The 135,174-nt window shown below is 38.9% G+C and overlaps 1 protein-coding gene across 1 annotated transcript; it reads right to left on the minus strand.

Annotated features, from left to right (window-relative positions):
- Positions 1–6,780: 6,780 nt before the first annotated feature.
- SYT16 (synaptotagmin 16) lies at positions 6,781–119,913 on the minus strand. Its single transcript, XM_060166895.1, has 6 exons — positions 119,394–119,913; positions 42,093–42,305; positions 36,634–36,890; positions 30,607–31,047; positions 27,538–27,727; positions 6,781–7,094 (listed from the first exon to the last, which is right to left on the minus strand). Exons 1-6 carry the CDS (start codon positions 119,911–119,913, stop codon positions 6,781–6,783), a joined length of 1,935 nt encoding a protein of 644 aa, XP_060022878.1.
- Between the last annotated feature and the right edge of the window lie 15,261 nt (positions 119,914–135,174).

The raw sequence follows: 135,174 nt of genomic DNA on the forward strand, positions 1-135,174 counted from the left end.
GCCGTGCCTTTCAACTATTAAATCACTGAGCTCATAAGAACTGTGTCACATTTGTTTGTATAGACCTAGTGTTCCAGGGTCTAACTTACTGCCTTGCAAAGAGCATTCAATATTCAATTCTAAAAATAAATATATTAAATAAATATTTAGAAACAAAAATGATTATTCGGCTCAAGCTGTTTTCCTCACCTGCTATTCTCCAGCCCCTAGCTCAGAGTCTGGGATATAATGTAGCTAATATCTTTTGAATGAATAAATTTTATATAAACTAAAACAATAAAATAGAGCAAGTAGATACTTTAAGGGGGAAATGAAGTAAACAAAAATACTGCGTAAGTATGGTGATACCAATGGGAAGACAGCCTTCTCACCGTCTTTAAAGTGCAACTGATAACACCGTCATCTGAAGGCACAGAACCCCCATGGAGACACCCGAAGGCAGCCTTAGTGAGTTATGGAGAGCAGGTAGCATTGTTTTATTCTGAGTGTCCCTAGGCCTCCATGCCTGCCTCTGAATTTGTTCTGTTAAGGCTCAAGCTGTTTTACAGGTCTCACAGTGGCTATAAATATAGCTGATTATTGTCTGTGTGTGTGTGTCTAGGATACTGCTTTGTGACCTGAGGGAAACAAAAACAAAGTATCTGTAGGAAAGGAAACTCACCTGGAGCCTGCAGGCATCCCCAAAGTCACCTAAACAAAGCCTGAACAGGCACTCCCTGGCAAAAGCCTTCTATGATGCAGAGAAAAATCAGTGTGGAAAAATGTCCAAAGGGGAAGAGGGCAGGCCTGGAGTCCTGTTATTGTTGATCCTGTTTGGAGGTTACATATAAAAATATTAGGCTCAGAAGGAACTTTAGAAAGGCTGTCTTCCTGGGTGCCCTGCTGTTCCCCTTTAGTCGGAACCCACAGCTCATGCAGATGTTTCTTTTCTTTTTCTTTTTTTTGATGTTTCTATTTTAAAAGACTTCCAAAGGTGATGATTCTGTGATCTCCCTTGGTGATCCCCCTGCAATGTGACCAAGGCCTACTCCAAGTCCTGGGTTTCCTAGAGGATTTTTCCAATACATTGAATTGATACATTTCACCTGTTTCCAATAACTCAAAACAAGAAACTTGACTTTTCATGGTACATGATTAGACTAATTGAACAATTGTAGGTTGGTAAGCATTGCTGTTTTTATTGTGACATTGCTTCAAAGTGTAGTCACCGCACTCCAAAAAGATTTTTAAGTCCCGTGCTATCTCAAAGAGACAAGGAAATCCAAAGAATACATTGTGAATTAGCGCAAAACCCTCTTCATATTATTCTCCTTATATCTCAGTTAAACTCTCTTGACTTGCTTTAGGTGGAAGCTCTGACTCTGTCCACATGTTAAGAAGACAGGGGGTGAGTCATCCTCTTGGTAAGAGCTCTTTACATTCTAGATAACTGTTCCTAGAAATCACTCCTCAGCTTTCTCAATACCTATCCAACCCCTTTAACTTCCCTACGTGCTAAATTATTCCCAACTAAAACCCCTAAGCGATCCTTCTCCAATTTCTTCATGTTTCTCCTTAACTGAGAATCATAGGACTTGAGTTAACACTTTGGCAATTTGGCAACTTTGGGAATGTGGCCTCACACTTCCCCATCCCAGAACCCTGCTCAGTTTAAAACCACCGTATGCGTGACTGGTTCATGGCACCTGGTTATGCCCAACATGAGGAGGTTTGCTGCTGACCACTTCTTCAGATCAAATGTCCACAAAGGCTCTTCTAAGTTCTCAGGAAACTCTCCTCTTTACTTAAGTTTGAACACCAGAGGACAACTGAACACATTCTCTAGTACATCAACAAGTCACTCTTAAAAACCATTCTAAAAAAGAGTATCAACCCTGATAGAATTCCTTTGAATTATGACTTCTGAAGGGAAACAGGTAAATAATTGGTCCTATTACTTCCCAGTTGAACAGTTAGGTAAGTTTGAATAGCTGCATTATGAGATCTTTAAAATTTTTTACCTATACGTATATAATATGGATATGTAACATAAGCCCAAAAAAAGAATGTTGCCCATTTTGAAAAGAGTGTCAGTATAGTGCCACATTATTTATTTTACTTTTCAGATCAAAGTTGAAATAGGTACTCAAGTTGCCATCTTTACCAGCTCTTTTGATGGGAACAAGGTGCTCTGTCCACATATGAACAGTAGAGAAGAGCTGGGTGTGAGGAGACGCCATGAGTGTGATTTACCAAGATGTGCACAAAAGCACCAGGGTGGATAAAAGATTTGGTCATTATACCTCACTGGGGGTTTATTAAGACTCAGTTTCCTCCATACACCAGGCTTATCCCGGTTGAGGTTGCCCCAAATTCAGACTAGCTTCATGTAGTGTCAGTGGTATAGTTGGGGAGCAGAGCTACCTTCCAGACTAGCTTCATGTGCCTACCCTTCTTAAAGTATCTGAAAATTGTTATTAGTTTTTCTCTAGCATTACTATTACTTTCACTAGAAAGAGAAACAAATCTTAAATGCATTTTTTTAAAGCATCATTGTGAGAGGGCAACACTGAATGGTTACCATATGCCCATCTCTATGCTGTTATTTCATTATTGGGAAAAAAAAAAAACAAGACCTTATGAGGTAGGAATTATTTCCATTTTCCAGTTGAATAAACAGGGTCACAGGCTGGCTAAGTTAATTTTCTTAAGGCCACACAGTAGGCAAAGTTCATCCAAACCCAGGCTAAGACCCCAGCCTGTGCCGACTTCTCTGAGTTGCGTTAGACCAATTTCATTCTCCCCAACTTAAAGTATTTTCCAGAATTCCACAAGTTGTGAAAAATGATACTTAATCTAAAATGGCTTTTGGTTTACATTTGTTTACTCTTCTTGCATATATGCAATAGACGCTGGCAGTATCTAGCATATTTATTTATTCTTTAATTCTTCCATACTCATGCTATATAATTTGTTTTATAGTTTTGCCTAACTTTTCTCTTTGGAACGCACAAATGATTTTTAATACAGTAAAAAATACTTCTGCCATTTCAGGATTATCTATCATTTGCTTTCATCGTGGATCAAACAGAATGGAATGCTCTTTAGTCACAGTTTACTCAAAGGTAAGAGGAGGGACCACATGTAATTTCTAGCCCTGTTTCTTCACCATTAAAGGATATGCCTGCATTTGGTTTTAAGTCGTCTACGAATAATCTTTTCCTACTCACTTTTTTGATCTTCATGTACTAAGCCCTCTGCTGCAAAAGGAGAGCCAGGCTTTTCAGAAACCCCCAGTTCCATGGTCCACACTGAACCATGAATTTAATCAATTCAATGGCTATCAGAGAAGGATTTTCACTTAACCTGATGCGAGTTTCAACTTAAACAATGCATTACTTGAAAAGAAAAGAGTTTTGGTTGTCAGCTAAGACCATGTGGTACAGCCAGAATGTAAAACACAGTGACTGACCGAGACTTGTTAACAATTTATAAAATATTGTGGGTGCTACATGTTGCAAAGGCAGAGGCTGTGTCTCAGGCTCGCTGTAGCACCTAGCACTATGGAGAATACCAACATTTGAGGTCAATACGTCACTGTCATGGAAGGAGTTGCAGAGTGAACAGTGCCTAAAGTGAGCGACAGTGCAGTACTATGCTCTCTTTTTCTCTTCCCATCATGGCGGGGATTCTGTCTCAAACTTTGCACAGGTGGAATGCCAGGTCTATTACTTCCAAAGGCATTACAAGCTCTTTTTCTGTTAAGAAAGGCAAGACCTCCCCCCTCATAGTTATGCAACAGGAGCAAAGAGAGGTTCCAAAACAACTGCACATCACACTGGGAGCCAGTGAAGGAGAGAAGTGAGAGCAGGTGCTCGGCTGCCTGGTGAATGGCCCATTTAAAAATTCAACAATAGTCAGAGGGGCGCAGAGAACACAAGAGTCACCACCGTGTTTGGGGAAACGGGCACTTCTCGATTCAGTGTAAACTCATTCCCTGAAAGAAGGCACGCTGGAAACCAGCTTTCCATAAACCTAGTGCATCCTTTACCCTCCACAATAGTATTTTAAAAGCATTCTCTTCGGGAAAAACTCATGGAAAGAACTACTCAAGCAACAAATATCAGTGCTTCTTCAATTTCGTATGTCCCTATGAGATATTAATTATTAGCTAGATGAAATAGGCAAAAGCAGCTTTAACACGGCAGAAGCAACTAATTATCTTTCCTAACTCCTTTGAAAAGCAAATGCAGATATAAAAGCTCAAGTGAAAAACATGTTAAGTGCATTGTGTCTAGACTCCGCCAAGAAAATAAGGAAATTTAAGTGCACAAAAAGAAAAGATTTTACTAAACCAGAATTTCAAGTCTATGTAAAAAAAATTCACCTCATATTTTGATGTATCTTGTCATTAGCATTTTATATTTATACAATCAGCTTTAGGGTGAACGTTGCTAGATATTCAAGATGTACATGCATCCTACATGGTAAATAGCACCAACATGGTAAAATTATACAAATGAAAAATGCTTTTCAGGCATTCTTCCCTTAAAATTTCTGTAAACTGTATCATAAGCAGACTATTAGAAAGCAGATCAAACACACAAGGATATTTTCACTACCCCGGCAGAAAACCTTAGAAAGGGTGAGGCAAGGCAGCAGCAAATGAAGTATAGGTGATTATTGGGCTCTATGAGACAAGGGATGCGGCAAAACATTGAGCAGGAAAATATGAGGAGAAAACATCCAGGCCTGTCTGTACAATAGATGCAGATTTTTTCAAATGTAAATTTTAAAGTGAATGCTGCTTTTATGTCACTGCAGAAAGGAAAGCATAACAAGGCTGCTCTGCTTCCCTTTAAGCACAGGCGCATAAAGAGAGTAAGGGATGTGAAAAGCCAATTCTTTGTGCTGCTACTTAATCAATTGCACTCAGTTCTACTCCATGACACAGCCGCACTGCAAAGACCACTCAGCAGTTAATGGATATGATGTTGGAAAAGCACTTTGAGGTCTTCCAAAGCAAGGTAGGGGAAAACCCCAAAGGAGCATGGTTTTACTACTTGTTCCCAATAACTGAGCAGCATGATATCCGAAACTCCCATGCCCTGAAAAGAAATTAAGATATTCATTTATTTTTCTAATTCTGATTCTTCCATATGAAATCACTTCTTTCAAAAGCTTCAAATCAGAGTCGAGTTATCCTGTGTCTTAGTCTGGGCTTGTCAGGATAACCGTTACATGCTGTAAGGAATAAATATGTGCTTCAAGTGTTACAGCCTACGTTTACAATCTGTCAAAATGTAGAGCTGAGGAGGAGTTATGTGTTTTTAACTGTATACATCCATCACTAGCTATCACTCTTCCCACAGACAGCAAAAAGTCAACAATGAAACATAAAAGCTAAAAATAAGTGACAGCAATTGCTCAGAAGAGCTGCACACGGGGCTCAGTGTTACATGTACACACATTCCTTCCCTTTTCTTATTACTGCCAATTTAAAGTAATTGAAATTAAGGGCTCAGATCTAAGAAAATAAACATGCACTGCACAAAAATGTAAAAGTCAGTTAGAAGTAAAATTTCATGCTCATGACCATACATGATCAGTGTTCTAAATGGCACGTGCCCAAAATGCAAGTAGTGACTAATATATGTTGCTGCAAATACCACGAAAAAAATGACAATTATAGGCACTTCAAATGCTCAAAGAAGAATTAGGGTCGTTGCTTACAAACTGAAAATATTCTTAATTCACAGGTGTTATAGCATGTTCATTTCTAAGAGTCAATCAAATCAACATCTATTAAAGTCCATTGTATACAATTTACTATGCTCTGATGATGGAAAATATGGCATTAAAAAAGTATGGTTTACGTGCAAACACAGAATCAAAATATATGTATGAGTGAGTATACTGTATTGAATATAGAAAAAGCATAATCTAGAAGGAGAACACTAGATTCAGAAAAATCAATACCTCCATGACTTAATAGGTTTTTCGGTTTTCTTCTCATTCTGTAAGAATTTATTAGGTGAGAAAAACAGCATAAAAACCTAGAAAGTTTTCATTTTGAAATCTTACATACTCAAAAGGAGACAAGTTGTCTTACAACAGTAGTTTTCGAATTCTTTTTTAGTTTCAAAATGGGTCACCTAACCAAATCTCATAGGAAACCACAATATATAAGTGAGATAAACAAAGAGGTATTTAATTCAAATTTGCTTTATAAGTGTAAGTTTTTAAAACTTATTTGTTAGGCAAATAAATGAAGGGTTTTTTTATAAAGAGAAAAACATGAAATAGGGGATTATGGATGAGAGTTACATTCTTCTATGAACCTCGGCATCAGGTTCATTTCTGTATTTTGCCCCATACTAAGAAAATTCTGATTCCTACACACAAGTGGTTACAAACAGTAACTTTTAACATCTCCCTTGCAATCGAAGGGAGCAGAGACAGCCAGAGAAGCTTCATTCTATAGCCTGAACCAAAATTTAATAACCTATTAACAGAAATTAACTCAACATCATTCATCTCAACTACAATAACATTTCCAGTAAAGTATACTTGACAGTGCATATGGGCTTTTAAAAAAAATTACAGTATTTAAATCCAAATCAAACCTTTAAGAAACCCAAAGATCCCTCCACCCCCAGAATGTCCTAGGGTCTAATAGAATCCAATCCCTACTTAAAGCCTGTCTTTAAAAAAAGCCTGCCAGCAAGCACTGAGTTGGTATCAGTACTCAAAACACGGGTCACCAGGGTAGGTACAGCCCACAGACACCTCTTGGCAAACCTAGGATTCGAGTAAAGTGTGCCACCTGCAGACCTGCTGCCCTTTGGTCTCCTTCATTTCCTCCCAATGGTCTTGCTCCTCCCCTCCACTGCTGTTTTGACCCAGAGCAATCCAACCAATCATCTCTTTACGCTTCATGGTACGCCTGTTATACACAGAAATCACCAATGTAACGTCAGAGAGCTGAAAGAGGGCCACCTGGAAAACAAAGGTCTCCTTATAGACAGGATTGGGCTGACCACGTCGGATGGAGGTCTTGCAGCGGGACATCTCTTGACCCACAGAACTGAGAAGAAAGAGCTTTCCATACGTATCTGAGGAAACAATGGAAATGAGAAAACATCAGTGCCTTCCGTTTTGCTAGGTTAATTGCAATATCTATACGGGCTGTACATTTTTCCTTTTTAACATACTGAGCAGCATCTTTAGGCCCGGAATTTGCTGTAGGACTAACACATCTTACATGAGCTCTTCAGGAAAGGGATTATTACCTTTATGCTTAATGTTTCATGCGGCCCACCATGGGGCACCTTGCTGATGTTCATTAGAAGCTCTGTATGTGCAAGGGTATGTACATGCACAGGCATGTGTGCAACGGTATTTGTAGACATGCACAGTTCTTCATCCACATTTTATTTATGTAACTATAAATACACATTTTGCTCTATGTGTCTTTCTTTTCATTTTCCAAGGGCTGTTTATGCCTAAAGAGTCTCTTCTCTTCTCATTCTCTACATATTCTTTGGACCATTTTATCCACTCAGTGACAACTACCAGATCTGTATCTCTGGCCTAGACTTCCCTCCCAAGCTCAAGATCTAACTGAATATCATACTGCTTCTTGTGGAAATCCCATCTCACACTCATCACGTCTCCAACCCTTAAAAACTTGCTGTTTTAGTCTTCTCCAGCCCTGTGAATGGTAGCATCATCTGCTCAAGTACCCAAGTCAGAACTCAGGACGGCATTTTTGACTAGACTGGCTTCCTTACCCCTAGTCCAGTCAATCAACCACCAAGTTCTGTTGATACTACCTCCTCAATAGCTCCCAAATCCACCCACTTCCTTGCATCCCAATGCCACTGAACTCTCAGTGTACACCATCAGCTCAGGTCACCAGCATTTCCCACTTGCATTACTGCATGTTTCTTCACTGATCTCCACTCACTGGATTGTCAGAGGGGTCTTTGTAAAATGCAGATCTGGTTGTGTCACTCTCCCTAATAAACAAAGACTAAACCTTCAACACATCCCACTAGTCTCAGGATAAAAGCTAAATTTCTCGGTATAGACCACATACCCTGACACTTTTATCTTCCAGTTTCATTATGCACCACCATTACCTTTATACACTGCATCCCCACTACACTGAATACCTTATCCTTCCAACCCACTCTGCTGTCTTTCCCTTTCACTTCTGCATGAGCTACACATGCCCTGATATCCCGAATGATATCTACCTTCACATGACTTCTATTCATTAGTTTAGTTTGGATGTCATCTTATCCTGGAATCTTTGCTGACCACTTGCCCCATGCTGACCATCTGTGGGCTCCATCAAAATCTAGTTTTAGCCTCTCTCAGCACTTATTACCCAGTATTTCCATTGCCTGCTTACTTGTCTGCAAAACTGTCAGTTCCCAGATGGGAGAAAGAGAGACTGCCCTGTTTACCACTGTACCCCCGTGCCTGGGGTAATGCCTAACATGTGGTAGACACTCAGTAAATATTAAATATTTTGTAATGAATGTCTATGACCAGCCAGGAGGCTCAACTTTCTTTTTTCTTTTGGACTTAAGTTTTCAAACTTGCAAAATGGAGCTAAACCCCTCATTTTATAACCCCTGCACTAGAATGCCATGAGATGGTGACTAGCATCATAGGTTTAGTCATTTATAGAAAGTAAGTACTAACATAGTCTATTACTTTTACTAAAATTCCTGAATGGATAATTACAAAGAAAATTATATCCTAAGAAAATTCTATTTTTATTAAAATCATTTATCAATTTCTTGACTTACTCTTAACTACAGATTTTACCACTAATTTATGTGTCCTATCCTTTAAAAAAAAATCTACAAGTTCCGGTGTTTCCCGAATTTTATCATTCTGTTCAATGCAGGCTCAATGCTGATTAGTGTTTACTGCTTACTTTCCCACCTAACAACCAGTCAAACTTTTTAAAGTGTAAACCCAGAGCTCTGTAATTTACTGTTCTCCACAAGAGCATTGTAAGATAGGAAACAAATTACAACCTGCAGTTTTCTTTCTTTGTTGATCTTTTTCTATTCTGGTTTGATATGTTATTTTATGCAGTTATCTGCTGAGAAACACAAGGTGTGAAATTACACTTCAGGTGTGAAAAACACTCCTCTGTCTCAAAAACAGGGCTCTCCACTCTTCAAACTACTCTATGGAAAAAGCTGTCAGAAAACCAACAATGGGGGAGTGAACTTGTGTTTCTGCAGCTGGACAGCTACACAATTCCTGTAGGAAAAGTTCAATCCAGTCACCAAACTGGTCTGGCAATTCTGCTACCAGTTATGGCAGTGAAAATTGAATCAATCTTTCAGACAAAGACCTGCTCATTTCACAAAGAGACCAATTTCCAGCTTTATCCTGTCAGAAGATCATTTTCTAATTATGAGAAAGGCTACTTACTCCCAAACCACCATCAATGAAGCTGAATTGTACCTGTATGACAAAAGGGGGAAATAATAATTTTATAAACAATCCAGTCTGAGGACACCTGACCAGAAGAGAAATGTTGCTGATCATTCCAGCTCAAAAGGGAACCTTTTATTGGCTGTAATAATGTGCTTAATTCTTAGTGACTCAGGGCTGTGCCCAGAAAATTCTACTTGTGAGGAATAGTGGGGAGTAAGGCTGGGGTCTTTGGGGGTTCAATGACTTAATCTGATGAGCACCAGTCAGAATGGAAGAGAAAGAGTCAAGTAAATATGCAACTTAAGTGAGCTCTGTTTTAATTCTTTGGAATTGATAATACTTGCTGCAGAGCACCACCGAGTAGCATTTTTCTTATTAAAACAGAAAGTCATAAAAATTATAATCATCCTCATCAGTTCACTCAGTCCCATGTAATTTATTTTTCATCTTGATCTTTTGTTAGCACTTTTATGAATTCATCAGTTTTCCATTAGAGTTCTGAAAATGCTTATTGATTCAGTTCACCAGTATAGTCAGTTACCAGAAACCTGTACTTGTCAGAGTTTTTTCCATGAATTCCTTGAAGATGAAACCCTTTTATAGAAACATTTTTGCAAAAGCATCACAGTACACCCAGAACTGTCTGTAAATGACAAAAGACTTAAAAACGACCATGGTTAAAGATTTGATGAAAGTTCATAATAATGCAATTGACAAGGAAATATAGTTATTTCTGAATTATACATTTTAAAGTATTAACTAGAATTATGACTTTTAACATTATACCAGAATATATAAGATTTTCAGAAATTTCATGTAATATCTGAAACATTTATATTAACATATTTCAACAAATATCTCAAAGAAAGTTTAGTATTAGTTGTTTTTTGTTTGTTTGTTTTTTTATACTGCAGGTTCTTATTAGTCATCAATTTTATACACATCAGTGTATACATGTCAATCCCAATCACCCAATTCAGCACACCACCATCCCCACCCCACGACGGTTTTCCCCCCTTGGTGTCCATACGTTTGTTCTCTACATCTGTGTCTCAACTTCTGCCCTGCAAACCGGTTCATCTGTACTATTTTTCTAGGTTCCACATATATGTGTTAATATACGATATTTGTTTTTCTCTTTCTGACTTACTTCACTCTGTATGACAGTCTCTACATCCATCCATGTCTCAACAAATGACTCAATTTCGTTCCTTTTTATGGTTAATATTTCATTGTATATATGTACCACAACTTCTTTATCCATTCATCTGTCGACAGGCATTTAGGTTGCTTCCGTGACCTGGCTATTGTAAATAGTGCTGCAATGAACATTGGGGTGCATGTGTCTTTTTGAACTATGGTTTTCTCCAGGTATATGCCCGGTAGTGGGATTGCTGGATCATATGGTAATTCTATTTTTAGTTTTTTAAGGAACCTCCATACTGTTCTCCATAGTGGCTGATTCAATTTACATTCCCACCAACAGTGCAAGAGGGTTCCCTTTTCTCCACACCCTCTCCAGCATTTGTTGTTTATAGATTTTCTGATGAAGCCCATTCTAACTGGTGTGAGGTGATACCTCATTGTAGTTTTGACTTGCATTTCTCTAGTAATTAGTGATGTTGAGCAGCTTCTCATGTGCTTCACGGCTATCTGTATGTCTTCTTTGGAGAAATTTCTATTTGGGTCTTCTGCCAGTCTTTGGATTGGGTTGTTTGTTTTTTTAATATTGAGCTGCATGAGCTGTTTATATATTTTGGAGATTAATCCTTTGTCCACTGATTCGTTTGCAAATATTTTCTCCCATTCTGAGGGCTGTCTTTTCATCTTGTTTATGGTTTCCTTTGCTGTGCAAAAGCTTTGAATTTTCATTAGGTCCCATTTATTTATTTTTATTTCCATTACTCTAGGAGGTGGGTCATAAAAGATCTTCCTGTGATTATGTCAAACAGTGTTCTTCCTATGCTTTCCTCTAAGAGTTTTATAGTGTCCAGTCTTACATTTAGGTCTCTAATCCAGTTTGAGTTTATTTTTGTGTATGGTGTTAGGGAGTGTTCTAATTTCATTCTTTTACATGTAGCTGTCCAGTTTTCCCAGCACCACTTATTGAAGAGACTGTCTTTTCTCCATTGTATATCTTTGCCTCCTTTGTCATAGATTAGTGGACCATAGGTGTGTGGGTTTATCTCTGGGCTTTCTATCTTGTTCCATTAATCTATGTTTCTGTTTTTGTGCCAGTACCATATTGTTTGATTACTGTAGCTTTGTAGTATAGTCTGAAGTCAGGGAGTCTGGTTCCTCCAGCTCCGTTTCTTTCCCTCAAGACTGCTTTGGCTATTCGGGGTCTTTTATGTCTCCATACAAATTTTAAGACTTTTTGTTCTAGTTCCATAAAAACTGCCATTGGTAATTTGATAGGGATTGCATTGAATCTGTAGATTGCTTTGGGTAGTATAGTCATTTTCACAATGTTGATTCTTCCAATCCAAGAACATGGTATATCTCTCCATCTGTTGGTATCACCTTTAATTTCTTTCATCAGTGTCTTATAGTTTTCCGCATACAGGTCTCTTGTCTCGCTAGGTAGGTTTATTCCTAGGTATTTTATTCTTTTTGTTGCATGGTAAATGGGAGTGTTTCCATAATTTCTGTTTCAGATTTTTCATCATTAAAGTATAGGAATGCAGGAGATTTCAGTGCATTAATTTTGTATCCTGCAACTTTACCAAATTCATTGATTAGCTCTAGTAGTTTTCTGGTGGCATTTTTAGGATTCTCTATGTATAGTATCATGTCATCTGCAAACAGTGACAGTTTTACTTCTTCTTTTCCAATTTGTATTCCTTTTATTTCTTTTTCTTCTCTGATTGCCATGGCTAGGACTTCCAAAACTATGTTGAATAATAGTGGTGAGAGCAGACATCCTTGTCTCGTTCCTGACCTTAGAGGAAACGATTTCAGTTTTTCACCATTGAGAATGATGTTTTCTGTGGGTTTGTCATATATGGCCTTTATTATGTTGAGGTAGGTTCCCTCTATGCCCACTTTCTGGAGAGTTTTTATCATAAATGGGTGTTGAATTTTGTCAAAAGCTTTTTCTGCATCTATTGAGATGATCATATGGTTTTTATTCTTCAATTTGTTAATATGGTGTATCACATTGATTGATTTGCATATATCGAAGAATCCTTGCATCCCTGGGATAAATCCCACTTGACTGTGGTCTATGATCCTTTTAATGTGTTGTTGGATTCTGTTTGCTAGTATTTTGTTGAGGATTTTTGCATCTATAGTCATCAGTGATATTGGTCTGTAATTTTCTTTTTTTGTAGTATCTTTGTCTGGTCTTGGTATCAGGGTGATGGTGGCCTCATAGAATGAGTTTGGGAGTATTCCTTCCCCTGCAATGTTTTGGAAGAGTTTGAGAAGGATGGGTGTTAGCTCTTCTCTAAATGTTTGACAGAATTCACCTGTGAGGCCATCTGGTCCTCGACTTTTGTTGTTGGAAGATTTTTATTCACAGTTTCAATTTCATTACTTGTGATTGGTCTGTTCATATTTTCTGTTTCTTCATGGTTCAGTCTTGGAAGGTTATACCTTTTTAAGAATTTGTCCATTTCTTCCAGGTTGTCCATTCTTTTGGCATAGAGTTCTGTGGTGTCTGTTTTAACCTCTCCTTTTGCATTTCTAATTTTATTGATTTGAGTCCTCTCCCTATTTTTCTTGATCCGTCTGGCTAATGGTTTATCAATTTTGTTGATCTTCTCAAAGAACCAGCTTTTAGTTTTATTGATCTTTGCTATTGTTTTCTTTGTTTCTATTTCATTTATTTCTGCTCTGATCTTTATGATTTCTTTCCTTCTGCTAATTTTGGGTTTTGTTTGTTCTTCTTTCTCTAGTTCCTCTAGGTGTAAGGTTAGATTGTTTACTTGAGATTTTTCTTGTTTTCTTGAGGTAGGCTTGTATAGCTATAAACTTCCCTTTTAGAACTGCTTTTGCTGCATCCCATAGGTTTTGGATTGTCATGTTTTCATTGTCATTTGTCTCTAGGTATTGATTTCCTCTTTGATTTCTTCAGTGATCTCTTGGTTATTTAGTAACGTATTGTTTAGCCTCCATGTGTTTACGTTTTTTACGTTTTTTTTCCTGTAATTCATTTCTAATCTCATAGCGTTGTGGTCAGAAAAGATGCTTGATATGATTTCTATTTTCTTAAATTTACTGAGGCTTGATTTGTCACCCAAGATGTGATCTATCCTGGAGAATGTTCTGTGCGCACTTGAGAAGAAAGTGTAATCTGTTGTTTTTGCATGGAATGTCCTATAAATATTAATTAAATCTATCTGGTCTATTGTGTCATTTAAAGCTTCTGTTTCCTTATTTATTTTCATTTTGGATGGTCTGTCCATTGGTGTAAGTGAGGTGTTAAAGTCCTCCACTATTATTGTATTGCTGTCGATTTCCTCTTTTATAGCCATTAGCAGTTGCCTTATGTATTGAGGTGCTCCTATGTTGGGTGCATATATATTTATAATTGTTATATCTTCTTCTTGGATTGATCCCTTGATCATTACATAGTGTCCTTCCTTGTCTCTTATAACATTCTTTATTCTAAAGTCTATTTTATCTGATATGAGTATAGCTACTCCAGCTTTCTTTTGATTTCCATTTGCATGGAATATCTTTTTCCATCCCCTCACTTTCAGTCTGTACGTGTCCCTAGGTCTGAAGTGGGTCTCTTGTAGACAGCATATTTATGGGTCTTGTTTTTGTATCCATTCAGCAAGCCTGTGTATTTTGGTTGGAGCATTTAATCCATTCACATTTAAGGTAATTATCGATATGTATGTTCCTACGACCATTTTCTTAATTGTTTTGGGTTTGGTTTTGTAGGTCCTTTTCTTCTCTTGTGTTTCCCACTCAGAGAAGTTCCTTTACCATTTGTTGTAGAGCTGGTTTGGTGGTGATGAATTCTCTTAGCTTTTGTTTGTCTGTAAAGCTTTTGATTTCTCCATGGAATCTGAATGTGATCCTTGCTGGGTAGAGTAATCTTGGTTGTAAATTCTTCCCTTTCATCATTTTAAGTATATCATGCCACTCCCTTCTGGCTTGTAGAGTTTCTGGTGAGAAATCAGCTGTTAACCTTATGGGAGTTCCCTTGTATGTTATTTGTCATTTTTCCCTTGCTGCTTTCAGTAATTTTTCTTTGTCTTTAATTTTTGCCAATTTGATTACTGTGTGTCTCGGTGTGTTTCTCCTTGGGTTTATTCTTTATGGGATTCTTTGTGCTTCCTGGACTTAGGTGGCTATTTCCTTTCCCATGTTAGGGAAGTTTTTGACTATAATCTCTTCAAATATTTTCCCTGGTCCTTTTTCTCTCTCTTCTCCTTCTGGGACCCCTATAATGCGAATGTTGTTGCATTTAATGTTGTCCCAGAAGTCTCTTAGGCTGTCTCCAGTTCTTTTCATTCTTTTCTCTTTAGTCTGTTACACAGCAGTGCACTCCACCATTCTGTCTTCCAGGTCACTTTTCCGTTCTTCTGACTCAGTTATTCTGCTATTGATTCCTTCTAGTGTAGTTTTCATTTCAGTTATTGTATTGTTCATCTCTGTTCGTTTGTTCTTTAATTCTTCTAGGGCTTTGTTAAACATTTCTTGCATCTTCTCGATCTTTGCCTCCAGTCTTTTTCCGAGGTCCTGGATCATCTCCACTATCATCATTCTGAATTCTTTTTCTGGAAGGTTGCCTATCTATACTTCATTTAGTTGTTTTTCTGGGGGTTTATCTTGTTCCTTCCTCTGGTACATAGCCCTCTGCCTTTTCATCTTGTCTATCTTTCTGTGAATGTGGTTTTTGTTCCAGAGGCTGCAGGATTGTAGTTCTTGCTTCTGCTGTCTGCCCTCTGGTGGATGAGGCTATCTAAGAGGCTTGATGGGAGGGACTGGTGGTGGGTACAGCTGACTGTTGCTTTGGTGGGCAGAGCTCAGTAAAACTCTAATCCACTTGACTGTTGATGGGTGGGTCTGGGTTCCCTCCCTGTTGCTTGTTTAGCCTGAGGCAACCCAACACTGGAGCCTATCTGGGCTCTTTGGTGGGGCTAATGACAGACTCTAGGAGGGCTCATGCCAAGGAATACTTCCCAGAACTTCTACTGCCAGTGTCCTTGTCCCTACGGTGAGCCACAGTCCACCCCCTGGCCTCTGCAGGAGACCCTCAAACACTAGCAGGTAGGTCTGGTTCAGTCTGCCCTGGGGTCACAGCTCCTTCCCCTGGGTCCCGATACACACACTACTTTGTGTGTGTCCCCGAAGACTGGCGTCTCTGTTTCTCCCAGTCCTGTCGAAGTCCTGCAATCAATTTCCACTAGGCTTCGAAGTCTGATTCTCTAGGAATTCCTCCTCCCGTTTCCGGACCCCCAGGTTGTGAAGTCTGACATGGGGCTCAGAACTCTCACTCCAGTGGGTGGACTTCTGTGGTATAAATGTTCTCCAGTCTGTGAGTCACCCACCCACCAGTTATGGGATTTTATTTTACTGTGATTGCTCCCCTCCTACTGTCTCATTGTGGCTTCTCCTTTGTCTTTGGATGTAGGGTATGTTTTCCGGTGAGTTCCAGTGTCTTCCTGTCAATGATTGTCCAGCAGCTAGTTGTGATTCTGGTGTTCTCTCAAGAGGGAGTGAGAGCATGTCCTTCTACTCTGCCATCTTTGTTCCTCCTCCCACCGAGCAGTATTTATCTTCTGCTGATGATTCAGATGCCTCTTGGTGTCAAAACCATCAACAACAGGCTGAATGGGTCCCAATCCCTAGATCGTCCTGGATGCTGTTCTTCTGACCCAGCCTGCCAACTGCTCTATGGGTCACTTGTCTCTTTCTCCATAAAGGAAGATACCACATGCACCAAAAAAATTATGACAGTAAAATATCTCCAATATATCATGGCACAAAATTATGTCATTTGGGACTCAGAAGTCATTTTTCCAAAGAAACAATACCTAACTATTTAACTAACCACAATAGTTAGTTAAATAGCTCATACAAGACACCTGCCAGTGGGCAGCATGACGGTCTACCAATTGTAATAGACTCAGCCTCGGGGAGGGGGTGGGATTGGGGCACCACGATTCTCTGGGTAAGGGAAAGAATTTGGTCATTTAACCTCCCCTTAGCTTCTAATGTATTCATAATTATAAAATATTTTCAACATACATAAGAGAGAATAATAGTACACATACCCAAGTATGCAGACTTGTGATATTTAGCATTTGTTGTATTTACTATGGACCTTTTTGCTTTTTGTTTGATTTTTAGGAAATAAAGTGTTATAATTGAAGATCCTTGAGTATCCCTCCTAGATCCTGTCTGGTTTCCTCTATCACTAAAGGTAATTCCTCTCCTGGATTTGCAGCTCATCATCTTCATGTATGTTTTTAGCTTTTCACTATATAAATAGCTGTAAATAAAGATATCCAAAATACACTTAACAGTATTCTGCACATTTAAAAAGTATTTAATGTTTTGCTGTATGTCCTCCCAAAACTTGCCTTTTTTGCATTCAGCATTAAATGTTTTATATTACCTATATTATATATACACCTGTGATTCAAGTGCCGTATAATGTTCCAGTATATTAATAAACCACAATTTATTCATAATCTTAATTAATGGACATTTTTAATTGCTTATAATAACCAAAAAGTGAAAAGACTTCAGTGAACATTTTTCTATATTTTACATTGTACCAATATTTGAGAATTTCTCTAATACATACCTAGGAGTAGATTACTGGCTCTTTACAAATTCTAGAGACAAAATCTTGTCATTTTTATTGCTAATATCTTCTCCCTGCCTGTAACTTATCCTTTTCCTCTGTGTAGTAACTTCTGTAGTATAAATGCTTTAAATTTTTGTGGAGTCATATTTATCAATGTTTTCTTTTTCAGTTGACATATTTTAAAAAATTGTTTAAGAAAGCCTACCCAAACCCAACAGTCTTCCACATTTCTCCTATGAGTCTTAAGGGTTTGTTTTCCACATCTGATCTTTAATCCACCTTAAACTGATCTTTTTGTGTGGTATAAGGTAGGGATCTAATTATTTTTTCCTATATGGGAAGCATTATTCATTTAATAGCCCATTATCTCCCAGCTGATTTGTAATATAATGTCGATCAGATATCGTGTCCAGCTTTAGTGTCCTTCCCCTAACTTGATAATATTTATCATTTTAGAATATATTTTGATCTGCTCAGTAGAATCCTTCTATCATCTTTTTAAAAGCTATTTTAGTTATTTTAAGCTCTTGCTTCATTTAATTGGCTCTTGCATATGAATTTGAGAATCAGTTTGTCAAACTCTTTTTTTAAAAAGAAAAAAAAAATACACCAAAATAAATCTGTGGGGATTTTGATTGGGATCATACTGGGTATATAGATTAATTTGGGGAAAGCTGTTATTTTCACAATATAGATTATTCTAAACAATGAACATGGTTTATCTAGTTTTCTTTTGTGTCTTTCAAACAGCGTTGTGATTTTAAAAATAATTTTCTTACTCATCTTTTATTAATGTTATCCTTTGGTACCATAGGTACTGTTACTTTTGTAAATATCCATGTGTTAAAACTCCACTTTCTAACTGTCCTTGACATATTAGAAAACAAGTTTGTATTTAAAAAAATGTTATTAGTTTAAAATTGTAGGCTTTTTGGATTTTTAATGTAGACAATCATATTTTCTACAAATAATGGCAGTTTTGTTTCCTCCTCTCAAGCTTTAATTTTTATTTCTTTTTCTTATTCTACTGAATTGCCTTGAGTTTCCAGTCTAATGCTGAGTGAGAGTGATGCCAGTGGGAACACTTACTTCATTCTTGACTTTAAGGGGATTTCAGGATTAAGAATGATGGCTAGTGTCTATTTTCTTAAAACACCCACTGTCAAGGTTAAGCAAGTTCCCTTCCGTAACACAAACTAGTTGTTGATATTTAATACCATTTCTACCTTTCTAAGCTCTTTCCCTTATGAAACATAAAATTACATTCCCCTGAATCTCTTGCAGTAAGATCCCAGTTAGAGTCCACTAATGAAAGCAACTTGTATGAGACTGGAAAGTAGAAGGAAAGTGTTGCCACAGCCCTCTAGTCCCAGTTGCAGGCATGTGTACAGGCATTAGCAAGCAGATGGCAAATTAGGGTCTTCCCCCATGGTGTTCAAACATCCTTATGAGAATCATCCCTTTCATATGTACACAGCTCAGACCGTACTGGCATCTTTCCTGTGATACCTATACTTCTGGATTTCCTGGAGAGCTTTCTTGACATTTATCACAAGCCTTCCCATGCTTAAAACCTGTAAGAAACAACTTCTGACTCAAAATACCTATTTTGTATTTTCCTGACAAAATCTGACTGATATAGTAACTGGTAATCTGAACTGGAATGCTACCAAAATAAAAACACAAGAATGACCACTGGCCTAGAAGTTGGGTGTCAGGTGATGAAGAAACTAATATCAGAGGCTAGAACAATGGAGATCCATAATCCATATTATGTGATAGTAAAACCACCATCTGCTATAACTTGGAAGGAAGAGCCTATGCCTAATGTTTATAGAACTAAGGAAACAGACTGAAAAACAGAACGTAAGAAGTGTGTATTTGTACTACTAGCTTTATTTGGGGGTTGAGGGTGAAAAGTAAGCTTGGGTAAGAACTGACCAATGTGCAAGGAAAAAGAGAATCCTGAAATTCAGACCTTTCTGTGGTTGGAAAAGTTCCTTGCTTCCAGACCTCCAAACAGTAAGAGACGGATTTTAAAAGGCTTCAAACAACAAAGGCCCAGTAAACCTTCTTTACTTCTTCTTAGGGGAATAATGTGATAGTGACTCAGGTTAAGTGTCAAATTAAGGATGTAGGCTTCACACCAGATTTTAGTTGACTGAGCCATGTGACTGAGGTCTGAATAATAGAATATGAGAAGTGGTAAATATCACCTTCAATCACAGCTATAGGCAACCACTCCCCCGTCTCTTCCCCTTCCATGACAACAAAGCAGGTCACATTTTGAATATAATATTATCACCTCATTAAATGGAAAGAACCTGTATGCCTTAGTCACAGCTTAGAGGAAAGGCACCTGCTTTACTTTGGACTGTGATGCAAGGGAGAAATAAACCTTTGCTGTTAAGCCACGAACTCTGCAGAATTTGTCGTTGCATCATAGCCTAGTCTATACGAATACACCTTCTATTATTCCTCTGCTTTGAGTTATTTTTATCAATAATGGATAGTGCATTTTATCAAGAGCTTCTTTTGCAACTATTGACATGATCAGGTTTTCTCATAGATCAATTGGTATGTGAACTGCAGTAGATTTTCCTAATATTAAGTCATTCTTGCATTCCTGAACTAAACCCAATTTGTTAGTAATTAGTATTTCTTTTTCTTATACATTGTGAGGCTATGTGGGCGCAATATAAACTGCAGTATATGTGAGAGGATGTGAGGAGGGGGACAGGGAGAGATTGGGACGAAGAGAAATATTAATCTAATGTTATATCTACCTTTTACATAGCAGTCTTAGTCCCTTTACATTTATTATGATCACTGATATATTTTGATTTATTTTTATTGTTTTGGTTTGTGCTATTCTGCATTTTCTAGGCTTTTAAATATCTCTTTCTGCTTTCTATTGGATTAACTGAATTTTCTTTATTCTAATTTAGCCTCCCTACTGGTTTGAAAGTTGGAAATTTTAACATGTACACTTGACTTAATGTCTAAAATGAATCAATACGTCTACCCTCTTTTTAAGCAACATAAGTACCTTAGAATTCTTTGATTCCCATCTCCCCTTCGTATCCTTCATGTTATTCCTGCCCGGAATTTCTTTTCCACGTTGTTGTTGTAGTCCCAACATTAGGCATGTTTCCTACTATTGCTGTTTCTTCTTTATGCAGTTTATACATGCTTACCTTTACCTACATGTTGATCTTTTTGTTCTTGTTGTTCATTTTCCTTTCTTGCACTTCACTACTTCCTTCTAAGTTCGATTTCTTTCTCCCTGAAATAACATCAGTTAGTAGCTCTTCCACTGATAAACCCTTTCAAACTTTGTGGAAAAGATCTTTATTCTTCCTTCACTCGAAAAGAACAGTAAGTTGAGAGTACTTTTTTCTCTTTGATGATATTCCCCCCCTTGTCCTCAGCTTTCTATCGTTGCTGTTAATAAGCCTGTCCTTAGTCTGACTGTCATTCTTCTGCAGAAAGCTGTTTTTTTTTTTTAAAAAAAAAGCAGCTTTATTGAGATATAACTCACATACCATGGTAACTGTATTTTCTCCCCTGTTGCTTTTCAGATTTTCTAACTTTGATATTGTTGTGAGAATTAAATGAGATGATGTAAGTATAGGAATGTCCCATATGCAATCAATAAGTTATTGCCACATACAAATCTTCATATGAATTGGCCCTAATTCTAAGCACATAATGGCTATTAGTAAGTACTCGCTATACTTAACTTTAAAAGAAGGTGGTATGTCCTATATCTGTTCATTTCCATGTAGGCCATTTTTCCCCTGCCTTCCATCTGTAGAGTGTACCCCCCTGCATCCCACTTGTTCTTCACACTAAACACGAGCCAGCTTGATTTGCTTTTTTGTTTTTCCTTCCTCTAGTCTCTGCTATTGTGAGTACCTAACAAGGTTAATGTGCTGCTGCTGTAAGTACTATCATTTGGGACGTAATTATCACATGTGGCTAATCATGCACATGCTGAGAGGCTGGGGAACTTGTTGTTTTTAACTGTAGGGGACATCTTAATGATAGTTTTTGACAAGGACCATTATATGGGTGTATATATACACAGTGCAGTAATGCATTGTAGAAGGACGGAGAAAGAGAACCTGCCAACAGAACAGCTAATACTTTTTTAAAAAACGTAGACTTGTATCAGTAATATTATCTACTTAACCTTATTTAATAGGGAAAGAAATTAAATTCAGAGAGGTTAAATCAAATGTCGAGGCCATGCAGTAACTGGGTGGCAAGGCCAGGAAAAGAACAGAACAGAGCTGCTAAATTGTTAGTGAATTGCTTTCCCATGAAGCCAAATTCAGAAGATAACCAAATATTTCTAATTCTCAATGGTAACTTTTTCAAAAGCTTCTGTAAATATGTATCAGCAATGGAATATTACTCAGCCATAAAAAGGAACTAAACTGAGTTATTTGTAGTGAGTTGGATGGACCTAGAGACTGTCATACAGAGTGAAGTAAGTCAGAAAGAGAAAAACAAATACCGTATGCTAACACATATATATGGAATCTAAAAAAGGAAAAAAAAGAAAAAGAAAATGGAAATAAGAAGCTAGGGGCAACACATATATATGGAATCTAAAAAAGGAAAAAAAAAGAAAAAGAAAATGGAAATAAGAAGCTAGGGGCAATAAAGATGCAGACCTACTAGAGAATGGATTTGAGGATACGGGGAGGGGGAAGGGTAAGCTGGGACAAAGTGAGAGAGTGGCACAGACATATATATACTACCAAATGTAAAACAGATAGCTGGTGGGAAGCAGCCACATAGCACAGGGAGATCAGCTCAGTGCTTTGTGAGCACCTAGAGGGGTGGGATAGGGAGGGTGGGAGGGAGGGAGATGCAACAGGGAAGAGATATGGGGACATATGTATATGTATAACTGATTCACTTTGTTATAAAGCAGAAACTGACACACCATTGTAAAGCAATTATACTCTAATAAAAATGTTAAAAACTAAGAAAATTAAAAATAATAAAAAAATAAATCATAAAGATCAGAAATAAATGAAAAAAAGAAAGTCTATCAGGATTTCAGATGTCTAGAAGTCACAATAAGAGGCTTTTTCACCTGGACCATCTGCCATGTACAGATGTGGAAACTATCTCTTGCCATCGGATTTGTAGACTAGCCTGTACCATCTTAACAGCAAAAATGATAACACTGACCACATGTACTAAGTGAGATTTTACCTTGAAAGTGCCTGGAATGGTTCTTGGCACACTGTTACCTGACCTGAGCTAAGATTAGTTCATTTTGTTAACTTACTTATATATTGTTTCTGAATAGGTTCTATGGAATAGTTTCAGTAATTTTCAAATAGCCTATTTTATCTTCCCTAGCCCACCTAGGATTTGAAATATATATATACATATTTAAATTTGTATAATACGGGCATTTTCACCAGAATGAAAGGAATGACGGAAGGAAGAAAGGGAGGGAGGGAGGGAGGTATAAAAACCTGCCTACCTTTCTATCTATCTGTCTGATGAATAGAGAAAAGGTTAAAGTTAGAAATAAAGAAATGCCCAACCACATACTTTGTCTTGGGATGGATGTGGTTTATGGAGGATGCTACAGAAGATGCCTGCAGGTTCATTTGCTTGGTACCCTGTCTATTCCATCCAAAACTGAGTCAAAGGAATAAGGTCGGAACTTGAGATGTCATCATAATTAAAAAAAAAAAAAATGTAATGCCCACCACAGTAGCCCCTATCAATGGCTAGACTCTTGTTTTATTTTTATCTACCTGGCCCAGCTGAACTATTCCAGACCAGACCAGATTTTCATGCACATTATTTTATAACAAATTTTCAAATATGCTGAAAATTCAAAATAATTATACAGGGGATACCCATATACCCATCACCTAGATTCTTCAATTGTTATATTTTTCTCCATTTATGCTATGGACTGAATGTATGTATCCTCCCAAAATTCATATGTTGAAGCCCTAATCCCTGATGTGATGCTATTTGAATGTGGGATCTTTGGGAGATAATTAGGTCATGAGGGCTCCACCCTAATGAATGGGATTAGTGCCCTTATAAGAACAGACATGAGAGAGATGTTTTCTGTCTCCGCCATGTGAAGATACAGCAAGAAGATGTCTGTCTACAAACCAGGAAGAGGGTTCTCATCAGGAACCAAATCACCTGATACCTTGATCTTGAACTTCCCAGCCTCCAGAACTGTGAGAAGTAAATTTCTGTTGTCTAAGCCACCCAACCTATGGTATTTCTGTTATGGTAGCCTGAGCTAACAGCATTTGCTTTTTCACATATCTATGCATCTATCTAGCCGTCAATCCATCACAGCTGTAGCCATCATTGTTCTTTACCCCTAAACGTTTCAGCATGTGTTTCATTAACTAGAGTTCAATAATTTACGGCTCTTTTCTATTATAAGGTAAAATTTACATGCAGTGAAATGCACAAAGCCTAGTACAATTCAGTAAGTTTTAACAAATGCAAACATCCGTTTAACCCACACCCCTATCAAAATGTAGAATATGTCCATCACCCCAGAATATATTCCCTCATGTTCATGCCCAGTCCATCTTGAGGCCAATACCAATCCTGAAGCAACCACTCCTCTTCTGCTTTTCTTCACTATATGTAAGTAAGTTTTGCCTGTTTTAGAACCTCATATAAATGGAATCATACAGTAGGTACTCAGTGTGATTTTGAATGTTGTTGAATGCCTCAGTTAATTTCGTTCCTTTTATATTGCTGAATAGTATTCCACTATGGAAATATATCTTAATTTGTTTATTCATTCATGAGGACATAAGGGCTCTTTGCAATTTTTCCATACTATGAGTAAAGCTGCTACAAACATTCTTGTTCCTGTTTTTTTTTTTAAACTTATGGGTAAATGCCTAAGAATGGAACTGCTGGATTTTCAGTGCATGTTTACCTATATAAGAAACTACCAAGCCTCTTCACAAAGCTGTTATTCCATTTTACACAATCACTAAGAATGTATTCTCCACAGCCTCACCAATACTTGAGGGAATCTGTCTTTTAAGTTTTAACCATTCTGGGGTGGGGGGCGGGGTGGGGGCGGGGCAAGGTGTGGTAGAGACTCATCTCTAGGAATGTTCCCACCAGCTCCTGCCCATTGGAGCAAAACCTGCCTTTCACCGAGCCTTCTCCCCTAAGGATTTGCCTCAAAAATCTTGGGAGGGGAGCTTACATCTCATTGGTTTATTTCTTCTAAGACCCTAAAAGAGAGGAGGAACTCCATCTATTATTTGTCCACCTCTCCTCTATCTTGCTTAGAAAGAAAAGTTTAAAATACCAGAATAGTCATCTAGCTGGATCAAGTTGGCAAGTTCACAGTTATCTTTTGGTTCATGATATATTTTGACGCAAAAGATTCTCTCTTCTAAATCCCAGCCTTTGTCTCTTTCCATCAAGATTTAGCACCTTCAATATTCTAGAGAGGAGAAGTCCCCACTCCACAGGCTCAACCTCTTTTCCTTTGGGCTTCCCTAAGAACCATTCTTCACATTATCATAGCCAGCCTGCAAGGCAGGATTGATGTCCCCTTTCTGCAGAGGTCATCGCCTCTGAGATGAGGGTCTCAAGCACAGGATTTGTGACCCTCACACACGTTTCTACCGGTGACTTTCCCCTGGCAGGCAGCTCCCTTGGGGTGCACTCTGACACAGGGCTCTGAGGCTAAGCCTGCCCTCCTTCCACGTTTACCAGGGAGATGAGTGCACTTCGCCGCCTCCCTCCTCCACTCCCCACTCCAGGCCTATTCATCTTCCAGCTTGCATCCTCTCCCCTTCACACCCTCTTTCTTCCAACGATGCTCAGTTACGTCATAAAACTATTGTTCCCTCATCCTCTCTCTCTCTTATTTTGTTCCATATGGGAACTAAAATTGTATCCTAAGCTTGCCTGATGACTGCCAAAGTCCTGTTAGTGGTGTAAGGAAGTGAGACATAATGAAGGACCAATGTCGTCAACATCTCAAGCCCTTGAAAGTACCAAGAGGTCCCTTTCAGAATCTCCACAAAAGAACCTTCTACTTTCTCAACCCCTCCTAATTAAACTGGCTTTTCCTCAAGTACCAGCATTCTATGTAAACAAAAAACTTTTGTCTTCACTATTGGGTTTCTGCTTTAATTAATAGCATCACAGCAACACTGTCTTCTATTACTTTGGTCACAAAGATACAGCATGTCAGTTACATTTGTCAGTTAAACTGTAGCACTATTCTATGAAAAATCATGTAAATGCCAAACTGACTTAAACTTCTGGAATGAAATCAGTTTCAAAATGAGGACTTGCCTTTTTTCCGACTCAGTTTTAAATATTTGTTATAAGAGTTTCCTCTATGGCATATTTTCTTTTATATAGAAACGCATGAAGTTTCACGAGCACCATTCTCAACATCACAGCTTTATATGTAGTATCCCTACCTAGAAAGTATATATTATTATGATCCCATTTTACAGATGAGGAAACTGAGAGTCGAAAAAGTTTAGTAACTCACACCTAGTAAGTGACAAAGACCTTAGATTGGCACACTCCAGTTGATGCTTTCTTAGACACCATGCTGTCCTTCTCCCCTGTATTGCCTGGGATGACCCAGCATGCAAATTAAAGCTTCCCAGCACGGACTGGAATAGGCCATGATTGTGTGATCCACCTCCGCATCATTCTCTGCAGCTGCACCATGTTCTTCCCTGAAAAATTTTCAGATCTCACCAAATCTCAGGAAGACAGGGAAAGAGATCAGAAAAGGCTCTGCAGGGAAAGCAGTAAATCCAGAGCTTTTTTTTTTTAAAAAAAAAAAAAAAAAAAAAAGCTGTATCTGGAAAAAAGAGTCTAGCCATGCAATTAATAATCAACACCTATTATGGATTTTAAATAGCTCTTACCTGGTTCTGAGAGTCGATACAGAATATGGCCTATGCCTCTGGTCTCTTCTGTTCTCCAGAGTGCTGGGCTTTCCTTACTAACTTGCTCTAATGCCTTTAACACAGACTGACTAACAAGATACTATTGAACAGAGACATTGTGGGTGGCAGCACAGTTAAAGACTAAAAGGAGGGAGAGCCCAGATTTGGTTGTAGGAGCTGACCTTTTTCTACCAGCTCAGCTGGCTCTTCATGGGATGCTGACATGTGAGGCCGGAGTCCATTGCCCCTTGCAGCCTATCAAGGCTGACTTCGTCCTTATTTCAGCAAGTTTTGGCTGCCTGGGGTGGACACCCTCACTTATGCTCCACTCTACCCACTTCTATTTTACGTTCTCGGACTCAAAAGGCTGGAATTTCAACAGCATTTTCCAGACTCTCTTGCAGCTAGAATTCTAGATATAAATTAGATTCCTCAAATTAGATATGGTTGCATGAGAGCCAGAAGGCAGAAGTGAGGCAGAAGCCATCTTCCCACCCTTTCTTAAGCTGTTTTTGCTGATAAGCAAGATATTAAAGATGAGCTGATTTTTTTAGCAGCATTATTCCAAGGTTCAATCTCCAGCTTCTTGGGCATTGAGAGGCAATTTGGCAGCAGCAGCCACAGCATCTTTATTCTGGCTTCCTGAGCCCTGGACGGCAGCTGTGCGAGTATGTCTTGAGCTGCTCTTTCCAGGTGTGATCTCAGAAGCTGCCCTGGTGAGTCAGGCCTGGATTGCCCCACATCTTCCTGTTCCACCTCCTCCACCATCAACCACATAACCACTCACATTTCTTGAACGCTCACTATGTGTCAGGCACTGAATGTTCTACATAAATCATTTTATTTAAACCCCAAAACCACCCATGAGAAAGGTACTATTAATATTCCTTTGTTCCAGATGAGTCTGCTGAGATTCAGAAAAGAGAGGTAAATTGTATAGGATCAGAGCAAAGCTAGCAGGTGAATGAGTAGAGCTGGAATTAGATCCCAAAACTGCCTGGCTCCAAAGACTGAGCTCTGTCTCTTTAAACGTATTTGAGGACCTGGGACCTATTAGCAGATTTGAATTGTTCATATATGTTATGTTGCTGAAAAGACATCATTCTTTTTCCCCTTTAACGATCTACACGTAGAAGCCAGCCTATTTTGTATCAAGATGCATCCAGATATCGAAGGAGGCTTCAATCTAATTAAACAGAAAGGCATTTGAAAAATCCAGAGGTATCACTTGGTAAAAACGTGTCTAAGTCACACCAAGATCATTTTTATTGTAAAAGTTAGAGAATTGAGATGAAGGCAGACACAGCCTTCTTCCTGCCTCTGGGAAGACCAGAGCTGGGGGTACAGGCATGAACTTACCAGGCACTCTGTTAACCGCGAGGTTTCGGAAATGGCTGCCTTTGATCATCTCCACAGATAATCGCCCTGTTGTGGCATTGTATGATAGCCCCACCAGCAGCTCTGGCGCCCCTCCATGTGACAGCGACTGCGTGGATGAAGCACTGTCACTGTGAGAAACTGCAGATGGGCTGAGCGGAGACTCTCCACTCTGGAGGAGAAGAACAACAAAGGATCCATTGGCCCCACTGCACTCCTCTCCCTTACAGAAAGCCGATATTATGTTTGGTGAAATTGTGGCCCAGTCTCCGCTGCTGCCAAAGATTACTAATGGCGCACTCGGTGTGAATGATAATAGGGCCTGGGGAACGCAGTTTTGGATGGGATTCCCTGCATTATTAGCAGACATATTTGTTTCAAGAACTGTCTCCATTCACTCTTTCCTCTCTAAAGACAAAACGGACGAAGATGTTATTACTAGTGTAAATCAAACCCTGGAAGATACATGGAGAGCTAACAGGACACTTAATACAGACCTAAATTTCAATGAGTCTATATTAGACCCATATGGAACCCGTCCACTCCAGGCATGAGCTCTGCTTCTGTTCTCTGCAGCCTCTTGAGGAATGTAGCAATACAGGAGGCATTTTGTCTTCACCAGAAAAGAAATGACCACTGGCCGTCTACCAACCCATAGGACATTTGGCCCCTGGTTCTGCTTTTTCGGGTTGTCAGGAATATGGCAGATGCTACATTTTTTCTTCCTAAGGAGATGAATTATATTGAACGTGAACACTTTTACAACTGTTTAGTGAGGAAGCTGGCACATGGACAGTGCATCTTAGAGACCTTGCAGGTACCAGGGGACTCCACACTTTGTGTCACGTATTCATGCATGTGCTTCTCTAAAGCACCCACCTCTATGCACCAGACACACTGGGAGGAGGAAAGCAAAGTAGATCAGGACGTTGACTCTCACTCAAGGAGCATGAGTGGGAGTGGAGCCTGAGGGGCAGGCAAGCCAGCCTCCCGGTCCCACAACTGCTCCAACCTTTCTTCTCAACATCTGCAATCATTTCCTAAAACTTCTTATCAGGAACCCCAATAAATACATGCATTGAAAGAAATTAAATATTCTTCATATCTTAGGAAACTACCCTGTTTACCAAGCCATGGACATCCCTGTAGAGCCCATGGAGGCTTTCATGGAACACAATTTGTAAACTACAGGGCTAGGTGGTTTTGATAGGTGCCTTATAGCCCCTGCTGTCTGGATGATGATAACCCAACAATGAAATATTTGCCTAGTTTGGGGTGAGGGCCACCCCCTCCCCTGGGCTTGTGCAGAAGTGTCCACTGTGGCACCTGTCACTGCACAGCTTGCCTCTCGCATCAAATTCTCAACCTTATAAATCCCCCAGTCCACAGGGCATGGCCCAGTGTGTAGCTTATAATCACGCTCAACAAATAACTGGTGAATGGGGGAATTTTTACCTTCAAGGTTCTTTCACACTGGCTTATTTCCCCCACTCAACTCTGTGCCTCCAGCACAGGGCCCAGGGCCGGCACAGAGAAACAGGGCTGTAATAATACCTATCCTTATGCTTTATGGTGCCGGATTCCTCCCTCCTGTGGCTTCTGTCTCCCAGGATTTCAGAAACACTCTACTCAGAGCTTAAGAAAAAAGAGGGATTTGAACAGAGATGAGACATGATCTGGCTTATGTTTTAAAAGGCTCTTTCTGGCCCCAGTGTTGGGAATAGTCTATAGAGGGCAACGACGGAAGCAGGGAGACGACTAGGAGGCCATTTCAGTAATGCAGCCGAAGTCAAGCTCTGCTTAGATTTTCAAGATAGAGCCAGTAGGATTTCAGGTGCAAAGGAGAGAAGTCACAAGTGACTTTTAAGATTTTTGACCTGAGCAATTAAATGCACGAGATTGCCTTTAACCAAGATGGAAAGACTGCAGGTAAAATAGATTTAGTGAGGCAAAAATCAGGATTTCGAGTCTGGAGATACGAATTTTGAGACATCTATTAAAAATGTAAGTGGCTGGATCTCCCATCAGCGCACTCTGGCCTTTCTGGCTCCTTTCCCCTTCCTCAGACAAGTCAAGCTCTTTCCCACCTCCTGATGTCTGCATATGCCAGCCCCTCTGTCTGGAATCCCCGTCCTCCACATGGCACCCAGTCTGGCTCCCTCGATTCCTTGAGTTCTCTCGTATCACCACCTGAAAGATACTTTCTCTGACCTTCTAAAGCAGCAGCAGCCTCTGCCTCTCTCTCTTTACCTACCCCAGTTTGTCTTTTGTCACCCTCCTCCACCACACTGTATGCTCCATGAGGGCATCACCTGTTTTGTTCTTTCCTGCATCCCCTCTGCCTATACGGCACCTGACATATAATTGGTACTCAGCAAACATTTTGGAATGGATGACTTATTTGTCCAAGAGCCCAAGATAGTTACCCGATCTTTTATGTGATTTTTAAAAGGAGATCCTCACACTGGATGACATATAACCCATGGGAAGAGAGGGTTACCCATCTTGTAGACATAAAAGCTGTGCTGTATTATTTTGCAATCTGAGGGACACAGAGGACGGGGCATGTGGGAGAAGCCCAGTCATATAAATGGAAGGTCTTAGAAGTGGCTGGAGTTCAGGGCTTCCTATGCAGCCTACGTAGGCATACCTGTTAAGGACCTCACCTTGAAAGTCCCATCATCTCTGAGATGCATCATGATGCATGCTGGGGTCAGGGCAGGGGGATGGGTGGTAGGACCACTTATCAACTAACGAGAAGGCCAAAAAACCTCTCCCAGTTTCCCCGTGCCCTCCTTCACAATGCTGCTGTCATTTCCTAAAATGGACAGAGAACACATCCATCAGGTTACAGCGACTATGGGCACACACAAAAAAAGAAAACCCATTGTACCGTGAAATGCAGATCATGTCTCAGAAGGATGAGGAGAGCCAAATGGAAAATTAAATTAAGGTGTTTGAATTCACGGGCTGAATGTACTAAATCAAGGGCTGACGATTCCAGATCCTCAAACGTAGCGCGTCATTAGCGGCACCATTTAACATACTCACAATGATATTACTTCTTGCCTCCAGAACCAGAGTCACTTTCATTTCCCCTTCTTGGTGCAGGTGGCTGAGATAGAAGAGCCTCTCGCCCATCATTCTCTCCCAGGTCATCTTGCGGGTGGCGTACAGGCGGAAGCGGACAGCACAAGCAGCCACATCTCTGGGCTCCAGCTTGGCGAAGGTGACTTTCTCCTTGAAGACGGGGTTGGGCCCTCTCTGTATGTTCGTCCTGCCCCTCTGTTTCTTACTGGGCAGCAGCACGACATGCACTTGCCAGGAGTTGATGCCACTTCGGTCCTTATCTGGGAGGCCCTGTGCTCTTACGATGGTCACTGTGAGCTTCTGGCTGGCAGCTCTATATTCGAAGATGACATCCAGGCCACCACATTTTGAGATGGGCTCCGGGACTCCAGATGGCACTTGAAAATTGGTTGCATCCTGTTCCTGTTGCAGACAGAGGGAAAGATTAGGAATGGAACAATGCCTAATACATCGTGGAAAGATGGTGCCCCTCTGTGCCTCTTCAGAACCTCATTCTTTTGGACTGTTACCATATATCCCTAAACATTAGAAAGGTCTGTTTCCTGGTCTCTCTCTCCACTGGACTGTGAATCCTTTGAGGGTACAGCACTGGGCACATGGTAAGCCTTCATGAATGCTTTTGGAATGAATGAACAAAGCTTTTATATTTTGCAAAGTGCTTTCCTCTACACTGCCTCTCAAAAAAACACAATTGACCACTATCATTGAAACCAACTGAGATACTAAGTCTAAAACTAGTCAATTATGCACCTGCCAAAAGGTAACTTCCTCAAGTGCCCAGGAGAAACGGTTCAGCCTGGGCCTGTGCTCTCTGAGCCAGGACCTCCTGCAGATAAGGATCCTAATGGGGGTCACAGACAGGTGATCCTTCAGTAGATTTTCAATCTACGTGGCAGAAAATGTTCAGGACAGAGCTTCTCAAACATCCGAGTGGACTTGAATCATCTGGGAATTCTGATTCAGTAGGACTGGGGTCAGGCCTGAGATTCTGCATTTCTCAGGCCACAAGGATGTCTCAGCTGGACTCAAATCACTCTTGGAATAGCAAGTGTTTAAACCCTGGAGACAGAACACCTGGGTTGAAATCATAACTCTACCATTGACTAGCTTTTTGGCCATGGCCAAACAGTCCAGTTGCTCTGTACTCCAGCTGAAAAATGAGCATCAAGGTACCTGCTTGATAGAGTGTTGCTGTGAGGTTTTAATAGATGTGGGGAAATACCCGGCTCAGACCAGCCTCCATAGGTATCTATTCCCATCGCTGGACTGATACTACTTATTTTCAAACACGGCCCCTCATTATGAAATACACTTTTAGACAGCAGTTCACCTCAGCCAGTCAGATCCGATGACCTCCCTGAGAAAACTGAGCTGAACTACATTTACTTTACTATAATGAACCACCCTCTAACAAACTATTACTAATGTCAACATAATTTGATTTTTTTCCTCTGAAGGCATGCCTCTTACTCATAACTAAACTTTGGTTTGATTCTTATTGTAAATCAGAAGCAGTTCTTCTTTATGTAACCGAACACCAACTTTGCTAATTCAAAGAACTCTTTGTTTTTAAAAATATAATGATACACTTCAAAAATGCATGTTCATCAATGAAACTTTCCCATAGATCTAGGTGAAAAAGTGCATGGTTCTCTGGAATGAGACGTGCTTAGGAATCCCAGGTCCATCACTTACAACCTTTAGGACATTGGGCAAATTATTTAATCCTTCTCACTTTCTGTTTTCCTCAACAGCAAAAGGGGGATGATACCTACTTTATAAGGTTGCTGTGAAAATTAAAGGACTTGACACATAGTAGACATCTAATAATTGCCCTCTCTTTTAAGATTCACATTAATCTACCATGAAAATTTAGGCTTCTTGCAAAATAAGGGAAGCTTTTTACATCCTTTCCTCTGAGCATGCATTCATGTGTGAGTGTTTCTATTCAGAGGTACTTAGTTTCAAGTGATAAAAGTGGTTGCTATAGAGACTTCTGAATACAACTGACTAGTGTAGATATAATATTAGAAGCAAGTCTCCAAGGAGTTAGGCTAACTCAAAAACCAAGTCACAGTCTTCCGTTCAAACTCCCATCTATTTTAGCCTACCTTTGGTCATCTCCATATTGCTTGCTGGACCATAAGTAGTTACAGCTAACATCCACTAAGCCCTCCCTTATGCCAGGTACCACACTAAACCCTTTATGGACTGTAAAAGCCCACTCTTACGCACTTCAGAACTTCTTGGCCTTCCCTCCTGTTCCATTTTCCCCTACAGGCTGTCTGGGCTCTAAGTGGCTTCTCCCTGGCACAATGCAACAAAGTCTTGCCTCCCTCCCCTGCAAGGTAACTCTCAGCTCCCACCACAGGCCTCTCCTTTGATGTAAAGGCTTGGAAATTTACAGAATCCTGCTTGGCACTCATGTATATAAAGTCCAGAGTTGGGGGGTGGGGTGGTGGTGTTAATGCCCCATGCAGTAAATTTTTCTCCCCTTGGACAGATGTCCTGAGACTAGTTTATACAGCTTCTTAGGGTATGGTTTCACAAGAGCAAGCCATGAGTCACAATTAGTGGTAGCCAACTCCATTAGACATTCTCATACCGGCTCTACCTTCCCTGCCTCACTCTCCTCGTCCTTCACTCTTGTTGCCGGGAATTGCATGTCCTAACAAAGTAGGCTCTGCTTTTGGGAAATCCAGCTAAGAAACACCTTTTTTTTTTTTTTTTTTTTTTTTGTGGTACGCGGGCTTCTCACTGTTGTGGCCTCTCCCGTTGCGGAGCACAGGCTCCGGACGCGCAGGCTCAGCGGCCATGGCTTACGGGCCCAGCCCCTCCGTGGCATGTGGGATCTTCCCGGACCAGGGCGTGAACCCGTGTCCCCTGCATCGGCAGGCGGACTCTCAACCACTGCGCCACCAGGGAAGCCCCAGAAACATCTTTTTAGACATTCATATTAACCTAATGAGGTAGGTATTTCAATATCTTCATTTTATGGGAGAGGAAACTAAGGCTTAGAATGGCTAAATAACTTAACTCCTTGCCCCCAGTATCATATGCCCAGCCAGAATTACCCAGGATTCACCAGTATTAATGCTCAAAGTCCCAAGCTTTACGGGGAACCATGATGTTTACCTTCTTCCCCCACAAACCTTTCACCCTAGCTATTTATAAGTATAGTAAGTGTGTGAGATGAAGAGGGGATAAGATGGACACATCTTATTGGAAGTTGGAAACTTCCAACTTATTGGAAGTTGGGAGCTGGAAACACACACTACTTTGAATTTCATATCCTTTTAGGCCCCTGCTCTTGATATTAACTAACAGTTCCTAGTTTTGTCATCAACTTCAATGTCAAGGTTAAAATATCCTAGTTAATAAGCATCTTCCCACTTATCTATCAGGCTCTCTGTTCAGATAAGTGCTCACTCCATCTGCAGGTTTGTGGTGAAGTCCTGGGGAAAGGGTCTTAAATAACTGTCCTACGAAACTTGAATCTGACGCCACTCCAGGCAATGGCCAGGCTCTGGATGGGGACAGTCCAAGCTGTGGTCCGTGAAAACTGGGCTTTGTGGCCCCTTCCTGGGCTGATCTGAGACCAAGATTTGTGAAGGCTGATATTTTTATAGCAATTAATTATTTCAACACACTCTACCTATCACCAGGCAACTAAAGGCGCTCCTCTTGTGGGTACTGTTAATACCACTAATCCATCTGACCTTCCTGCGAGGCAAAAATCTCTTCATTTTTATCCCCATTTGGCAGATTTTAATTAACTTCTCAAGGCCAATCAGTTAATCAGTGGAAAGCGGAGATGAAAAGTGGGACAGCTGCCTCTCTGTGCACTCAAAATCACCAGCCACCCTCCCATCGTCTTCCCTGCCAAGCCTTAGGTCTGCAGGAAAAAGTCGACAGCCGTTTCCGGCAGAGAAGAGCAGGGCTTGCAAACCCATCAGCCTAACAGGTAGTCACACTGCATGACCAGTTCCCTTCTGAGGCAAAATAAATGATTCCTTTAGCTCTCGTATCCTGGGTTTTTCTTTACGATGGGAATACTTGTGTCACATTGTCAAAACCCATGAAGATATAAAGATTTTCTATCAAACCGAAAGGCTTTCTGTTTTAGCAAGATAGTGTTAATGTCATCTGTGTGGCCCAAAGTAAACAGACCCACAGTGTGTTCCCGATGCCAGATACGCAGGGGAAGACAGGCTTCTTAATACAGCTAAGAGGCAAATAAATCAATTCTTAAAAGGCGAGCTAAGCCTGCAACGCAGGCATTTACGGGAACTGCCTCCGAGCTGCATCTGAGGTTCTACTGTAGGAGCACCAAATTACAGTTTTTGTCTCAAAATAGATAGGAGGTTGAATGGAGCACACAGAGATGTCTGGGTATTTTTGGAGTCTGAGAACATTTAGTGCCCTCAACACCAAATCTACTAAAGCTCCATGAGGCAGGTAAATGGGAGGTTACCTGGAGAAAGCGATTCCAAGGCTAATGGTACAGTTATCAAGGGGAGAGACTGTCAATAGGCAGGTAAACAGTTCCGTTTTGTTGTTGTGGCGAGAGAGCCAAAAAGAATAGTATTTTTAAACATTAAATGTTAGTGTGTGGGATGTGATATGACTCTTGGCAGTAAACTGGTAGGGAAGCACAATTTTTTTTACAAAAAGTATAAGGTTGATAGCTTTGAGGGTCTCTGTATGAAGGTTTGCTTTTAACCAGCCACAAGCCACCTATCTGTGTGGCCACTTCCGGTCCTCAGCAGTAACACAACACCCAGGCACACATGCACCTGTGCCATCTCCTTAGGCGCTCTCTACATGCCCCAGTGCCTTAGCAGTCAGGCTTTGAAACATAACTATCTGTGATTATTTTTCTTCTCCTTGATTTGGAGACGCATTTGAGCATTTGGTGTTTATGACAGTCCAGGTCCTAATAAGAGATGCGTCCTGTTTCTTTTCTCAGTCAGACTGATACTAACAAAATCCATCCACCCTTCTCCTTCCTCTGTTCGCACAAATTAAAAGTTTCATAGAGTTACGTGACTTATTTCATCAAAATTAATTTCAAAGTAGGTACTAGACACCACTATTTAATATCTCTTAATGTCACAGAATCATAATCAGAGGGGTCTAGCTAATAAAGAATAACCATAACTGCCTGTAAGGTAAAACAATGTTTGTAAATTCTTATCACGGTGCCTGACACATAGTAATTGCTCAAAAATGGTAGTTTCTATCATCGTCACCTCCAGTCATACTTCTGGGTGTTTAGGCATATTCGAGAGTAAGTTTCAATTGAAAAAGAAATTTAGACGACGCGTCTTTTATCAGAGATTTATCCAAAAAGCAAAGTCAATGGCCAGAGGATCATGATAGACTAATGCCATCGCCTAGATCTTCAATTCAGTTCGGAGCTAACAAATATGTTCATACTGTAAGATCTTCCTCATGATATCTTGTATAATCTCATTTGCAGGGGCATTGTATTTTAGTTTCATTTTCGAATAATTCTCACATGCAAAGAATCATAACTCAAGATTTGGTGTAAATAAAAATAAACTCCATTTAATTGAAACCACGAAGGAAATAATCCAGTCTCCCTAAAGAACTAAAAACCCGTTATATATATAAAAAAGAAGCCTGATGGTTGCTGGGTTCATTCTGCCACCATGCTTCTGTTTATTTTTCCATTTTGATAGATTCCACTTATATATGATTCTTTTATTGGCACACATAAGGGCTGGGCCTTGGTCATCTGAACAAAAAATATATTTCCATTAAAGGCTCTTAAGATGTTTGTTCTTCAAAGCAATGCTTCCTTCTTTTGGAGAAAGTTTTTCTTGAGGGATGGAGAAGGGGAGAAAGAAGCGGGGGGTGGGGGGGGAAGGAAAATGGGGAAGGGAGAGGGGAGGGGAAGGAGAACGACCAACCAGAGAGCACACAATACTCGAGCAAGAAAAAAATGGAAAACAAACAACTTGCCTCTGGACTCCACACGGAGGAGCTGTCAGTGGCATAGGAATCTTCAAATCTCCGGTTATTAAAAGCTGTCTCCATCTCCAAGCTGCCCTGTGTGGACTGCCGGCTGAGGCTGCGGACCACGCGGGTCTCTTGGGGAGATGTGCCATGGTGCCTGGTGTCCCCCACTTCACGAGGGGACTGTGAGTGGGCAGAGATGGGGTCATCTTCGCCATAAGACAGATTCTCAGAATAAGTCAGTTGGCTGGCTCCATCCAAACCTAAATTTGCAAAAAGGAAACTCCTTCAAATATATTATCATGTTTCACCTTTTTATCTAGAGAAAATGAGCAGTAGCAACTACACCAGTCAAGTCTGCAAAAACAAACTCACTAAACACCACCTGCAGAAACATACTTTCATCTATATGGTAGATAAATTTGATCCATAAAATCGAAACCCATTAGTTCATTATGTAGGGTACAAGAAGGTTTAATGCTTTATAATAATATGAGTATAAAGGATGAGTATTATGTGGATAAAATAAACACATTAGCATTTGGTTGGAGCTAATGACCACAGGACCTTCGGGATGAATCTAGAAAGCAAGAATAGTAATCAGCTATAGAGATCATATGTTTTCCTGGCTTTACCATTCTTCCGTCTCTCTTCCACGTTCGCCACATCACCCTCTGCTCAAAAGGCTTCAGTGGTTCTCTCAAGCAAAAAGTTCTCTACTTAATCCATGGAAAGAACACTGGACCTGGATTCATATGATCTGAGTTTAAATCCTAGCTCTGCATTAAGAACCTGAACAACATTTGAACTGCCTTAACCTTTGTTTTCTTATCTATAAAATGATGATAAAAGCCATCAGAGAGTCATTGTGGACACATGAAATAATATCTGCCTGGCAACCTCCCATAAATTTTAGACTTGCTGACCTGTCTGGCCTCAACCAACCCAGCAAATCCCATTTGCTATACTACCTCCCAACTCACAGACACCTGTGGTCTCACAGGTCCATGAAAATGTTAGCTGTGTATTTTGGTTCACAGCGGTCCTCAAGCCCTCCCTCCTGTCCTTTCCTTCCTGTCCATCCAAAGCCCCGACAACTCCTGAATCTTCCCTGACTCCTTCAGGCTCAGTGTCTTTCTCAGGCTTCGTGTCATACTATTCTCTTTCTCTTCATCCCCTTCCTCTTCCTCAGTGTCCAGGTTACCCTCAGATAATAAGGAAAAACTGACAGGGTCTCCCTAAGCAACAGCTTTCACCCTAACTTGCTTCCACATCCAGAAAGTAGACAATGATGTCTTATCTCTTGGGCCTCTACTCTTCTCCAGTGGGCCCCATCCCAGGATGATAGAAAATTAGAGATATAGACAGGATTAGTGAGGATGACAAAGTATATACGGTAAATTCAGCTCTTATTTACACACAGTATGATAGCAATTGCTCCCATAGTTGGTCTTAAAATCCGAGCTAAAACATACGTCCTTGAAGGCACTAAGCCACATCTGTATACTGCATAGTTTTTATCTACCACTGGGTTTTACTAAATCTCAAATAACTTTAAATGCTAGGCAGATAAAAAATATTTGAAACAGTAAGGTGTGCAGCAATATCGAGTGGTGGTGACGGTGGTTTAGCAGACAATATATGACCCACCTACAATAAACACCCAAATTTTAAAATACGTTATCACCCTATGCAGACCATATAAAAACATCTTTGGGAAGACTTGGTTTTCAGGGCACAACTTCAGACTCCTAATTTGGGATTTTGCCAAACCATGGCAAGCCATTGAGATGTTCCCCATCTGCCCTGTTATTCTTAATAACTCACTTCAGGCCTCTTGGAAGCTCTGTCATAGGGCACCTAACATCTTTACATTCACATTTTCCGTTATTTGGCAAATGCCCTTAAAAATGGCCACAGAAAATGACAGAACGAGGGGTATTCCATATGCAAAAACCCCATAAGACAAAGCAGAATTTTCTCTCAGGCTGTAATTAGCCCATCCATTCCTCACATACACGAACACTAAAATGTCCTATTAAACAGTGGGTCATTCATCAACGTGTGTAGCACCCAGCAGGATCTCAGCACAAAATCTAACTTTGCCAAGAAATTACCCCCATAAAATTGTCTCATGACTTCAACTCCTACGGTGATAATACTTAGATCAGTAATAATGGAATTTTCAAAAGCTACATTAAAGCCTTGAAAAGCTATTCATAACTGAAAAACATAAGAACTATATTAATGTAACAAACCATTTTCCTTGACAGACAAGCAAGGAATGAATTAGAAAGGCAAATCTGGGGGACAAGTCAAGTTGCAAGGAGGGGTGAGGGGAAAGGTGATTCACTGTTACATAAAGCAGTCTTCCTGTGCTTTAAGTTAAAGAAGGTCATGTCACCTTAAACACATATGGAAAAGTAATTGCCTGTTGTTGAGAAATGTATCCTGGCTTCTTAGAAATTACAGGGCATAAGTATGTCACATCAACCATATTTATTTTAGTAGAGGAACGTTTTTAGTTCATATCCCATTTTGATGGAGTGTAAACCTATTATCCAATTACTTTCTTTCTACTCCCAGACCCCTCCCTCCATCACCCATATACCAATACTTTTGCTAACCATCTGTGATGGTCAGTTTTACGTGTCAACTTGGCTATAGGCCTCAATTATTCAATCAAACAGTAATTTAGGAGTTACTGTGAAGGCGTGTTGTAGGTGTAATTAAAGCCCTTAAGCAACTGACTTTCAGTAGAGGGGATTATACTACATAATCAGTCCATTGAAAGGCCTTAAGAGGAGAACTTAGGCATCCCTGGAGGAGAAGCAATTTCATCTATGGACTGAAGTTTCATCTCCTTCCTGAGAGTTTCAGCCTATCCTTCCCAGCAGCCTGTCCTGTGGATTTCAGAGCTGCGTATTCCAGTGGCCGACACAGCCCCTACAATCGCGTAAGTCACTTCTTTGCAATAAATCTCTTGAAATATTATATATATATATATATATATATATATCTCACGCTGAAATCCCCTTCATATCTGATTGATACAATCTTGCTTGATACACCATAAAATCTTGCTTGATATACCATCCTAAACAAAAGTGGGCACAGATTCTGGGGATAATTGACCTGTTTTAAATGACACCAGGAAGGTAATGACTAGCTTCTATGAAACACCCTAAGAACTAAATATTTCACAAACAAAAATAAGGCTTTGCTCAAAACAAACAAACAAAAAGCCCAATGAGTGGGCTATTATTCTGCAGCCCACCTTTCGTGCGTAAAGACCTCAGGCACAACTTCTGATTCAGATCACTTGGCTCAAACCCTCTTTGACATTATCAGGAATACAGGGACAATGAATGCACAATAACACTAAATCAGATATGTGAGACAGGAGAGAACTTGCCTGGAATATGAAGATTTTTTACGTGGGTTTGGACCTTGAATTTCACGGGTCCAACATTTTGAATGCATTTTTTAAGTGAAACAATTGTCTACAATTAAATTTGATCTTAGAAAATTGTGTTTAAGGTAGAGGGAAAAATAGCTAAATAGATAGAGAATAGGCATCAAAAAACAGATCCTCTCTGGGGTTCATGCTTAATCTTTTCCTTATTCTTTACTGCCGATGCAAATTCATTGATCTAAAGATGAACAAAAAAAAAAGGACACAGAAAAAAAAATCATGCAATAAAAATTACATTAACATTTCCATGGCATTTGATAACCTAAAATTTAGCACACAGTTAATCATTCCTATGAAACTCCTGATGATTCTCTTCCAAATCTACAGGTAATTCATTGAATGTAGTGGACATTTTCCTCCATCCGATAGAGAAAAATTTAGCCTTTCTATCACCATCTGTCAAAAGCTTCAGAATTGCACCAGTTATGACAAAAGTTGTTGCTAATTCCAGGAAGGGTGAGGGCTAGAGTGTTTGTGAGAACTCTCAGAACAGCAGCCATTTGTATAAATCAAAATCTAGACACTTGGGCTTCTGGGAAATGGGACCATTAGCTTTAGAATTAAACAAGCTACTGTAGGGGATCAGCTGCTATTAACTTTCATTAGCTAACATTTGCCGTCTCAGTGGAGAGAGAGGAATGCTGTGATGTAACAGCAGAGAAAGAGAAAACAGGGGAGGGGGTGAGGAGATGACAGAGGGCCATTAGCTACTGCTACTGTGCTTTGGTTACATCGGGAGTTCATCTCCTGGCTTACCTGGGGCTAAAAAGGAGAGCAGTAAAATGTTACGTAGGCCCATGCCAATAAGTAAAATTACATGATGGTCAGCAAATTATTATATTCCTGCTGAAAAATAGGGTTCTTTTTATTAATTTTCCTCTTTTCCCCCTGCCTCATCCACATGACCAAATCAGAAATTTCTTCTCTGTTACCTTCTCTCAATCCTGCACTCTCCTTTTTGTCTTTCTACTACTAAGTGTTGAAAAACAAGGAAGATCAACTATGCCCCCACTGGTTGGACGGACCACAGGCCCAATAGAAAGATTAGACCAGGTCACTACAGTGGACAGTATGACATTTTCTCTGGCTTTTTACCAAATACACTTCACAGACCCTTCCCTGTTCCAACGTCCTGTGCCTATTCAGGGTTCTGGACATAAAGGAGTTGGAGAGATGCCTGACCTTCGCTGGGGAAAGCACTAAGAAATATCGTACTGTTCTTTTCCTAGGTTCTTCTGTGTGCATGGTGGGGAGGGAGAAGGACCCTTGACAAGGCCCACCTGCAGTCACAGGCTGTGCTCACCTTACCTCTGAGTGTCCTCCTCTCCCTTTGTGAAAGGTAAACTTACGATGAAGATGGAGGCTGGCGTAAAAGCTGCTCTGACCCATGAATTCTCACACGGGCTGGGGTCCAGAAACTACAGGGAATGAGGGATGGTGTGCCAGGCATGTGTTGTTTGAAAAAGGTTATTTAATATTATTATAACACATATTTTTATTTGGAAGATAAAACACACCTACTGTTTTAATATTACAAACTATCGAAAGTAAGGCTTCAAAAATCTGAGGTTACATAGATATATGGAAAATAGACTCTACGTTTCCAAATGGGAGGAAAGGCACAGAAGTGCAATGTCAGCAGACAGCTATGTAAAATTTTTGTCCTCGTCAGAAGGCAACAAGATTTTACAAAGCTTGGTAAATACCGTTATAGTCGTTAGTGTTCAAACTGTACAAAGCAGTAACCTACATGAAAGGAAGGGATCCCACAAGTGGGGGTCAAGACTTTGGCACGTCTGATCCTTTCTCTCTGCAACGAGGCTGCTTGTGAGGTTTGAAGCAGCCCTTTTGCCCTGTCCCAGCCTCTGGGTCCTGCCCTATTTTTCTTCTTCCTCTCTGGACTCTTAGATGCAAGTGCAGTGACTCAAAAACGTTCTTACCATTAGACATCCCTGGTCTAGATAAAGGAAAGGTTTGATGCAAAGAATACCTTCACAGGCAGACACTTCTGTGCTGGCCTCTTCGTGGGTGGAAAGCCAGCGGCTGGGTTTTGGTTTATGCTCCAGTCCTGTCTGCTTTCCTTTCTCAGATGCTCCCGAGCGGAAACTCTGGGACCGGGGCACAGAAATCTCAAATTGTTTGATAACCTCCTCGTCGCTGTCAGAAGATGTGGGCAGCTTCTCATCAACTCCAAAGGTGTTAACTGGAAGCAAACAAGAGCAATGAGTCTCCTGCGGGGCCCATGAGAAAACAGAGATAGATAATCCGGAGAGATAGAAGAACATGGCCAATCAGTCTGGATCAAAGCAGACTGAACCTGGGTAGAAAGAATTCAAAGCACTTTTTTTTTTCTTTTGCGGTACGCGGGCCTCTTACTGTTGTGGCCTCTCCCGTTGCGGAGCACAGGCTCCGGACGCGCAGGCCCAGCGGCCATGGCTCACGGGCCCAGCCGCTCTGCGGCATGCGGGATCTTCCCGGACCTGGGCACAAACCCACGTCCCCTGCATCAGCAGGCGGACTCTCAACCACTGCGCCACCAGGGAAGCCCTCAAAGCACTTTTGAAACACAAATTTGAGTCCATAGGAATGAAACAGGAAAAGAAAGCTCAGGAGGGTAATTAGAAGTACACGGCTAGAACCAAGAGAAACCACTGGGACACCCCTGACTAACATAATGAGCCCTCTTGCTGAGCTGGGCACCCTGCTGATGTGTTATGTTGCTGGTATGTGCTCATGACTGTGAACAGGACAGCAATCTGCACCTGTGCCTTATGTGTAGTTCTAGTCAATGATGACGGAAAATACTCTCTTCGCCTCACCTCAGTTATTAAAACATACAGAGCCAAGCCCCACTTCAGAGAAGAGATATCAGCAACTGAGATCTTCCCCAAACTTCCAGTTTTGACAAGTGACACCACATCGTATGGGTTTAAAAGGTTAATAAATAACTAGTTTATACTAGAAATGCCTTTCTCAGCACCAATGACTCAACCCAAACACCCTTTAAATTATTCGCACCACTTTTCCCACCCCAGCACACTGCTCTGTCCTCTTTGTTTCTCCAGCAGGCCGTGATCAAGATCAGTTCTGCCCTTGCCTGTGCTGCTCCTTCCACCTGAAACTCCCCCTCCCGCAGGTGTTTACCTGGCTGGCTCCTCTCACCACGGAGGTCTCAGCTTGACTGTCACTTCAACCTAAACACATCTCTGACCATCCTCCTACCTGAAGCAGCTCTGTTCCCGTACCTACCACCTTTCTTTCTTTCTTTCTTTTTTCTCCCCCATAACTTCCATGAAAATAAAGACATCATCTGTTTTGTTAACTGATGTCTCTGTGGTATGTAAAGCAATGCCTGCTGCATAGTAAGTACTTAATAAACACTTGTTAAATGTTGAATAGATTGGTGAATAGCCAGTATTTTCTCCCAAAACCCTGAGCGCTCCTCCCTGCTCCCCAGCAACACTCACACATGCTTTCCTGTGCCAGGAATATGCTTTTCCAGCCCCGTCTAGACTCGTCCAGAATCTAGCTCACCATTCAGGTCTCAGCATAGACATCATTTCCTCCAGAGAGTCCTTCCTTGACCCCTTAAATCAAGTTTAGGGACTTAAGGCTCCTTCCACGTGCTGTGAAATCACTCCCTGTCCTGTCCCGTCAGTGCTCCCTCCAGCTCTGTGGCAGAATTACCTATTTAATTGCTGCCCATTCCACCCAACCTGTACACACCCTGAAGGTAAGGGGCACATCAGACTGCCCACCTTTGCATCCCTCCAGGCATTATCTCTGTGCCAGGCGCGTGGCAGGCTACTCTGTAAACATTTGCTGAGTGAGATTTGGAAACGATAAATAATGGGGAATTATTTTTTAAAGATTTACTCTTTCCATCCAAAAGTCACACAGTGGCTCCTGGGAAGGATATGGGTGTTAATTCACAGATGGGTCCTGAAGATCACTTCTGAATCAGAGGCTAAGAAGAAATTAAAAAGCAATATTTTAAGTGAGAGAAAATACTTTAAACACCAGCCTGGCCAAAACATTTATTCTCTGGCTTAAGAGTTGATTTTCCTGAGGCTCTTTGGAAATTAGTAATTATAACAGACTGAATGCTTTTCATGTGCCAGGCGCTGTCCTAAGCGCCTTACACATATCTCACACAAAACCCCTATTACTGTTCCCATTTTCCAAGTACGAAAATTGAGGCAGAGAAAAGTCTACAACTGGCTGAAGATCGTACTGCCAGGAAGGGGAAGAATCAAGATTTGAATCAAGTCAGCCTGTCTCTAGAGACCACGTTTCTAAACACTCTGCCAGAGAATGGGAGAGAGATGGCAGAAAGAACTCTTATTCTCTGTGCTCACATTAGCTAGCTGAGTCGATGTGGCCAAGTCTCTTAACCTCTCTGACCCTGTTTCTTCATTTGTGGAAGAAATATCTTCACTTTTAATGTCTGGATAATTTCCCAGGTCTTTTCTAGATCTAAATTCTCCGACTCCAAACGTTCTACCTGACAGGCACCAACATTCAATCTGTTTCTCTCTTTTATGGAGCAGCTGATCCCTGAACATAAGAGCATAATATTGTTTTCAGCTCACTCAATTCTACTGTTGGCTGTGACCAGCCCCACGGTAGGACCTGAAAAGCTAAGTGTTAGAAAAGATTCCATTGCTGTCTCAACAGAATGCCATTACAATGGACAGTCTCCTCACGTCTCAACGTGCTGGGCATAGTGCTCTGGCATGGGATGGACCATCACATATGGAAGATACCCAGAGACGAACGGGACCAAAACTAAACTCTCTCCACCTTTAGAGTATAGGACCAGCTAAGCACCTGGGAGATACTCGGGGAGATACATGCATTGGTGAAGTGGCTGGATTAGACATCCATTGGCACTTTTTCCAACTCTGATATTCCATTCCATTTGTATTACTAGGCCAGTTTTTAAAAATGTAAATAGTCAAAAGTCCTCAATTTTAAATTAAGTGAGTTAGTCCATGGGTATTTCCTCATGTATAAAATCAGGAATTAGAATTCATTCATTTACCAGCATGTAGTCCTTGACTTTTTTTCAGTGAGTCACTGATCAGCCACAGAGCACATATTCTCCTCACTCGATATAAGAATCGTAACAGTGATTATAATGCTTCCCAGTTACTAAACATATACTATATGCCAGGCACCTTCTGGGTACTTTGCATATATTATCCCATTTAATCATCACAGCAACACCATGAAGTAGGGATGATTATTATTCTTCCCATTTTAGAGACAGGAAACAGAGGCATAGAGAGGTTAAGTGACTTGCCCTAGGCAACAAAGTTAGCAAAGTAACAAAGCTGGGACTTGAACATAGAATCTCTGTTCTTAGTCACTGCACATATCATCAAACATCATTGCATCAGGACACTAGAGCCATATCTAGCTTACTTTTCAGAGTGAGGTGAGAGAGGGTTCTACCATTTCCACCCTGAAATCTGCCAAGAGGTTGCTTCCTTTGTGAGAAGAGAAGAGCAGTGGGAAGAAGAGTCAGTCCATGTGAGAGTGAACACACTCAGGCTGCAGTATAACTGGCCCATTGCTCCTCGTGGGATTATAAATGCAACTGCACATGTTATGCTGAACCTGAGTCCCCAAAGATCTCAGGGAATTCTGTTTAAAAAGGAAACCTACCATCTCTCCTAGAAACCACTGAGCAGCAACAGAAATCAATAGTGGTGCTATTATAACAATAAAAACAATCCCATATAAAGCATTTATCATGTTCCAGGCACTGTTCTAGAATCTTACATATGATAACTTATTTACTCCTTACAATAACCCAGTGAAGTCAATACTTTATTATCCCCATTCTGTGGCTGGGGAAACTGAGGCACCATGAGGTTAGTAATTTGCCACAGTCATAACAGTTAATAAATAGTGGAACCAAGATTCAAACCCAGGTGGTCTTGCTCCAGAGTCAATATTATTAATGACTACATTATGCTCCCTGTACCATCTGCTTCTTCAAGGAAGAAAATCCAGGTTAAAATCTATACAACTGCGTTTGGTCACTAAGACGATAAAATCACATAGGTTGGGCTAGAAAGGATTTTCATGAGCATCTATCTGTTCCCTCATTTTCATGAAAAGAAACCAAAGCCCAAAGAGGCAAACTGATTTGCCCATGGTTATACCAAGCCAGGACCAAACGGAGGTCTCCAGGTCTCCAGGTCAATGGTTTTGCCACATTATTTTCCAAGCTCTCTCACTGGTCGGTTATTTTCTCAAATTTAAATTTTGACTCCTACCTTTTTGAAAGATCCCAGCTGCTACTTGCCTTGTAAGAGTCTGTGTCAACAACTAAATAGCTGATCTGGATTTCATTCAACATAAATCTTTGAAAATCACAAAGTCTCATCTAAGTTGTAGCACTTATTTCAGACATAAGATAGTACTTTCTGAAACACTGTATAAATACCAAGTTCAAACCCCTTTCAAGATATGCACTTGGGAAAGAGCATGATGGAAATTTGTAATAAAATCTTCACCTCTGGGCTTCCCTGGTGGCGCAGTGGTTGAGAGTCCGCCTGACGATGCAGGGGACACGGGTTCGTGCCCCTGTCCGGGAAGATCCCACATGCCGCGGAGCGGCTGGGCCCGTGAGCCATGGCCACTGAGCCTGCATGTCCGGAGCCTGTGCTCCGCAACGGGAGAGGCCGCAACAGTGAGAGGCCCGCGTACCCGAAAAAACAAAACCAAACAAAACAAAACACTTAATCTCTTTATCTAATTATCTTGCTAAAACAACAGAGAAAAAGTTGCACAAATGTCATGGATGTGAATACATCTTGAAGTTGAGATTGTGCATTTCACTCAATCACAGAATGCAGGAGATCTTAGACACCCCCTCAGTAGCTACCACCAAAGAGAAGTCAGACTCTCTGCAATCTTTCTGATGCACAGCCATCCAGCTCCATCCCTCTGTTCACACACTACTGAGTTGCCACTGTGGGCTTCTTGCACTGGCAGGAAGTTCATGACTTTGACAGAAAAAGAGAGTTAACTGTAGACCCATCAATATCAAGTCTCTACAGCAGTGCCATCGGAACATGCCTCCCTCTGATTTTTAGTGAATTTTTTTTTCTGGTAAAGAGGGGCAGAGGAAATGCCATCTTCATCTTCCACAATTAAGAGACAGGAAGGCGGGACCCCAGTGCCACAGAAACTGCCTGTCAGTCTAACATCAGTGAAGGCTAGGGTGGTTAAGAGTGCAGAATCTGGAGTCAAGCTACCTCAGTTTGAATCTGGGATCTTCCATTCGCTGGTCTAAGATCTAAGCAAGTTCCTTAATCTTTCTGAACTTCAGGGTCCTTATTTTGATATTCCTTATTTCTTAAAGTTGTTGAGAGGACTAACTGGGATAAACCACGTAAAGGTACTTAGTATATGCCTGACATATGATAGGCTAAATATGTTAACGATTATTATTATGCCTCATCATGGCAGTGCCCTATGTGGAAACCCTTCTAGGAAGCCTCGCGTTTACATGCAAAGGGAAGAATGCCTGTCCTCGCAGGGTCTGACTTGCAAACTCATCATTAGAGCTGCTGTAGGGAAAGGATGAAAGAAACAAGGGCTGGAATAGGAGAAAATTAAGCTGAAAATGTGGGTTGTATCACCTTCCTTCCCTCACTCTACTTTTTTCCAAGCCTAGAGGTGGAGCACTCTGTGAGAGCTGGCAATGCTGTCTGGATGTGGGCAGTGCTCAACACCTGCTCATTTTGTTGCTTCTTTTAAGGCAACAAAACCACCAACTGGTGATGCAAAGAGAGGATTTCTTAAGCCTGACTGCTGCTATTTTACAGATGGAGAAAGACTTTATACACGCTCAGTGAAGATCCAAGCTTATTAATTCCTTCCCACCCACACAGGAGCAATTAGGTGCAGGGAAGTACTGCTCATATCTTATAGATGGGTTGTAGAGACAGGCGGGGGTGGGCTGTGCTCGGTGGTACGGTACCTGGGTGCCACTTTTAGCTACAATTGCAGGAATCCCTAATATACCAGATTTCTCAAATACCCACGGCAAATGTCTGCCTAGGGTGGTTGGATAAGGATAGAAATAAGAACAAGAAGTTGGTTAGGGTGAGATAGGGAGGGTGGGAGGGAGAAGCAAGAGAGAGGAGATATGGGGAGATATGTATATGTATAGCTGATTCACTTTGTTATACAGCAGGAACTAACACACCATTGTAAAGCAATAAAGATGTTAAAAAAAAAAAAGTTGGTTAAAGTGAAAAAGCAGAAGGGAGCGTCAAAGGTTGACAACTGCCCCTGTCAGATCCTAAAAAAAAATGGTCACATTTTTAGATGCATAATCCAACCATTCTTGGACTCAGGCAGGATGGGAAAAGATTTTTATAAATCATCAGCCTTGATTTTTTTCAGACTATGCTTTGTGGAGGTCTGGGTTTCCACAAAGGAGCTTCAATGCCACCCACAGTAAAAGTGGAGATGTGGGTACTTGCACTGAGCAGGTTGAGCTATACACCCTGTACAATCAGGGCTGTTTTGCTTTAAGACAGTTTATATTTTTATAAGATTCTGTTGGGAAAAAAATAAGAGTCCTGACTTTTTTTTTAAGTTTGAAAAACATTGATATAGCCCAACTCTCTCATTCTACAGAATAGAAACTAAGGCTGAGACTACTCAAGGCACATAACTATATGTCAAGTAGCTAGTTAGTGGCAGAGGAAGGATTACAATCTGGTTCTCCGATGCACACTTGTTTTGTCACCCTACACCTTGTATGAGATGTTTTGACAACTTTATTTCATATATGAACAAAGAGACAGCACTTGTAATACTTAAATATGAGTTAGTCAGATAGAAAATATTTTACTAAAATTAGTAACATAAAGATCACTACACTAGGGAAAAGTAAGTTACAATATTGAGGATTCCAGTTATGATAACAGCAGAGTAAGAGACTTGAACTAACTTAATAACACTTATGAATTCATGAAAAAAATTTAAACCAACTATCTGAAGGCATAGGGAGTGAGCAGGAACAGGCAGAAACTGGAGGGGATGGAGGGGATCGATTTTTTTTTTTTTTTTTTTTTGCGGTACGTGGGCCTCTCACTGCCGTGGCCTCTCCCGTTGCGGAGCACAGGCTCCGGACGTGCAGGCTCAGCGGCCATGGCTCACGGGCCAAGCCTCTCCGCGGCATGTGGGACCTTCCCGGACCGGGGCACAAACCCGCGTCCCCTGCATCGGCAGGCGGACTCTCAACCACTGCGCCACCAGGGAAGCCCCGAGTATTTTTAAAGAAGGAAATTTCACTGGATGAGATCCATGGTTAAACTACTTTTCTGCTGAAAGTATTCCTAAGTCTATGAGGCACAGGGCATCAAGGACTCAGGCAGAAATCACAAGTATTATTGACTCGAGGTGTCAGAGGACAGAATTCAAGGCAATCCAGAGAAGCTGGAAATGGAGAAGGAAACCCCAGAAAAGAGGAAACCACAGAGAGGGAGCCCCAAAGTCTGCATATGAACTTAGCTCAAACACTTGGCTAAAACCTGAACTATGAAAGCATGGGGGAAGAGTCCAAGAAACCTAGAAAAAGTAACAGCTAGTGGGCTAAAAATTTGATTAGACATTTTGGTTTAAGCCTACCTCAGTAGGGACTGAGTTAGGAGATTGAATCTGGCCAAGGTAGAGGGGCTTGGAAGACACCCCAGGTTTTCCATTAAAACTTTAGAAGGGTCAACATTAGAAATAAGACTAAAACTGAAATATGCCCAGCATAACAAGCTATAAAACCAATATAGTCAAAGGAATCAACTAGTAATTTCACTGTGGGCTAAAACAAAAAGCAATATTCTTTATAGGAAAATGAAAGAATCTATTACCTTTACAACATTTCATCCATAATGTCCAGTGCACAGTCAAAAGTCACTAGACATACAAAGTAACAAGAAAAATGTGAATCATCAAGGAAAAAAAGCATTCAATTGAAACTAGCCCCACGATGACTCAGATGTTGGATGCAAAAGACAACATCTTTGTAGTACCTATTATAAATAAGTTCAAATAATCAAAGGAAAAGGTGATTGTAATGAATATAAATAAGGATAATTTCAGTAGAGAAATGAAAATAATATTTAAAAAACTAAATAAACTTAGAATTGAAAATAAAATCTTCGAAGTTAAAAAATTCAGCCAATTGGTTTTGTAGCAGATTGGAGATGGCCATGAACTTCGAAGGAGCTCAGTAAAAAGTAATCAATCTGAAGAACATAAAACCTTTGGAAAGAAAATAAACAAAACCTCGGTGAACAAGGATAACACATCAAGTTGTCTGAAATATGTGTAACTGGAGTCCAAGGAGGAAAGAACAAAACAAAAGGACTCTCCCCCATGCTTTCATAGTTCAGGTTTTAGCCAATGACATCACAAAAATAGAAAATTTTACACCTGTATCCCATATATCATAGTTACAAAAAATCCTTAGCAAAACATTAACAAATGAAATCCAGTAATGTATTAAAAGGATCATACATTATGGCCACATAAGGTTTATCCTAGAAATGCAAAGTTGGTTTAAAATACTAAAATCAATTGATATAATTCATCAAATTAACACAATAAAAAAACCCAATCATTTCAACAGGCACACAAAAAGTAACAATATCCAACATCAATTTCTGATTAAAATAAAACAAAAAAATCTCAGCTTACTAGGGATATTCAACAATCTGAAAAGAGGGGGAATCTACTAAAACTCTATAGCTAACATCAATGATGAGACTACTTAATGAATTTAGTAAAGTCATTATATAAAAATCAATTACACTTCTATATTCTGATGACAAATGGAAATTTTTTTAAATTTTAATTCTGTTCTCAAAAGATGAAAATACATTAATACTTAAGAGTTAGTTTAACAAGAGGCATTCAAACCTACCACACTAAAAGCAGTATTTCTGAGAAAAAATAGAGAAGTCTCAGTATTGTTAAGATATTAATTTCCCCAAATTAGCCTATTGTTTTAATGCAATCTAAATCAATATCCAAGCAGATATTTTGTAAAATTTGACAATCAGACTCCAAAATGTATAAGGAAGTAAAGGACTTATAGTATTTCAAAACAGGGACTTCCCTGGTGGTGCAGTCGTTGGGAATCTGACTGCCAATGCAGGGGACGTGGGTTCAAGCCCTCTTCTGGGAGGATCCCACGTGCTGTGGAGCAGCTAAGCCTGCACACCAAAACTGCTGGGCCTGCGCTCCGGAGCCTGTGAGCCACAACTACTGAAGCCCGTGCACCTGGAGCCCATGCTCTGCAACAAGAGAAGCCACCACAATGAGAAGCCTGCGCATCGTGGCGAGGAGTGGCCCCCACTCATTGCAACTAGAAGGAGCCCACGTGCAGCAATGAAGACCCAATGCAGCCAAAAATAAACAAATAAATAAATAAATTTTATAAAAAGAATATTCAAAATAATTTTTAAAAAGAACAAAGTGGGAGTACCAACCTACCTGCTCTAAAGACTTATGATACAGGTGCGCTAATCAGGACAATTTGCTATTGGCAAAAAGGTAAACTAATAAATCAGTAGAAGTGAGTCCAGAAATAGCACCACATAAATATGGTCCATTTTTTATACAAAAGTGGCAAAGCAATTCAAAATTGCTTCTGCAATTAAATTAAAATCTTTTAAAAAAGGAAATTAAAATCTTTTAAAAAAGGAAAATCTTTTAAAAAAGGAAATTAAAATCTTTTAAAAAAGGATGCTTGAGCAAAATTGATATTAATATGGAACATCAACCCTTACCTTATGTGTGTGGGTGTAAAAATTAATCATAGATCAAATTGTAAAACTTTATAAAACTCCTGGGGAAAAAACATAGGAGAAATTTTTGCAACCTTAAGATATATAAGAGCATGAACCATAAAAGAAAAAAAGCTGCTGAATTAAACATCAAAATTTAAAACTTTTCCTCATTGAAGATATTAAGAAATGAAAAGGCAAGACATAGACTGAGGGCAAGTTTTTACACACATGTCAGATAAAAGACTTGTATCCAGGCACCAGGAACTCTGTTCTGAAGTGCCTGGTGCCAGGCCTCTGCACTCAGTACCCTTGAGCAAGTAACACTAGCCTAAGCACAAAGGAAAAGAAAAAGGCCTCAGCAGGTGATGAGAAAGGCATGAGAACAGGCTGGAAGGAGAATGAGGCACTAAGAGGCCCAAGCTGAAAGAAATAAAGACTTCCAGTACATAACCCTGACAGTAAAGAGTGAAGGAAAAGGGAAGTCTGAGAACTGCAATGCGTTCCACTTGAACAAAGGGAAGTTGGGTTGTGATAATATAATTCTGGATTCCACAGAATATTGTGGCTCAGAGAGGCAAGAGATAAAAGACAGAGAAACAATATAATGCCATGTGGCTGATAGGGTCTTGGTGCTCCGGCCGGGTATCAGGCCTGTGCCTCTGAGGTGGGAGAGCCAAGTTCAAGACACTGGTCCACCAGAGACCTCCCAGCTCCATGTAATATCAAATGGCAAAAGCTCTCCCAGAGATCTCCATCTCAATGCTAAGACCCAGCTCCCCTCAAAAACCAGCAAGCTACAGTGCTGGACACCCTATGCCAAACAACTAGCAAGACAGGAACACAACCCCACGCATTAGCAGAGAGGCTGCCTAAAATCATAATAAGGTCACAGAACCCCAAAACACAACACCGGACATGGTCCTGCCCACCAGAAAGACAAGATCCAGCCTCAACCATCAGAACACAGGTACTAGTTCCCTCCACCAGGAAGCCTACATAACCCACTGGACCAACCTTAGCCACTGGGGGCAGACACCAAAAACAATGGGAACTACGAACCTGCAGCCTGCAAAAAGGAGACCAAAACACAGTAAGTTAAGCAAAATGAGAAGATAGAGAAACACATAACAGATGAAAGAGCAACGTAAAAACCCACCAGACCAAACAAATGAAGAGGAAATAGGTAGTCTACCTGAAAAAGAATTCAGAGTAATGATAGGAAAGATGATCCAAAATCTTAGAAATACAATGGAGAAAATACTAGAAACGTTTAACAAGGACCTAGAAGAACTAAAGAGCAAACAAACACTGATGAACAACACAATAAATGAAATAAAAAATTCTCTAGAAGGAATCAATAGCAGAATAACTGAGGCAGAAGAATGGATAAGTGACCTGGAAGATAAAATAGTGGAAATAACTACCGCAGAGCAGAAGAAAGAAAAAAGAATGAAAAGAATTGAGTACAGTCTTAGAGACCTCTGGGACAACATTAAATGCAACAACATTCAAATTATAGGTGTCCCAGAAGAAGAAGAGAAAAAGAAAGGGACTGAGAAAATATTTGAAGAGATTACAGTTGAAAATTTCCCTAATATGGGAAAGGAAATAGTCAATCAAGTCCAGGAAGTGCAGAGAGTTCCATACAGGATAAGTCCAAGGAGACACATGCCAGGACACATATTAATCAAACTATCAAAAATTAAATACAAAGAAAAAATATTAAAAGCAGTAAGGGAAAAACAACAAATAACATACAAGGGAATCCCCATAACACATGCCAGGACACATATTAATCAAACTTTCAAAAATTAAATACAAAGAAAAAATATTAAAAGCAGTAAGGGAAAAACAACAAATAACATACAAGGGAATTCCCAGGAAGTGCAGAGAGTTCCATACAGGATAAGTCCAAGGAGACACATGCCAGGACACATATTAATCAAACTATCAAAAATTAAATACAAAGAAAAAATATTAAAAGCAGTAAGGGAAAAACAACAAATAACATACAAGGGAATCCCCATAAGGTTAAGAGCAGATCTTTCAGCAGAAACTCTGCAAACCAGAAGGGAGTGGCAAGACATATTTAAAGTGATGAAAGGGAAAAACCTACAACCAAGATTACCATACACAGCAAGGATCTCATTCAGATTCGACGGAGAAATTAAAACCTTTACAGACAAGCAAAAGCTAAGAGAATTCAGCACCACCAAACCAGCTTTACAACAAATGCTAAAGGAACTTCTCTAGGCAGGAAACACAAGAGAAGGAAAAGACCTATAATAACAAAACCAAAACAATTATGAAAATGGTAACAGGAACATACCTATCGATAATTACCTTATACATAAATGGATTAAATGCTCCAACCAAAAGACATAGACTGGCTGAATGGATACAAAAACAAGACCCGTATATGTGCTGGCTACAAGAGACCCACTTCAGACCTAGGGACACGTACACATTGAAAGTGAGGGGAGGGAAAAAGATATTCCATGCAAATGGAAACCAAAAGAAAGCTGGAGTAGCAATTCTCATATCAGACAAAGTAGACTTTAAAATAAAGACTATTACAAGAGACAAAGAAGGACACTACATAATGATCAAGGGATCAATCCAAGAAAAAGATACAACAATTGTAAATATTTATACACCCAACATAGGAGCACCTCAATTCATAAGGCAAATGCTAACAGCCATAAAAGGGGAAATCAACAGTAACACAACCATAGTAGGGGACTTTAACACCCCACTTTCACCAATGGACAGATCACCCAAAATGAAAATAAATAAGGAAACACAAGCTTTAAATGATACATTAAACAAGATGGACTTAATTGATATTTATAGGACATTCTATCCAAAAACAAAGGCATACACTTTCTTCTCAAGTGCTCGTGGAACATCCTCCATATCTTGGCCTGGTAAATTTAAGAAAACCGAAGTCATACCAAGTATCTTTTCCAACCACAATGCTCTGAGACTAGATATCAATTACAGGAAAAAAATCTGTAAAAAATACAAACACATGGAGGCTAAATAATACACCACTTAATAACCAAGAGATCACTGAAGAAGTCAAAGAGGAAATCAAAAAATACCTAGAAACAAATGACAATGAAAACATCACGACCCAAAACTTATGGGATGCAGCAAAAGCAGTTCTAAGAAGGAAGTTTATAGCAATACAATCCTACCTCAAGAAACAAGAAACATCTCAAATAAACAACCTAACCTTACACCTAGAGCAATTAGAGAACGAAGAACCAAAGACTCCAAAGTTAGCAGAAGGAAAGAAATCATTAAGATCAAATCAGAAATAAATGAAAAAGAAATGAAGGAAAAAATAGTAAAGATAAATAAAACTAAAGCTGGTTCTTTGAGAAGATAAACAAAATTGATAAACCATTAGCCAGACTCATCAAGAAAAAAAGGGAGAAGACTCATATCAATAGAATTAGAAATCAAAACGGAGAAGTAACAATTGACACTGCAGAAATACAAAGGGTCATGAGAGATTACTACAAGCAACTATATGCCAATAGAACGGACAACCTGGAAGAAATGGACAAATTCTTAGAAAAGCACAACCTTCCAAGACTGAACCAGGAAGAAATAGAAAATATAAACAGACCAATTGCAAGCACTGAAATTGAGACTGTGATTAAAAATCTTCCAACAAACAAAAGTCCAGGACCAGATGGCTTCACAGGCGAATTCTATCAAACATTTAGAGAAGAGCTAACACCTATCTTTCTCAAATTCTTCCAAATTATAGCAGAGGGAGGAACACTCCCAGACTCATTCTACAAGGCCACCATCACCCTGATACCAAAAACAAAGATGCCACAAAGAAAGAAAATTACAGGCCAATATCACTGATGAACATAGATGCAAAAATCCTCAACAAAATACTAGCAAGCAGAATCCAACAGCATATTAAAAGGATCATACATCATGATCAAGTGGGATTTATCCCAGGAATGCAAGCATTCTTCAATATACACAATATGCACAAATCAATCAATGTGATAAACCATACTAACAAACTGAAGAATAAAAACCATATGATAATCTCAATAGATGCAGAAAAAGCTTTCAACAAAATTCGACACCCATTTATGATAAAAACCCTCCAGAAAGTAGGCACAGAGGGAACTTACCTCAACATAATAAAGGCCATATATGACAAACCCACAGCCAACATCATTCTCAATGGTGTAAAACTGAAACCATTTCCTCTAAGATCAGGACAAGACAAGGTTGCCCACTCTCACCACTATTATTCAACATAGTTTTGAAGTTTTAGCCACAGTAATCAGAGAAGAAAAAGAAATAAAAGGAATCCAAATCAGAAAAGAAGAAGATGTCACTGTTTGCAGATGACATGATACTATACATAGAGGATCCTAAAGATGCTACCAGAAAACTACTAGAGCTAATGAATGAATGTGGTAAAGTAGCAGGATACAAAATTAATGCACAGAAAACTCTGGCATTCCTATACACTAATGATGAAAAATGTGAAAGAGAAATTAAGGAAACACTCCCATTTACCACTGCAACAGAAAGAATAAAATACTGAGGAATAAACCCACCTATGGAGACAAAAGACCTGTATGCAGAAAACAATAAGACACTGAGGCAAGAAATTAAAGATGATACAAACAGATGGAGAGATACACCATGTTCTTGGATTGGAAGAATAAACATTGTGAAAATGACTATACTACCCAAAGCAATCTACAGATTGAATGCAATCCCTATCAAACTACCAATGGCATTTTTCACAGAAGTAGAACAAAAAATTTCACAATTTGTATGGAAACACAAAAGACCCCGAATAGACAAAGCAATCTTAAGAAAGAAAAACGGAGCTGGAGGAATCAGGCTCCCAGACTTCAGACTATACTACAAAGCTACAGTTATCAAGACAGTATGGTACTGGCACAAAAACAAAAATATAGATCAATGGAACAGGATAGAAAGCCCAGAAACCCACGCACATATGGTCACCTTATTTTTGATAAAGGAGGCAAGAATATACAATGGAGAAAAGACAACCTCTTCAATAAGTGGTGCTGGGAAAACTGGACAGCTACATGTAAAAGAATGAAATTAGAACACTTCCTAACACCAAACACAAAAATAAACTCAAAATGGATTAAAGACCTAAATGTTAGGCCAGACTCTATAAAACTCTTAGATGAAAACATAGGCAGAACACTCTATGACATAAATCACAGCAAGATCCTTTTTGATCCACCTCCTAAAGAAATAGAAATAAAAGCAAAAATAAACAAATGGGACCTAATGAACTTAGAAGCTTTTGCACAGCAAAGGAAACCATAAACAAGACGAAAAGACAACCCTCAGAATGGGAGAAAATATTTACAAATGAAGCAACTAACAAAGGATTAATCTCCAAAATTTACATGCAGCTCAATATCAAAAAAAGAAACAACCCAATCCAAACATGGGCAGAAGACCTAAATAGACATTTCTCCAAGGAAGATATATAGATTGCCAACAAACACATGAAAGGATGCTCAACATCACTAATCATTATAGAAATGCAAATCAAAACTACCATGAGATATCACCTCACACCAGTGAGAATTGGACCATCAAAAAATCTACAAACAATAAATGCTGGAGAGGGTGTGGAGAAAACGGAGCCCTCTTGCACTGCTGGTGGGAATGTGAATTGATACAGCCACTATGCAGAACAGTATGGAGGTTCCTTAAAAAACTAAAAATAGAACTACCATATGACCCAGCAATCCCACTACTGGGCATATACCCTGAAAAAACCATAATTCAAAAAGCATCATTTACCACAATGTTCACTGCAGCTCTATTTACAATAGCCAGGACATTGAAGCAACCTAAGCGTCCATTGACAGATGAATGGATAAAGAAGATGTGACATATATATACAATGGAATATTACTCAGCCATAAAGTAAATGAAATTGAGTTATTTGTAGTGAGGTGGATGGACCTAGAGTCTGTCATACAGAGTGAAGTAAGTCAGAAAGAGAAAAATAAATACTGTATGCTAACACATATATATGCAATCTAAAAAAACAAAAAAGGTTCTGAAGAAGCTAGGGGCAGGTTAGGAATAAAGACACAGATGTAGAAAATGGACTTGAGGACATGGGGAGGGGGAAGGGTAAGCTGGGACGAAGTGGGAGAGTGTCATGGACTTATATATAGTACCAAATGTAAAATAGATAGCTAGCGGGAAATAGGTGCATAGCACAGGGAGATTAGCTTGGTGCTTTGTGACTATCTAGAGGGGTGGGATAGGGATGGTGGGAGGGAGATGCAAGAGGGAGGAGATATGGGGATATATGTATAGCTGATTCACTTTGTTATAAAGCAGAAACCAACACACCATTGTAAAGCAATTATACCCCAATAAAGATGTTAAAAAAAAGACTTGTATCCAGAATACAGAAAGATCTTTTACAACTTGATAATAATATAAGTCAATACAAAGAACCCAATAAAAAATTTCAAGCACGTGCTTCACAAACTAATATGTACAAACAAATGGCTTATAAGCAAATGAAAAGATACTCAACATCAGTAATCATCAGAGGAATACACATTAATACCAAAATATTATACCAATAAAAATTTTCAAAACTGACTGCAAGGAAGTAAAGCTTCTGGAGCTCTTGTACACTCCTGGTAGGAATACAATGGTAAAACTGCTTTGCTGGTTTCTTAAAAATTTAAGCAGACATTTGATCATTTAACCCAGCCACTCCACTGCTAGATATTTTTCCCAAGAGGGGGAAAAAAAACACATGTCCACCCAAAGACTTTTACACAAGTGTTCCTATAGGCTTATATTTTAATAGCCAGAATCTGAAACCAAGCCAAAAGTGTGGCAACAGGTAAATGGATAAACAAATAATGGTATATCAATACGATGGAATACTAGTCAGCAGTCAAGAGGACTGAACTGTTTATACCTCCAACAACATGGACGAACCTCAAAAGCATTAGGCTGAATAGGGGGAAAAAGCAGTCAAAAAAGAGTACACTTTATATAATTCCATTTATATAATATTCTAGAAAACTTAAAATAATATATTGCGACAGAAAATAGATCAGTGGTTGCCTGCAGGGGCGAGGGGAGGTTAGAGAGAAGGATGGATTACAAAGGTCGTGAGGAAACTTTTAGAATGATGTAGATGTTTGTTTTCTTGCTTGTGATGATGGTTTCACAAGTATAATATGTCAAAGTTGCCAAACTGTATACTGCATATGTGTGCGGTTTACCGTATGCCACTGTACCACAATAACGCTTTTAAAAAGTGGATTGAAGTAAAGCTGGTTCCCATGACAGCCTTCTCTCTCTCCCTCACTGCAACGCACTGAAGTTCTGTCTTCCCCTTATTGATTCAAATATTCCCAGCCTTGAGCCATTTCTGTGCAGTTAAGAAGACTGAAAACCAAGGAAGTCTAGAACTCGTCCTCCTGCTCTAGCCAGAGAAAAGAAGTCTGAGGACCAGAGTGCCCACCAAACGGAGTGTCTCTCTGATCCCCACTGTGTGCACCTGGGAAGTTTCTCCTGGCTTTCTGATTTATATTCTGAGCTCCTAGATAAACCTTGAATGTCACCCACAATTTAGCTCTGGTCTGACACCTCTGTGCCTCTAGTTACTATACCCTATTCCCAACAGCCACCAGCCACAAACTGAAGTTAAACCTAAATAGCCCTGAAGACAGACAGTACTGACACAGCCTGGACTCCCCTGCTGCTACACTTAGCCCACCATTTTTATCTCCATGAGCCAAGTGTTTGCTAAATCAGCCCCAAATTTTCCTGGCTTCTCTGGACAGAAATCTGTATAGCTAATCACCTAAGTGAACAGTCCTATAACAAGGGCTACTTTAGCCACTTTGAAGCTTATTTCTCTTCCCTACCAGGCCAAACTCATCCAGGATACGAAAAGAGGCATCATGAAAGCATTGAGGGGTACAGTGATTAGGTCTGACTATGGAGATCACAAAAAGCCTTCACTACAGGTAGCATTCTGAGCAAGACCTGTATCTGTACTCATTGGGCCTTCATTTCTCACTATTTGGACTCTCTCAAATACAAATGTTTTCTGAACACTTGGCTTTGAAAATTACTCTAAGCTGTTTGATCACTCCAACAAGGCTCACCTGAACAAGAGCAGTACTAAACCATTTACTTACCTGACTATTTTAAGCTCTGCTAATTTGTATGCCTCCTACAAGGACATCTCCTTTTTTTTTTAAACATCTTTATTGGAATATAATTGCTTTATAGTGGTGTGTTAGTTTCTGCTTTATAACAAAGTGAATCAGCTATACATATACATATACCCCCATATCTCCTCCCTCTTGTGTCTCCCTCACACCGTCCCTATCCCACTCCTCTAGGTGGTCACAAAGCACCGAGCTGATCTTCCAGTGCTATGCGGTTGCTTCCTACTAGCTATCGATTTTACATTTGGTAGTGTATATATGTCCATGCCACTCTCTCACTTCGTCCCAGCTTACCCTTCCCACTTCCCGTGTCTTCAAGTCCATTCTCTACATCTGCATCTTTATTCCTGTCCTGCCCCTAGGTTCTTCAGAACCATTTTTTTTTTTTTAGATTCCATATATATGTGTTAGCATACGGCATTTGTTTTTCTCTTTCTGACTTACTTCACTCTGTATGACAGACTCTAGGTCCATCCAACTCACTACAAGTAACTCAATTTCACTTCTTTTTATGGCTGAGTAATATTCCATTGTACATATGTGCCACACCTTTATCCATGCATCTGTCAATGGACACTTAGGCTGCTTCCATGTCCTGGCTAATGTAAATAGAGCTGCAATGAACACTGTGGTACATGACTCTTTTTGAATTACGGCTTTCTCAGGGTATATGTCCAGTAGTGGGATTGCTGGGTCATATAGTAGTTCTATTTTTAGTTTTTTAAGGAATCTCCATACTGTTCTCAATAGTGGCTGTATCAATTTACATCCCCACCAACAGTGTAGGAGAGTTCCTTCAAGGGCATCTCTTGATAGGACTCAAGTGTTGTGTTGTTTTCCTACAACAGTGGCATTTACATACAAATTAATGACCAAGACTGTAATTTACTCTGCTGAGAATGAGGTGACCTGATAATTAAATTTCTGCACATGTACAGAAAACATAAAACCAGAATGCTTGTTCTTTCTTTCTTTTCTCCAACCTCCAACAGTTCTCTATCACCCCCAATGAATCCTTACAAGCAAATGTGAATCAACATTATAATTTACAAATGTTCTGATTAGGAAGACAAAAGAAAAAAAACCCCATTGCCATGGATACTAAAATGAAGGGACTGGGATATGTAACCAAGGCTAAGAAAGACAGTGAACAGATCTTGTGATTTGCAGGTGTTGTGAGTTTCTGGATTTCTAGTTGTTCAGTTCATTCTCTCATCTTCCAACTCCATGCTGCAAATCATCCTCAAGGCAATTTCCAAAGTTGTTTTATCTTGAGATAAAACTCAACTGTAGCCCAGTCAAGCTACACAGATAATTTCCATACAACAGTTTCAAAGTTTCTTCAGCACCAAATTCACAGTAAATATATCCAAATATATCATGACAACTGAAAAGAAATAGACTGAAAATATTCCCTTAGCTAAGTAACAGCTTTTTCAGAAAAAAAATAATACAAGCATAAAATCCATATTCCAAAAAAAACTCACACAATTTGTACATCAGCTATTCAGTGGTGGTATGCATATATCAGAAAAGTAGTTCCCAATAATGTCCCTGAAAATCAGGTAATAAATAACTTTTCTCCATTTGCAGAAAAATTAATGGGAAATTTGCTAAATGTTCCATTTTCCCCATACAGTTTCTAGGCTTTGGATGCCTGTTATCACATATATGCTGCAAGCACAAACAGGCAATAACACAAATGAATATTAACAAAGAAATATGGGCATTGCTAATCATGCTTCTTTCCTCAGCCTGTTTTGTCATGGACATGCATACTCATGGCTGTGACTATTATATGGCTTATACAATCTAGCTACATTTTCCACTGGTAAAATGATCCCTGATTCATGATGAAAATAAATACATTAAAATTTCATGGGGTGCCACAAAAAACACCTCAATTTTAGGCATTGAACCAACTGAACAAGCCTGGCACCACTGAATAAGAAATGTTGCCCTTGGTATAATAATGTCCCTTGTTCCATCCATATTCTTAACTGCCATGCAGTTTACCTTCTAATATTTTTCTTACTTACATTTTCTAAATGGGTTTATGCAGCTGTGACTTCTCTAACATCTTCAAAAAATGTGTAGTCTTAACTCATTCTTCTCTAGTCTGTCCCCTTAGTGTCTACCATACTATTAGAAATAAAACAAATGCTTCAATAATTAATAAAAATATAAATTTAAAATTAGTATAATAGTGTATTAGTCAGAGTTCTCTAGAGTAACAGAACCAATAGAAGAAAAAAATATATATATATATATAAAATTGGCTCCCATGAGATTATGGAAGCTGAGAAGTCCAAAAATCTCCAGTTGGCAAGCTTGAGACCCAGGAGAGCCAGTGTGTTGTTCCAGCCTAACTGCAGGCTGAGAACCAGGAGAGCCAATGGTGTAAGTTCCAGCCCAAGGGCAGGAGAAGATCAATGTTCCAGCTCAAGGAATCAAGCAGGCAGAGTTCCCTCTTGCTCAGCTTTTTTGTTCCTTTCAGGCCTTCAGTTGATTGGGTGAGGCCCACCCACATTAGGGAGGGCAATCTGCTTTCTCAAATGTTAACCTAATCCACAAACATCTGCCCAGACACACCCAGAATATCTGACCAACTTTATCTTGGCACCTCCGTGGCCCAGTCAAGTTGACACATAAAATTAACTATCACAAATACCATATAAAAGCCAAATGCAAAGGAGGAAGAATATCAATAAGAAGCAAATCAAGGGCTTCCCTGGTGGCACAGTGGTTAAGAATCTGCCTGCCAATGCAGGGAACATGGGTTCGAGCCCTGATCCATGAAGATCCCACATGTCACAGAGCAGCTAAGCCTGTGCACCACAACTACTGAGCCTGTGCTCTAGAGCCCACGAGCCACAACTAGTGAGCCCATGAGCCACAACTACTGAAGCCCACGCACCTAGAGCCCATGATCCACAAAAAGAGAAGCCACCGCAATGAGAAGCCCGCACACTGCAACGAAGAGTAGCCCCCGCTCGCTGCAACTGGAGAAAGCTCGCACGCAGCAACGAAGGCCTAACACAGCCAAAAATAAATTAATTAATTAATTTTTTTTAAAAAGAATCAAATCATACACAGGTTTTAATCCCAGCTCTGACATTTCCTAAGTGAGTAACCTTGGGTCATCAATAAACTTCAGTTTATTCATCTTTAAAAATTAGACCAGCTTTTGGTTCCTGCTATACAGAAGCCTGAGGCCATATAGAACCCCTCCTACTACAAACTCACAGAAATGCTGATAAAATTAGAAAGACGCCTGGTATTAGCCCAGAGTGGTAGTTAACTTGTTTGCAGGTCCCATAGGCTAATATCTCAGATACGAATAGCCTTGGGTTCATACAAGGCTGGATTCAGTACCCTAGCATAAGACTACTACTCTTTTTGAAATCCTGTCCTTTCTTTGAAAAGGGGACTAGTAAAATTCCATCTAGTAGTTTGTACTTAGAGAAGTGGGAAGAAAGCTTGCTATTTGCTTGGGGCTGTGAATGGGAAAAAAATTATCCTGTGAGAAATAAAAACATCAAGCCTTCACAGAAATATAATATCAACACAGGGCAGACATCTGAAGGCAATAAATTAATAAGAAAAATGATCAAGCACCTATGAAATCCAGGAGACCTAACAGAAGTAAGTACAAAATTGTTCTATAGGAACACTTCTATAACCCAAGGTATACGGGATTATACCCATCACCATGTACAAAAACACCCCTTCTGAAGATGAGCTCACCCACAAACACACAGAAGATAATACACAAGAGGGATTAAACTAGCACAAGGTGGGATGCAAAACAATCTAAGAATACACAGTAATTTTAAGCACATGTGGAAAAGTTATAAAAATCAGCCATGTATCAGGTCACAAAGGAAGCTTCAAAAATACAGTTAGACCACATTTTAATTTCAGTACAGTTAGAAATAAAACAAGACTTTTAACAAATTATAAAAATGCTTCTGGAAACCAGAAACCACAGTTTTAAATAATTGATGGGTCAGAAAAAGAAACCCTAATTGGAATAATAAAATATTAATAACTGAAAAATAATGAACACATTACATATCATACACTTGTAGGATATAGTTAAAGTGGTACTTAAAGAAAATTTATGGATTAATTTAGAGTATGTATTAGGAATCAAGAAAAAGATGAAAAAATTAATATGGATGGTCAATATTAGATGGTCAATTCAAGATGTTATCAATCAACTGTTTAAACCAAAGCAAAATAAAAGGAAGAAATGGAAAAGATAAAAGCAAATATTAATAAAAAATATCAATATAAAGAAAATATTAAAAATAGAGAAGATAAAAACTATCTTTTAAAGATAAACCATTGACAAGGTTGATTCATACAAATATAACTACAGAGTAGACATTTAAAAATCACAAGAGAAAAAAAAAGGTTTAAACAATTTTTTAAAAAGAGAAAACAGAAAACATATAGGCCAGTAACCAGTAAAAAAATAAAACGTAGAAAAATTTCAAAAGGGACATATCACATCCAGATGGTTTTATATGACTTTTTCTAACCTTCAAAGAACAGGTAACTTGCTCTTTTATATAAGCTGTTCTAGAAGGAAAAACTTCCCATATCAGTTTATGAACTCAAAGAAGGTAATTTACATAGTAGCTCAATCTCTGATGATCCTAGTTACAAATATGCTAAACAGCAGCAAACAAAATTTAAATGTATTAAAAACAAATGCATCAAAAATAAAAATTCACAGCATACATGCAAAGATGCTTAAATACTAGGAAAGTATCTTAAGTGTAAATAACCACATTAATAGGTTACAGATGAAAAACATATAATCATCTCAATAGATGTATAAAATCATTAAATAAACTTCAGCACCCATTTATGATAAAATACTCTTAGAAAACTAGGAATAGAAGGAAACTTTCTCAACCTGAAAAAAGATAATCTACCATTCATCACACTTGAAGGTAAACTTTAACATTCCTTAGAGACTCTACAAGACTTGGAAAGCAAGAAATAAAATTCCAAAAGATCAAACTATGTTAAAAAACATCCAAGGTCAATTTTAAATTATTAAGAGTTCATTAAGGGGATTTCTGCCTCTGATCAAGGTGACAAAACAAATACTAAATCTGCTCTCACACATGAAACAACTAAAAACCTGGACATAACACATGGCTCTGAAGATATTAAACATTAGGCAACAAAAAACAGCAATTCCTAAGAGATGAGAAACAAGCAAGTCAGTCCTATGATTGTCTAAGCTGACTACCTGGAGAAAGCTTTGAAGCCATTGTACAGGGAAGGGAAACCCAGGCAAGGTTGGTGGTCTCCCTGATTTGAGGTGATAAAGCTAGGAGGCCAGGGAGGCTAAGGCTGTGAGAGCTCACTAAACAGTATTAAAGAGGAGAGCTAAAAACAGAGAGAACTCTATAAGTCTGCTATATTTGAGTTTTCAGCTGAATACTGATAAGTGCATGCATGTGAGGAACCTACCTGCAGCCATGGAAAGAACCTCTGAAAATGATGAAGTAACAGTCCCTTGAACTCACACAGAGCCAAGAACATTGTCTGGTCCAGCTACCTAGAGTAGAAAACCTCATAATTGATGTGGCATTGAGTAAACTACTATGAAGGGTTTTGCCTCAGTGGGGAAGAAAAAGTAAACCTCGATAAAACATTATTTTGGTCCTACCTAAAAAGGCTTGAAACCAAGACCAGAAAGGATCAAACTGTTTCCGAATTATTTAACCACAACTCAGAGCAGAGCTCAAGAATATTTCTATATCCAACACGCAACAAGGTAAAATTCACGATGTATGACATCCAATCAAAAATTTCTAGGCATGCAGAGAAGCAGGAAAATATCATGCATAATGAGGGAAAACGTCCATCAATTGAAATGGAGTAAGAAATGACACAGATAACAGAGTTTGTAGACAAGAACATTAAAAATGTAAATATCACTATATCCTATACATTCAAGAAGCTTGAAGAAACACAGTAAGTAGAGAAAGAGTCAAAATTTTTAGAGCTGAAAACTACACTAAGATAAAACAATAACACTGATTGGGATTAATCACACAATTGGACAATGCAGAAGAAAAGAGTAGAGAGCTTGAAAACAGCAGTAGAAACCAATTCAAAATGGAACACAGAGAAATATAATCACTGTAAAAACACAAACAAAGCACCAGTGAGCAGTGGGACCATTTGAGGCAGCACAAAATACATGTAATTGAAGACCCTGACGGAGGGAGGGGAGCAGAAAAAATATGTGAAGAAATCATGGCCAAACTCTTCCATATTTGATGCAAGTTACAAACCCACCAATTCAAGAAGCTCAAAACATCCTAAGTCCAAGAAATATGATGAAACTACACCAAGGCACATCATAATCAAATTGCTGAAAACCAGTTACAGACGGTCAGGAACAAAACAACAGAGTGAACCCTAATGTAAACTATGAACTAGTTAACAATAATGTATCAATATTGCTTCATCAATTAGAACAAATATACCACACCAATCTAAGATGAATAACAGAAAAAAGAGGGCAGGGGGAGATTATATGTGAACTCTCCATACTTTTTTCCCAATTTTTCTGTAAACCTAAAACTTCTCTGGCAAAGTAGTCTACTAAATATTTTTTAAGTAGAGGGAAAAAAGACACTATGAACAGAGGAATGTAGACAAGGATGGCAGGCGATTTCTCATTGTGAAATCTCACAGTGAAAAAATATTTTTAAAGTGCTGAAAGAAAAAAAAGCTGATATTATTCTATACCTAGAGAAAATATCTTTCAAAATCAAAAGCAAAATAAAGACTTTCAGAAAGAATTCATGACTGACAAAACAAAAAATGTTAAAAGTCCTTCAAACGGAAGAAAAATCATACCAGATATAAATCTGCATCTACACAAAGAAATGAAGAACCCCTGAAATCACTATGTGGGTAAATACATAAAGACTTAGGTTCTTATTAAATTTTTTTAAAATGTCCCAGGTTTTACACATGTGTTGCAGTACACAGATGTTAATTTTGACCTTCCAGAATCTTTCTCTCTCTTTCGGTAATGACATCTGATTTTCTTTAAGGAAACCATGCCTCTCCAAATCTCAATCCATGAGGTTTGGGTGAAGCTGACTGACTCCACATTCCTTCATTTTAGGGTAGGCAAAAACCTCAGATATGGGCAACAACAGTCAGCCTCAGAACTTTGCTGGAAATATTGAAAAAGCACCTCTACGCCTGCAGCTGGGGCTGATAAGGTAGTAGGATATAAGCCTGTATCTGCTGTCACCTGGGGGACAGCCTGCCTGAGAAAGAAATCAACACAGAAAAAAGCGGAACCGAGAATTATGGATTCCTGATACTAAGACCCACTGCGAAGTGGAGCCAATCATTGCTGTCTCAAAGCACAACCCACTGGGCTTTTCACTTCTGTGAGCTAAAAACTCTAGTTTGTGTGTGTACATGTACACACACACTTAAGCCCCTTTTGACTGAATTTCTGTCACTTGCACCCAGAAGGATACTGACTGGTGTAGTAAAGTGCAGAGAGTAGTATAGGTGAGAGTAAAAGGATCTCCATTCTAGATCTGTCTCTGTCAACACATTATTATAAAATCTTGGGCAAGAAACTTTATTTCGCTCTCTTCTCTAAATTCCTACAATAAATGCTCTCTGCATAATTCATTAAGAAAATAAGTATGTACTGCTTTGTGATGTCTTCTAGCTTGACTAGCTATTTAAATCTTTATTAACATTTTATTTCACTTATGTCTTATTTCCCCAACTTAACTATATCCTTGATTCCTCCCACACAGCTTGTGCATCCCCTGAACCCAAACACATACACAGCACAACCAATATGAGAAAGCTGAGCTCTTAGGGTCCTCTCAGTTTAAAACAAATTTATGATTCTATAAGAATACTGTGGCCCCAAATACCATGCCTGCTCTCTGATTCCACAGCATTTCATTCATATTGACGAAGCTGCCCCATGTCTTGTCCCTGAAATACCATTATTCCCTGGAAGCAGAGTCTGCCCTAGGCCTTTACAGTCCCAAGATGGAGCACAGTGCCCTTGCCACTGTCAGCATACTCAAAGCATTGGCTGAATTGAACTCAATTCTATCCAAATTTCCCTTTATGTTCAGAAATATGGTCCTTCACAGATGAAGAGAAGTAAAAGGCAAATAATTTAGAATCAAAAGACCCGAGTTTTAGCCTTGATTCTGCCCACCTGTTAGCTGTGTGACTTGCCATTTGTTAGTTGACTTTTCTGAGCCTTCAATTCTTCATATACATATGAAAATAATGATCCCTGCCTTCCCTTTTAAAGTTGTTGTGAGGGACAAAAGCAATCATTTGTAGGCAAAGGACTCTAGGCAACATTTACTAAACATTACAATGTACTCATTATATTATATATAATATCCCATTTAAAACTTATCCTCAGGGGTAGCTATCATATCCTCACGTGACAGGTGCAGTTACTGAGGCCCACAAAAATTAAGTAACATGTAGGCTCTGTCTGACCCCAAAGTCCATATTCCTTCCATCACACTATTCTACTTGGTAAACACAAATAATAGGTGTTTCATTCCCCAGGTGCCAGGGAACCATGAAAGACAACAGGCTGGGCCTCAAACGACAAAGGACAGCAAGATCAAAGTGGGATCCAGAGTTTCTGCTCATCCACAGTAGCTGGTATTGCACACGTGCCACTACAACTTTTCCCTCCTATACCCAAAGCAGAGGATACTAACTGGTCATGGCACTCTTTCCCGATAAGGCTCAGAATCTGTAAATGCACTTAAAAAAGCAAAATCCACTGATCAGAACTGCCTACAGGATGGAGCTGATGGCCAAACTTGTGCCCAGTAAAGACTCTCCTTACATCTTGTTTAGAGACTGCAGAGCAGAGCTATAGCCAAGCCTGGAATCAGGAGAGGAAAAGGGAAGACAATGTTAGGAAATTCACTTAAAAGCCCATCTGCTTAATAAACAGCTTTGACCCTATGAGATGCCAGGCCCAAGGCCCGAAGTCAGGCACAATCGATGAGCAAAAATGGACCCAGCCTGGCAATTATAATCCCACCAAATCTCTCTGCGTTATACCAAAAGCCTGGGAAGGGCCATGAAGCAGGCAGGAAAAGTGGGCTCATTTAAGAAAGCAGAAATAGCCTAGATGGGTCAAGTAACTTCAAAGACTGCCAAGTCTGCTGCTGGAATGCTGGACGCTAGATATGTTTCAGAATTCAGGTTCTCTTGGATTTTAAAAAGGAAAAAATGGTGCACATACCATAATTTATTTAACACCCCAGTGGGGTCTGGGGCAATACGTTGTAATAAGACATACTAATAATTAAAACATGCAAATGCTTATTCTAAGAGAGATAAGTAAAGGCTCTAAATAACCTCATCTCAGTTCAAGTCATCCCTGACCTTTTGAAAAAGTTCCAGTTTTCAATGTCTTGGATTTTGGAATTCCTGATAAGGGTTTGTACCTTTTTATCAAGAATAACATTGCAAATATCAATTTAAAAGTTAATTTTATGTATCTGATTTCTAGAAGAGACGTCCCAAACCATATGATGGTGTTTAATCAAGGCATGCAAACCTTTTCCCCCCAAGATTTATTAAGAAATATTTTTTAAGATGTAGGAATCTCGAATATTCTAAAAATTTTTGTTTGAAGATATTAAAGAAGTCCATTTGCAGAAAAAAACTTAATTCTAGGGGTTGGAGTAGCACAGAGTAGGTGAAGAAATTATAAAAATACAAGGTAAACACGAGAAAACTAAAAGGACCTTGTAAACAGGGCCCCTGCCATAATTAAGTTGAACAGGCAAAAAGCCCACGTTCCTGAAAGTCACTTAATATGGGGAGCAGGCTTCTCAGGGCACCTGAGACTGCTCTTGCAGCTCAGAGGCAAAGGCGTCTAAATGCAATGACTTGTCCCTTGATGCTGCACTCAGAGGATGCTGCTTTTGAGTGCTACGTACTGATCCGCTCATGAAATATGACACTGAGGACGTTCCTCCCCTGATCTTCCACAGCAAGGCAGCCTCATGTTTCTCTCTGTCCTCCCTGCTCATCTCTTGGCACCAGTGCTCCTTAGGGTTCTACCCTGAGCACTTTGCTCGGTCCATATGCTGCACCTGCTAAAATCTCAAACTACCCACAGCTTCAACTGCCAAGTCCAGAACGGCGACCAGCAAAGCAGCTCCTCCATCCTCTCCTGATCTCTTCACTCATGCATTCAACACCTGCCTCTAGCCTGGATCTCTCTACAGCCCCACCATGCCCATCCTGTGGCCATCTACTCCCAACCTACATGCTGCCACCTTTTTCCTTTACTCCCATCCTCGTGTCTCTGTGCCCAGAATGACCTCTGCTCCCCTGAGTCCCATTCTCATACTTTTTAATTGAAGTACAGTTGATTTACAATGTTGTATTAGTTTCAGGTGTACAGCAAAGTGATTCAGTATATATATATACACATATATATGTATATATATGGATATATATACATATTTACATATATACATATATATACACACACATATATAACTATATATATAGTTATAGTTATCTTTTTCATATTCTTTTCTCTTATAGGTTATTACAAAATACTGAGTAGAGTTCCCTGTCCTTGTTGGTTATCTATTTTATATATAGTAGTGTGTATATGTTAATCCCAAACTCCTAATTTTAACCTCGTTCTTCACCTTTTTCCATCTTCAGCTTTTTCAGGATCTGTTCCCCCCTCCCCCTCCCAAAACACAAACCTGAGCTGGGGTTCCTTCCCCTTATTCTTGCTCCCCCTTCTGTCGGTGCTTACCCCTGTGGGAGCCCTTACCAAAACAATTTAAAACTCTGCGTTTACTTGTATGTGCCCCCTCTAGACAGGCAGCTCCTTGAAAGTGGGAGCACAGTCCCTCTGTCTGCAATCTCAGAGCCAAGCCAGAGAAGTGTCCAGCCCACAGCAGCTGCTCGATAAATATTTATTAAATGAAAACAGTAATGAATTAGTCGTATCTAACTATAGTGGAAAGAGATGGACCCCTCAAAGCATCAAACACAGAAAAGCACCTATCACCATAATCAGGCACAGAGTGGGTGTTTAACACAAATGTGTTAAATGGATCAGTTAGATATTTCATTAGCATCTATACAACCCGTCATCTTGTATTTCTGATACACACAGATTAAATGGGCTTTTGTGGTCTGGACGTCAGCCCCAACTCTTAATAGGAAAAAGCCTTTCACGTTCCAAATAGCTTACGAAGAAACCCTTGGAAGAGAACCTGCTGGCAAACAGGGGCTGAGTGTACAACAGTGAAACACCGTTTATCAAATTTAGCTTCTGTTAGTCTACTTTAATTTCTTTTTGCTAAACCCGTAAGTGGATATCCACTTGTCTCTTTAATAAAATTACAAATATCTTCCCTCATTTATTTCCTTCCTGTATTCTATCCTTCTTTTCTTTATTTTCATTTTTTTCTCTTAACTAAATGGATTCACTGTTTTAACAGCTATTATAATACAATAAAGAGATGAACAGAATCATTGACCAAATAATTAGGACAACATAAAAATCAAAGCAGTATATAGCATAAATAGAAACAATTCATATTTTTAAAATAAGATCCTAAACAACTGGGCTCTGTGTCCTTGGAACTACTTCATGTTGAGTTCTAGAACATACACTAAAAGTGATCATGATGCAAGTTGGATTTAAGGGGGCTACCGTTTCCAGCAACATGTTAAATAACCTGCATGTGAGAATCTGACCCTCACAGCACCCTAAGGGCAGCATTTGACTCTCCATACTCAAAAATTACCCACCTAAAGCACCAGGAATACAGACAGGCATACGCAAACACTTAAGGTCACTTCAGAGACACTGCATCTGTCATAGCCAAAAAAGCCAAAAGACAAACTAAGAAAACTGTGGTCTGCAGGTATAATGTTCAGTCAAGTCCATCCTCAACAGTAAAGCTTTTGTCACTTTCTGGAAGATGACTATGTAGGACAGTTTTTGTTTCGGGGGGGAGGGTTTTGAGGGTTTTCTTAAACAGCTTTGTAGAGATATAATTCACATGACATATAATTCACCGATTTTAAGGGTGCAATTCAATGGTTTACAGAGCTTTACAGCCATCACCACAATTTTAGATCATCCTCCAATTTCTCCACATCCTCACTAATACTTGTTATTACCTGTCTTTTTTTTATTATAGCCATCCTAGTGGATGTGAGGTGCTATCTTATTATGGTTTTAATTTGCATTTCCCTGATGGCTAATGATGTTGAGCATCTTATCATGTGTTTATTGGCCATTTGTATATCTTCTTTGGAGAAATGTCTATTCAAGTCCTTTGCTCATTTTCTAATTGCCTTTTTATTATTGAGTTGGAAGAGTTCTTTATATATTCTAGATACAAGTCCCTTATTAGATACATTATTTGCAAGTACTGTTTCCTATTCTTTAGGTTGTCTCTTCACTTTGTTGGTGGTACCATTATCAGCACAAAAGTCTTTTAATTTTTACAAAGGTCTAATTTATGTAGGTTTTTGTGGGGTTTTTAGTCACCTGTTAATAAGGCTTTGGCCAAACCAAGGTCATAAAGATGTACCCCTAGGTTTGTTTCTAAAAGTTTTATAGCTTTGGCTCTCACAGTTAACATCTAGGGCCCATTTTGAGTTAATCTTTGTGTATGCTGTAAGGAGGTTTTGTTTTTTAATTGGATATTAGCTATAATTCATAAATCAACATATCTCTACATCTTTCATTTTCCTGCAGGGTACTAACCTTTTCCTCTCCACCCTGCTCATGCTCTCATACCCTCTCCCTTTCATCATATTGGCTTGTGAACTTCTTCTTGTCAAATGATTCAGTTTATCTATGATTGTTAAGTTTCTTCCATAATATGTGTCCCTGTTTTGAAAATAAAAACTACTAGTTTCTATGCTTTGTGCCTTGGGGTAGGAGAGGAGAGATATCCCTGGTTTGATAACCAGAGTTTATTTGTCATAAGGTGCATCGTTTTAGTTCCACATTGGAGCTACAGGGGGAAAACATTAAGCTTATTTCATTACTAACAAAATCTAAAGATACATTTTTATCCTTGATTTTAAATGTCTATAGCACTCACTTTCAATTGTCCTATGGTTTTTGAGATGTACTTCTGCCTTAATATTTTAAAATCAAATTAAAAATTTAGCTTCCTCTGTGTTTTTTCTGAGATATTATATTTTCTGAAATATTTACAGAGAAATGTATTTTCCTTAAGGTTAGTATGTTAACATCAGAGATACTTTAAATTTCACGAAATGTCTTTTAAAGGTTGCTGATATTGTAATTTATTATCTGATAATTAGCTGTACATTCAATAGTTTGTATATTTCTAAAACCGCGGAATTAAAAATAAACCAAACCTGACAGGTACACTAAAAATAATTAGGGGTAAAAATTTCTTTCATACATTGTAATGACACTTTCATTAGGTAAATGGGCTGGAAAAAAATTCTGTTTACCAAAATACTCTATTTCTGAAAAAAAAACACTAACCACTCCTACTTTAACCCCTCCTCAATTTGTTTCTAAAAATTTTGTTACATTTACCTTAATGATTTTTTTACTAAGTTTAGAAGCTCCCCAATCTACCAATGTTACGTTTAATCAGATTTTTGAGACTTTTGTTCGCAAAACTAACCAGGCATTTAGAGCTAAAAGATCATTGTCATTATTCAGTATCATTACCCTATGTGGATCCATTTTTATAAACTCAAATAAATAATACATTCATAAACTCACATAAGAATGTGTTGTGTATTAGGTAAACAAAAGTATCCTAAGCTAATGGATACTACAAAATAATAGAATTGAAATTGTCACTATTTGGAGAAATTTTTAAGTAAATGATCCTTCCTTCTAAATGTCATAAAGTAACAAGACTTTTAGGCTGATATGCTATTTTAATTCTTATCGTACAGGGAAAGAAATTAAAACCCAGAAATATTAAGTGGTTTTTCCATAGTGAAGAAAATGATAAAAATTATCTTAATAGAATCTTGCATTTCCATGAAATTTTAAATTTTATTAAGATATTCAGTTGCTGACAATAATGTCAACATTCACCTTCTTTATTTTTAGGCTTCTACCATCTTTCTTTCATAACTTGACTTTCCTTCCACTTCCCATGCTTACCTTTTCTTCAACTTACTGGGTCATCTATCTCATCATTCCCGTTTTGTTCATCTAAGCCAGTGAATTCCCTCCTAATCTCTCTAGCCACTGTCAAGGTAATTCACCTGCTATTCTGCACTCCATTAAATGCCCTTCCAATTTTATAGTCTGAAAACTGTGCTGCTGCATTTTTAAGGATTTTAGTATCTTCAGCTTCTTGCTTTTAGGGTTCAGATTATGAAGTCCATCTTTTCTGGTCAGGCCCTTTCTCATGTCCCAACAGCCTTTTCAGTACCAGATAAGCTAAAGCCTTCCTCTTTGGCCAAACTCTGACACAGACACCACCCACTCTTATCTTCAGTACAGGGCCTGGTTCCTTGGTGTCAAGGGTCACTGAGTTAGCGTCACCACTTGATCCAGATTTCCTAATTTACCCAGGGAGGTGAGTTAGATATCAAGCCACTGCATGAGTCATGATGCATGTTCCCCATCACCACCTATTCATGTGATTTAGAGCAAGCCCACCATATCCCCCAGGTCTCTGTTTCCTGGACTGTAACATAAGGGAACTCTTCTGATTTCTAAATTACTTTCAGCCCTAAAACACCATCATTTATCTCACTTCCAGGCTCACATTTGCCTTTCTTGTTTTCCCGATTAGTAGAACTGAAAAGAAGTACCACAGTTCAACTAGCTGCTCACGAAGATTAGTAACTATTTGCTTTTTAAATAAGGTTGAACTATTTTTTTCCACCTTTGAAATATACTGTGAACATCATCTCCATTTCTGAACAGCTTCATGGTGTTCTTCTAACTATAGTGTTTGTGCTAAATGGGAATAGACCTGCAAATTAATGCAGTTTAGCTCCCTAGAAACCCAGATTGTAAGTCTTCTCTGAACTCAACCAAACAGGAGTCAGTTTTGAGGACGTGGTTATATTTAATATCGACAGGTTTGTAGTTATTTGCACATTGTGACCTTTTATCTTTTAACATGCTGCATATATTTTCAAAGAAACTTTAAAGCCAACATTCAAAATATTAAACTAAGTAGATTTTAATAGTTCAAGAAAATCTATTCTGTGCAGCTTATGTGCTTTTCAGTATCTCACATAATCCTCACAACAATGCTATGAGACAGATACTACTATTTCTCCCCATTTTATAGATAAGGAAACTGAGGTATAGAGGATGTAAGTTAACATGCCCAAAGTCACCTAGGCTTTAATCGCAGAGAGTTTGGTTCCAAAGTACATGTTCTTCAACTTGAAATTAAATGATGCATTTGTTTATTAATAAACATCTCTGATGTTTATTAATAAACAATTGCAACAGATAAGTCATGACCTTGATTTTCTTTCTTTGCAGCTTTTCATTTTATGAATACAAAAGGCCACTGTCTGGAAATCCATTTTATTTCATCTATGGTTGGCCTCATCAATGATAACACACTCTTTTCACTAACTGAGAGAAAGGTTAAAACCACCTTTGAATCTGATTAACAAATAGCAAATGAAAACCTCTATAATCATGCTGCAAACTGATGAAAGCTACATTCCACTCCTGGCAAGGGAGTGAAACAGGTAGTTCAACTCTGTGTGAAAGAGAAAGTGAGAGTAATAAACAAAATTTACAGCACAAAACTAGATGGGATTTGGACTGGTGTGGGGATGGCCTCCATGGATTTTGTATTTTTCAACCAATTAAGGTAGATCAAGGCCACACTTGTCTCAGTACAAGTGGTCATTCAGACATTTCAAAATGATTTCTACACAAGGGATTCATCACTTTTTGGTTGAATTTTCAATATTCCATTCAGCAAGTTCTGTTCATAACACTTTTAAGACTAACTTTTCTCCCCCTAGCAGCATAATAAAAGTGGACAAAAGTACCATTCTACTGAAAAGGAACTGATGAAAAAAGGAGTCAGAGAAAGACTTGCAAAAACGGCTTTCATCTAAGCAGAAAGACACATTTCAGTTTGGTTTTGTATTGAATCTTTTCAATAATGGTCAGACTTCCCTACTATCCCAACCTCCCTCACAGAGCTAAGCATCCCCTAGTTTTTCGGCACTATCTGTTGATGCCCAGCCCAGGAAGAGGGTGGGAGGAACGGGTGGTGGAGGGTGGTCACCTACCAGCTGCTGTTAAAATCTGTCAACTGGCAAATGAAGCCTCCTGATTTGTGAGCAATTTCCAAAACAAACAACAAAAAAAATCAGAACTACCATCTGGGAAGTGGGAAGAAGATACCACTTGGCAAAAATGTTTCAGAAAACATAGGAAAACACAGAAACACACACACAAATACTCCGATGTGTACACACACATACACGCACAGAAAGGCAAGGCCCTCAAACTGATAAAACCGGCAAACTCTCCCTACTACTGAGACTTTTTTTTTCCCAATTACCTAACATTAAAAGAGAGCTGGGAGATCTCCTCCAGAGAGTCAGCAGGTGACAGAAAAACTGGATTCTGTTGGTAGTCCCACTGCTGACTCACTACCTGACTTCAAGCAAACCACCTGTTATGAATTTAGGGCAGAGTTTATCAATTTGCAAAGCAGGTGTGAGCATTCTCACCTTCCACGAATCATGAAGTGTATTTAAATGAGGATTTCAAAGAACTATGCTATTCTGGGAATAGAAGTCCCAAAAGGAAGTGTAACATTTCATTTTTAGAGTCCCACATGATCTCCATACCAGCAGCAAGAAGCTTCACACTCAAGATCAAAGCACCGGTGGCCATCGCTTCTGGTCCACACAGGTGCAGCAGAAAAGCCTGACGTCTGTTCCCAGTGTGAAGTGTGGCCACAGCCAATCTGGGGGAAGGTGATGGATGCTCTTTATATCTCCTTTTGCTCACATTCACCCAAGATGTTTCTCCAAAAGGGCCACTTCATTCCTAATTGTGATGTTTAGGCTGGACCTTCGGGAACCACTCGGATGAAAGGTAATTGTGCAAAGCATCACACACTGCATTAAACACTGGCCCCTGAATGAATTTTCCTCTGGGGAATAGACATAGCTACTTTTGCTTTAAAGAAATAGCTCCCAGAATACTGAAATGTTCTATATTTGTTTTTTATTTTACTTAATAAATTCCACTAAGTTTTTCCTACTTCTTTTTCTTGATTACACTTCATCGTACTTGTCTATATTCTTAGTACTTTCAAGTTTGCATTTATAAATTAATTTTCAAGTTCCCTTTTTATATTGTCTTCTAAGCCCATTCCAAAATTGTTGTGTACGTACTTTACTAAAATATATATCAATCCTGGTTATAATAATAAGACTTTAGCCTTTCAGATGTTTACACTTTGGTGACTTTTCCCATTCAACTATAAAACCTGTTCTCCTTAATCAGTCCTTTCATATAATTCTTTTGTGTGTGTGTGTGTGTGTGTGTGTGTGTGTGTGTGTATGTGTGTGTGTGTGTGTGTGTGTGTGTGTGTGTACGTGCAGTACGCAGGCCTCTCACTGTTGTGGCCTCTCCCGTTGCAGAGCACAGCCTCCGGACGTGCAGGCTCAGCGGCCATGGCTCACGGGCCCAGCCGCTCCGCGGCATGTGAGATCTTCCCGGACTGGGGCACAAACCCACGTCCCCTGCATCGGCAGGCAGACTCTCAACCACTGCGCCACCAGGGAAGCCCTCGTATAATTCTTAATTCTGACAACTATAATTCACATGAAAATTCATATAAAATATTCTGCAACTTACCTAAAAGTTTAAGCAAACAGAGGGATGCTATGGGTTAATTATTTTTAAAGGCAGAATAACATTGTGGTCAAGAGCCAGACTGCCTGTGTTCAAATCCTGCTCTGCCACATACTAGTATGTCTTCTGTGCCTCAGTTTCCTCTTTTGTAAAATGGAGTCAATAGAGTACTTATAGGCTTGTACGTAGAAAGCACTTAGAATTGTGCATATAAAGCAGTTAGAACTGCTTGGCACCCAGTTAGCTTTCCAGAAATGACACCAGTTATAATAACCATCACCACCGCTACCACTACACTTTTCCATATAACCCAGTAAGTGCACAACCCACTTATTTGAGGCTCAGATCAAACAGCTGCAAGAGAACCAACTGAAGGCAGCGGCCAAACGTAAGTGACTATTGTGTGGTGACACAACCCAGTTGAGCAAATTCTGTCAGCCAAAGCCCAGCCAGGCCAGGAACAGCACAGTCATGGCCACTGAACACAGAGTTGCTCAGGTGGAACATCAAAACCTTCAGGGACACAGAGGATAAGGATAACAACTCTTTTGGGTGTATAAAACTCAGAGGCTTCTCTTTCCTAAGGAATCGTATCCCACGTTTGACACAACCGCCAGCAGTCCAAAGCTCTGCAATAAAAATCAACAACTTGTCAGAGATGCAATGCCTGCACAACGTACAAAATTCCCTCTGAAATATGAAGGCTCTCCTCAAGCAGTTTGGGGAAGACAACAGAAGGAACAGAAGACTCCTATTAAACATGGCTGTTTTGAGACTTCTGAGTTGTGTTTTCAATCAGGTACCCAAGCCTGATTTAGTGGGAAGGTTAAGGAGAGTGAGACTCCTAACATAACATCAAACATGCAATGTCAGGACACTGAGGGAACCAAAGGATAGGGATCAGTGGAATGTCACCTCTGAGTATTACTGCCATGCACACAAGGCTGGATTGAAATACAAGAGCTGGCAAACTCATACGTCAATCCAAAAAGCAGAATAACGTAATGACAGGAGGATGATATTAAACATTTTTAACAGCCCATGAGACATCGGCACCAACTAATCAGAACAGTCTCTGGATGCAAAAGCTCTTATATCCATTCCTGCCACACCCTTAGAGAAACCCAGGTCTAGGGCCACCAACCCATAAACAAGGTATCTCTTCAGTTCAGACCACAGCCCCCCTTTCCTGGGCTCTGCCTTTGAGGTGCTAGAGCCATTTCTCTTTCCTGGTCCCATATACCATTAAGTCTACATTCATTCTGGAAAGTACTGCTATCAGAGATGCAAAATGGCCAAGGCTGAACTGGGATATGAAACCAGATCCTGAATCTTATGGATAAAGTCACAGATGCCAGGGAAGGAAACAGAAAAAGTAAAACCCTCAGCATGTTCTCAGGGAACTTCTCCCCATTTTCTCCACAGATTTTTTGATAAAACAACTTACAGGTTAATCTCAGGAAAAGATGAGTTTAAGGCAAAGAGCATTAAGTAGACAGAGAAAGTTAGTTTTGAAAATGATAAAACAGAAACTTCATGATGAAGACATTACTATCATGAACAATTCTGTGACGAACACAGCATCCAATTGTGTAAAAATATTTTAACATATACCTGAAGAAATATTTTTCAATCTCTGACAGATCAAGTAAACAAAAAGTAGTTGAAAATATGAATATAATTAATACATTACAAGCATTGCCCCCCTTAAAAGTAGAGAAGACATCTTATTTTCATCTGTCAATAACTCACTTATAATAGGTCATATACTCGGTCCTGAAGGAAAACCTAATAGATTATTAGAAGGAAAACATATTATTCATTTATTCAACAAGCTTCATCTGAGCACCTACTTACATCCAGGCTGTGTATTGGTTCTAGCACTACAGTAGTAAATAAGACTGATAGGATGCATGCCTCCATAAAGCTTATAAGCTAGTGAAAGAAAAAAAAAAGAATAGGTTATTACAGTTTGAAATATACTTTATTATGGGAAAAACATAAGTCGGGGAGACTCCTCCTCTCGCACTATGTAAGATTAAAGAAGAGCGGAAGTTCTCTAATTAAACAAAAGGACAGGGACAAAGAGAAAATTTGGAAGTTTCTAACAAAACTAAACATACTATTACCATGTGATCCAGTAATCATCCTCCTTGGTATTTACCAAAAGTTTTTGCAAACTGAGGCTCACACAAAAACCTGCACTGATTATTTCTAGCAGCTTTATTCATAATTGCAACAACTTGGAAGCAAACATATGTCCTTTGGTAAGTGAATGGATAAATAACTTGTGTTACATCCAGATACTGGAACATTATACAGCACTAAAAATGAGCTATCAAGCCATGAAAAGACCTGGGGAAAACTTAAATGCATAGCATTAGCAAAAGAAGCCAATATGAAAAAGCTGCATGATGTATGATTCCAAGTTTATGGCAGTCTACAAAGGCAAAACGATGGGCAAAGTAAAATGACCAGTGGTTGCCAGGGTTTATAGGGGGAGAAAGGGATGAATAGGCAGAGCACAGAGGATTTTTAGGGCAGTGAAACTATTCTGTAAGCTACTATAACGACAGATACACGTGGTTATGTACATGTTTGTCAAAACCCATGGACTGTATTAACACCAAAAGTGAACCCTAACGTAAACCACGACTTTGGGTGATAATAACGTGTCAGTGTAGGTTCATCAATTATAACAAATGTACCATTCTGGGCGGGGGGCAGAGGAATGTTGATAGTGGAGCAGGCCATGCATGGCGGGGAGTGCAAGGGGTATAAGGGAACTCTGTACTCTGTGCTTAACTTTACTGTGAACTTAAAAGTGGCCTAAAAAATAAAGTCTAATAAATAACAAGCCACCTCATTTTATGTAAGTTTTACTCTAAGGATAATACATAAGCATCACTTTTCTTAAATCAAATAGTAGTAATGAACAATAATGAAAAATAGCAGTCCTTCGTCCCACCTCTCTATTCTTCTCCTCAGAGACAAATACTTTAAACTCTTTGAATTCATTCTTCTGGAATTTACTTCCAATTTTAAAAGTAGATTTACACTGCTATTTTTGACTTATCAAGTTTAGACTGTCTACAGAATTATTGTCATAGTAGATGAAGATTTGGCTATTTTATACTACTACTCCCATCTTCTTCCTCTTTTGTCCAAATATTATATACAATAGTTTTTGTTAAATCTTAAGTTGGTGTTTATATTATTATGACCATAAAATTACTGTTCATATTTTAGCTACTTCAGTGATATTTACTAAAGGGCATCAGGAAATAATGGGAAAACATTCCACAATCATAAATGGAAAGGCATGTTATAAAGATATCATTTCTTCCTCTGATTTATATACAGAACACAATAAGATTTTTATTAGAATTTGATAAAATTTTTCCCATATGAACTTTTGAATCAAACAGGCAAGATTAACACATTTGAAAATTCAAACCAACATTTGGTTGAAAACAGGATAGTTGAAACGTGCTTTATGAGGTAGCAAAACAATGCAATTAAAAATCTAAGGATGGAGTAATATTCTGATAAAGAATAACCATCCGACAAAACCATTTATAAAAGCTGAACAAAAATAAATTTAAAACAACTGTTTGAACAAATGTTGAATCTATTCAGGAACAACCAACATAGGCAGTGCTTAGGGTCTATGATGTTGAGAAATAGGAAGCACTGAAGGTGAACTACACACTCACCTCCACTATCTCCCTGAGGGCAGTTTTCAAAATCCCAGGATGGGGAACTAGAAAAAAGATCTGAGTTTAGAGCAGCCAAAAGCAGCTGAGGCTCTGAGGTAAAATCCCAGTGAGGAAGTAGCCTCAGAAAAATCTGAGTAAAAATTCCCCTCAAGTTGTTGGCCAATTCCTAAGCTGTACATGAACTTTAAAAAGCTAACAGCTCAGAGGCTAAAAACGTAAACATAGATTTTATCAATTTCATGTTTTGAGAGAGACAGAGGTTGGAGGTCAAATTCCATGAAGGTAGAAGAAACTTAATAAACACTCTTTCAGGGGAGACCTCAGAGGCACTACATGTTCGGAAAAAGAGATATCTCAAGGAGTAAAGTTAAGAATAAAATAAGCCTGCCTCCAAAAGCCCAGAAATAAATCCTTAAAAGTATCCCAGTGATCCTGGTACTGCTACTCCAGCTGCCTGCCAGCAGAAAAATTAGGCTCTTTTGGAAGAAAACAAAATCATCCAGAGCCCCTACAATTTTTGATCCGTAATGTCTGGAATTCAGTTGATGAGCTCAATAGCAGATTAGACAAAGCAAAGTGGAAGAAGAGTGATCTGAAAATACCCATGTTGAAGCACATGGAAAAATAGATTACAAATATGGAAAAAGAGCCCAAATAACTTATGAAATACACAAGTGTGTGTGTAACTGAAATTTTAGAAGAAAAAGAAAGTGGCAGAAGCAGTATGTGAAGAAATAATGGCCAAAATCCTCCCAAATGGATGGAAGACATCAAACCACATATTCAAGAAGTCCTATGAAAATAAATAAAAAGCAAACTACCACTAAACACATCATGGTAAACTGCAAATAAATAAGACAAACTCATAAAAGCAGTCAGAGCAAAGCACATTATCTTCAAAGGAGCAACAATTGAAGTCTAAATACTCAACAGAAAAAAAAAGATGAAACTTGAAGAGAATGGAATAATATATTTAAAATACTGAAATAAAAATAACTACCAATTTAGAATTTTATATCCAGTAAAAATTAACTTCAAAAATAAAGAAAAATACATTTTAAACATGTAAATACTGAGAAATTCATAAGCAGCAAACTGGCACTACAAGAATACTAAATGGAATTCTTAAAACTAAAGGGAAATTATCCAATGTGGAATTATGGAAATGTACAAGGGATGAAAAACAAAGGAATGCATCAATGTAATTTGAACTCTTTAACAATAACTATAGTATGCTTCCCACAATAGATTACCTTCCACCCCTACAAAAAAATTTGCAATACTACAACTTTTCTTGAACCCATTAGAGAGAGCTTATCTTTCAGGGCAACCAAGTAACTGACAAATCTAAGGAAAGACAGGAGCCTCCAGAAAGATACAAGATACTAAAGCCTGCTTACCTGAGACAGATACTGGACCCAAGTCAAGCCATTATGAATAATTTAGCTAAAACTTTTAATAAATTGCTGAAATCCAAGTATGAGCTAGCATGAACATAAAACCTCTAGGAGCTGCGGACACAGAAATTTATACCCACTCACAGACTCTCCTCAACCATCTTCGTTGGGTACTAATAAGAAAAACTGGAGTGAAAGACAAGAGAAAGCCTCCTTCTTGGTTCAGTCTTGCTGAAAGGAAACAGCAGCCACTGTGGAAAATGGTCCACACAGATTCTTCTCCCCTCCCTTTCCTAAGGCATAGGAGACATAACCCGCTAAAGACAGAAAATTCTGTTGGCTTTAGGGCACAGGTGAACACCTCTGCAGCTAGAGAAAAGGAATGGAAAAAAGTCTCTAATTCTACCAGCAGAGAGTGGCAGAAACACATCCTGGATCCAGATCATTCGCTGTCCTGTACCTCTGGCCAAGAGATAGGATTACCAAGAATGCCACAACCACAAGACTCAGGGACATACCCCTCCCCAGAGACCAATCTATATCAGATAACAGAGAACACCATCCCACTCTGCCCACCAGGCTAGCAAGTATCATAATGAGAAACAGCAATCTCCTGCTGGGGGTGTGTCAAGAACGTGGAGACAGACCTTCTGTGATGTGGAGGCCAAAGGGAACACTTAAACCTAAGGGTGGAGCAAACATTAAGAAAAAACTCTCTGGTAAACCTTCCCGTACCCTAAACACCAAGGTAACACTAGAAGAATTTGAAGTCTATGGTGCACAGAAGGTAACAATAACAATAACTAAACCTAAACCCAGCTCAAATCTTGGCTATTTTGACTCAACTCCTCATATTAAAGGTGTAGTAAAAGATAAGGTATGTGTATTTCCAATCATAAATGCTATTCACCTCAGTTCTCAATCTATATACCTTACACAAGATGTCTAGATTTCAGAAACAAATTATGAGACTCACAAAAAAGCAAGGAAAAACAAGACACCATTGAGACGAAGCAATCCAGAGAACCAGACTCAGATGTGACACAGATGCTAGAACTATGAGAGAGAAAAATTAAAACAATGAGAAATATGTTAAAGACTAACAGAAAAGGTAGATAACATGCACTATCAGAGGAAGCATTTCAGAGATGGAAACTGTTAAAAAAAGAAAAAAAAAATCCAGATGGAAATGTTAGAAAAGAAAAGCACTGTAAGAGATGAAGAATTCCTTTAATGGAATCACATTAGACTTAACATAGTAAAGGGAAAGAAATTATAAACTTAAAAATAAGTCAACAGTAATTATCCCAACTGAAACACATATATAAAAAAGAACAGAACATCCAAGAACTGTGGTCAATATCTAAAGGTATAACATATGAGATATTGGAATCCTACTAGGTGAAGAGAGAGAACAGAGGAAAAGAATGTTTAAAGAGATAACAGACAAGAATCCCCCCCAAATTAATAAACATCAAACCATTGATTTAAGAAGATTAAAAAACACAAATCCAGATAAGTTAAACACACACACACCATATTCAAACTGTTGAAAAACAATGTTTAAAAAAAAAACCTTGAAGGAGTCAGGGGAAAGAAAGGACACATTACATGAGGGAACAGAGATAAGAATTATGGTAGATTCTTTATCATTTATTTGCAGCACACCCATACTACAAGACCTAGTTCTTCAGAGTGAAGAACCATAATACAGACAGAAACTTGAAACTACATAACAAAATAAAGAGTGCTAGAAATGACGTAAATGAAGGTAAACTTTCAAATTATTTTCTTCTTATTTCTAAGTTTTCTGAAAGATAATTGTCTAAAGCAAAAATAATAGCAATATACTGGGAATTTAGAGCATAAGTTAAAGTATATGTACGACAACAAAGGATCGAGGTAAGAATTAGGAATATACTGTTGTAAGGTCCTCACGCTACCTAGGAAGTGGTACAATATTTAAATTATACCTTAATAAAAAACAAAAATTAATTACAACGCCCTGGGGATTTAAGATATTTGTGTAAATAAAAGATATGACCACAGAAATACAAAAGTATAGAGGTAGGTATATAAAATTAGAATGTTATAAAGTTTTTGCATTGCTCAGGAAGTATCTGATAAAAATACTAATTTAGAGTAGACTTTAAAAAGTCAATAATGAATATTATAATCTCTAGAGTAACCACCTAAAGAATAAAAGAATACATAAAAATTTAAGAAAAAAATCAAATAATACAAATATTTGATTAATCCAAAAGGCAAGAAAGAAAATAATGGAACAAAGAGCAGACAGGATGAGTATAGAAAATAAACAGTAAGATACCTTAAACCCAATTATGTAACTATATTAAATGTAAATTGATGGAATAACCCACTTAAAATATAAATACTGTTACACTAGATAAAAGTAAAAAAAAAAAAATCCAACTACAGTTGACCCTTGAACAACACGGGTTTGAACTGCATGGGTTCCCTTATACATGGACATTTTTCAAAAGTAAATACTATAGTGCTACACAATCCAAGGAAATCTTCTGGATGCGGAACTGCAGATATGGCTGAGTATAAAATATACACAGATACTAGACTACCCGGAGGGTTGGTGCCCCTAACACCCTGTTGTTCAAGGGTCAACTGTGTAACTATTTATGAGACCACTTTAAATTTGATACAACTGGAAAGGAAAAAGATCTAACATGCAAACAGTAACCAAAAGTAATATGGTACAGTTATATAATATCAGAATAAACTTTAAGGCAGGAAGTATTATTCAAAATAAGAAAGGATGCTTCATAATGATAAAATGGTCAGCTTAATAGGAAGACATAACAACCCTAAATAATATAACTTCAAGTTATATAAAGAAAAAAAGAACAGTTTGTCATATTTCAAGGTTTTAACACTCCTCTCTCCAAAACTGATGTTAAAAAAAAAAAGAAAAGAGGGGCTTTCCTGGTGGCACAGTGGTTGAGAGTCCGCCTGCCGATGCAGGGGATACGGGTTCGTGCCCCGGTCTGGGAGGATCCCACATGCCGCGGAGCGGCTGGGCCTGTGAGCCATGGCCACTGAGCCTGCGCATCCGGAGCCTGTGCTCCGCAACGGGAGAGGCCACAGCAGTGAGAGGTCCGTGTACCGCAAAAAAAAAAAAAAAAAAAAAAAAAAAAGAAAGAAAGAAAAGAAATCAGATTACGTAACAATTTAATATGATTAGCCAAATTGCCATAATACAGAGAATGTATATAACACACACCTTCATGATACGCATTCTTTTCAAGTTTATATGGGATATTTATCAAAAATGATCTATATGCTGTGCCGTAATGAAACCATCACGAATTTCAAAATCCAAAGAATTGAAATCATGGTATATTCTCTGACTACAGGGCAGTTAAACTAGAAATCAATCAAAGAAAGATAACCAGAAAAACACCTGGAAAAAAATTAGAAAATTTGTTGAGCTTACTTACAATGAAAATATATTAAACTCGTGGGTGGCAGCTAAAGCAGTGTTTTTAAGGAAACATAACTTTCCATGTATACTTTATACATGTATACATAATACTTTATGTATTAGAAAAGACCCAACAGAAGTAGAAAATCTGAAAGGTCCACCCTATATTAAATAAATTTAATCAATTATTCGATTTGTTTTCACCAAGAAAACGCCAATCCCAAATGGCTTCACTAGTGAAATCTGCCAACTTTAAAAGAAGAAAAAATATCAAACTTACATAGTAAGAGAGGAGAAAAAGAAGTAAACATTGTTCATACATTGTGATGGGGCAACCATAGCCTTGGTACTAAAACCTGAAAAGGACATTACAAGAAAAGACAATGACAGGCCAATATCATTCATGAACAAGATATAAGAAACCATAACCAAGATATTTGAAATTCAAATCCGTTGATATATAAGAAGAATAACATGTCATAACCAGGTGGGATTTACTCTGCAAATGCAAAGTTGGTTTAACATTTGAAAATCAACCAATATAATCTACCCAGTAACAGAATAAAGAAGGGAAAAAATCTTGTGGTTACTCCAATAGATGCAGAATAAGTGTATAATAAAATGTATCTCCCCATTCTATTCCTAAACAAACTAGGAATAGAAAGAAATGTCCTTAATCTATGGTGATAGAAGTGAGAACAGTGGTTATCTTACAGAGCCGGCATGAGGGGGCGGTCTGAGGTTTCTAACTTGATGTGGGTGGTAATTACAAGAGCAGAAAGATAAACATTCTTCAAGCCGCACAGTTAAGACTCTGCACTTCATTGGATATAAGTAATACTTCAATAAAAGAGTAAATAAAAAGAAAAAAAAAACCCTAAGTACTAGAACAAGAATTGACCAACAGCTAATTGACTAGAGAAGGCATCCTGGAAGCAGATAACAGAAAGCGATAAATGATAAATGAAGCTTTACAGTTCTACAAAAATCAATGGGGAAGGAAGAAATTGTTCAAAAAAATGGTACTTTGAAAAATATGACCCATCAGGAAAACTCCAATTTAGAATTTCACCTTATACCATATCCAGAATGAGCTCCTAAGGGGTGAAAATGTTCATCGTAAAACCACCCCCTTCCCACCCCTTCTATCCCCAAGGGCAAAAACGCTAAAAGAAAATGTAGCTGAATGTTCAACTGACGGAAATTCGCATGGTTAATGTTCATGAAGAATTTACTACAGGCCAGGCACTACCATATACACTTTGCATATAGCACACACTAAACATTTACAATTAAGAGATAACATAGATGGGAAAACTGAGGCCCAGGGACTCCAAGTAACTTGCCCGAGGCTCACACAGGAAATAAACGGTTAGACCAGAGCTCAAATCCAGATTTCTCTTGCTCATTCCACGGCATCTTGCGGCTTCATACTGATATGTCAGAAAATGGGACTTTATATAAAATTGATCTGAGGTTTTATTCTTGTCTCCTGGAGTGATTCTGAACCAAAAACAACAACAACGGATCAATCACCTCCCCCAAAATGACCAATTGACACTAGATCAAAGTGTATTTGGAAAAATATTTGCAAAACATGACAAAAGCTTACTAGCTATACAAGAAGAGTTCTTAAGTAGGGATGGATTAGGAAGAAAATCCACAACAATGAATAAAACCACGAGAAGGGCACCTACACTGAATGTCAATACACACGTTTTTAAAAATCACAAATAGTTCACACTCCAACGAAGAATAAAATGTCGCCTCTCACGAGTGTGAACCCTCACAACTTTTCTTTTTCTCAAACCACCTGCACCCTCAGAACTCAAGTTTCCAACGAAGACCCACGCTGGTCGCGGGCGTGTGAATTTCCTTGCTGGCGGTCACCGCCAAGGGGCGCAAGCGGCGCGCCCTAGCGCTAGGGAGCTCGGGTTCCCAGATCAGCGCGCTGGCCGTGCTCACCGCTAAGCCTGTCAGGACCAAATTCCCAGCGCACTCAGTGATGTCCAGTTTGATCCTGCGAGGTTCCTGGTACCGAATGGGAATTTTAGCTAAGTTTCACTTGAACGAAGACGCAACCAGGGTGGACAGAGCCCACCGAAGGTGAGGGCCGGGTCCACAGTTTCTGCTGAGAATCAGGAATGCTGGTTGGTGAAAACAATTGTGGAGGGGGGAGTGAAAACTTGGAGGCTTTTTGAGAGATGAAGGGAAATCTTCATTAGCTCCTGCCCACCTCTTCCCTAGGAAAATATGGAAAATTCGGAACTGAACCCTCCAAATTCAATTCAACATTTCCTTGGCAAATTTATAGGTAAACTTAGTAACTTTCCAAAGATCCGTAAAAGAATAAAGTTTTTTTTGTTGTTGTTTGTTTATTTGTTTTAAGAGAGAGGTGCTAGGTTTGTAGCTACTCTCCTCAAAAAGAAATAAGGTGATAGGGATATAAAGAAAAAGATTATATAAACCTGTGGCAAACTTGAGTGAGATCATATGTTAATCTACTTTTACCTACCTACTATAGAGGGAGGAAAAAACTTCTTTAAAATGAAATTAGTGACAGTCTTAAAGGTTTTAAAATCTCTAAAGTTCTTTACAACCCACTAAAATAAAGAATCACAAAATAAACTTTCAGAATTCAACATAACCGCAAGATTGTCAGGCCAATTTCTTCATGAACTGTTAAATATGATATATGAAATAACCCGGATAAAAATCAACTGCCTTTCCTAATCCAAGTGTATCTCTAACTAATAAGTTGGGGAGAGGGGGGCGGGAAGTGAAAGGATTTCTTTATTGAAAAAAGAATTCCCTTCACTAATTCCCACTGCGGCCCATTTCCGAGGTTTCAAACACTGCAATAATAGTCTCTGGTGGGATTGATCAGGTCACCATTCAGACTAGGGTGTTGGATCAGCGTTTTTAAAGGATGCAGAGGGCAGCTCATCTTTATCAGGGGTCCTGGGAAAGAAGGCTGGTGCCCCATCCACTAGGCACTCTCCTCCCAGAAGGGAACTGAAGAACTTTCCCACAACTTCAGCTCTACCCCAGCTACTGCCTGATCACACAGCAAAAACAATTCCCTGTGTTTGCAAAGGTATCACATGAAGAAACATCTGGAAGCCTGGAGCATCTCCTCCAAATCTAAGCCAATCTTCAATTTGCAAAAGACCATAAAGACCAAAAAAAAGAGTAGGCATATCTAAGAAAAAAATAATACATCTGTTACATGCTTAACATGTTTTGTGTAGGTTCTCACATTTAACTAGATATTGTTATCCACATGCTATAGATGAGGAAAGAGAAGCCTCTTTAGGTTATGTAATTTGCCCATGCTTACATAAGTAGCAGTGTTGACATATGAACCCAGGTGGCTCTAAAGACCAGTCTTCACACGCATGGTTCACATGATAATTCAGAACATGGAACTAATTCGTTCCACAAGGAAAAAAAGGCATAAAATATCTTCATTTGTGTACTTTCTTCATTTGTGTGTGCTCTCCAAGTTCTTTTAAGAAATAAGCACATTCTAATTCTGCTTCATCATCTGTTGAAATCTAAGCCTCGAAAGTCTTTTGTATTACTTCAGTGTCATTTCTTCTATTAAAGTTTTAGCCTTCTTCTTTCTAATATACTGTGAAAAGTGAAGAAAAGCTACAGTTCTTACATTTCAATAGCTTATCGTTCCTCTTATTACAAATCTAAAAGCATCTCATGGCAAATTCAGCCACTTAATTCGTGAATGCTGTCAGAATAAACTATTTGAAAACAGGATATACCAAATACAAAAAAAAAAGTATTCATTAATTTATTCAACAAATATTTATTTCTTACCACCACTAAGGCAAGCACTTCTAGATGCGGGGGATACACCCATGAAAGAAGTGGATGGAAATGTCTCCTGCCCTCACGGAGACAGATAAATAAGTAAAACAGGCCAAATAGTGAAAAGTTCTCTAGAGTAAAAAATGGCATAGAAATAGATGGGTACAGCTTAAATTTGTGTGATCGGGGAGGCCTCTGATAAGGGCCATTTGAGTAGAGACGTGAGGGAGCAACCCTGGAGATGTCTGGAGGATGGGCATTCCAGGCAGAGGAAACAGTTCATGCAAAAGCCCCGAAGCAGCAGCACAGCTGGTGTTTTAGAAGAAGAGCTAAGGGGGCCAGAGTTGCTAAAGCGAACAGGGGGAAAAGAGTGGAATGAGGTCAGAGCAACGGCATGAAGCTAGATTACTAAAGACCTTATAGCCACTGAAAGGGCTCTGGCTTTTACTCTAAATGCGATGGAAGCTACTGACAACAAAGGAATGACACGCTCTATCTTGAGTTTTAAAAGGAACACTGAGTGCTGTGTTGAAAACAGACCACATGAGAGGAAAAGTGGATACAGAGAAATCAGGGGGTAAATTCAATAACACAGGGGAAAGATGATGGTTGCTTAAAGCACGATGGTAGCAGTGATGGTAGGAAGAAACAGCCTAATTCTAGATATATTTTTATAGTAGAGCCAACAGGATTTGCTGATGGATTATATGCAGGGAAAAAAAGAGAGAGGTGTGAATGACGACTCCAAGATTTTTGGCTGAGAAACTGGAAGGATGAAATTGCTATTTAGAGTTAGGCAAGACTGTGGGAAGTGCAAGATTTTGAGCGGAGATCAGAAATTCTGACTTGGACAGATTAGACATGAGGTTTCCATTAAACATCCAAGTAGAGTAGCAAGCAAGCACTTGGACACATCAAGAGTAGCCTGTAGACTCATTAGCATATGAATATTATCTAAAACCTTGAGATGTGGTGAGATAAGGGAGAGAGGCAAGTCCAACCCTGAATCCTGACATTTGGAGCTCAGGGAGATGCTGAAGATCAAATAAAGGAAAACCAAGAGAAACTGGCCAGTCAAGTAGGAGGAATCATTTATAGTCCGACACCAACAATTTGATCTTTCAAAAATTATTGATAAAACAAGTATTTGATAAATATTAGTTTTCCACAAATTTCCTTCTTAAAAATCCCCACATTTCATAAATTCCTGAATAACAAGGCAGGCCGAAAGAGTAAGCCACCAGGAATCCTTCTGACGTGTCCCCTAGGGTCTTCGATTCTGCCTGACAGAGCTGTGTCAGATCCTGAGCAAAGTTTAAGGTTCCCACTAACTTAATTTATGAAATATTGATGATGAATCTAGCATATGCTAGTCACAGTGCTATAGATAGTGGTGAAGGGATACAGGGATGATTAATATGTGGTACCTGTCCTAAGAAGTTGATAGTCTAGCAGGGAAGATCAAACACGTACATCAGAAATAATGATACAAAGTTAATGTAGATAAAATCATAACAGTTTCAAAAACATATTTGGGGGGGCGCTTCCCTGGTGGTGCAGTGGTTAAGAATCTGCCTGCCAATGCAGGGGACACGGGTTCGAGCCCTGGTCCGGGAAGATCCCACATGCCACTGAGCAACTAAGCCCATGCGCCACAACTACAGAGTCTGCGCTCTAGGGCCCGCAAGCCACAAATACTGAAGCCCGCATGCCTAGAGACCGTGCTCCGCAACAAGAGAAGCCACCGCAATGAAAAGCCCGCGCACTGCAACGAAGAGTAGTCCCCGTTCACCTCAACTAGAGAAAGCCCGCATGCAGCAACAAAGACCCAATACAACCAAAAAAAAAAACATATTTTGGGGTCAAATTCTTATAGTTTAACAAGCATTCCATTATAATCAATGCTGTAACTCTAAACCAAAAATACAACTGAAATATTTCAAAGACTCCGTTGACCACCAGCAAAATAAATATTCTTCTGCACTAACACTGAATGGTAGTACCTCTCTAGTACCTAGAACATCTTGCCCATCTTAGCTAAGCATCTTCTGACAAGGAGCCACCTCTTATGAGAATGACTTGGAGCTGTGCCACTGAGAACTGAAATATCATGACTTCATTCCTAAAGCTGGAGTGCCAAAGAAGAGTTATTGCTCCCTTGATCTTTTGTCCCTGGTGCATACTCAGATGTTGCCAGAGCATATCAATTGGCTCTACACTGTAATGGTTTTACCCCTGCCAAGTTGTCTGAGACGGTCCCATCCACAGCTGCTCTGCATGGTGATGTCACAGTAGCCTCACCTGTGCACCTGGAGCTCCCTACATCAATTGCAGAGGCAGGACTCACATGTCTTGCCTTATATCTCAGAGAAAGAACAAACAACTACAAGTGAAGGCTGACAGTAACATTCACAGCTCATTTTCACTTGTAAGTCCTCATTAATGCTGGATGGAGAAGGTCGAAGCAAGTCTTAACACACTTTTTGCCTATGTCTTCCAACACAGTGTCAAAAGTGTTAAGAAACCTGGAGAGTGTCATTGACTAGATTCTTCCAACAGTCTGTAATCTACAGTTACTTGTAGGATATTTACAGGCTGTTCATTTTCTTGAAAGTAATGAGATATGATGGTGCCAGCCGAGATAAGGTTTATATTCATTCATTAAGTCATTTTTTTCATTCATGTTACTGATGTTGTACTAAATCCTAGGACTGTAAAGATAAAAGCACAAACCCCTGCCACCAAGGAGCCTACAGACTTGGGTGGGTACAATTTTTTTAAAGTTATATACAATACAAAACCTATATTACTAAGAAGTGTAATATGCTATTAGAACACAGAAGAGGAAGCAGCTAACTGCCAGAAGAAGGCCAGGGGCATGGGGGTGGGGGTAGGGAGGGGCAGTGTGGGGAATATGACAGGATATTATGAACTGTTATGAACTAAATTCTTGTGTCTCCCCAGAATTGCTATGGTGAAATCCCAACCCCTCAATGTGATGGTATTAGGTGGTAGGGCCTTTGGGAGGTGATTAGTTCATGGGGTAGAGAGCTCAGAATGGGATTCCTGCCTTTATAAAAGAGACCCCCAAAAGCTCTCTTCCCCTTTTCCACCATGTGAGGACAAAACAAGAAACAGATGTCTATGAACCAGGAAATGAGTTCATGGAGATAGAGAATCTGCTGGTGCTGGAAACTTGGATTCCCCATTATCTAGAACTGTGAGAAATCAGTAATTATTTTTGTTTTTTTTTAATAAACAATAATGTTACGAGATTTATTACAAAACAATGTGTGTTTCTTTTTGGGGTTTTGTGGGTGTTTTTGTCTTTAATTTTGGAACTTTATTTTACTTTTTTATACAGCAGGTTCTTATTAGTCACCCATTTTATACACATCAGTGTATACATGTCAATCCGATCGCCCAATTCATCACATCACCACCACCACCCACCATGGCTTTCCCGACTTGGTGTCCATACATTTGTTCTCTACATCTGTGTTTCAATTTCTGCCCTGCAAACCGGTTCATCTGTACAATTCTGCAAGTGTTCCACATATATGCGTTAATATACGATAATTGTTCTTCTCTTTCTGACTTACTTCACTCTGTATCACAGTCGCTAGATGCATCCACGTCTCAACAAATGACCCAATTTTGTTCCTTTTTAAGGCTGAGTAATATTCCATTGTATATATGTACCACATCTTCTTTATCCATTCGTCTGTCAATGGGCATTTAGGTTGCTTCCATGACCTGGCTATTGTAAATAGTGCTGCAATGAACACTGGGGTGCATGTGTCTTTCTGAATTGTGGTTTTCTCTGGGTATATGTCCAGTAGTGGGATTGCTAGATCATATCGTAATTCTATTTTTAGTTTTTTAAGGCACCTCCATACTGTTCTCCATAATGGCTGTATCAATTTACATTCCTACCAGCAGTGCAAGAGGGTTCCCTTTTCTCCACACCCTCTTCAGCATTTGTTCTTTATAGATTTTCTGATGAAGCCCATTCTAACTGGTGTGAGGTGAGACCTCATTGTAGTTTTGAGTTGCATTTCTCTAATAATTAGTGATGTTGAGCAGTTTTTCATGTGCTTCTTGGCCATCTGTATGTCTTCTTTGGAAAATGTCTATTTAGGTCTTCTGCGCATTTTGGATTCGGTTGTTTGTTTTTTTAATATTGAGCTGCATGAGCTGTTTATATATTTTGGAGATTAATCCTTAGTCCATTGATTCCTTTGTAAATATTTTCTCCCATTCTGAAGGTTGTCTTTTCGTCTTGTTTATGGTTTCCTTTGCTGTGCAAAAGCTTTGAAGTTTCATTAGGTCCCATTTGTTTATTTTTGTTTTTAATTCCATTACTCTAGGAGGTCGATCAAAAAACATCTTGCTGTGAATTATGTCAAAGAGTGTTTTTCCTATGTTTTCCTCTAAGAGTTTTACAGTGTCCAGTAATTTAGGTCTCTAATCCAGTTTGAGTTTATTTTTGTGTATGGTGTTAGGGAGTGTTCTAATCTCATTCTTTTACATGTAACTGTCCAGTTTTCCCAGCACCACTTATTGAAGAGACTGCCTTTTCTCCACTGTATATCCTTGCCTCCTTTGTCATAGATCAGTTGACCATAGGTGCGTGGGTTTAGCTCTGGGCTTTCTATCTTGTTCCATTGATCTATATTTCTGTTTTTGTGTCAGTACCATACTGTCTTGATTACTGCAGCTTTGTAGTAGAGTCTGAAGACAGGGAGACTGATTCCTCCAGCTCCGTTTTTTTCCCTCGAGACTGTTTTGGCTATTCGGGGTCTTTTGTGTCTCCATACAAATTTTAAGACTTTTTGTTCTAGTTCCGTAAAAAATGCCATTGGTAATTTGATAGGGATTGCATTGAACCTGTAGATTGCTTTGGGTAATATAGTCATTTTCACAATGTTGATTCTTCCAATCCAAGAACGTGGTATATCTCTCCATCTGTTGGTATCATCTTTCATTTCTTTCATCAGTGTCTTATAGTTTTTGCATACAGGTCTTTTGTCTCCCCGGGTAGGTTTATTCCTAGGTATTTTATTCTTTTTGTTGCAATGGTAAATGGAAGTGTTTCCTTAATTCCTCTTTCAGATTTTTCATCATTAGTGTATAGGAATGCAAGAGATTTCTGTGCATTAATTTTGTATCCTGCAACTTTACCAAATTCATTGATTAGCTCTAGTAGTTTTCTGGTAGCATCTTTAGGATTCTCTATGTATAGTATGATGTCATCTGCAAACAGTGACAGTTTTACTTCTTCTTTTCCAATTTGTATTCCTTTTATTTCTTTTTCTTCTCTGATTGCCATGGCTAGGACTTCCAAAACTATGTTGAATAATAGTGGTGAGAGTGGACATCCTTGTCTTGTTCCTGATCTTAGAGGAAATGCTTTCAGTTTTTCACCATTGAGAATGATATTTTCTGTGGATTTGTCATATAATGGTCTTTATCATGTTGAGGTAGGTTCCCTCTACGCCCAGTTTCTGGAGAGTTTTTATCAAGAATGGGCGTTGAATTTTGTCAAAAGCTTTTTCTGCATCTATTGAGATGATCATATGGTTTTTATTCTTCAATTTGTTAATATGGTGTATCTCATTGATTGATTTGCATATATTGAAGAATCCTTGCAGCCCTGGGATAAATCCCACTTGATCGTGGTGTGTGATCCTTTTAATGTGTTGTTGGATTCTGTTTGCTAGTATTTTGTTGAGAATTTTTGCATCTATATTCATCAGTGATATTGGTCTGTAATTTTCTTTTTTTGTAGTATTTTTGTCTGGTTTGGGTATCAGGGTGATGGTGGCCTCACAGAATGAGTTTGCGAGTGTTCCTTCCTCTGCAATTTTTTGGAGAAGTTTGAGAAGGATGGGTGTTAGCTCTTCTCTAAATGTTGGATAGAATTCACCTGTGAAGCCATCTGGTCCTGGACTTTTGTTTGTTGGAAGATTTTTAATCACAGTTTCAAGTTCATTACTTGTGATTGGTCTGTTCATATTTTCTATTTCTTCCTGGTTCAGTCTTGGAACGTTATACCTTTCTAAGAATTTGTCCATTTCTTCCAGGTTGTCCATTTTATTCACATAGAGTTGCTGGTAGTAGTCTCTTAGGATGCTTTGTATTTCTGCGGTGTCTGTTGTAACTTCTCCTTTTTCATTTCTAATTTTATTGATTTGAGTCCTCTCCCTCTTTTTCTTCGTAAGTCTCGCAATGGTTTATCAATTTAGTTTTTCTTCTCAAAGAACCTGCTTTCAGTTTTATTGATCTTTGCTATTGTTTTCTTTGTTTATATCTCATTTATTTCTGCTCTGATCTTTATAATTTGTTTCCTTCTGGTAACTTTGGGTTTTGTTTGTTCTTATTTCTCTAGTTCCTTTAGGTGTAAGGTTAGATTGTTTATTTGAGATTTTTCTTGTTTCTTGTGGTACGACTGTATAGCTATAAACTTCCCTCTTGGAACTGCTTTGGCTGCATCCCATAGGTTTTGGACTGTCGTGTTTTCATTGTCATTTGTCTCTAGGTATTTTTTGATTTCCTCTTTGATTTCTTCAGTGATCTCTCGTTATTTAGTAACATAGTGTTTAGCCTCGATGTGTTTGTGTTTTTTACATTTTTTCCCCTGTAATTCATTTCTAATCGCATAGCATTGTGGTCAGCAAAGATGCTTGGTATGATTTCAATTTTCTTAAATTTACTGAGGCTTGACTTGTGACCCAAGATGTGATCTATCCTGGAGAATGTTCCGTGTGCACTTGAGAAGAAAGTGTAATCTGCTGCTTTGGGATGGAATGTCCTATAAATATCAATTAAATCTATCTGGTCTATTGTGTCACTTAAAGCTTCTGTTTCCTTATTTATTTTCATTTGGAAGATTTGTCCATTGGTGTATGTGAGGTGTTAAAGCGCCCCACTATTACTGTGTTACTGTCGATTTCCTCTTTTATAGCTGTTAGCAGTTGCCTTATGTATTGAGATGCTCCTATGTTGGGTGCATATATATTTATAATTGTTATACCTTCTTCTTGGATTGATCCCTTGATAATCATGTAGTGTCCTTCCTTGCTTCTTGTAACAGTCTTTATTTTAAAGTCTATTTTATCTGATATGGGTATTGCTACTCCAGCTTTCTTTTGATTTCCATTTTCATGGAATATCTTTTTCCATCCCCTCACTTTGTCTGTATGTGTCCCTAGGTCTGAAGTGGGTCTCTTGCAGACAGCATATATTTGGGTCTTGTTTTTGTATCCATTCAGCAAGCCTGGGTCTTTTGGTTAGGGCATTTAATCCATTCACGTTTAAGGTAATTATCGATATGTATGTTCCTGTGACCATTGTCTTAATTGTTTCGGGTTTGGTTTTGTAGGTCCTTTTCTTCTCTTGTGTTTCCCACTTAGAGAAGTTCCTTTAACATTTGTTGTAGAGCTGGTTTGGTGGTGCTGAATTCTCTTAGCTTTTGCTTGTCTGTAAAGCTTTTGATTTCTCCATCTAATCTGAATGAGATCCTTGCCAGGTAGAGTAACTTTGGTTGTAGGTTCTTCCCTTTCATCACTTTAAGTATATCATGCCACTCCCTTCTGGCTTGTAGAGGTTCTGGTGAGAAATCAGCTGTTAACCTTATGGGAGTTCCCTTGTATGTTATTTGTTGTTTTTTCCTTGCTGCCTTCAATAATTTTTCTTTGTCTTTAATTTTTGCCAATTTGATTACTATGTGTCTCGGTGTGTTTCTCCTTGGGTTTGTCCTGTATGGGACTCTCTGCACTTCCTGGACGTGGGTGGCTATATCCTTTCCCATGTTAGAGAAGTTTTTGACTATAATCTCTGCAAATATTTTCTCTGGTCCTTTCTCTCTCTCTTCTCCTTCTGGGACCCCTATAACACGAATGTTGTTGCATTTAATGTTGTCCCAGAGGTCTTTTAGGCTGTCTTCATTTCTTTTCATTCTTTTTTCTTTATTCTGTTCTGCAGCAGTGAATTCCACCATTCTGTCTTCCAGGTCACTTATCCGTTCCTCTGCCTCAGTTATTCTGCTATTGATTCCTTCTGGTGTAGTTTTCTTTTCAATTATTGTATTGTTCATCTCTGTTTGTTTGTTCTTTAATTCTTCTAGGGCTTTGTTAAACATTTCTTGCATCTTCTTAATCTTTTCCTCCAGTCTTTTTCCGAGGTCCTGGATCATCTCCACTATCATCATTCTGAATTCTTTTTCTGGAAGGTTGCCTATCTATACTTCATTTAGTTGTTTTTCTGGGGTTTTATCTTGTTCCTTCCTCTGGTACATAGCCCTCTGCCTTTTCATCTTCTCTGTCTTTCTGTGAATGTGGTCTTTGTTCCACAGGCTGCAGGATTGTAGTTCTTCTTTCTTCTGCTGTCTGCCCTCTGGTGGATGAGGCTATCTAAGAGGCTTGTGCAGGTTTCCTGATGGGAGGGACTGGTGGTGGGTATAGCTGACTTTTGCTCTGGTGGGCAGAGCTCAGTAAAACTTTAATCCACTTGACTGCTGATGGGTGGGGCTGGTTTCCCTCCCTGTTGGTTGTTTGGCCTGAGGCAACCCAACACTGGAGCCTACCTAGGCTCTATTGTGGGGCTAATGGCAGACTCTGGGAGGGCTCAGGCCAAGGAGTACTTCCCAGAACTTCTGCTGCTAGTGTCCTTGTCCCCAGGGTGAGCCACAGCCACCCCCCGCCTCTGCAGGAGGCCCTCTAACACTAGCAGGTAGGTCTGCTTCAGTCTCCCCTGGGGTCACTGCTCCTTCCCCTGGGTCCTGATGTGCACACTACTTTGTGTGTGCCATCCAAGAGTGGAGTCTCTGTTTTCCCCAGTCCTGTCGAAGTCCTGCAATCAAATCCCGCTGGCCTTCAAAGTCTGATTCTCTAGGAATTCCTCCTCCCATTCCCGGACCCCCAGGTTGGGAAGCCTGATGTGGGGCTCAGAACCTTCACTCCAGTGGGTGGACTTCTGTGGTATAAGTGTTTTCCAGTCTGTGAGTCACCCACCCACCAGTATGGGATTTTATTTTACTGTGATTGCTCCCCTCCTACTGTCTCATTGTGGCTTCTCCTTTGTCTTTGGATGTGGGGTATCTCTTCTTTGGCGAGTTCCAGTGTCTTCCTGTCAATGATTTTCCAGCAGCTAGTTGTGTTTCTGATGTTCTCACAAGAGGGAGTGAGAGTACGTCCTTCTACTCTGCCATCTTGGTTCAGGCTCCTCAAAATCAGCAGAAGAGGATATATATATATATCTATATATATCTATATATAGATATATATATATATGAGTTAAGGTAGAGGGGACAGAGAGAAGTTGTACTGATACAAGAGAAATTGTAGAGACAGAATCAATATAATTTGGTACATACTGAAAAAACAGAGGCAGGTTAGGATTGCTGTGAGGGATAAGGAACTGAGAAAGACTAATCTCTTACTTTGATGACTAGCTTTCCATAAATAAGAATAAAAGATGATTTTGTTTTTAAACATGTTGAATTTGAGATGTGTGATACCACCCAAGTGAAGGCAACTTGGATATATGAGCCCAGAGCTCAGGAGAGAGGTCCAAACTAGAGATGCAGGTATTTAGCGGAAGTCACAGAGGAGTGTGTAAGAGGGAAACCAATGTTTAAGGAATTGGCAGAGGAAGGTGAATGAAAAAGACGTGGCAAGGAGAAAACCAGGAACAAGTGGAGTCCAGAACCCAGGGGGGGAATGAGTTTCAAGGGAGGAATATTCAACACTGTCACTCTCAAATAAGTAAAATGGGCGAGGGGGAACTAGTCATATAATTCAGTGCATGTTCATTAGAGTAGAAGACTAGAGGTCAAACAATAGTGAGGAAAGAAGTAGGGGCTAGGGAAATGGAGACTGCAAATGCAGCCTATTTTCCCATTAATCCCTTAAACTAGACTTACGAAGGTTTAAATCCACCAGTCAGAAGCTGTAATGCCCAGTAATTTGTTGCCAGTAACTGCTGTTGAAATGGACTTCTTGTAGCAGAGGTACAGAGGTGTGGGATGGAAGTGGGAGCACTTGAATCCACTTTGGGACAGCGGCTACATGGAGAAGCACCTTGATGTGTTTTTTAAAAAATAAATCTATTTATATTATTTATTTATTTTTGGCTGCATTGGGTCTTTGTTGTTGCGCACGGGCTTTCTCTAGTTGTGGTGAGCAGGGGTTACTCTTCCTTGCGGTGCATGGGCTTCTCACTGCAGTGGCTTCTCTTGTTGCAAAGCATGGGCTCTAGGCACGTGGGCTTCAGTAGTTGTGGCTTGCGGGCTCTAGAGCGCAGGCTCAGTAGTTGTGGCGCACGGGCTTAGTTCCTCCGCGACATGTGGGCTATTCCCGGACCAGGGCTCGATCCCGTGTTCCCTGCACTGGCAGGAGGTTTCTTAACCACTGCGCCACCAGGGAAGCCCCCCACCCCTGGATGTTTTGAGTCAGACGCATGTGGTTTGGAGTCCCAGCTACTTTACCAGCTAGAGACATGGAAAGAGTTACTGAACCTCCCCAGAACATTTGTCTTTTCTTTAAAAATAGGAATAATAATCCACCCACCTACTCGTGGACACATCTCACAAAATTATGGTTATTAAATAATATAATGTAATTAAAATATTTAACACAAAGGTAAGGTTACACTTTGTTGATTGCCTATGGGTGTTATATTTATTATTACTGATATTAACAATCAAGAAGTTCTTCACCTGGAGTGTTCTACAAAATCAGTAAGGACTCTTGGCAAAGTCTCTTGGGCACTTGCAGTGAGATAGCACATGCCAGTGGTGAGTTTTCCTGTGAAGTCTGCATTCCCTTGATACTCTACCATCTGCAAACTGATTCAGGTCTATAGATTTAGCTTCTAACCAAAATCTTTTTATGAACAATTCCTGCATGAATCATTCGCAGAGCAGCCAAGAGAAAGGAGTAGTTGCCTTTTAAGACAGAAATAAAATTTTCTCATTTAAAAAAATCTGTAAGAATAAATAACTCACATGAAGGTATTTAAGTAGCTTCTACCTTTTGTGCAATTTCTCTACTTTATTTAAATAGCCAGTCTAGGATCCCGTGGTAGGCAGACTCTAAGGTGGTCATCCTTACCCCCATCCCTCCCGCCTAGTGTCCATACTTTTGTGTGACCTCCTCCCCTTCAGTGTGGGCGGGACTTGTGATGTTCTTCTAACTAGCAGAGTATGACAGAAGTGATGGAATGTCATGCCCATGATTTCATTATATAATATAAGATTCCTTTTGCCAGTAGCCTCCCCTCGCTAGCTTGATGTAGTAAGCAACCACGTTGCCCATGTGACAAGGAACTGTGGGCAGCCTCTAGGGACTGCAGGCAGCCTCCAGGAGTGAAGGGCAGCCTCCAATCAACAGCCAGCATGAATCTGGGGCCCTTAGGCCTACTTCTGCAAGGAAATCCATTCTGCCCATGACCTGAGAAGGCTTGGAATGTCCACATGAGAAGGCAGCCCAGCTGATCCTTTCACTGCAGCTTTGTGAGACCCTGAGCAGAGGACCCAGCTAACTCATTTCTGGATTCCTAACCCAAATAAACTGAATAATAAATACATATCATTTTAAGCCACTAAGTTTGTGGTAATTTGTTATGCGGCAATAGATAACTAATTCAGACACCATTCAGTTAATTGTGCAGTTAAACCAATCTAAAAAGGGTGAGTTAGAGAGATTTTCTAATATCCAGGGGAGTAGCCATGATCTAAGTCAAAATTATCAAGTGAAATATTGCTTTTCCTGACTTGTAAGAGATGTGCGTTCATAAGCACTGAGAAGCAGGTGTTCGTGGCACCTGTGATGACAATATGCCACATGTGGTGACACAAGGGGTCCAGGTCCATCCTTGGAACAGGCTTCTGATCAGTGCACAATGTAAAGGCAGTGGGGACACCCATGAAAGGCACTGGCTCCTCCAATAGAGCTTTTGTTTCTTTGCCACCGGATTACCTATTCTTTCAACTTCTGGAATCCTGATTTTTTTCTGGTAAGCCACCTGTTCTCTATGCTCACACCACGTTTCTGGTAAAGGTCTCTCTCCACCAACCCCAGGAATGACATGTGACTTAGGCCTGGCCAATCAGTGCTCCACATTTCCCTGATCTCAGGGACTGCTAAGGTTTGCCACATAATTCAAGCAAAGCAGAGAGAATCAAGCCAATGAGTGCTAACCCCAGAACTGTTCTTTAAGTTGCCAGAAAGTGGCATTTCTTTCTCCACTAGATTATAACCTAAGAGGATATAAATCTGGAGCTTCTGACGACCATCTCACTACACATGGAGCCAGAGAATGGAACCAGCTCAGATGGATGCAGAAATAAGAGATTGAGGGAGAGAGAGAAACCAAATTCCAAAGACAACATTTGAACTCCTGGATATACCTTCTCATGGAACGAGATTTACCTCCCCCATTTGTCAATTACTTGAGCTCAACCACTCTTCTCCTTTGCTGATAAGGAATTGAGAAATTCCCTATATAATTTGAGTTTAGTTCAGTTGTATAAATAGCATGGTTTTTGGTACATAAACAATATTGCCTCAATGCCATTTTACAGCTAAGAAGTCCTACCTTGCAAAGGGAAGTATCACGAGTAAAACTGATCTAGCACAGACTCAAATGAAAGTAACTGCTTGTCATCATAGGTCTAAATGCAGGAGAGCAATTTTCAAACTTTCCATACAAGCAGTGGCTGCTTTTTGCAGGATCAAAACAGGATAAAAACTAGGCAGTCCCAGAAAAACTCTTATTTTGGTTTTGAAATAGACTTTGATATCACAGCTTAAGAAGATAATGCTTGAAGTTCCAACTTCATACTGGTTTCTCTTCCCCCAAAGGAACTGATTTTTGAAATGATATAAAAGTTCTTGAAGTCCTTCTGTGTCATGAACAAGAAAGTCTCCTGTGATAATCCTGTACCTGGCATCCATAAGCAAAAGATTTATCAGAAATCTCAAGAACAACAGAAACTCCAGAGTAATAACTGGACAGTATTACTGATGACCAGATGCTGATAAGCTTCAGCAAAGCCACATTTTACAATCATTCCACCAAACACAGTCCTCATCCTACCCCATGGCTTGTCCGTTTACTGTTCGCTCTACTAGGAATGCTCTTTCCTTCAGATCGCTGCATAACTGTTGTCTTCCCAGACAGGTTATTCTATAAAAAGTATAGGAGGAAGGACAACCCTATATAAAATAGCACTCATCCAATTAATTTTTATCCCCTTATCCTGTTTTATTTTTCTACATGGCATCTATAACCTATGTTATATTAATTTGTTTACCTGGTGAACATCAGAATGGGTAAGACTTAGATGTCCATTGTGCCAGTTACCTATCATCTCCAGAAAGTCCCAGTTCACCTGCAAATTGTAGCTCTTGCACAATTAACATAGACTATTTCAAAATCTACACAACTGCTTGAACAACACTTTAATTACTACACTGGTCAAGGTCCAGTCAGAAAACAAAACCCACAATAGGTATTTCAACAGAGGGAATTTAATATAGGGAACTGGTTCCACAGGTATTGGGTATGGGATAAATAGAAGGAGGAACAGAAATAGCCCAGAGATTGTAACTGCAGGAAGCAGCTACCACCCCTCTGGCTGGGAAAGCAAAGGGAAGAGGTCAAGGTTATTATAAACTAGGAGTTCAGAGGTGAGGTGCTATGGATATGCAGCTCAGACGTCTAAGGAGGGGAAACTGCCTGGTCAGTGCTGTCACCCCTGAGTGGAGTACAACAAGCCTGGATCTGGAATGCTCAAAGAAGCTGGAGACTAGAACCCACACTGCTGACAGCACTGTGAAGGGCAGTGCTGAGATGCCAACAACAGGAACAGTGAGCAAAGACAGGAAAAAGTAAGCTCTTTCTCCTTACCTCCCATCTTCCGATATCCCTCTACTGCTCCTCTTGCATAGATCAGAGAATACCCCCAAGCAGAGGCAAACTGGAGTCTGCAAAATTCCAGCCCCAGCATCCAAAGCAGTATATGGAAGAATGGATTTGAGCTGAGAGACAATAGTTTAAAAACCAGCACATATCCTAATGCATTTCTCCAATTTTATTTTCATAAGAAAAAAGCCAAACTTCAAATGAAATGGTACAATGCTTGACTTCTGACTGTATTATCACTAGCTCTTTCTTGTAAACCTTGTCAATTTTAATCCAGAGTACCATAGATGAACTTTGGGTGGTGCAGAAACCCATGAAATTTCATTGCTAAAAACGTTTGATATGTTATGTATGTTATCTTCCTGCATAAGTAGGTTCATAACTTTCATTAAAGTTCCAAAGAAGCCTATAACACCCCTTAAAATTTGGTGTCACTGTCCCATGTTCTCACTCATTATTTAAACTTGTTATGGAAAACACAGACAACTTGTAGATTCCTTTAATGCCTTAACACACACTGTTGGTTATGACTGTTCATTATAGGGAAAAGGAACCAATTTGAACCATCACAAGAAAAAGTGGGGCTAGAGCAAGAGTATCAATTCGAGGGACCTCAACGAGGGAAGAAACTACCATGTTTACAAAAGGGGCTCAAAATAGGACTGTCTCTTTCATATATCCCATCTAAATACACTAGTATATGTGCTCAGAGATATACTTACATTGCAGAATTATCTGTTACGGTAGTGAAAATTGGGAAATAAATTAGATGCTCATATGAATGGATAAATTAGATCAACAGAAGAATGAATCAATTAAATGGAATGTTAATTAATACAGTGGATTACTATATAGCAGTTAATATAAACCATATGGACATGTATCTGAACAATGTAAAAGTGTAACATTGAGTGGAAGCAAAAACAAGTTGCAGAATAAAATACGTTCAATATTATATCGTTTGTATAAAGCTTTAAAACATGCAAAATTATGTTGCACATAATTTACAAATACCTGCAGCAAAAGAATAAAAACACAATAGGAATCATAATGCCCAAATTTAGGTTTGTTTTACTCCTAGTAGGGAGAGAAGGGGAAGAAACAAAGAGCGGTCCTCAGGGGACCCCAATGACCTCCATCCTGGATGGCTTCTTTAAAATAAATCTGAATTAAATATGGGAAAATGTTAAGACTTGGCAAAGTTAAGTGCTGGGTGTTTGCTGTATGATGCTATATTTTTCTATGTTTTTGAAATGTCTCATAAATTTAAAAACTAGGAAGTGTGAAGGGCACTAAAAGCTCCATTAGCAATGGCCTAGACCACCCCTTAGCATAATTATCAAGAGCTCAAAGAGAAGAGGAACTTATAATCACACCTCAGCAACTCTTTCCATTGCAAGGCTCCTTTTCAGAAACACTCTTCACAAGGGTGGACACTGGAAAAGAGTACCAGGGAGGGAGAAAGGGGACTTACCAAACAAAGGAAAAGATAAGAGGGGAAGAAGAGAAGAGGATAAACACTGCATGTTATTTTAAAAGATAAGCAACACACCGGCCAATACAGGTAAGAATCTCCCTCAGCAAGAAGAAACAGGCACATAAGTGAAAAAAGTTCTTATTAAGCTGTAGTTCCTACCTGGCTCTGGATTCTTCCCTCTTGAGCTAGATAATTGCAAAAAATAATACACCTGCCTCAATTACGGTGTGTGCCTCAGGGCAAGGAAGACCCCTGAGCTTTTACTATCAAGTAATTCCATTATTAAGGAAAAATTTCTGGTTCCTTGGGAATTGTGAACATGGAATTTAAGCTTATTTGTAGCATAATTTACCTCTAATCCATTCCTAAAATCCATTTCCTCTTTCCTTTTAAGAAGAGGAAAATAGAAAACAGGCTTTCTCATTTTAAACCTGTCCTTAAAAATGTCCTACTGTGTATTATAGTATCCAGAAAGTAAGGCAAAAATTGAATCTCTATTTGACCATTTATACAAGTTACGTGTTCTAACTTCTGTCCATATCAAATTGTGTTACATGTCTGAAGTTTCCTTTTAAAATGACACAGAGTTGCAAAACAAGCAACAATGGCAATAACAACCTCCTTGCCTTAAATATCAAAGCTCCGAAAGCTGGACATCAGCTCCTGGCATGTTCATTAATACCCAGCTTTTCTAAAACACGCAGGTCAACATAGCAAGAAAATTAACTTCATAAAGCTTTTAGAAAACAAATTCTGAAGCTTTTGCAGAATACTCAAACTTTTTCATGGACAATTCTGGATAACCAATGACATGGTGGCAAATGCTATCCAATGAAGTACTAACAAATGAAGATAAGTTTAACTAGGGATGGGTTTACTTTCAAGAAATCACTTGGGCAATGAAAAAGCAAAGTTCCAGTATCGCAGTTAAAGGAAAGGCAGGATGCAGCATTTCACGTTCAGTAATACATCCTATAGAGAAGAAATGAAGCCTGTGTAGTTTATAAATCAACTGCATGCTCTTGCCTGATACCACTTACTCTCAATTGCCACAAGCAATCCCCAAAACATCGACAGAACAAAATACCTTCAACCCATAAAAGCTTGAGACCAACCAGTAACTAAGAACTGGTTGGGACAGGATTTTCCCATGTTACATTAGCCTTGTCGAATAATCTGATTGAAAAGTCAAATTATATCACCATGATTTCAAAGCCTGCTGTTCTATCTTTTAAATACACTCCATCTAGTCAAAGAGTGTTTCTGAAGTTCTACATGCCAATGTACTCGGAACACATTAATTCTATTAGCAGGCTATTTCAGGAAACAGTGAGCATATTTCTTGGAAACAAATATATGTGGTTGAAAAACAGCCTTAAAAAAGTATGAGGTGAAAAACTGAAAACAAAGATGATTTTAAAATGCAATAGAATTCCTTCCCATCACATATTAAAGGTGTCATAATTGCTTCTCGACTGAGAAGTTGCTGTTTGGGATTTGGGTCTTTAAACCAAAAAGCCTATCTTGAGATGGCACTATAAGGACTCTATCTGCCTCTTAATCATAGGCAACTGCTAAATGAAGTGTATCTATTTTCTCTGTTACATTACTATTGGCAACCAGGTCCCCAGTAACTGCCCAGAAATGTTTCCATGGTTACAAAAAGCATTCAGCATCCCTCTTGTTTTGGGCCAATTTATCTTAAAATCTATTGTGGAGAAAAATATGGCACATTAAGGAGCATAAAATCAAGATACAACGTTATGAAAAGAATTCAAGGTTAAATGGGAAAAGCAGGCTTGACAAGGCTTTTTAAAAAGTGCATATAAATCACTGATTAAAATGCTGCCTTTTCTTAGCGTATCTCCAAATACATCTCTCTAATAGACTGCAAAGCAGCCCATGCACTGAGGCTGACGTGATCTCCAGTATAAAGGAAAAAATGAGCAAGTGAGGATAATTTAAGAGTGTTAACCAGCAGGTGACCCACCCCCCCAAAAAAAACAAGGGTTTTAATATTCTTGCAGCTGAGAGTCCAGTCCCATATTCTAGTTTCAGAGGGTCCTTAGGGCATTTAAATATTTTGACGAAAGAGAGGAATAAGAGCTTTTGTTCATTGTCTATAAGGCATCTGAAGTAAATCAGTGGACTCCATCTCCTCAGGGCGAGGGAGAAAGAGGGAAGTTCTCTAGAGACAACTCAGTAAAGCTCCTCCGTCTATAAAGTCATGAGTGATTTGGGCTAACGGGGCTGTCTCATTCTCGGTCTCTGCTGCATTCCCAACTCCCACTGCCACCAAACAGCCAGGGCATTAAAAACATTTTTGCATCTTCTGGAACATGTTAAACAAATGGTACAAGTATTTCAATCATCTGAAGGAGAGGTCCACGGCTTATGCTTGTGTAGATTTGTCCATTCCCCCCAATGCTTTGTACATGGTAGGCATTCAATAAATATTTGGTTAACTGAGGAAGGACATCATACAAGACACCTCTTTACAGAGGAATGTTTCTCCCCATACTACCTATACATACATGCCACCCTTTATCATTTCTCTATTCCTCTTATTTTCACTGTGAAATGGAGAGAAGTGGGTGGGATTTAAGGTCATAATGCTATTAAGGACAATTTGAAGAATTTCACTTCCAAGGAAGACAGAACAGAAATACTTTTCCCTATTCTTCCCCCCAAGTACAACTCAAAACTCTAGACATTGTATATAAAACAAAGATGAGAAGACTGAAAGATGCTAAGAAGAAGGCAGACCAGCTAGTGACCATGAGACTCAAGGAACAACATGGAGGTGAGTTTTCTGGGTTCTTTTGCCTTATATATCTCAGACTTGAAGCTGAGGAAGCTGGCAACCCAGAAATGCCAATGAGCACAGACCAAAAAACTCAGGAGATGCCAGTTCTCTCTGTGCAAAGGGCCAGGAAATGGACAGACTACCCAAAGAGAAAAGTTTTAGACAGTAAGTGTCTAAATCCAGCCAAATAGCACAAGAAAAACTGTGTCCCCCACCCTCACTCATGCCAGCAAAGGCTAGAGAGACAGCCTAGACTTCCATACTCACCAAGCTTTAACGAGGGACCCCAATATCCCCACTAGGGGGTGCCAGAGAAGGCTGAGTAGGAATCCAGAACTTTCATCCTTGATGGCCAGTAATGAGCATCCTGTACCCCCACAGTATCAGTGAAGGGCACATGGGGAGCCTGCACCCCACCTGAAGTAACAAGGCACCCTTGCCCCACTCTACTTGGGTGGTGTCAGAGGAAGTCTAGTGGAGACTCAGGATTTTCACCATCAGTGCGGCTACCTTCACCTCCATGTCAATGGAGACCACATGGAGAGATGGACCTGCCATCCAACCCAGCATTAGTGAGGAGCACTCCTTCAAGGGTTAAGGAGGCCAAGAGGGAAACCTGGACTTCTGCCTCCACCTAGCAATAATAAGGTGGTACCCCACTGCCCCGCCAGAGCCCTGTCAAAGACTCTCTTTAGTTGAGAGGCCTCTTAGGGGGAGTAATGTCAAAATAAGGACTATTTCTCTTTATGTGTTCCTATCGGCTTACACACTGTTTCTTCTTACCAGCTACTACAATAGCTCGCTAACATATATCCTTTCCTCCAGCGTAGCCTGCAAACTGATGCCACAGTTATCCTTCTAAAATGGAGTTCTGTTGGTATCACACTTGATTAAGAGCTCTTTGAGATTCCCAGCTGCTTACGAGACAAAACCTAATCCTTAACACAAAAAACAAAGACCTTCCCAATTGCAGCCTATGCTACTAGCCCCATCCCTGAAAATGTCAGTCTTGTCCACGTGTCTGTGTTCATGCCATTCCTTCAAATGGTATGCCTTTCTCTCTCCACTCGCCTCTTAAATTATAATGCATTCTTAGGGTTTGTAGTCCTATATCATCTGCTCTGTGGAACCTTCTCTGATCACCACTGGCAAAACCACCTCTAAAGTTACCACATAGATAACTGTTCTAATTTTCCACAAACTTTTAAAAATGGGACTACTTACATGTAACTATCTCTTAGGCATTAGAAAATTCCTTAAGACCAATATTTTATTTGTACATTTATCTCCAAGCCCAAACATGCCACCCAAATTAATGAGAATGTCCAACTTCATTTTAGAGTTTAGTGTTAAGTGTGCAAAGCTCTACGTTCTAGCTTCCACTTAGGATGTAGAAAAACTGGAAATAATGCTCTCGCTCTTTAAATAAAAATTAAATCTGCATAATATGTCAAATTACACATTTTAAAACCCATCAGAGAGCTGAGATCATAAAGCAACCAACTAATCCAAAAGTTACAAAAAGAAAACTTCTTTCCATGGGAGAAAGGACAGAAGCGTCTGCTTGCCAGGGGCAGATGCTGGATTCATACAAGCTGGCAAGAAAAATTAAGCTAATATTTTCAAAGAACTTCTAAAGACTAAGTGCATACTAGCACAAGAGTAGAGAACCCATGGGAGCCACAAACCCCAGGGAAATTGAAACCCACTTAGAAGCCTGGCCCCACAGAACTCACCTGGTACTCATAAGAAAGACAGAGCGGAGCGGGGCAGGGCAGGAGTGGAGAAAGGTCCTCTCATGGTACAGTCCTGGAGTAGGGGGAAGAGCAGCTTCCTGGTGAGACAAAATCAGAAGTCTCACCAGGATTCCTCTCTCATCTTTCCACTATGGAATAAAAGCCACAAGCCACTTGGGAAAGGGCAGCAAATCCCATCATCCTCAGACCATAGGTAGAGACACATTAAGGTGAGTGAAAAGAACAGAATAAAAACTACCACCGCTGGGGAAGAGGTAGAAAGAAGTCCTGGAGTCATACCAGTAGAAATCCCCTAACTCTGAGGGAGGGGCAAGATTACCAAGAAGGCCCTAACCGAAGACACAGGAACATATCACCTGCCTAAGACAGAGGCCGTTCCACAACAGCAGAAAACAGAAACTTCCAACACAACAACACCATATGAGCAAACACCAAGTAATGAATAACATCAGGCTCCTTCTGGGAAAGGGCCAACAGCCTGAAAACAGAGACCCTCTCTGAGGTACGGGCAACGAGAAGAGACTTGAAGCTGAAGATGGAGCAGATTTTGACAAAGCTCTGTAGCAAACAAGCCCCTACCCTAAACACAATGTAATAATAGAGGGTTTTGAAGGCTATACTACAAGGAGATAACAATAACAACAACAAAACCGAAACCCAGCTCATATTCTGACTAAATTGACTCAACCCCTTCACACTAAAGGCCCAGCACTAGAAAAGGCTCACCTACTTCCAGGCAGACATACTATTTACTTCCCCTACATATGATGTTCAATTTTCAGTCTAAAATACAAGAAAAACAAAAAAGCAGAAAGGAAAAATACACTGTCAAGACACAAAGCAATCAAGAAAGCCAAACTCAGATATGACTCAAGTGATAGAACTATCACACAAAGAATTTTAAAATACTATGATTAATATGCTAAAAACATATTAATAGTGGAAGAAGGGAGAAACATGCGTGAATTGATGAAGAATTTCAGCAGAGAAACTGAAATAAATTTTTAACCAAATTAAAATGCTAGAAATGAAAAACAAGGTAACCGAGATGAAGAATACTTTTGATGGCCTAATCACCAGACTTCACACAACCAAAGAAAATATTAGTCAACTTGAAGACTACGTCATTAGATACGACTACCCAAACTGAAATACAAAGAGAAAAAAATAAAGAATGAAGGCAAGAAAAAGAACATTCAAGAGCTGTGGGATGATATCAAATGGGCTAGTATTTGTATAATTGGAATACCAGAAGAAGGAGCAAGAGAAAATGGATTAGAAGAAATATTTGAAAAGATGATGGCACAGAATTTTCCAAAAGTAATGAAACTTACTAAATCACAGACACAAGAAGGACAGAGAACACCAATAAAAATGAATACCAGAACACACACATACACATATGCAGTACAAATATAAACGTACACACACACACACACACACACGCACACACACACACACACACACACACACACCCCTAGATATATGCTGCTGAAAACCAAAGATAAAGACAAAATCTTTAAGGCATCCAGTGGGGAAAAAAAGACACATTATATGCAGAGGAACAAAAGTAAGAATGACAACATGCTTCTCATAGGAAAACTATACAAGCCACAAGACAGTGAAATGGAAACCTTAAAGTGCTAAAAGAAAAATAACTGTCAACTCAGAACTCTATACGTATCTAAAATATATTTCAACACTAAATAAGAAATATTTTTCAGACAAACAATAACTAATTCATTAGCTGCATATATGCACAAGAAAAGTTAAAGAGTGCTTCAAATGACATAAATGATGTAAACATAGAATTCTTTTTTTCTTATTTTAATCACTCTAGGAGATAACCAACCAAGTAAAGCAAATATCAAATATCAGCATATTGAGTATTTATTAAATATGTAACAACAGAAAAATAAAGGATGGGAAGGAAGAATTGGGAGTACACTGTTGTAACGTCATCTAACTATACCTGAAGCAGTACAATATTATTTCAAGACAGACTGCGATTAACTAAAGATATATGTTGTAAAATCTTAGGATGATCATTAAACTTTTTTTAAAAGAGATAAAAATAATGAGCCCATAGTGGAGATGAAATGGAATCACAAAAAGATTCAATTCAAAAGAATGCAGAAAAAATAGGATAAAAGAAACAAAAATAGATGAAACAAATAGGAAAAAAATCTAACAAAATGACAGATTTTAATTCATTATCAATAATTACATTAAATACAAACAGTTTAAACATACCAATTAAAAGTAAAAGATTGTCAATTTGGATAAAAAAGCAGGACCCAATTATATGCCACGTACAAGAATCCCACTATAAAGATAAAGATAGATTTAAAGTTAAAGAGTAGAAAAGAACATGTCATGCCAACAGTAATCAAAAGAAAGCTGGAGTAGCCATATTAATATCAAAGTAGACTTTAGGCCAAGAAATACTACCAGGGATACAAAAAGGTACATTATATAATGACCAAGACAGAGGTCAATTCATCAAGAAGACATATATTTCTAAAATGTGTATGTATTTCACAACAGAGCTTCAAACTACATGAAGCAAAAACTGAAAGAACAGAAAAGAGAAAAATAGCCAAATCCACAAATAGAGTAACCAACAGAACAAAATAAGTAAACAAAATCAGTATAAAAATAAGTATACAGGAAAACAGCCTCAAACAACTTGAAGCAATTTATAGAACACTGTATCCAATAACAGCAAAATACACAGTCTTTTTAAGTACACATGAAACATTCAACAAGTTAGAACATGTTCAGGATCATAAAACAAACTTTAATATTTTTAAACTAAAGTAATACAGAGTATGTCCTCAGACCACAACTGAATTAAACCAGAAATTGGTAACAGAAAGTTATCCAGAATATTCCCAACATTTGGAACCTAACCTATACACTTTTAAATAAACAATGCATCAAAAAGGAAGTCAAAGGGAAATTAGGAAATATTTTAATATAATGAAAATAAAAACATATTAATATTTTTGGATGTAGACAAAGCAGCGTTTAGAAAAATGCATCCATTAAATGATTATATTAGAAAAAAGAACAAATTATACCCAAAGCAAGCAGAAGGAAGAAAATAATAAATAACAGAATTCAATAAAATTAGGAACAGAAAAACAATAGGGAAAAATTAATGAAACCAAAAACTAGTTCTTCGAAAAACATATAGACATATAGATAGTCCTCTACTCAGACAGACCCCACACCCCTGGAAAAAATGAAGATAAAAATTACCAATATCAGGAAACAATGGAGACTACTATATATCCTACAAACACTAAAAGGATAACAAGAAAATACTATGTCCATAAACTTAACAACATAGATGAAATGAAAAAAAACAATCCTTGAGAAACACAAACCGCCAAAAGTCACTCAAGAAAGACAGACATCTTGAATAATCCTATACACACTAAAGAAACTGAATTTTTATTTCAAAATCTTCCAACAACAACAACAAAATTCCAAACTCAGCTGACTTCAATGGAAAATTCTAGCAAACATTTAAGAAATAAATGCTGATTTAACACAAATTTGTCCAGACTATAAAAAAGGAGAAACATTACACAACTCATGTTATGCGTCCAGCATTACCCAGATACCAAAACTAGACAAAGATATTGCGAGAAAAGAAAACTATAGACTAATATCCCTAATGTAAATTGATAAAAATTCCTCAACAAAATATTAGCAATATATGAATCACGACTAAGCAGATTTTACCCAGGTATGCAAGACAGGTTCGACACTCAAAACTTAATCAGTATAATTCATTTCAACAGATTAAAAAAAAATCATATGATCAGCTCAACAGATGCAAAACTGCACTTGACAGAATTCAACCTCCTTTTTGATTAAAAACTCTCAACAAACTGGAATAGAAAGAAATTTCTTCTATATAATAAAGAGCATCTACAGAAAGCTACATCTAACTACTAAGTAACAGTGAAAGACAAAGATTTTCCACTAAGCCCAGGATCAAGGCAAATATACCCACTTTCACCATTCTTATTCAACATGATAATATAGTGTAATCAGTCCAGAAAAAGAAATAATAGACATGGGTATTGAAACGGAATAAATAAAACTGTCATTTGTGTGATTATATTATTATCTACGCAGAAAATCCCAAAATAGCTATAAAAAAGCAATTAGAGGTGGGGCTTCCCTGGTGGCGCAGTGGTTGAGAGTCCGCCTGCCAATGTAAGGGGACATGGGTTCAAGATCTAGTCCGGGAAGATCCCATGTGCTGTGGAGCAACTAAGCCTGTGCGCCACAACTACTGAGGCTGTATTCTAGAGCCCGCGAGCCACAACTACTGAAGCCCACGCCCTGAAATGGGAGAGGCCACTGCAATGAGAGGCCCACGCACCACAACGAAGAGTAGCCCCCACTCACTGCAACTAGAGAAAGCCCGCGCACAGCAACGAAGACCAAGTGCAGCCAAAAATAAATAAATACATAAATAAAATTTTTTTAAAAAAAGCAATTAGAACTCATCACTGAGTTTAGGGAGGTTGCAAAATACAAGATTATATACAAACATCAATGGCATTTCTATATACTAGCAAGTAGCAGTTGGAAATTTAAAGTTATAGATATACTATTTACAATTAAATCCAAGAAAAGGGAAATACTTAGGTATAAATCTAACAAAATATGTATGAGACCTGTATGCTGGAAACTACAAAACAGGTGAAAAAAATTAAGAACTAAATAAATGAAGTGGTATACCATGTTCGTAGATTTAAAGACACATTATTTTTTTTTAACATCTTTATTGGAGTATAATTGCTTTACAATGGTGTGTTAGTTTCTGCTTTATAACAAAGTGAATCAGTTACACATAAACATATGTCCCCATATCTCTTCCCTCTTGCACAAAGACACACTATTATTAGCATGTCATTCTCTCCAAACTGATCTATGGATTCAACAAAATTCCAATAAAATTCTCAACAAATTTTTTTGTAAAAATCAGTAAGCCTAATCTAAAAACTATATGGAAACAACTAGAATGGTCAAAACAATTTTTAAAATATAAAATTGAGGGCTCACCTGATTTCAAGACCATAATGCTATGGTCAGTGTGTTATTAGAGAAAGTGTGTTATTAGAGAAAGAATACAAATGTAGATTTGTATTAGAGAAAGAATACAAATGTAGATTAATGGGAAAATATAGAGTCCAGAAATAGACCCACACGTATATAGATAATAGATTTCTGACAAAGATATCAAAGCAAACAATGGAGAAAGTATAGTCATTTCAACAAATGGTATAGGAATTATTAGTCATCTACATGGTGGGGGGAGGGCTTAATCCACACCTTGCATCATATAAAAAATATCTCAAAATAGATCATAGCTCTAAATGCAAAATCCATAACTTTAAAATTTCTAGAATAAAACACAGGAAAAAAAATCTTTCTGACCCTGGGTTATAGAAAGATTTCTTAGATATGATACCAAAAGCACAATTCATAAAAGAAATACTTGATAAGGTGGATTTCATTTAATTAAGAATCTCTGTTCTTTGAGGGACATTGTTAAGAGAATGAAAATTCAAGCCACAAAACTGGGAGAAAATATTTTTAAAGTACATTCCTCATATTCAGAATATAAACATAGTTCCCAAATCTCAAAAATAAGAAAACAAACAATTCAATGAAAGTGGGCAAAAGATTTGAAGACCCTACAAAGAAGTCATACAGATTACAACTACATGAAAATATGCTCAGTGTCACTAGTTATTAGGGACATGCAAATTAAAGCCAAACGGGATGTTAAAACCTATGAAGGGTCTATGATTTTATCCTACTTGCATCTAACAAGTTTGCCTGCTACTGTTTTATAGATGTTGGCAGAGATGCAAGACTTCTGGGTTAGAGACAAAGGACAATTTACTACTCACAGTACCTCCAAGTACCATGGGGGTAATGCAGAGGCTTGGCCCAGATAGATTCCGTGCGTGCAATGGGTTTATGTCGCCAGGGAACACCAAGCTTGGAAAACCTCTACCATTTGCAAGCAAATTTGCCTAAGCTTTGCCCTGAAGAGAGACATTAACTTTATTAGATTGGACAGCAAACACATATCCCCTGTGCTCTGGAGGGACACACTATCTTCCAAGGCTGTCATACAAACACCCTTGAAAAGATGATCCAAAACAAAAGGCTGTTTGTGGCTCTGCCCTGCTCATAGGACATGCAAGACACCGATGGAGAATTATCTCCCAACCTATCACCACACACCTATGAGAATGGCTAAAAAATAATAATACCACAAAGTGTTGGTGAGGATATGAGTGACTGGAAATCTCATACATAACTTTTGAGAATGCAAAATTGTACTCTGGAAAACAGTGGATTTTTTTTTTTATAAAGTTAAACATATACTTTCCATATGACCCAGCAATCCCACTCATAGGTATTCACCTAATTGAAAACATATTCACACGAAAACCTGTTTTGCAAGTGTTTATAGTAGCTTTATTCATAATGCTAAAAACTGGAAACAACCCAAATATCCCTCAACTGCTGAATGGATCAACAAACTGGGGCCTTCCTGCAATGGAATACTATTTAGCAATAATAAAAAAAAAAAGCAAACCAGTGGAACACATGACAACACAGATAAATCTCAAGGGTGTTACAACAAGGGCATTATGAAAATAGCCAGCCTCAAAATGCAGCCTCAGACTGCATGATTCCATTTATATGACAGGCTGGAAAAGGCAAACAAGAGAAAGAGAAAACATATCAGCAATTTCCAGGAGCTGGAGGTAGGGAAAAGGACTGGCCCCAGAGGGACTTGAGTGATAGAACTATTTCATACCTGGATGGTGGTGGTGGTTAGAAGACCACGTGTGTCTGTCAAAACTCACAGAACTGTGCACTACAGAAGGATGAATTTTACTATATGTAAATTATAACTTTAAAAAGGGTGGGGGTCGGAGAGTTATATGTGTAAACTCTAGAATCAGACTACCTGAGCACTGCCTCTTTCTAAATGTCAGTCTTGGGTAGAGTCCCAAATTCTAATCATCAATTTTCTCAACTGTGAAGTGAGAATAATAATAGTATTTACCTCGTAGAGCTGTTAGCTTTCCTTGTTGTTCCATCAGTAATTATTATTTGATGTCCTGTTATATACCTAACATTGTGTTTGATAGTAAGGATACAGAAATGAATCTGTGACATGGCTGCTGGCTTCCAGAAGGCTACAATCTAGTGAATCAACATTTCCCGAATGAACAAATGGACACAATTGTTTAATTGCCATTAGATTATTACAAGGATTACAAAAATTAACAGAAGCCAGTGTTAAGCATCTATGGAGCCAAATTCATGTTAATAATTTTAAATATAGTTCAACTTTAGCAAGAATTTTCTAAAATAGGAATAGAAATTTCAAGTCAAATCTAAGAAATCCTAATAGTAGTCCAGACATTTCTAGGATTCTCTCTATAGATAATTTTAAAAAGCTTGCAATTGCATTTATTTATAGTTTATCAGATTCAGAAAGAATATTAGGCTACCTTGGTTCACCAATTCATTCTAGCATTTAATACTTTAATTTGAGTAAGAGTATCAAGAAAGCATTATACATATATGTGGAATCTAGAAAAACGGTACAGATAAACCGGTTTGCAAGGCAGAAATAGAGACACAGATGTAGAGAGCGGACATGTGGACACCAAGCGGGGGAAGGGGGAGTGGGATGAATTGGGAGATTGGGATTGACATATAAACAACAGCATATATAAAATGGATAACTAATGAGGACCTGCTGTATAGCACAGGGAACTCCACTTCACTATACCTTAGAAACTAACACAACATTGTAAAACTATGCCCCAATAAAAAAAAATTTTTTTAAGAAAGCATTATAAAAAGAATATGAAATTATATTTCTTCACTTACTAAGACTGTATGTACCTGGATAAAACATTCCTCTAAAACGATAAAGCTAAGAGGAATCACTGAAAATGGATGAAGACACTAAGAAAGTATTCCAGAAAAGTCTGCTCCCTCCAACGAGAAGAGAATTAATGCGTTCACCTTTTACATTAAAAGATCTGAAAACCTGCATAAGCTATGTGTGCATTACAAACACACATCCTATATACACATCCAACACCTTTCTCTGCCTATCATGTATCTCTCTGTCTCTCAATAAAATGGAATGTCCTTACTTCAGGCTTAGAGTAACAGAAGCGTGAGAAATTTATGCCAGAACATACTACAGCTACTTTTATAGAGTTAATTACATTTTCACCATATTCATTATGCATTTATTGAAGGCCCATTATATGCTCAGTTCTGACAGGATGAAGCTCTATAGGCAGTTTGTTTTAAATGTGTCCTTTCCATTCAAGGCTAGAAGAAAAGCGAGCTATTCTTATTCCAAAGATTTCCTATCTACTGTCATCTCACATCACGTCTCAGTACAACACTGTGAGAAGTGTTCTTGGAGGGTTATCAACTCAAAATTTTGCAACAAGTATGGCTTTTTGCACAGGATTTCACACTGAATAATATAGTAACATCTAGAGATTCCTAACCTAGTTTAAAAAAGAGAGAATATTTTAAAAGATGTTTTCAACAGTATGACATATGCACTAGGGGCTTCTCAAACAGAACCCACAGACTCGCTTTTCACCATTTCACTTGCTCTGAACTATTGTTTTGGAATATGGAGCCCACCAATGTGGATCTTCCAAAGTTTTATATATTGAAAATATTCCTAAGGATTACAACTCTCCTTAAGAAGCCAGTATGTGGAAAGGTATAAGAGACAAAAATAAAATTCAAATGATAACTAAAACAAATAAAAATAAAATGAGTAGAAATGTCCTTTGGACAAACCCATAGAAAATGATCACAGGCTAGCTTACCTTGCATTTTTCCATTAATGTTTTCTAAAATACCAGAGAGGTGGCTGTCAAAGCCCTGTTGAAGGCCACTCCTTTGCTTTTCAAGGTGATGTTCTTCCTCGGCAATAGAAGAAAGCACATGTGGTGGCTTTTGGTCATCAAGGGTCTGACTGGGCCACTGGGTCACTACGGAACAGGCGTCCTTTGCATGCTGGCTAAGTCTGGGGCTTGAACTTTGGGCAGAGTCCTGCAAATCACTGTTACAACAGGAGAAATGATCCACTTCAAGAAACAAGGAATTTATGTCCTCTTGACTCCAATGGCTTTGTTCTTCATCTTCAAAGTAAGTTTCCTGAATCTGAATATCATCTAAGTCCTGGTCTAGCTTGTCACTCAATTTAGAGTCTTGTTTGTTGAAGTTAACCAGCAAAGCAGATAACGTATCTCCTGCTTGCTGGAGAGCTTCATAAACCCGATATATCCAGGAAGAGAGAGGCTGGAAGAGGTTCTGAGCATCCTGAGACGCCATTGTCAACAGCATGGCCAACTATCTGATGTCTACAAGTCCACCTGTTCCGTTCCTTCAATACTCTGGACTTAATGTGAACTACAGAACAAGCATGATGAGAAATTAAATTGGAGGTCTCTCAATGGCTGTGAATATTTCACTCTCAAAACTTCTCAGCTGAAACAGAGGAAAGAAATACTTACACCTGTTAAAGTTACAACCTCAGGCCCATCAACAGATGCCTACAATCAATGTCAAACACTATATGGGGACAAAAAGGGGTCATCATTGAAATCCTTAAGGCAGCTAAATAAAAACGACTGTAAAAGTCTAAAGGTATCAATAAATTGTTTCAATGCCTATTCACCTCTGCAGACATGTGCAAAACTTCCATTAGCACTAATGGGCTCTATTCCTGTGGACTGAGAGAAGTCTATCCCCATAGACCGTACTTAACAGTGTAAAAAGGATAAATGAATCTTCATTAAGAGGCAGCCAGACATGACATTTCAAAATACAAGAAAGGTTGGATGCTTCATCTATGAATCTGCAGATCACAGAAAGCAGGCTAATAAGCATCTCTGCTTCATGACACGAAGATTCATCCTTTCAAAGGAAATGTGTGCCTGGAATTAAAAAGCTTTTAACAAATCTTAGAGCAGGATTTTATATTTTTATGCAATTTCTAGAAATTACACCTATTCTTGGGAAACAACCAACCTCTGAAAGACTGAGGGTGGCAAGTAGATTACACAGCTTATTGGAGACATGTCCAGAGCGTTTTGTTGCTTCTGTCTGTGTTCCAACTGCCCAAAGACAGCCCTCTACAACCTGTGAGACTCCTGGGAGACACTCCTTCCCACGAGATTCATAACCTGAAGGAGGCTCAGCTACAGGATGGCGACAGAGCAACAGGGCACAATGAACACTCCAGGGCTAAAGATCTATACTTTCACGGATATGCGTGAATACACACAGATATACAAACATGTACACATATATCTGTGTATACATAACCATATGTTATGTGCATTATGTGTGTACACACTTATTGCCTTTACACTGCTCATCAACAGCTCAGGATGAATGTTATACATGACAGCAGAGCCTAAATTCCTGCTTGCACTTAATCACCCCATCTCTTTTATAGTAATAGCTTCCTTCTGACCAAATCTATCAGCAATCCTGTAAATTTCAGCCATCTTGACCTCAGGCTGCTACATGTGACATGACTGCCTACATCCTCCTAAAAACTTCTCTTTAGATTCTGTGCGAGCCACACATTGATTCATTCAATAAACAAATATTGATTAAATGCCTATTAAGTGCTGGGCACAATGCCAGGTATAAGGTAACCCTGACGTTTCTATCCCCATGGAGCCCACATTCCAGTTAAAGGGAAACAGCTCTCTGCACTTTCCTGACGCTGAATAATTCATGTGTCTGTCTTTCAGGCTCTTCCTGGTCTAAACACCAACTACATATATGCAATCACTCATTGTCCTACAGTTTCCCCTCTTCCCCCTTAATACTCATCACCTGGGAAAGTTGACCCATCTATAAGTCTCAATTAACACTTTTTTAAAATTCTAAAATATACATCTCCAGCCCTTAAGTCAATCCCTCTTTCCAGACTCGTGTCTGGTTATCTAAGCCAGTGGTTCTCAAACTCTGCTGTGTCGGAATCACCTGGCAAACTAATAAAAAACACAGAGGTCCAGGCTAGTTGAAGGAAAAAGGCTCTGGACCTTTGCATTTTTGTCAGGTTCCCCAGGTGATTCTGACAACCACCAACGTTTGAGAAATGCTGATCTAAGGAAATAGCTACACTGGGACAACTCACCAAAATCTCAACTTCAGCTCATCAAAACCTAGCACATCACTTTTGCTACAACAAATGTTCAACACTCTAGACTCACATTTTAGTGGTTGTGAATTTCTCCCTTCAACCCTCCCCCTTTCCATTCCTTCCATCCCAAGTTCTGCTAATTTGAGGTCTATGAAGACTCACTTCCACTACATTTTGTATAGTTATCACCTTTCCCCACACTCGAATTTCCTCAGAAATTACATACCTAATTGGTTTCAGTCTCTAATCTTCCCTGGCCTCAATCCATCCTCTAGGTTTGCTCACCAAACCTGATATTGCATCGGGTTTATTGCCTGTCTCCTCCCCTAGAATGGAAATTCCATGAAGGCAGGGATTGTCTGTTCTCTAGTTTATTCTCTAGTTTATTCCCAGTGCCTGCAAGTATGCTGAGCACATAGTAAATGCTCAATAAATGAATTAACAAATCCTATTTAAAATTGTGCAAAAACAGTGTCTAGCATATAGTATGTACTCAAATGTGTTAAACTGATTAATAAAACCTACTCAGAACTGTGGAAAACATCTTAATGTTACCATACAAATCCCCTGCTTGGTTACACTGAAGAGTTCTTTCAATATTTGTTCCACCGCATTTCACCACCCACAGGGTTTTTTTGTTTGTTTGCTTTTCCTCCACAAATATTTTGCTTAAATTAATATGCTTTGGGGCATCCCAGACCTACAAAGTTCCCTGAAAAAACACTGTATCACTGTGCCTTAGGTACAAGAAACTTTTTAAGATAGAAATGACATATTTTCCTTAATAATCCAATCATCTTTTTTATTGTTCTTTTATACAGAGAAAACTTTTTTTCATATACAACCCAAAATATTTGAATCTATGCCAGCATTTTTTTTTTTTTTTTTTTTTGTGGTACGCAGGCCTCTCACTGTTGTGGACTCTCCCGTTGCAGAGCACAGGCTCCGGACGCGCAGGCTCAGCGGCCATGGCTCACGGGCCCAGCCGCTCCACAGCATATGGGATCTTCCCGGACCGGGGCACAAACCCATGTCCCCTGCATCGGCAGGCGGACTCTCAACCACTGCACCACCAGGGAAGCCCTACGCCAGCATTTTCTTATCCAATCTTGGAACTAGTAACAACCCATGCTTTCGGTCTTGTGTCTCCATGTCTTCTGAAATCTCTGTCCATCAAACCCTCATGGCAATATTTTTTAAAATAAATCTTGTATAACTCCCCTAGTTTAAAAACAAACCAACCACAAAAAAAAAAAAAAAACAACCTACTGTGGCTTCCTATTTCTTCTACTGCAAAATTTGAGCAATAGCAAACGTTAATTCACATTTGTTCACACAGAATTTTTAAAAAATTAATTTGAATGCCTCCAATTCACTACAGTCCTCACCTCTTCCTGCTGTTTATACCCATTTGCTTCACTCATTTCTGTGTAGCCTGCCTGACCCCTGGAGGCATTTAGTTTTCCAGTTCTACCCTGTAGGATAAAGTTTACATTCTTCACCATGGCAAACAAGAGGAGAGATGCTCAAAAAAATTAACAACCAGCATTGTCTTACTGCTGGGGGGGGGGGTGGTCCCTAAAGGCCTCCAGCTGGGTGTCAACTCTTTAATTGCTGAAGTACTAGCTGTGAGGAGGTCTGGGAGGTGAAACAGGACAGTGGGAGGGGTCTCAGATCAATGGCTATTTATCAACCAGCTTGGAACTATTTCAATATTTGCACAACTCACAGGGCCCTACCTTTTGTCCTCACTGAATGTCCAGCTGTGTGTGAGCTGTTCCCACTAATACCACCCCACAGTGGGAACTCAGCCGTTCTCCACCACTCCTCACTCTGAAGTCCTATTTACCCATAACACTAACACACTAAGCATTTTCCAAAGTGACTGTGCTCTTTCCTGACCTCTGTTTCCTCTGCCCAAGGTGCCTTCTCTTCCTACCCTGCCTGGTAAAGACTTACTTATTCTTTAAAATGAAACTATTATGTTAACTCTTTATCTATAATCAAAGGTGTGGCCTCAGGGTGCTTTGAATGTGCCTTTATAAGGTTTTACTTGTTGTGATAATTATTGGTCAATCTTTCTCTTCCAATGGACTCTGAGACCGTAAGTGCTGGGACTGTGTTTATACTTTATAGCTCCAGAACCCACACAGGGTAGGGACACTGTAAAAGTTTGCTGAGTGAACGAATGAAAATTACTAATGAAAACTTTTAATGCTAAGTAGCCCTCATTCCTTTGTTTTTCTTCATCTGTAAAGTAGATGACCTCTAACAGTTCCTTTCCACTTTAAAACCCAAGAATTTACCAGTGCGGGGCAAAACGCATTTTAATACTGAGGCTGGATGTAGTATTCAGCAGTAAGTCACCTTTTCAGGGACTGGTTCTTTACTTTTGCCAATAACCATTGTCAGATGATCTCAGAGTGATTGGAAAGAGACCAAATCTCAGTCTATATATGAAAGGTTGTCCAGTTGTTATATTCCAAAATAGTAAGACAAAAGGGCACCTACAACTAGAATCTGAAAAATTACCAAGCTAGCAACTCTAGAGAACTTTCATTTTATAATAAAGCAGTCTGAAGCCAAGAGGGCTAAGAGCTGGCAGAGTAACCATGGAGATACCTTTGCTGCATAGGTAAATTTCAACTTAATTGGTGGAACATGACAAGTGTAATACCAGTTATATACCTGGTATCCTTGTTTTCTAAGTGGTAAGAAAGCCCCCAAAACTAAGTTGATTCTGGTGCTCTAATAAAATTTTTTTAATAAAAAATAAAATAAAACCACATGAGAAATAAAGAAGAAAAGATGGTCTAGGTCCCTGGATTAGAAGAGAAAATACATATACAGTCTGTGGTAGCTGAGAGGGCTCATTATTTGAATTAAAATAGTTGATGAATTTTCATTAGTATGAGAAGTATAAAACAAAACAACAAAAAACGTGTATATGTGTGTTTAACATACAAGCTCCTACCACAAACATGACCAGGGCCTCTCAAAATACTTAGAATAAACTAGCAATCTAATAAAGAATTAGTAACAACTGATAAATAAAGATGAAAGGAAAGCCACTGATAAATTCCTAGGGGCTATATTTCTTTAAATTTCGTTTTAATTAGAATTACATTTTAATTATAAAAGTGTTCAATTAAGGTCATTTCAAACACAGGAAATGACTAAACAGTAAACATTAAAGAGTTTTGCTTATGCATGGGGAAAAACTATCAAATTCCTGAGCCATATGTTTTCTCACATATTTTGATCATCCTGACCAAGGGTAATTGTGAACAGAGAAGAAGTGTACCATCCCCAGAATAATAGTGCCCATGGTCTTTTAAAGGCTGTTAGGTAGTCTTTCTGAACTCACTTCCTATCTGATGACAGATGCTTGGCTGGAAGAAGAGAGTGATGACCTAAGAAGGAAACCAGCTTCTAGGAGCTATGCCTAAAAATCTATGTTATTTTGGTGAAATCTCAAGTGGAAGCCTGTAAGCATGTGTGGTTTTTAAAGGATTATCAGCTCCTGGGGAGAGTCAGATACATTCTGAGAGAAAAGAAAATCTCTCCAATGACATGGCCCCCAGGTAACCAAACCCCAAATCAACATCTTATACAAGTTCATCTACTGAAGTATGTTAATGTTTAGCATTTTTCAAAGAAGAAATCACTTTGGAAAATCTACTCTTCTTATTCTCTACCAAGAACTGTAGGGCAATCATAAGTAAAAGTCAACAATACTGGGCTTATGTAAAGTGCCTTCTCGCAGCCATTATTTAACTTCCTTGTGTCATCTATTAGATGTGGGTTATTTATTAGGGTTCCCTGGAGTAGTGATGGGGCTAATTAAGTCTATAATTTTTATGACACTTATCATGCCTTTAGGAGAAAGGCATTTTGCATTACCTAGCATGAACAAGAAGGCTTAGAAAGATGAATAATACATGGAGTCAAAATAAGAACTATAAAATGGGCTGCAAGCCATCCTTAACATGATTTCAAAGAGTCTACAGGTGTTTTCTGTTAAGAGCAAATTTGTTATGTGGGTAGGAAAATGTGCCATTGAGATGAAATATCTTTCGTAGCATTTGTCCAAAATGTGTTCTAAATGCTGGACTCTTAACAAATATAAAAATGGACTACTCAAGACTCTTGATGTTAGCAATATGGATATAATACAGCCATACTGTCAATGCTGAGGAATGGGCAATCCAACAGACCCTTCACCACTGGGCTTCAGAGGGATAATTAGCATAAAGCAAAATATGAAACTGCCCTCTAATTGAAATATACTTTGGTCAGTAGACACTGAGAAAAATGAGTCAGTGTGAAAAAAATTAGCAATGGCTTTGGAATCACACAAAACAAGGCTTAGTGTTGGATCTTCCCTCAATTACGGCACAGCACGGGGCCAATCAGGTTACCTGGGTGCACCTAAATGTCTTGATCTGTAACATGGAGAACACTACCCCCTGCCTTGCAACTCACTATGGAAATTAGATTGCACAATGTTTCTAAAGCACTTGGAACAGAGCCCAGTACATAACAGGCGCTCAATATCATTTATTCATTACTAAACTCAAATTTGCGACATTTTAAAAGGTAAAAGTATATTAAACTTACAATCTTTTCCCTGATGTGGTAAGACCTCAGAAAAAAGATACTATAATTATAACTAACATTTGCCAAACACTTCGCAGTATGCAATGCTTTTTGACAACTTATATGAATTAAAAACTCTTTGTGAAGAATATTAGCCTTCCTATTTCGCAGTTGAAAAAACTGAGGCTCAGAAAGAGTAAGTGACTTGCCCCAAGGGTCATACCTATAATAAAGAGTGGGGCTGATATTCCAACTGTCCTTTGTTGAATTCCAAATTCTTGCTTTAACTGCTATTCCACATCTTCACAAAATGCCAACAAGACAGTGAAGACACTAGAAATAAAAAATGTGGCACCCCTAAGATCACAGAAGCACTATTTACAATAGCCAAGACATGGAAACAACCTAAATGTCCATCGACAGATGAATGGATAAAGAAGATGTGGTACATATATAAAATGAATACTACTCAGCCATAAAACAAAAAGGAAATAATGCCATTTGCAGCAACATGGATGGAGCTAGCGATTATCATACTAAGTGAAGTAAGTCAGAAGAGAAAGACAAATACCATACGATATCACTCATGTGTGGAATCTAAAATATGACACAAATGAACTTACCTATGAAACAGAAACAGACTCGCAGACATAGAGACAGACTTGTGGTTGCCAAGGGGATGGAGGCTGGGGGAGGGAAGGATTGGAGTTTGGGGTTAGTAGATGCAAACTATTATATACAGAATGGATAAACAACAAGATCCTACTGTATAGCACAGGATATATTCAATATCCTGTAATAAACCATAATGGCAGCCACACAGCACAGGGAGATCAGCTCGGTGCTTTGTGTCCACCTAGAGGAGGGGGATAGGGAGGGTGGGAGGGAGATGAAAGAGGGAGGGGATATGGGGATATGTGTATATGTATAGCTGATTCACTTTGTTATACAGCAGAAACTAACACACCATTGTAAAGCAATCATACTCCAATAAAGATGTTAAAAAAATGAATATGAAAAAGAATGTATGCATATGTATGACTGACTGAATCACTTTGCTATACACCAGAAACTAACACGACATTGTAAATCAACTATACTTCAATAAAATAAAATTTTTTAAATGTAACGTATTTTCCTAATAAGTAGTCAATGTGGTGTTCAAATCCAGGTTTGCAGGATCCAGGGTCTATTCTCATCCTGTTTCCACTCCACCTTGGCTACCTATTCCACTAATGAAACTCTTCTAAAAATAAAAACTTTTGCAATATTCCAAAATAAGTATGATAAAATATAAAAAAATTACACTTTTCCAAAGTAAGTATAAAAGTAAAGTAAAAAAAATATTCTAAACTACTACCTAAGTCAAGGAAGACTTATTTTAATCTTTTTTTTTTTTTTTTATGGCTGTGTTGGGCCTTCGCTGCTGCGCATGGGCTTTCTCTAGTTGCAGCAAATGGGGGCTACTTTTCGTTGCAGTGCATGGACTTCTCATTGCAGTGACTTCCCCTGTTGGAGAGCACGGGCTCTAGGCACACAGGCTTCAGTAGTTGTGGCTAGTGGGCTCTAGAGCACAGGCTCAGTAGTTGTGGCACACACGCTTAGTTGCTCAGCAGCATGTGGAATCTTCCCCGACCAGGGCTCGAACCCATGTTCCCTGCATTGGCAAGCAGATTCTTAACCACTGCGCCACCAGGAAGTCGCCGGAAGACATTTTAAAATCTATTTTTCAAACTCCATGCAACAGAAAGCTTTGTATATGAACATGATGATCTCAAAAAGACTTGAGTTGACCCAACAAGAATTTTTAATTGCTCAAGGTTTTTGCCACTGTAACAGTAACATCCTTTAAATATTCTCCAGGGGTTCCCTGGTGGCGCAGTGGTTGGGAATCCGCCTGCCAATGCAGGGCACACGGGTTCAAGCCCTGGTCTGGGAAGATCCCACATGCCGCGGAGCAATTAAGCCCATGCGCCACAACTACTGAGCCTGTGCTCTAGAGCCCGCGAGCCACAACTATTGAGCTCAGGTGCTGCAACTACTGAAGCCCGCGCATCTAGAGCCTGTGCTCCGCAACAAAAGAAGCCACCGCAACGAGAAGCCCATGCACCACAACGAAGAGCAGCCCCCACTCCCCGCAACTAGAGAAAGCCTGCACGCAGCAACGAAGACCCAACACAGCCAAAAATAAGTAAATAAAATAAATTTTTTAAAAAGAGAAATGCCTTTATAAAAAAAATAATAAATATTCTCCAAATTTCATAAGCCCATTGAGTATTTTGGAGTATCTATTATATCCAAGGCAGAGATGTAAATATGCTTCACAAATACTCAGTGGTTATATAAACACGTAAGTTCTTCAGCATTACCAGAGGGACTATTTAATGTGGCTTTAATAATACAATTTTCTTAATAGATTGTCACTGCTCTTGCCCAGAAACCCATTTTCAGACACACATATAATATTTTTATTGAGAATTTAAGAATGAATTATATTTGATTAATATTTACCTTTCTAAAGACCCAACCATAATGAGGAAGAATCTCATTTTGCATTATCCTAGCTAATGTGATCACAATTAACTCCCCGACAAGAATGTACCTGCGTTCCAAAGCCACTGGCACAGATCAACTGGCCCCAAATAAAGGAGATTCTGAAATCTCAAATAACATACACAGTACAAAGGAATGAAATTAGAAGGTAACATAACGAAATTGAGGAAGGCAAAATGCAGGCACAACTAACAGGAATTACTCTCAGACTCTGAGATTTATCAGATTGTTGATTTTTGTCCCAAGAGATAGAAACATCATTCGTATCTCTTGAAAACGCACTAGGCTCAAAGATAAGGGAAAATTATGCAACTGAGGTAATTGCAGCCCTCTAGAGATAAATTAAGCAATACTGTAACTATCAGCAATCGTTTAGCGTTTGTTAAATTTTTTCATTAATTATAGAAGCAATATCAGCTTTATGAAAATTTGTTTTAAAAAAGAGGGGAAGATAATGTATAAACCCTCCACCTTAACCCAACTCTCATTATTTTTGCATATTTTGTCTGTAATTTTTCTTTGTAATTTACATCGAATGGTAATCATATTACATAGGAACCTAACAGTTCTCTTTTCTCCTATTTTTCATCTAGACCTCATCACCAAGGCCTACCCATTCTTTCATCTCTTGAATCTACCTGCCTTCTCCCACCTGCACAGGTAATACCCAAATCCAAGTCACCATTATTTCCCAGCTGAACCACTTCAACAGCCTCTTAAGTGACGCCTTGCATTCTCTCCTACCCCCCACAAAGCCCCCACAGGACTTAGAAGGCTATATGCATGCTTTGACCTCTTGTCTGTAACCACTCTCTATTTGCTATTTTTAAGCATCTCACCACCTCCTTTCAGCATCTGACTTCACCAGGCTCCTCCCACTGGCTGAGAAAGCTCTCCTCCCTCTAGGCTTCCCTCCCCTCTCCCCTAAAGCCCATTCATCTCCTTTCAGGACTTAGCTTACACTTTGCTTTTCAGAATGCTTTGCTTGACAACCAACCCCCATAATCCAGACTCAGTTTTATGTCTGGATTCTCTTCTAGTACTTCTTCTTCCTTCTTCTTATTAATACATTGTAATTGTAGCTTATTAATAACTTATGTAATTATTTCTTTTAACAGCTGCCTTCCTCATTAAACTAGAAGCTACATGAAATCAGGCAGTGTGTTCATTTTTTCTTTGCCCTGTTGTCAGCATCCAGTCAAGTGACTACCATAGAATAGGTAGTTTCGAATCAATAGTTTCGAATATCTAAATACACACACAAGACAGTATTATACCCTACTTCTTTCATTTAACATTTTAAGGCATTTTGCATCTTTTTACAGGGTTTGTGTTTACCATTTTTAATGATTTAACATTTTTAAAGCTAAATTTTCCATTAAAACCTGAATACCTTTTCCCAAATTCAAACCTATGAAAGTACTTATTTTTATAACAATATGCAATCTTTTACACCTCAAGAAAAAATTATCCAGTATTCTCCATCAGAATGAGAATACAGTTAAATTATATTAATTCAGACATCATAAATTTGACATTTATAAAAGCTTTGACGGGAGCTAGGGTAAAGCTTACTTCTGTATTTTCTATTAAAGTAAAAGTTAAAAGTAAGCTGGCTAAACAAAATCACCATCATCGTCACCCTCATCATCAAAATATTTCAGGGGACTATTTACCTTACAGTTCGTCTTATTGTTTTCATTAAGGGGTTAGGAGAAGGGCCCAATGGTTTTCTTTTCTAATCACGTCCCAGGTAATCCTCATGCTGTTGGTCCAATGACACACATGGAACAGCAAGGTTTTATTGAGGTATGATTTACAGGTCATAAAATTCACCTTTTCTGAACATACCCATTCTAATCAGAAACAGTTCAATACTTTTTAGTAAATTTATCAAACTGTGCAACCATCATTATAACCCAGTGTCAGAACATTTTCATTACCCCAGTAAGATCTCTAATGACTATATACAGTTAATCCCCATTCCCACCTCCAGCCCCAGGCAACCACAAATCCACTTTCTGTCTTTATAATTTGCCTTTCCTGGGCATTCCATATAAATGGAATCATACAAGAAAGAAAAAGATTATGAGAGACAGTGGAAGTAACACTAAAATAGATATGAGACACCATCAGCCAGTTCCACTTCTGCAACTATCTATGATCTTGGGAAAGATGTTTAATTCCCTAGACTCCCATTTCCTCACATGCAAAATGATAGAATTGGACTTGGAAAGTTGTCAGTATTCCTTGCAGATAAAATTCTAAATCAGCATCTTGGGGAGCTCCCCTTTGCCACCCTCCTTTCGACTTCGTACTATTGATGTCATCCAACACACATGAAATTCATTTTGCTTCAAACATAACTATGACAGACATCACAAATTCAACCACATCAAGCATATATTATAGAAGGCACTCGAGAAGTATTCATTGAATTAAACTGAACTGAATTTGGTTGGCCTCCACTAATTAAATTTGCTTAATCCTATAAAATCTAGGAATGGTTTTTATAAGTTTCAAACTATTTGCAAAATGTTGGATGAATAAGCTTTTTCCTGGAGACGATGTTCCTATCTTTTTCAGAATCTCAAAAGGGCCCCTTTATCCCCACTGTCATTTCTATAAATAGCACAGGTTGGTGAGATTAGTCTGTCTCTGAAAGGTACCCTGCCACCAACAATTAGGAGGGTCGAAAGGAGGGTGGCAAAGGGGAGCTCCCCAGGATGCTGATTTAGAATGTTATCTGCAAGTTTTCATCTGGTTCCCACTATGTTTGTGATGAGGGAAATAGGAATCTTTCATCTAATGAGATTTTCATTTATAGCCAGAAAACCATTCCAGCACAAATTATTAATCCATTGCACATGTTTCTGCTAGGTCCTGGGACATGGCCTCACGTTCTTACTTATATTGGCCCCCTTCTGTCTATGAATGAACACATCAATACTCTTAAGTTGGAACTCTCAACCTAGATCAATGCTAACAAAGGTTCAATATTTTTCCTTATGTTTTCATTTGTTTACACAAGCTACAAACTAAGCAGGCAGTAATACTGTTCATTACTAAAACGACAACTGCTACACATTTTATCTCCTTCGTTAGTGGTTATCAAAACAAGGTCTCCTGGGGTCCTTGATAACTGGGCTCTTAGAATAGTAATGCTGATAACATGAGAATGTCAATACTTCTGTGTCTGGCAAACATTAATAATCAGATCCCCCTGGGACCCCATCAAAAGCAGCAGCCTTAATGGCATCTTTGTGGCTGCAAACCTAAGTAGGTTAGGTGGGTGGTGCATGATGTCTCTCAGGTCTGCCCAGCCAAAGTGGCCCCAATTAAAGAACACTTGAAAACATTCCTTTTACATTTCCCTTACCACTGGCAGGGAATTTCACATAAGAAATGGGAACACTGTTTTCTAAGCATAATAATGGATTCAAACATTCTTAACTAATTCTACATACATATGTGACCTATTTTATAACATTATATATAGCTATACAGACTGTATCTATTTAGTTAAACCAAAATACTAGTTATATTTCTATTTTAAGCCAAAAATTCCTGTCTTTTCCTTTTTCCTTCTCTTTCTTTTTTAATCCTTCCAATTTCTCACTAAAAGATGTGAAAGTTTGCTTGCTGAGGAATAACAAATACCTCTGCGGTCTTCTGTTAGCACAGCTCAGTTCAACTAGGATTTACTACCATCACCCATAATGAATGGGATACTACTTTCTAGTAGCAAAATACTAACATTTCATTCCAAAAAGCATACTAGTATAAATATGAGTCCTGCAATAGAGCAGCTAATGGAAAGGAAAACCCTCCAACTGATATAGAAAATGATGTCTCACACTGGTGGTGTCCCATTTCTAAATAGTCCCAAACAAAATCCACATTTGGGGTTAGTTTCAGATTTGGGGGTGGGGAGATTCTAAATGGAACTCTTGCCCTAAAATGTTTTAAAACTAATACCAGTTAGGTCTTTGGCTATAAAGACTACCCATGGGAAAAACAAAACTTTGAAAGGACTCTGACATCTTTCCAACATAGAATGATGAGCTACGAAGTACATCTTTAATAAGCATTACTTGTTAAGGGGCAGAAGAGTGATGGAGAGATTTGGGAAGATCAAAGACCAACTTAACAACAATAACAAAAGAAGCTTTCTGCTTAAGAGTCCCAGTAAGACACTGAGAGCTTCATCACACTTTCCATAATGTGCCTTATAATGCCATGATTTGTATTTTGCTTCAAGATAATTTAAAAAGAAACATTCAAACAGTTAATGCCCTAACGGTAAGGTTTTCTCCATCACCCTCTCTCTCATCAAGTGGCCCACATTTTTATAGAATGACAACTATAAATTACCACTCTGTGGTCAATGCTCACTAGAGAAAAGCGAAAAAGAAAATCAGCTTTTAAGCAGATGGCAATTTCATTCCATAAAACTGACATTAATTGGTCCTAAGTATTAAGAACTGTTTTGAGAATCCAGAGTATAGAAACTAAGAAAATAAGATTCAAAATGTTTTTGGAATTCCTAAATTCACACATTTCAAATAGTACCTGTCACCTTATCATTAAACCTCAATCATAAAGCCTCAATAATATAAGCTTGCAATTATTATGAGAGATTTTGTGAGTAAGGTATTTGCTCCTTTGAGTTTTAGAGGAATACAGACATTTTAATGGAACTGTAGAACCACAGACATGCCCTTTCTTTTACCTTAATCTGACAGACTAAGAAAAATGAGATTTTTAAACCTGTTACTCCAGTAACTAGTTTAGAACTGATTACTCAAATAGCTAGTTAAGCACGTACTCCTAGACACCCATTTCAATGCAGAAACAGTGACCTGTGTTACGATTGTACACAAACAACAATCCTTTTCCTTGCTGCCCACTCATCAGCTGATTTTTTTTTAAGTTAAGGCATGTGTCTCTTTAAAGTATAATGAACCTTGTTGACAAGAGAAGCACAAAAACCCAGTATCCTCTGAGAGATCTAACTCATAGCACTATGTATCTCTGGAAGATATCACAGGGAGATCAACTGTTGTTACGATACCATTCTTTAGCATGTGCAGACCAACGTACGCGCTTTGAACTTCCAAGTAATTTCCTCATCCGTAAGTGAAAATGACATGTTCATCTCCAATACATCAAAGTCCCTCAAAGCTACCCATAAAGTTGATGAGATAGTTTCACTAGCTCCAGCAAAAGGACATGTGATTAACACCTCCTCAGGTCATCCTGGGGACCCATGCTGAAGGAGTGAAGAAAGAATTTCAATCCACCAAGCAATCAACACTTAGTGGGTGCTTCTATATAGACTATTAAGGTTTACTGAGGTCTACCCAGAACTCAGTCATAAGATTCCATAATATGGTGATTCCAAATACAAAAGGCTCAGAGTTTCTGCCAAAAATTGACTCCACACTATATATGTTATATATATATATTTATATATTTATATACACACACACACATACATACACACACACACAACACACACACACACCCACCCATATGTTATAGTGTCATTGGGAAGGTGAAAAATCATTAAGGGAATTCTCTGCAGCAATTTGTACTGTACAGAGAGCTTCGGATTTGTTTTTATTAACATCCTAGCATCACAGAAGAAGCTCAAATGCTACAAGAAGAATCTGTTTCTAAGGTAACTCACTAGGCACCCTCAAGTAAATAGCTCAGAAAATAAAGCTGCTCATATTCCGACTGTAAATGTGCCCAGATCCATCGAAGGACTTTTAGTATCTTCCCAACCTTCAATCTAATGTCTCCCATCTCCAGCAATCAGCTAGCTGTGTAACATGCTGGGTCGAACTCTTGAGCCGGGGAAGATAACCCATCATGTAAGTTGCAAGAAAACAAATAGTAAAGGACGGTAAACTTAAACGGACAGATCCATTCCCTCTTGAGCAAGGAAATGGAGACAATAGGGTATAATTTAGAAACAAATTGTCCTTGTTAATAATTGTGGAAGCTGGGTGATGGGCACATGGGGTTCATTATACCATTCTCTCTCTGTTTTCCTGTAAGTTTGAAATTTTCCATAATAAAAAGGTGATTTTTTTTTTTTAAATGAAGATCCTTCCCAGCCTCCCTACCATAATACACTGAAGGAAACAAGAATTCAAACAAAGATGTTAAGTAAGCTCCTGTGATGGTTAATTTTACGTGGCGACTTGGCTGGGCCACGGTGCCCAAACATGACTCTGGATATCTCTGTGAGGGTGTTTTTTATGGATGAGCTTAACAATTAAAAC

Source organism: Lagenorhynchus albirostris, chromosome 1, assembly GCF_949774975.1.
Source record: "Lagenorhynchus albirostris chromosome 1, mLagAlb1.1, whole genome shotgun sequence".
Classification (NCBI taxonomy): Eukaryota; Metazoa; Chordata; class Mammalia; order Artiodactyla; family Delphinidae; genus Lagenorhynchus; species Lagenorhynchus albirostris.

Bases quoted from the DNA above. Each gene is read 5' to 3' on its own strand.
- SYT16 (XM_060166895.1), bottom strand. From the start codon at position 119,913: ATGCTGTTGACAATGGCGTCTCAGGATGCTCAGAACCTCTTCCAGCCT. The intron at 42,306-119,393 runs GTAAGCTAGCCT...GTTTGCTTCCAG, and splicing joins CATTAATGGAAAAATGCAAG to TTAACACCTTTGGAGTTGAT. The intron at 36,891-42,092 runs GTATTCTTTGCA...TTGCAAATTTAG, and splicing joins AGAAGTGTCTGCCTGTGAAG to GTTTGGATGGAGCCAGCCAA.